The sequence below is a fragment of the Erpetoichthys calabaricus genome, chromosome 5 (genome assembly GCF_900747795.2).
Source record: "Erpetoichthys calabaricus chromosome 5, fErpCal1.3, whole genome shotgun sequence".
Lineage (NCBI taxonomy): Eukaryota > Metazoa > Chordata > Cladistia > Polypteriformes > Polypteridae > Erpetoichthys > Erpetoichthys calabaricus.
In genome coordinates this window covers 22293257-22437435 of record NC_041398.2, presented here as the reverse complement: position 1 = coordinate 22437435, position 144179 = coordinate 22293257, and the positions used below count along the sequence as shown (strand labels likewise).

The window sequence follows — 144179 nt, the reverse complement described above, 5'->3', positions numbered from 1 at the left end:
GACGTTGGATGTTATATATAGAGAGATATATAGATAGATATATATAAATGTTTTTTTTTAATAAAGGACTACCTATCTAATGTTTGCCATTGTGATTTTCAACATTCCAGTCACCAGGCTGTAAATGTGAAGAGAAACTCTGAGAAGAGACGTTGAGTAAAGCCTTTTCAAGTTACAGATGCCATGGAGTCAAGAAAATCTCTAATCAAGGAAGAGGACTGTGAATTGGAGTCTCGTCATGCTACCCAAACGGCAGGCCACATCAAGCAGGAGGATTGTGAACGGGGTCCAGTTACCGTGAAGGAGAACAGTTTTGAGTGGGGAAACGTCGCCATTAAAACGGAGCCGCCTGAACAAGTATGTATCAACTTTCAGATGGAAAGTAATGCCATTTTAGACACTTTCAGAGAAGACGCATCATCAGAAAGTGATGCCACATTTAGCGCCAGGCTGACAGTCAAGCAAGAAATGGCTGATGGCGGGTGCAGTGAGATAAGAGAAGGCTCTGCTCAGCTGTTTTCTGTCCAAGTGAAGTCTGAAATGCTGAAATCTGATGGCATCATAACTGAAGATACCTACAGCATCAGAGACAAACGAGAACAACCAGTGTTTGCTAGTAAGTGTGGAATACCGAATTAATACTTAACTTACACCTTTATCCAAGGTGACATACAACATTTGACATACAATTGATTACATTTCTTTCATTTTTCCAATTGGGGCACAGGCAGGTGTAGTTTCTCTGTGTGTGTGTGTATGTGTGTCAGTAGGGATTTGAACTCCCAATGTCGGGGTCTGAAGTCCACATTCCCACATTGCCTGCCTAATCCAAAAGCACAGCTATTGAGTTTATAGGGTGTTTGGTTGATACCATGGATAAGAATAATATCTCATAAACCCATCAATCTGGACTTAAACTCCATGGTCAGTTGGTGTGTTGCAGAGGTGTTGGATAATTACACTAAAACTTGTGACCTCACTGAAATAGGTCTGTAAGTATGGTTCTTGATTGAATTTACAATCACCACAACAGCAAAGATGTTAAAAAATAAATAAATCTTTATTAAATTGTAGATCCAAGCCAGTCATGGAATTGACAGGATGACCAACATAGTGATGTATTGGATTGTGTGTGGTGTGTGATGTCTGCAAACACAACAGAGTGAAGATTCACATTGAATGATCACTACTGTGTTAATTATAATAGAAAACATCCATCCATTGTCCAACCTGCTGAATCCGAACAAAGGGTCACGGGAGTCTGCTGGAGCCAATCCCAGCCAACACAGGGCACAAGGCAGGAACCAATCCTGGGCAGGGTGCCAACCCACCGCAGGACACACACAAACACACCCACACACCAAGCACACACTAGGGCCAATTTAGAATCGCCAATCCACCTAACCTGCATGTCTTTGGACTGTGGGAGGAAACCCGGCAGCGCCCGGAGGAAACCCACGCAGACACGGGGAGAATATGCAAACTCCACGCAGGGAGGACCCGGGAAGTGAACCCAGGTCCCCAGGTGTCCCAACTGCTAGGCAGCAGCGCTACCCACTGCGCCACCGTGCCGCCCTAATAGAAAACAGCAATAGCAATAATATACTTCTGTATTAACAGCAATAATGTGAGTTCCAACTATAACGTACTCTATCACACATAATAATAATGAATAAAATAATGCAGAGAAGTTAAGATGCTACATTACAACCAGTTTGTTGTCATTTTAAACCAAGGGCAAAAAAAACATTAATAGAACACACCACTCAAAAAGTCTATATTTTTTAATACTAGGGGGCTCTGCCCCCTGCTGGCTTCACTTGCCAACCTCTGGACGGGCACTATGCGCTAGCCACTTTGTGGATCTGCTGCTTGCGTAGACAGATTGTTATTTTCATGGGAATTGTTACATATGCATAATAGAACTATTTTACATTACAGCGAGTAATTAACCATAGTTAAAAATAGTAAAACATAATAAATTGAAAGAAAATCATGTTTCATGTTGCGTTAGAGGTATTCATTGCATTAGGACTCGTTTATACTTAACGCTCAGAACGCATAGGCATCTACATCATGGCTGCCATGCATTCCCATTGGTTAGTTTGATGCTTCCTCTGAGCAGGTCCACAGAAATTAATGCAAGTGTGCTCGAGTTGCAATACCTGCAAAAAGTCGGGGGGGGGGGGGAATGGGGGGGGCGCAGTGTGATAAAAGTTGGAATGTGACATTAGATTCTCTGGTTACTATCTACGTGTGACAGAAAGCCGCTTTACGGATCCTACGAGATCGATGTGCGCGCTTCAATGTTTGATGTGGTGAAGCAAAATGCTGACATACAGATGTATTCGTGGTGCTTTTATATTCAAGCATCGCTTATTCCCGATCATAATGACACGATACGTTTTAAAAGTCTCACATACAGTCTTCTATGCCCATTTTTTTTTTCTGGGGTTTCCTCCTGACCTGACAGCAGAGGCAAACAGCAATAGATCACCACCAGAACACATTAAATGTATGATATTCCAACTCTCTGCACATTTAAAATCCTTAGATTTATACTTGATATCACTTTCATGATGAAATGCATTAAAGTATGTATGTTACATTTTACAGATAAATTGTTAATTTCATTTAAATAATGAATACTGTTAATAATTACACACATGGGGGTGACACAGTGGTGGTGTGTTAGCGCTGCTGTCTTGTATGGAGTCACGTCGCTGATATTCCCTGCCTGGAGTTTACATGTTTTTCCTGCTGGGTTTCCACACTGTGCTCTGGTTTCCTTCCAAAGATATGCAGATTTGGTAACACTAAAATGACGCTGTTGTGTATGTGAGTGCTTGTATTCCACCTTGCGATGAGCTGATGCCCCGTCCAGGGATTGTTTCTGCCTTGTACTCGTTGCTTGCTGGAATGGACCTGGACTGATGGATTTAATCATTTAAACATGCATTTTGATGTAAGCAAAAAAAAAATCCAAATATTTTTTCTGGCAGATAATATAAAGTCCATACAGACAGTGACTGGTCAATGAATCTGTCCCAATCCCCTGAGCTGAAAAGCAATAACACTTTGTCACTTTGTTACTAGAGTCATTTGTTTTTGTATGGAAAGCATTTTATGACATAGTTTTACATTTCTATCAGTTTTACAAAATTTTCTTTCTAAATTTATTTACTAACCTCTAAACTGTCATTTTTTTCCTTAACAAAAAAAAAAAAAAAAGGTTTTTGGATATATTACCGTATATACTCGCATTTAAGTTCTCCCGCAGATAAGTTGGGGCTTGATTTTACAGTATAATTTCTGATAGTTTATAATGTCGGTTGTATAAATTGAATGCAAATAATTCTCGCTATTTATCCAAGAGATTTCGAAGTGCTAACGCCCTCCTGAGAGAGTAAGCACGGGGCACACTGCCCTTTTTTCTATGTATTGTGCCTACATGACCACACGGTAATACCCAAACTATTCCGAAGCGACATTTGCACTGTTTTGTGTTTTTTGTTGTAGTGGTCCAGTGCCACTAAGATTCACACCGTCAAGGTGACGGTGATTTATTTATTTTTATTGAGGAGACCCCAGGGACGCTCCCAGCTTTGGCCTGACCCACACACACTCACAAACAGAGACAAAATAATGCACACGGGAATCAAACAACAATTAAAGAATATAATGAAATAAATGGAAACAATACTACCCCTGTACCCCTACGGCGAAAGTACATAAACACAAACAACCTCCCACAGCAAAGTCCTTGGAAAACAGCACCGGATGTAATGAATGATGATGATAGTAAGTCCAGAGATCTGTACATTGGAAGGGAATGAAAAAAACAGTCCTACCGGTAGTCCCTGAAAATGGTGAAGAGAGGTGGATGGTTCAGGAGTGCTCCTTTTCTCGCTGGAAGGCCATGACCCCCTATCAGTCCTCAGCACACAGATAGACAGAAGACAATCCAGACCCCAACAACGAAACAATTCAGAACACGACAACTAAATATGGCAAAACAACAGTAGGCAGCCAGACAGGTACACAGAATACAACAAAAAACACTTTTTTTCCTCTTTGGACACCCACTCTCCTTTTAAGCTACTCTGACCACCTTTGACCCCAACAGCCCCTGCAGGGACTGCTGGGAGATTTGGTTTTAACTAATAGTAGCACTGCTACATTGTTATCTCATACACCTTTATCAGAAGAGCATCCGTTATCTTCAACCAGAAGATAAAATATGAAGCTGGTTTTAAGTTAAAAGTCTTTGAAGTGGCAAAAGAAATTGGTAACTGCGCTGCTGCAACAAAATTTGCTGTGTCTGAGAAACTGGTGTGAGATTATAGGAGGCAAGAAGATGTAAAAAAAAAATAAATAAATACATTAAGTGTCGTATTTTTGAACAGTTGTATAAGTTGGGGTCTGATTTTATGACCGATTTTTCAGGTTTCAAGACACGACTTATACGTGAGTATATAGGTTAGTCAAGATACCTGTGTTAATATTCATGGCAAATACACTGCCTGGCCAAAAAAAAAGTCGCCACCAAAAACAAGGTCACACACTCTAATATTTCGTTGGACATTGTTTCGATAAGCTTCTGCAATGTCACAAGATTTAGTTCCATCCAGTGTTGCATTAATTTTTCACCAAGATCTTGCATTGATCATGGTAGAGTCTGACCGCTGCGCAAAGCCTTCTCCAGCACATCCCAAAGATTCTCAATGGGGTTAAGGTCTGGACTCTGTGGTGGCCAATCCATGACTTTCTTCCATTGCTCCAGAGTCCAATCTTTATGCTCCCTAGCAAATTGAAGCCTTTTTTTCCGGTTTGCCTCACTGATTAGTGGTTTTCTTACGGCTACACAGCTGTTTAGTCCCAATCCCTTGAGTTCCCTTCGCATTGTGCGTGTGGAAATTCTCTTACTGTCACTATTAAACATAGACCTGAGTTCTACTGTTGTTTTTCTTCGATTTGATTTCACCAAATGTTTAAGTGATCGCCGATCACGATCATTCAGGATTTTTTTCCGGCCACATTTCTTCCTCGAAGACGATGGGTCCCCACTATCCTTCCAGTTTTTAATAATGCGTTGGACAGTTCTTAACCCAATTTTAGTAGTTTCTGCAATCTCCTTAGATGTTTTCTCTGCTTGATGCATACCAATGATTTGATCCTTCTCAAACAGACTTAACATCTTTTCCACGACCACGAGATGTGTCTTTCGACATGGTTGTTTAAGAAATGAGAAGCAACTCATTGCACCAGTTAGGGTTAAATAACTTGTTGCCAGCTGAAAGATAATCGCCCATGCAGTAATTATCCAATAGGAGGCTCGTACCTATTTGCTTAGTTTAATCCAGGTGGCGACTTTTTTTTTTGGCCAGGCAGTGTATTAACAGCTTACGTCAGTGTGAATTTTTTTATTTGATGACACCACTGCCTTTAAATTTTCCTTGTTGAAATTTTGTATCCATTTTTGAAAAGTTTTTCATATACTGTGCATCAAAACTGTATTGTATGTCTCTGTCTTAATGCAGGCTCGCATGAAAACAGCAGCGGCTCCCTGTCATCACAGACTCTGGCCAGTCATCGTCTTGGAAATATTAATAAAGAAAAGTGTGCATCAGAAATGAGAAATTTAGCCAGTTGGCAGCACAATAAAATATGTTCTAGTATTGATAGTATTGAAAAGCTGAAGAGCACATTGATGGGATTCCAAAACAGAAGCAGTCTTTGTGGCCTTATGAGAACTGAGACTGGAGAGAAGCCATACTGCTGTTCTGAGTGTGGCAAACGATTCTCACAAATGAGCAATCTTCATACACACAAGAGAATTCATACTGGAGAAAAGCCTCATTGCTGTTCGGAATGTGGTAAGCAATTCTCACGCTCAACTAGTCTTAAAACACATTTGAGAATTCACACTGGAGAGAAACCACACAGCTGCTCTGAATGTGGGAAGCAATTCTCACAAGTAAGCAGTCTTCAAACTCACCGGAGAATTCACACTGGAGAGAAGCCACATTGCTGTTTGGACTGTGGTAAACAGTTTTCATGTATAAGTAATCTTCAGAGTCATAGAAGAATCCATACTGGTGAGAAATCGCATTGCTGTTCCGAATGTGGTCGACTGTTTTCTGAAATAAGCAACCTTCAGGTACATATGAGAATCCACACTGGAGAGAAGCCACATAGCTGTTCAGAATGTGGTAAGCGATTCTCAAAAATAAATAATCTTAAAAGACATAAAATAATTCATACAGGTGAGAAACCCTACTCCTGTTCAGACTGCAACAAACATTTCTCGCGCCGGAATAATCTTCAGATCCACATGAAAATTCATACTTGAGAGAAGTGCAGATAAGACGGTATTGAGAAATGATTATATGTCTTGTTGTATAACCTGTTGTGTACTGTGTATTAATGACCAAGAAATTTTAACACAAAACAAATGTCTATTTTTATATCACATGGGACAGACCCATCCATGCAGCTACCTGTAAACCGGATATCAAGGAATTCCATTAAATGCAGTCTGAAATTAGCAGCATCTAGAAAAAGACAGCAGCTAAGATTGTTTCTTTTTGTCACTGGACATAGAATAACTTATTGGTATGGGTAAAAGGGATGGCTTTGAGGGAGACATGGTACTAGCACTGCTGCCTTGCAGTAAGGAGACCGTGGTTCATGTCCCAGTTTGCTTGTTCTCCTCATCTCTCCATGGGTTTCCTCCCACAGTCCAAAGACATGTAGATTAGGTGGATTGGCGATTCTAAATTGGTCCCTGATGGGTGGGTCTTAACCTTAAGATGGACTAGCGCCCTGTCCAGGGATTGGTCCTTCCTTTTACCCAATATTGGGATAGGCTGCAGTTTCCCCGTGCTCTTGCCCAGGATAAGCACATGTGGAAAATGGCTTGAGGGAGTGGGTTTGAATAATAGGTCAGGCCTGAAATGGCGAATTCTGCTGTGAATTTCAGGATACGAAAAATAATTAACTGGCTACCCAAAGTTTCCTTTTAAAACGTATTGCCTCCTTTACTTGAGATTTGCTTAGTCAACGGTACTATAAATGAAAGAAGGCAGAGCTGAGGTGTTCCTGAGGCTAACACATTCGGCTCATAAACTGAATTAGAAAAGTGTTTTATAAACAAAGAAATGTTAAGTACGTGCCAAAAACAAATACACTGTATGGCCAAAAGTGTGTGAACCCCCCACCAAATGACTGCTTCATTGTTAACAGGTGCACTACACTGGACACCTAGCCATGCGATTTCTCCATTGCCAAACTGAAGACCTCTGAATTTATAAGGTGCACTGTCATAGAATGCCACCATTGCCACCCATCAGGAAATGAAGTTTCCGCTCTGCTGATCTGCCCCAGTGAACTGTAAGTGCTATTATTGTGAAGGAGAAGGAGCAACAACAGTTCAGTCACGATGTGGTAGACCACGTAAACTCACAGAGTGAGGCTGTCAAGTGCTGAAACACATATGTAAACGCCACCTCCCTCCGTGGCCTCACCTACAACAAGAGTCCCAAACTGTCTCTAGAAGTAACATCAGCACAAGACCTGTGCAGCAGGAGCTTCATGGAATGGTTTCCATGGCCGAGTAGCTGCACACAAGCCTAAGATCACTACAGGTGCTGGCCATAAAATTAGAATATCATGACAAAAGTTGATTTATTTCAGTAATTCCATTCAAAAAGTGAAACTTGTATATTAGATCCATTCATTACACACAGACTGATGTATTTCAAATGTTTATTTCTTTTAATGTTGATGATTATAACTGACAACTAATGAAAGTCCCAAATTCAGTATCTCGGAAAATTAGAATATCAATTAAGACCAATGCAAAAAAAAAGGATTTTTAGAAATGTTGGCCAACTGAAAGGTATGAACATGAAAAGTATGAGCATGTACAGCACTCAATATTTAGTTGGGGCTCCTTTGGCCAGGATTACTGCAGCAATGCGGCGTGGCATGGAGTCGATCAGTCTGTGGCACTGCTCACGTGTTATGAGAGCCCATGTTGCTCTGATAGTGGCCTTCAGCTCTTCTGAATTGTTGGGTCTGGCGTATTGCATCTTCCTCTTCACAATACCCCATAGATTTTCTATGGGGTTAAGGTCAGGCGAGTGTGCTGGCCAATCAAGAACAGGGATACCATGGTCCTTAAACCAGGTACTGGTAGCTTTGGCACTGTGTGCAGGTGCCAGGTCCTGTTGGAAAATGAAATCTGCATCTCCATAAAGTTCGTCAGCAGCAGGAAGCATGAAGTGCTCTAAAACTTCCTGGTAGATGGCTGCGTTGACCTTGGACTTCAGAAAACACAATGGACCAACACCAGCAGATGACATGGCACCCCAAACCATCACTGACTGTGGAAACTTTACACCGGACCTCAAGCAACGTGGATTCTGTGCCTCTCTTCTCTTTCTCCAGACTCTGGGACCTTGATTTCCAAAGGAAATGCAAAATGTACTTTCATCAGAGAACATAACTTTGGACCACTCAGCAGCAGTCCAGTCCTTTTTGTCTTTAGCCCAGGCGAGACGCTTCTGACGCTGTCTCTTGTTCAAGAGTGGCTTGACACAAGGAATGTGACAGCTGAAACCCATGTCTTGCAAACGTCTGTGCCTGGTGGTTCTTGAAGCACTGACTCCAGCTGCAGTCCACTCTTTGTGAATCTCCCCCACATTTTTGAATGGGTTTTGTTTCACAATCCTCTCCAGGGTGCGGTTATCCCTATTGCTTGTCCACTGTTTTCTACCACATCTTGTCCTTCCCTTCGCCTCTCTATTAATGTGCTTGGACACAGAGCTCTGTGAACAGCCAGCCTCTTTAGCAATGACCTTTTGTGTCTTGCCCTCCTTGTGCAAGGTGTCAGTGGTCGTCTTTTGGACAACTGTCAAGTCAGCAGTCTTCCCCATGATTGTGTAGCCTACAGAACTCGACTGAGAGACCATTTAAAGGCTTTTGCAGGTGTTTTGAGTTAATTAGCTGATTAGAGTGTGGCACCAGGTGTCTTCAACATTGAACCTTTTAAACAATATTCTAATTTTCTGAGATACTGAATTTGGGACTTTCATTAGTTGTCAGTTATAATCATCAACATTAAAAGAAATTAACATTTGAAATACATCAGTCTGTGTGTAATGAATGAATCTAATATACAAGTTTCACTTTTTGAATGGAATTACTGAAATAAATCAACTTTGTCATGATATTCTAATTTTATGGCCAGCACCTGTATGTGCGATAACAAGCCTCAGCCGGAGTGGTGTAAAGCAGACCACCGTTGGACTCCGGAGCAGTGGAAACATCATGTCTGCTGTGACAAATCACATTTCATTATCTGGCAGTCTGATGAACCAATCTGGGTTTGGTGGATGCCAGGAAAACACTTACCTTCTAGACTGCATAGTGCCTACTGTAATGTTTGGTGGAGGAGGCAAAATGGCAGAGTTTGTGATTGGCCCCTTGGCTCCAGTAATGGGTCCTATTAATGTTACAGCAGACAAAGATATTTTAGGTAACTGTGTCCTTTAAACATTGCAAAGTCCTTACATTGATGGATTAAAGACCAGAAGTCTACATCACCGTCATCATCAAATTCTTCCATGAGGACCCTGAATACAATGAGGACTGATTGAGGTCATTGATGTTAGGTAGAATGCCTAGAGGGGCTGGGTGGTCTCGTGGCTTCAGAACCCCTGCAGATTTTATTTTTTCTCCAACTGTCTGGAGTTTTTTTTTTTTTTGGTTTTTCTGTCCTCCCTGGCCATCGGACCTTACTTTTATTCTATGTTAATTAGTGTTCCCTAATTTTACTTGCAGTGGAACCTCAGGTCATGACTGTAATTCGTTCCAAAACTCTGGTCGCAACCTGATTTGGTCGTGACCTGAAGTAATTTCCCCCATAGGATTGTATGTAAATACAATTAATCTATTCCGGACCGTAGAGCTGTATGTAAATATATATACTCTCGCTATAGGGAATGCACAGGGAGAGACTGAACACGTGCGGAAATCATTGGTGCGTATGAACCAGAAGGGAAACTAGCTTGTTCATCACCCAAGTGTGTGGTCGTGAACAGATGCAAAAGTTTGGTGAACTTTTTGGTCGTAACCTGATTTGTACGTGGTCCGACACGTTCGTGACCTGGATACTTTTATTCTATGTTAATTAGTGTTCCCTTATTTTAATTCTTATTTATTTTGTCTTTTTTCTGTTTTTTCATCATGTAAAGCACTTTGAGCTACATTATTTTTTATGCAAATTGTGCTATAGAAATAAATATTGTTGTTGTTGTTGTTATAACAACAGTTTGGGAAAGGCACTTTTGTGTTCCAGCATGACTGTGCCCCTGTGGTCCGTAAACACATGGAGGAACTCAAGTAGCCTGCACAAAGACCTGGCATTGGCTCTACTGAACACCTTTGGATGAATTTCAACACCGATTGATATCCAGGTCTTCTCGTCCAGCATCAGTACCTGACCTACCCAACGGGCACAAATCACCACAGACACACTTCAGAATCTTGTGGACAGAAGAGTGGAGGCTGTTAATGGGGGCCAACTTCACATTAATGCCCATGGTTTTTGGAATGGGATGTCCATCACGCTCACATAGGTGTGATGGTCAGGTCTCCACACACTTTTGGTCATATAGTGCAGACATTATGGTTATTTAATAAAGGTGTGAAATGTAACAAGTGAGCTGAGCTGCTTTGACTACCGCAGGTTGGAAATTCTTAACTTGAAAAGCTGAACGCTTAAACTTTGAATTGAACTCAAAGTTCTCGAAAGTGAATGTTATGTGCTTTTGACACATGCTCTTTTCAGAATGGTAGTTTGGTTCATGGTGGTATCAGTTTAAAACATTTGGAACTGTCAAATGTGAATATTTGGAATTCAACTGTAACCTAATCTACTCTTAAGACTAACAAGTGTTAAGTTTTCTTTGTGTGCTCCTTCTCAACTAACCTCCAATGGAGACTCACTTGACAACTTCAAGGCCATTGAAAACGTACAGTAGACAGTGGCAGCTACAGTGTCTGTGTCATTTTCAGCAAAGAACAAACTTGGCAAAAAACGAAGCATTTTGTGTCTTCAAAAGCACTTGGCAAGTTGACATTGTGTATAACATGTTGATGATTCTTTACTAATGTTTGGCTGGTGCTTAATTGTGTTATTAGATGAACCAAACATGAAGGGCCCCAGTATAGCTTTCTTAATGTTTGGATAGGAAGAAATGTCAAAACCAGCTATGCAGCTAGGTAACCTCTTACCTATCTCACTGTCTGTACTGTAGCCCTCATATTCAACCCTCAGGACCTCTAATGGTGGGTTTCTCGCTGACTGGGACTGTCCTTACTTTCAGTCCTTTACTTCAACCCAGTTTATCCCAAATGGGGAAGAGGGGGCTTCACTCGAGCACCCTCATGTACCCTTACGTGACTGCAGCTAGACAAGGACTGATAATCTAAAATTCTTAACTTTACAGCTGCCTTTGACACTATAGACCATGAGATCCTCATCTCCAGGGTAGAGCAGTGGGTGGGCATCACAGGTTTAGCTCTCCAAAGGTTTAGGTCCTATCTCTCAGATAGATGTTTTTGTGTCATCATTGATGATTTTACTTCCACCTCTGTTGCCCTCCCCCATGGGGGGTACCACAGGGCTCCATCCTGGGACTTCTTCCGTTCTCCTTGTACCTCGGTGTTGTATCAAGGTGGTGAGGCCTCATCTGGAGTCCTGGGTGCAGTTTGGGTGTCAAAGCAGCACTAGAAAAGGTCCAGAGAAGAGCGACTAGGCTGATTCCAGGGCTACAGGGGATGAATTATCAGGAAAGATTAAAAGAGCTGAGCCATTACAGTTTAAGGAAAAGAAGATTAAGAGGAGACCTGACTGAAGTGTCAGGTAGTCAGGAAGTGTTCCTTATGAAAGGAATTAGTCCAGTGGATCGAGACGGCGACTTTAAAATGAGTTCATCAAGAACATGGGGACACAGTTCAAAACATGTGGGTAAATTTCGCACAAACATTAGGAAATTTTTCTTCACACAGAGGACCACAGACACTCGGAATAAGTGACCAAGTAGAGGGGTAGACAGTAAGACTTCAGGGACTTTTAAAACTCGACTTGATGTTTTTATAGAAGTATTCAGTGGATAGGACTGGCGAGCGTTGTTGGGCTGAATATCCTGTTCTCGTCTAGAGTGTTCTTATATTCTAATCTCAGAGTAAAATTAAGTTTTATTGTAGCTCTCGTGCTTTTATTGTCAAACACCAGACACAGCAGGCAATGTATCATCCAGAGGCTTTGACTTTTCACTCCTTTGTCCATAGAACAAAAGGCTTGAGGATCACAATAGGGGGGTTCTTTACAAATGTGAATTGAGTGTTGAGGTTACTCTCGGATAACAGAGGTTTTCCACCGTGCTCTACCCCCACGAGTATCATGAACACTGACTTTACCTGAGGATTTAGAGGCCTACAGCTCTTGGGATGTTCTTTTCAGTAACTTCTTGAATTAGTCATCACAGTGTCCTAGGGGTTGTATGGCAGGTTGGCCTTCCCTCGGCAGATTCTCCTCTGCATGAGATGTTCTCCATTTACAGATAATTGCTTTTACTTTTGTGGCTTTGTATCCCTTTTCCTAACTGGCAGTTTTCAACAACCTTTCTTCTAGAGTTTTCTATAACCAAGGCATGGGGGTCTTGTAAAGACAACTTCACTCTCAGGGTGAGGGTCAGTTATTTTATTTAAATTACTGTTTCCTCCAAATCAACACTGTTTATCTATGAAGAAACTGAGAAATGTTGGGGGGTGGTGTGTATGGGCGAAATCTCTTTGAAAATAAAATCCCATCTAAGAATTAGCACAGGACAGGGCGCAAGAAAAATTGATTATATTTAGAAATGCAATGGAATCAAAAGGAGTCAGCTTTCTTTTAAACACAGGGAGAAAGTACACGATAGGTTACAAAAATAAAGAAAAAATAACAAATGACAGCAAAATGATGATTATGTTGCATTTGGGTGATGTCTTTATTGAAAATAACCTTTAAGAACAGTATACAATCTAATATTTGTTCTTCTTTTTAACGGTTTGAGTACAGATACGGGGTCTATAAAATGCATTCACCCCCATGGAAGTTTTCATCCTTTACTGTTACACAACATTGAATCACGGTGGATTAAATCTGTTTTTTTGGGCAACAGAAAAGAACTCTCTAATGTCAAAGTGAAGACATCAGATCTCTGCAAAGTGGTCTAAATTACTTACAAAAAAAAAAAACACACCAAATAATCCATGTTGTAAGTGTTCACCCCTTTTAATATGACACCACTAAACCTTCACTGGTGCTGCCCATTGGTTTTAGAAGACCCAGAATGAGTTCAAAGGAGATCACCTGTCTGGGCTTTCAAGTGATTGTTATTCAAATTCATCTGGAGGGTCCGGCTTATGGTGAGTCTGTATGGTGGCCTCACTGCACGAATGTGCTATTATGGTATTCCCTCTTGCTCTAAGCAGATCTCCCCAGTTTTTCATTTGCTTTTTAACTGGTCTCTGACCTGTGGTATTGTACCAAATCTGTGGAAACAATCAATCATTACCCCTGTATCTAAGGTTTCTAGGCCAAGCTGTTTAAATAATTACAGACCAGTGGCACTTACATCTATTCCAATGAAATGCTTTGAACACTTGGTGAAAAACATTTTAATGACAGAGACAAAGTCTTTTCAAGACAACAATCAATTTGCTTATTGTGCAAACAGAAGTGTGGAAGATGCTCTGCTTGTTATCTTACATCAAATCTATACCTTTCTTGATCAGCCTGGTTCATATGTCAGAGCACTATTTTTGGATTTTTCTTCAGCGTTCAATACTATACAGCCTCATATACTGATTGGGAAATTAAACAGTATGAATGTAAACCCATTTATCACACTATGGATTCAGAACTTTCTTTTAAATCGTTCACAGACAGTTAAAGTTCAGGACACTTTTTCAAAAGCTCTTCATTCAAACACAGGAAGTCCGCAGGGGTGTGTGTCTTATCACCATTACTGTTTACTCTGTACACAAGTGACCTGAGACAGAACAATGACCACTGCTCCATTATTAAGTTGCGGATGACACCATGATCATAGGATGCATATCTGGGGAGGATGAAAGCCACTATCTAAATCAAATGGACTGGATGGTAAACTGGTGCAATAAAAACTCTCTCACTCTGAATGTAAAAAAGACCAAAGAAATGATATTTGATTTTAAGAGACAGAAATCTGTATGTTCACCTATTGAAGTTCTGGGAGAGGACGTAGAAATAGTGAATGAATATAAATACTTAGGAACTTACCTAGATAACAATCTTAACTGGAATACAAATACAAAAAAATTATTTTCTAAATGCAACCAGCGCTTATTTCTCCTCCATAAACTCAAACTAAAGTAGACAAGGACCTCATGTTGTCCTTCTATCGTAGTATGATCCAGTCCGTGATCACTTTCAGTTTCATTGCCTGGTTTAATAGTCTGACAAACCAAAACTCAAAAAAGCTCCAGCAGATTACGAAGTATGCAGCTAAAGTTATTGGGGCTGAGGTAGATGATTTGACTAGTGTGTGTCAGAGGGCAATGCTAAAGAAACTGGAAATCATCTCAACTGATGACAGTCATCCATTACATGTAGAACTAAACTTCAGTAAATCAGGAAGGATAGTTGCTTTGAAAACCCACACAAATCGCTCCAGAAACTCCTTTCTTCCTAGTGCCATACGACTTTTCAATAAGAAATATCGGAGATAATGTTTAAGGTTTTGATATATATCCTGTTACCTTTTTTTTTTTTTTCTGGTATAAATATGTTTTATCTAACTGCCTTACCTTAACCTTTCTTATTTCTATTTGTCTGTTTTACTTCATTCTGTCTGTTACCTGTTATTAGATGCAACTGAGAAGGCAAATTTCATGTTTTCCTGTGTAAACATGACTAAATAAAGAAACCTAACCTAAACCTAACCTAACATAACCTCAAGGGTACTCCTCACGTTCGTTACCGGGTTGGTCTACGGTCGCACCTTAAGATTTAACACATACACAGAGACCCTAACCAACATTGCCCTATGAATGACATACACACAGCACGTTATTCCCCCACACAAGTGCCGCATGAATAACGCGTGCACAACTGGTCACTCTCTCAACACTTCAAGACACTTACTTATTATTGGCACAAACAACATACAATGTTTCAAATATATCTCAGACCTTAAAGGCTTAACCTTTAAACCACCACATACTAGAGGTGTTAATGCACCCTCCGGACACCACGGCACTTTTTAAGGAAACGTCACAATTCACCAACAAAAAGTGAAATTTTAATGGAGCACATATTTTTTTCATGCAAAGAGCATCACAATTACTGCAACACTGATCATTTTACACACTGCCAATGAACTGTAAAAACTATTAAAAAATAACTGCTGCAACAATCTATTGTTATATGTACAAGGTGCAACTGCTGCCATCAATGAAATTCAGTAAATCAACAAGCCAACTGCGCTTGAACTGACTGCACGCGAGCACACAGAGGCCAACGCTGATGCTGGCAGGCCAGTCTAGTGCAGCAGCTGAATCCTAGGGACAGTAATTCTGATACACTAGGAGGTGGCAGTGGTCAGGAGCTGGCTGTTCAAAGGATGTACGGCACTGACTGATCAGCTCCGACGTGCTGGCAAATTGCACTAGGAAGAGACTATAGCCAGCTGCAGCGTTCAACGAATGTATGTCACCGAAGATGCTCAGCTCCAGCATGCTGGCAAATTGCATTGGGAAGTAACTGTAGCTGTTTCCGGTGGTTAAAGGGTTAACATCCAGGCCATTTATTAACCAAGAACGCCTTACTTTATGTGCTGTTCCTTACTATTGGGTGGAGCTCTCATCCTCAGCCTTAATAAACCTTGCAGACTGGAGCATATGGTAAACTTCTGACTGCTCCAGGTGCTTTTAAAAAGTTGACCTTATTACTTCAATCACTCTAGATATGAAGACAAAGTATAAAAATTTAAAAGCAGCATGGCATTTATTAAATGAATAATAATACCAAATAGAAGCAGGAATAATAGAAAATAAGATTGATTGTGAAGTGTGGATATATGTAGTCTTTTAGAAAAAGCTTACGGAAAATAAAAGATGTCAGAGATGAATGTCCCAGGGTTGCCCTTTTAGCTTTCGATATTCATGGAATGCTTCAGCTGACAATCAGATGAAAACGGTTGCACATTGCTGGTGCCCTCTCCTGACGTCGCTCTCACCCTCTCCTGATGTGGCTGTCTTCTCGTTCTGTAGTCCGTCATATTTAAATGCCATGGGTGTTTCACAACACAATACAGTGATCCCTCGCTATATCACGCTTCGACTTTCGCGGCTTCACTCTATCGTGATATTTTCTCATACACGCTTACGTCACTACGCATGCGCTTTCTGAGAACTTTTATCTAAGCCCCACGATGGCTCCTAAACGTGCTGCTTTTTCTAAGCCTTCTGACAATAAAACTAAGCGCTGAAGAAAGATGCTTACTATCCAGGAGAAGGTGAAACTCTTGGATATGATCAAAGATGGCAATACCCTACAAAAGCCTCCTCACGCATATGAAAAGACAGCGCCAGCAAATGCCAATCAAGATGTTCTTCAGCTGCGCACCCAGACACCCACTGCCTACTCCTAGTACTCCTTCAGCGGAAGAAGACAATGACGCACCTGCTGAAGATACTGCACCACCTGAAGACTCTCCTACTGAGGTCATGCCCTTCATAGGTTAGTGGTTGTGTGTAAGAACTGTGTGTGTGTGTAATTAAATGTACAGTACAATAATCTACTATATAAAAGCGGTCGGGATTGTCCTTCCGTCCCGTGAGTGCAAAGCGTAGTGGTATTCCGCTTATCACAGACTTACTACTTGCGGCTTGCGGTACGAAGCGACGCGATGTGAGCAGAGTTCTGGTGCTCCCATCGTTCCCTTGCTTTTGTGCACGATGCACTGGAAAAATAGACAAAATTATGTCTCTGGAAATAATTAATGTTGATGGAGTACAAATGCCTCACCACGTAGTAAATATCAGGGAAGATGGTGCTTGCTTATTCTCATCTATAGCTTATTTAGTGCATGAAACTCCGTCTTTAGCGGTACAGATTCGGGCTGACATTGTACGACTTTGGACAGGCACTCGAGGGGATAAAAAAACGTAGGTTTTCGGGAGATGTTATGAATGGGCACTTTGATGTTCTCATTCCCTACACTTACATGCCTGATGTACACATGGAGCGCACACAAACTGAAGATAAAAGTCGGTCGCCTTAAAAGGCGGGTGAGCCTAGTAATAATATGATATTTGTAATGTCTAATATGTCTTATTTTCTCTTATTTTGTCTAATATATTGGGTAATACGAGTGTAATGGTGACTAAAGGGTGTTATTTCATGTCTAGAGGGCTCTAATAATGTTAAAAAACATATTTAGAAGGTCGTAAACAGGTTTTCTATACTCTAACTGCGAAAATATTCGATTTATAAATAAAGAATCCTACTTCGCGAAAATTCATTTATCACAATAGAGTCTGGAACGGATTAACCGTGATAAACGAGGGTTCACTGTATTGTTATACACACCTGATTGGCTGGCTATCAATATGATGGACGAATTTGCTCAGACTCTTTAATCTGTTGAAGTTCGTCCATTTCCCAAACAATAACATTTTTTGATGTTTTAAGAGCCTTCCTGTCCCAAGCTGTAAACTGGTTTGGCAATTTCTAGTTCACGAGACAAAGGGGTTGTTTCTGGTATTAATGCCTCTCTCCTTTTTTCATCAGAATTCAAGAAGAAAAATAATCAACCAACGCACTCACAGAGTATTCTGGATTCCCAAAATGGCTGCTCTTCCGATACATCATCTCCGCTTCCGACTCCCGCAGACAATGTCACTTCCTGGTTCCCTCTGATGACATCACTCCCAGACCCAGCTAATGATGTCACTTCTGGTCTCATCCTGATGAGATCACTTCCAGTCTCCTTTTGATGACATAATTTCCGGTCCCACAGTTATGATGTCATTTCCACCAATACTTCCTTCTAGTTGCCATTTTGTATAAATACCACCTTTCAATGTATTGTATCATTAACTGTTATGCTTTTGATTACCATTTTTTCAAATTTTTAGAAAGAAGATCACTGGATATTATACGGGGACAACTCCCCAACTCTTATTTTTGTCTCTGAGATTAATTATTCCTACAGCAGGTTATAAAGTAATTGTATACAGCCTAAAGCATCTGCATGTCTTCCTTTCCCATGCTATAAACCAATTTTAGTCCAAGGTACCCATCTCTTCACAGGTGATAAAATCATCAATACAGCTTGAGGCATCTCCTGGATTCCTGCTGAGTTCAACCAGATGCTACTGTGATTGATTACTGGTACAATTCAAGAAAACAGAATGCTTGAATGTTAAACTGCCCATGCAAGTGTCCTGTATTTAAGTTCATCTTGTTTTGTCTTGACTGAAATATACAATATTATGAGAACATAGACAAAAACTTGCAGATTTTGCACACCACAACAACAAAACAAGACAAAAAAAACACGGCAAACAACTCCATGGAAAGCACAAGTCATGGGATGAAGATAAGGAACCATCCAAGTCAATCATGAAGAAATGGAAAGAGCATGGAGCAGGAGCAAATCTGCTAGAGCAGGCCGTCCACAACAGCTGTAGGTGATAGGTGAAGGAGGCCACCAAGAAACCTCTAAAGGAGTTACAAACTACAGTGGATGAGACTGGAGAGAGTCTGCCTGGGTGCCTCACCAGTCAGAGTTATATGGAAGAGTGGTAAAGAGAAAAACCCAAGAGGACATCTTTGCAGAAGGCACATGAGAGACTTTAAAGTCAGCTGGATGAAGATTCATTGGTCCAATGAGACCGAAATTGAGCCTTGTGGCCATTGGGACAAAACACCATGTGACAACAACACATTATCAAAAATATACCAGCTCCACGATGAAGTGTGGTGGTGGCAGCTTCAGGCAGTGGGACTGCCTCGAGCCCCCGAAGGCTTATGATGGGTAAATGAATGCAAAAAAAAAATACACTACAAGGAAATCCTGGGTGACGTCTACAAGAAGCCTGAGCCTTAGGAGAAGACCAGCAAGACAACAAGCTAAAGCTACACAGGAATGGCTGCAAAACAACAACATTATTGACCTGGAGGGGTCGAGTCCAAGTCCAGATGGCAATCCAATGGGGAATCTGTGGCTGGACATCACAAGGGCTGTTCACTCCCAGTCAACATGGCACCTGACAAATCTTGAGCAGCGCGACAAAGATGAATGGAGGAAAACAGTACAGCTGATTGAGAGAGAGAGAGAGAGACCAGTGAGTGCAGACTCATGGCTGCCATGGTTGACATCTACTAAACACTGACTTGAAGCGGGTGAATTCTTATGATATCAGTTATTTCGTGTTTTATATTTGTAATTCATTTACATCACTTTGCCGAGATCTGCATTCACTTTGACATTAAAAAGTCTTTTTCTGTTGATCAATGCTAATAAAGCCAAATACACAAAATGGAAAGACTTCCAAGGATTGAGTATTTTCCTGGATCTTCTATATTCTAGCATTCTCAAAGCCGCCAAAGACAATTCAGGATACCCAGGGCTGAAGTCCAGTCAGACACCAGGCAAGAAGCAGCCATTTAATAGGGCAGAGCCCACCTACACAGACACACACACACACACAAAGGGCCAACTTGGAATCATCAAATAAGCAAATGTGCATCTTTAGGGATGTGCAAAGAAAGCAAGAATAAAAACCACAGGGTGAACATTCAATGTCCAGGCATGGCATTTGAACCCAGGACACTGAATCCATGTGGTGGCAATGCAACTGAGTACAGTGCCATTTTTTAATATCTTTGCTACATCTCTTAAGGATTTGAATGTGTAATTTGTAACTGCCAATGACCAAGACCGTCGATACTTCTTGACATTTGGGTTTCTGTGAGTACGGTCACAACAGTTGGAGCAAAGGCAGGTGAAGTGACCTGCTCATGATCATATAGTGTCAGTCACAGGATTTGAACCCATAACCTCTGATGGGTTTGAAGACTAAAGTCTTAATAACTAACTGCCACTTCTCATCTCAAGGCACACCCAGTCATACGGAGCCAATTTCGAGTTATCAATTACCCTAATGCCCACTTTTTGAGATGAAAGAAGAAAACCTGGAGTACCCAGAGAAAAGTCCAGCCAGGCAAAGGAAGAACATCCAGCTTCACACAAGATGTTGACTAGTCTGATGTCGTGGTGCTTTGAGGCAGCCATGTCAAACATTGACTTACTGTGTATATGTCACCTCCAGAGTAACAGTATAAGAAAAGAAAATTGAATTACCTGTTGACTGATGTCTTTGTCCCAGATGACTTACACCACTTGAGATACCATTGCTTACATTTCTTTTGTATTTCAATAACTTCTGGGTTTGAAAACTAAAGTCTTAACCACTAACTGCAACTCCAACTTCCTTAATGGACTTGGATTTATTTCTGATCAAAACCTTGGAGATCCAAATACTGCTCACCTGCATGGAATTTTTCCCTGCCTTGTGTACAGTACATTGCTAATGGCCGAGTCTGCGGCTCCTGCAACCTTGACTTGGATCAAACAGGTTTGCAAGTGTTGGTGAGACAATTTTATCTGCACTTATTTTTTGATTTTATTATCGCTCCATCAGCAGTCACTTTCCCATAGTTGCTGAATATCTCTTCTTTAACACCACATACACCATTTAGGAATAGTTTTATCCCCCCAGGTCAGTGCGTCTTTACTTTCAGTTATTCTTTCTTATATGTGATTCTAAGGTTTGTCTCTAGGGCTCATTTGATTTACCTGTAACAGAATTTTGAATTTCTACCCTTTCTTGGCCATCATTAAATTGTTTCCCACAATAAGGTACAACTTTCTACACTATCACTGTAAGAAATTCTTACTCTGCTTTTTTAGTTTGCCTCTTCTAGTTCTCCCATGTTGCCAGGCCTTGGCACAAGAGGTCGGCCCACTTTCTGTCACTTCTCTGGTTGTGCCAGTTACTGGTTTACCACCCTCCACCCCAACAGTTTACTGCACTTCCATAGACATCCAAGTTGATTTATAATTTGTATATACTGCCCTATGTGTCTGGCGTGCCTGTATTCACATAGAAAGCTACACCAAGTTTCATTATCTTAATGTTTTGTGGCTAATTTGATTTAAGAAATTTATCAGGTATACATGCAGCACTAATAAATACTGCCTTATGGGATCAGTCAGTTTGTGTTGCAACCAAGGCACCCTTCAGATCCCAAAACACAGAACATAAGGACACTCAGTTGTTTGTATGTTTGATGATAAACATGCAGGAATATTATTGTTGTGTAGAAGTCTTTATGGAGGTAATTTATCACGTGACAGGAGTAAGATAAGAGACTGGAAAGTCTCTGGATTTTGCCTGGCCTCTTTACCTTTGTTCACAGCTGGTGACCTTTCTTCAAATCTGAGTATTTTTGCAGGAGATTGTAATGTGGCCATTAATGACTGAGATGCAGCGTAATTCTCAAACATATTCAGTCTGCGTAGGCCAGAAAACAGATGGATAGTTTAATCATTGCCTTATTCAACAGCCTGTGAATGGGGTAGAATCTTCCCTTTCAGTTCATTCCTACTATGCTTACATTATGGCTTTTCTCATATCATTTTATGAGGACTTGACATCATAACAGCTGACTCTTCCTCTCTTTTTCGTTTTGCTACAGTCCTGGTGCTTGTAGACATAAAAGCATGTTACTTCACAATAATTCTTTGGCATATTTGATGGACTGGACTTGGAAAGTACTTACATATGCTCATCCTTTGCTCCACAATTGCCAGTTTCTACAGTATCTTGCTGTTTTGTCAGCTTCCACCCAGAACCAGACTTTCTTTCTTATGCTGGACTGGTGTGTCAGTTGTTTAGCATATTTTGTAGAATTGAACAACTGATATCGGCATTTCTGTCAAAAGTCACCTCAAGAAGCAGCTGGATTAGCAGTTCCACTGTTTTATTTCCTCTTTCTAGTGTGAACTCTTAAATGTACCTTAAGGTGGCTTATGCACGAGAAACGTTTGTCACATTCTGTACAGTGATGAGGCTTTTCTCCAGTGTGAATTCTGGTGTGTATGTGAAGACTACTTCTGTGTGAGAATTGCTTGCCACATTCAGAACAACCATGTGGCTTTTCCCCAGTGTGAATTCTGGTGTGTCTTTTAAGATCTCTTAAGCACAGGAAACGCTTACCACATTCAGAACAGGAATGGGGCTTTTCTCCAGTGTGAATTTTTGTGTGCAACTGTAGACTGCCGCTATGTGAGAACCGCTTGCCGCATTCTGGGCAGCTATGAGGTTTTTCTCCAGTGTGAACTCTTGTGTGTGCTTTAAGATGGCTGATACGTGAGAACCGCTTCCCACATTCACTACAGCCATGGGGTTTCACTCCACTGTGAATTCTCAAGTGAGTCTGAAGATGGCTTGTTTGTGAGAATCGTTTTCCACATTCAGGGCAGCAGTGAGGCTTCTCACCAGTGTGAATTCGTGTATGTGTCTTCAGGTTACTTACATGTGTGAATCGTTTGCCACATTCATTACAGCAATGTGGTTTTTCTCCTGTGTGGATTCTTGTGTGTATTTTAAGGACACTGAGCTGTGAGAATCGCTTACCACATTCTGTACAGCAATGTGGCTTGTCTCTTGTATGTATCCTCTGATGATCTTTACAATCAGTTTTACTTTTAAAGTTTTTCCCACAGTCCCGGCACACGTACAGTGACAATGAGTTAGTATTTTGCAGCTGTTGACTCTTGGTGGCATCTCTCCTTGTTAGTTTTACAGCCGCAGGAGCTGAAGATTTCTTCACATTTTCATTGCATTGCTTTTGCTGAGGTTTGCACTGAAGAGAGTTTGGCACAAAGGAAGATGGAGAGATGCTGCCACATTCTTGCAAATCTGCTTTAAAAACAGACAAAATTATTTACTGGGAAAATATCTAACTTAAAAATAAAATCACAGCTTAATTTAATTATTAGCTACTTCATTCTGGATGTCTGTGGATGTGTGTAGAGTACACTGTTCAATACATACAGTACCTTCAGAAAGTATTCAGACTTTGCAAGCCTTATGCTAAAATCATTTAAATTCATACTTTAGATATTTAAATTCTTAACAGATTTGCAAAAACTCCTAAAATCCTATTTTCATTTTGGAATTCTGGTATATTAAGTGTTGTTTAGTTTAATTAATAAAAACTCTTTACGGACAGTATAGACCAGTGGTGTCGAACTCCAGTCCTGGAGGGCCGCAGTGGCTGCAAGTTTTCATTCTAACCATCTTCTTCATTAGTGACCAGTTTTTGCTGCTAATTAACTTCTTTTGTCTTAGTTTTAATTAGCTTGGCTCAGACTCAGTTGTTTCATTTTCTTTGATTAGCATCCAAAATATAATGAGACACAAAACGAGCTGCCACATCTGTATCTGTATAATATAATAAACATACTTTGCTGCTTTTCATCTTAAAAATGATATCGTCATCATATGTAAATGCATGCTTTATAAAGTGGCTCAGGTTGTGCAATATTATAACTGTAGTGCAAGTTTACAGTGAGGTGATTGTACTTATAAGTACAAACAGTTCTACAAGGAGCACTTGATGGACTGATTTAGTGCATTTAGAGTTCTTGGGATGAAACTGTTTCTGAACTGCGAGGTCCGTACAGGAAAGGCTCTGAAGCGTTTGTCGTACGAGAGCAGTTCAAATAGCGAATGGCTGAGGCAGCGTGTGCTAGATGCTGTACACCGATAATTCTCTTTCTGATCAGCTGCTGTACAGCTGTGATTCCCCACTCAGATACAGTGATATAAATACTCCGAGTGGTGCAGTGAGAGTACTATGGAAAAAGATGATCCGCTGTGGTAACCCCTAACAGGAGCAGCTGAAAGAAGAAGAAGAAGGTGTAGTGAGAGTAACAACGCTAAAGCAACTATGGTATTTAGAATAGTTTGACCATACTGTTGGACCATTATATTGTTACAGGATAATTACAATCAGATGCGTTAAACTAATAAACAATATGCGGTTGATTTCTGTGTATTTATAAAGCCGTGTCAGGGATGTGGATCTAAAAAAGAAAGGGTAACCACACAGGAACAGCAGCACTGCTTTGATGCTGGGTGCCGCCAGTCTGGAAAACAGAGCAGAGAACTTGCGTACGCCAGGGTATGAGCTATCATGGAAATGTGCGTGGCTTAATGCCAAGTTTAGGTTTTATTCATCGTGATTTGAGTATGGAAGCGTTCTTACGCAACATTTTTGTGCATACGCACCATTTATACATGAGGCTCCAGGCGACTCAGACAGGAATTCCTCGATTCCTCCTACCTCAGACTTCCTCCAAGGCAGACATGGTATGTTGTTGTTGTTGTTGTTTAATTAATTAATTGTATGTTGGCTACTGTAGCCTTCATTAGTCCGTATTACACTGTAACACAGTGGCTCTCAAACTCAGCCTTGGGGCTGCAGGTTTTTGTTCCACCCAACTTTTGTTTTTAATTGGGCTGCTAGCCTAATTAAGTGAGCTGTTATTTCCCAGTGTTTTGGGTCAATGAAGAAATTACAAAAGAAAATGTGCTAATACAATTTAATAAAAAATAAGCAGCTACATGTGGATAATGTATTTTTTTTTTAAACTTTGTATTTATGTTCATCCCGATTTCACTTCTTCCTTTGCATTATTGACTAATGAGTGGGTCTGATGCTGAAGCAGTTGCAGCCTTTCATCATTTAGTGTTGTTCGCCCGGGTGGCTGCTTTGCTTCTTTTTAATTATCACCATTAGGATACAATGAAGGGAACAGACTACACAGGAAAAAAATAATAGGAAAACACCAAAAAAGAATTAAGCATTCAAAGCTATAGCAAAACATAGAAATATTTATCTTCGAATGTAAAAAATTTTCTGCTGTGCTTTTCTTAAAACAGAGTAAGAGAGACGGAGAGAGAACAAAAAAGCAGCTAACTAAATGAAAATAATTATTTTCAATTATTATCACTTATTGTGAATCTGGTTGGAACAAAAACCTGCAGCCACAGGGAGTCCACAGGACTGAGTTTGGGAACCACTGATGTAACCAGTAAAACTAGGCAATGAGCAGTGCAAATTGATGGTGATGATATTTTCATCAATTTGGACTGATGGTTAGGACAGTTGACACACACACACACACGACACAAAATGACACACACACACACACACACACATAACCCCTATCTAAGAATTGTGTCCAATATGGACTTTCCTTTCTTTTGGGATTCACTACAACTTCACAGTGCTAATGAGTTTTGCTATGCTGAACTGCCTCTACTGATTGAATCATACAGTATGTCATGATGTTGTTACTCAATGTCTGAATTATAGTACATATCAGATACGCATAAACTGTCCTCAACACTGGACATGCAGAGTAACGTGCAAATTTAGTCAAGTGACATTTTAAGTACTAACATTTTATACATCAAAGTCACTTCTAATGAAATTCCCAGACTCAGTTTGGTTTTTAGGAACACATTAGATACTGCAAAAGTGCATCTATTTCTCATTTACTCTTACGTATGTCACAAGACATTAACAAAGGCTTCTCTTTGTCTTCATAACTCTTATAAATCATCAGTAGGTCGGTTATACACGTCAGTGCAGTGTGGAGTATTGAAAAACTGGTAAAATGACTTGTTAATATGAAGGATTCACAGGTCTTCCACTAAATATGGAATATCAAGAGAAACATGTTTCAGTGAAGACCCCCCCCCCCCCCCCCCCACCACTCCAAAGTGACATTTTGTTGGCAGGTCACATTGCAGAGATTAACAATTTACTGATACTCTGTAAGTGTTTTGAAGACCTAAAGAAGTGCATGTTAAGGTTTTACTACGTAAGAGTAAATGAGAAAATGTATTTTTGCAGAACCTAAAGTGTTAACTTTATTTTCTTAATGGTGTCACTTACTTTTTCCAGGTTCCCTTGCAGACGATTGTAATGTTCTTTTCCTCCTCTGATACACCCCCTCTTCTTCTTCCTCCTCAAACTTTAATATCCCAGAATGCTGCTCAGTGTGGAGCGGTTTCCTCACAATAGTCCCTAAATGTGCGGTCTCGGTTTGTGAAGCTGGACAGGATTGAAAAGCATAGTCTCCGTCCAAAGACGTGTCTTCCTTAAAAATGTTCAAGGTTTCACGGTTTTGTACTTCCAGGCTAATGGAAAAGTGCTCCGTGTCCTCTGTTTTAATTGAAAAAGCCTCCTCCTCTTCCTCCTCTTTACAAACAGGAATTTCACAATCAGAATCCTCCAGCTTCACATGAAGACCCGCTTGCAGAAGAGATCCCCACTCACAGTCCTCTTCTTTAATGTGGGTCACCCTTTGCTCCATGACATCAACCTTTGGAGAAACCATACTCAGTGCTCTGCCATGTTGTCAGCGCCTTCAAAAGAGAAAAATGTGCAGATGGAAGACATTTTGGCACAAAGTCTCATCTCGTGGGATGTGAGTTCTTAATAATAATAATAATAATAATTCATTACATTTATATAGCGCTTTTCTCAGTACTCAAAGTGCTATCCACACAGGGAGGAACCGGGAAGCGAACCCACAATCTTCCACAGTCTCCTTACTGCAAAGCAGCAGCGCTACCACTGCGCCACCTTGATATTTTTTAGTTTATAATTTAAAAATGGAATAAAAATTTGAAAATCTAACAACATCACATTAAAGTTCGATAAATTCTGAAAAGAATGATACCAAATATATATATATATATATATATATATATATATATATATATATATATATTATATATATATATATACACACACACATACATACACACACACACACACATATATATATTATATATTAAAATGTAATATTATATGTGAATAATGCATTTTTGTTTTCTTTTTAACAATATTTTCATTCTACTTTTCTAGGTGTTCTAATTGTTTAATTAATCCGTTATTTGCTAATTAGTGGGTCTGATGCTAAAGTACTTGCTGCCTTTGATTATTCAGTGTTGTTTCCAGCGTGTCTGCTCTGCTCATTTTTAATTGTCATTAATAAGATACAACGAAGGTGGAAAACTGTAAAGAGAAAGAGCAAAATATAATGAAATCAACAAAAGAAAGTTAAGCATTTATATCTAGAGGAAAAGCAGAAATATTTCGAAATGTCTTATAAATGTAAAATCGCACTGCTGTGCTTTTCTGAATGTAGAATAAGACGGAAAAACAAATACCAGCTAATTAATTGAGATCAGTGTCATCACTGATTATGAATCTGGTTGGAACAAAAACCTGCAGCCACAGTGGCCCCCCAAGTACCGAGTTTGGTAAGCACTGCTCTAGAGCAGTGGAAGTCAAGCCTGTGACATTTGTTTCCATAGCTAAGCATGGATAACCAGAAGTATGCGCCATGTGATGTCATCGTCACAACGGTATAAAGGTCAGCCCTTTGCACTTCCAGGTTGTCCAAGATTGCAGATAAAAGAACTGTCTACTGCAATTTTCCTTAATGTGGTGTTCCTGGTTTTGTAATTAGACCGATATGCAGTTTTGTGTTTCGGGTTTTGGAGTACGGTGTATTCATTAATGTTTGGCTTGGTTTATGATTATATTTAATTTTCCTCATTTTTTGCCACATTAATCTGCCTCAATTTCTCTCTGTGTGAAATAGATACAAGATAAATATAAAAGCAATAACAGGTTAAAATTAGGTTTATGAAATGTGAAAACATTTAAGCTGAAAGAGAAAATAGACAAACAAAATAAGAATGACATTATCCAATTGATAAAGGCCAAGCAGAAGTGATGTGTAAAGTGATACAGCTTGTTCTATAGTATAAATCTGTTGTTATAACATTGTGGCTTATGCTCATATTATCATCCTGTAATAAAATGTTATTTTTATGAATCAAAATATATGGTTTTCAAAACAGCTGAAAAGTGCTAGGGAGGCTAGGGTTATAGAACCAAAACACTGGGGATGGCAGGTTCAAAGGATGAATATGTGAAAACAGATCTCTGTTAATTCTAAATCTAAATTAATTACAAATACACAATCAATTATTTTGTAATTTAGATTTGTAAGTATTCATCCCTTTTAATATGCCACTCCTAAATCATCACTAGTGCAGCCCATTAGTTTTAGAAGTCCCATCATTAGTTCAATGGAGATCATCTGGGGCTTCACTTGATTGTAGTCTAAACTGACCTAACGGTATGTGGAAGGGACAATGTCTGGGGAGTCAGTATGGTGGGCTAACCAACACAATGAAGACGAAAGAACACTTCCAGCAACTCTGCGAAAAGCAAATGTCAGGGAATGGAGACAAAAAAACATCCAAGTCACTGAACATCCAGTTAAATCAATCATGAAGACATGGAAAGAGTATGAGAGAGAGGTTAGGAGCACCCACCACATGACAAACCAACTTAGGACCCAAGGAACAGGTGACACCTCAGTACCACACTTGTTCAGATGGAATGGAACCAGTGTGAGTTTTTTTTTTGGTTTTTTTTTTACGGTGGCTAGAGTGCCAATTCTGCCACCAACCCCCCAGGTTTTTCCCTGCAGGTTGGAGGGCCTACATGCAGATTAACATCATACCCAGGATGGAGCAATTTCAGGTTAAGGGTCTTGCTCAGGGGCCCAACAATGGAGAGTCACTTTTGGCGTTTATGGGATTTGAACTGGCAACCTTCTGACTGCCAGTGCAGATCCCCAGCCTCAGAGCCACCACTCCGCCAAAGAATATGGTGCAGTTGTAAATCTGCTAGAGCAGACCATTGACAGAAACTGAAGGTGATGACTGAGAGGGATCATTAAGAGACCTCCGAGAACTCTGAAGGAGAATTAAGCTACAGTGGAGGAGATACGACGGAATGTTCCGAGGTCAAAAAAAAAAAACGACGAAAAAAATTAAAAGAAGAGTCAAATCACTGAAGGACTTTGGTGTAATGTGTACCTGTGCCTGCACTGCTTGGCACTATTTGTCCATGTTTTAATAAATTAATAAAAAAATAAATTTTAATAAACATCACAAGGAAAAAAAAAAAAGAGGTGAATTAAGAAAAACACTGCCAATAATAAGAACATAATGGTCCTAATCAGTCAGGCTTCAAGTAGGGCCACGCTGTTACTGTTTTCAACACATTATGCTCAGCTACAGCTACCAACATGGCAATCATACTCATCCTTCCAGATCTCTCTTCCCACATTGACACAATCAGCCACCATGATCCTTCCTTGCCACCCTCTCTGGCACTGGCATCACTGGGCCTGCCCACAGGTGGTCTGAGTTCAGCCACTTGGGCAGATCCTACGGTGTGTCCTGGGCATAGAGAAATGTCAAGGCTGCACCAAATAAGCACATGTTTGCCCCCAAGGATCGTTGCTGGGACCCTCTCCACTTCTCTCTAAACACCCCTTTGCTGGGCCCTATCATCAAGTCCCATGGGTTTCCTTACCAGTGCTATGCTGATGACTCACAGCTGTACCTGTTTTTCCCTCCAGAGGACCCCGTGGGATCAGCTAGAATCTCCACACGTCTCACTGATGTCACTACCTGGATGAAGGAGCAACATCTCCAGCTCAACCTTGCAAAGGCAGACCTTCTCGTTATTCCAGCTTGTCCATCTATTCAGCACAGCTCACTATTGCTAACTCCCAGCAAGTCAGTATCCAACCTTGGAGTGGTGATCATTGACCAGTTGCCTTTTAGGGACCATGTTGCTATGGTCTCTCAGTCTTGCAGATTCACTGTATGCAGCATTCACAATATCAGACCATATCCAACCTGAGTCCAGGCTTTGGATTTGTCATGTCTGAACACTGCAACTGCTGGCAAGAGCACCAGCATGTGTCACCAAGCCGATGATGATGATTCAAAATGCAAGGGCATGCCTGGTGTTCAAACAGCTGAGGTGGGCACACGTCACTCCTCTCTTCAGGTCACTACAATGGCTTCCGCTCGTGGCACACATTAGGTTCAAATCCCTGATGCTTGCCTACAGAGTAGTCAATTGGTCGGCACCTGAGTATATGGAGACACTTGTGAGGTCCTGTGCTCCTTCTCAACCAATCAGGTTTGCCGATGAATGGCATCTGGTGATGCCACCTCTGTGTGATATCAAATCTCAGTCTAGGCTCTTTTTATATGTGGGTCTTAGCGGGCGGAACACGCTGCCCACCTTCATTTGAAATTCTGACTCCCTCAAAGTCTTTAAGAATCGTTTGAAGACTCTCATATTTGGTGAATTTCTATGTAAAGGTTTTGTAACCTAGGATTTGAAACAAGCTTCACTTGTGATAATCAGGTTTGTAACCTGTCCTCTAACACTTGTCTGTAACAGACCCCTAAACTAAATTTAGTTGTCCTATTTTGCAAGTCGCGTTCATAAAAACATCTGGTAATTAAACGTAAAAATCCGGTAAAAGAGAATAAAGCTTTTAAAGCTGTGGTAAAAGTATTGTGACGTCTCTTGACACTGCATGGGCTGTAGGGAGTGGAAGCCATGTTGGGATGGAGTCTTGGGGGAACACTATGTGACAGGGATCAGGGTTAACTAACGGTGCGTGGAAAAAAGGGGAAGGACTAGTCGGAAGTTGTTGCTGGAGTGAGAGGAAGACAGCATCGGGGTGAGAAGGAAGCGAAGACGGGACGAAAGTTCTGTTATTTTGGAGGTGTCCCCGTGACCCAGACAACGGGCGGCGGTAGGGCACCGTTTATATCGCGGCAAATCCAATAAAAAGTCGGCATTTGGAAGACTTCCCCGGACAAGCGGCTCCTCAGTGCGTCTTTTTCGACGGGACGTCACAATATTAATTTTTGAATCTCCTCTAAATATAAATATTATAGGAGAGTGCTTTTAAGAAGGTAAAATGCGATAATTAAAAAAGTCCAGCTAATTAAGCAATGCGACAATCAGACCTAAGACCGGTGCACTGATCTGAGGAACTGTTTCGGATAAAAAATCCTGCAGTCACACGGATGGAAATGCAGGACCCCCGCTCTGTCTCAGTTAGAGAGAAATGTAATGTTTCTTCACGCTTCGAACTTGACGACCACCTGCGTTTTTAAACCTGCAATGCATCCTGTCATTTATGAATATCAGAGGGAGTTCAGTGGATCCTGACTCATTTAAATGTGAGATTTATAAACAGGCCGCAAGTGGGGAGGCCATGGACTTTTAGGAACTGACCGTATATTCAGATTTTAGGCTCGGCGAGCGCATGTTTTATAAACGACGCCTCTGGATATTAATATAACGGGCCGGTTTACCAAAATTATATTTCTAAAGTTCTGTGAAAAATTCTGACCAAAAGCAATGTATTCATTTTTACAAGTTCATTTAATCCGACGTAGCTTTTACAAACATGAATCTTATTTGTTGATTTAAGGTAAATTGTAAGCGCTCCGGAGGCGCTATATAAGAATAAAGCGAATGGCGTCACCGATTCAACGAAAGAGGTTGCAGTTAGACATGACTAGAAAATGAGGATCACTTCAAGTTCGCCCTGCAATTTTTCACACAGGTGTTCATTTCCCATTTTTACCACGTCATGCAAACAATCGAAACGTGCATGGAATGAGTACGCGGCGCGGCGCGGTGCACAGTATGGACAAGCCCCAATCCCACCGTTACGTTTACTCGGTGGCCTGCACGGATCCTCCCGACTGGGACGGCTTGGCACTGCACACTTCGGTCCGCAACCCTTCGTTCTCCAGCCCGCAATACCCCATGAACTCACCGGGTGTTGAGTCCCTCGCGATGCACTCTTCCTTAACGCTTACAGGATCTCCAGCTCGACCGCCCCGCTCCTCTCACAGGCACACAGACGCCTTCTAGTGTATTTTTTGGAAGATTTGCGCAAATAAGCGCATTACTGCCATCTACTGTATGGAGGGTATCGTTCTTGCCTTTTAAAAAAAATCTATCCGCAAAACTCATATTTGAACCGTTGTTTTAAATGTTGGTGCTGATTGAAATATTAACATACATAACAGAACAAAAATGCAAAGTGCTCCAGCTAAATACCAGATGGGAGACACTTAAAAGAAGAACAGCCCCTGAAAAGGATTTAGGGGGTTTATGTTGATACATCATTTTCATTATGCGCAGAGGATATTAAAAAAGCAAATAAATTGTCAGGAACTGTTCAATATAAATTAAGGGACGTTACGATCAAACTGTTTAATGGACTTGTTGAGTCTACATTAGGACACAACAGCACTTGAAGCTTTACAGAGGAGAGCAACCAAGTGCATCATGGGAATGAAGAATTTGTACTGTGACAGACTCCGAGAATTAAACCTGTTTAGTCTCAAGCTTAAGAAACTCCGTTGGGACCTAATCCTGGTTTTTAAAATCCTCAAAGGCTTTGATAAAGTCGATCCAGCAGAATTCTTTTAACTTAACGGTGAATCACGGACACCAGTAGAAGTTAAGGGAAAGTGAGCTTAGGGCTGAAGCCAGGAAGCCCTTTTTATTACTCAGAGCGTTGTAGGACTCTGGAATAAACTACAGAGACAGGGAGTTGAAACAGAAATCTTAACAACCTTTGAGAAGGATTTGGAGGAGATATTGGGACAGCTTGGCTTTTCGCTAAACAAATAGGCTTGATGGACTGAATGGTCTCCTCTCGTTTGCCAAATTTCGTATGATTTTTTTGTTTTTAATCCATCCTAATCTTGTTCACAGTCTTTGATACTGGAGTCTATTTCAACAGCATCAGATACAAGTCAGGAAATCATTCTGGTTAAGGGGCCAGTCCTTCGCAAGCCCACTCACACACACACACACACTCATTCTCATCAGCCTTACCAACAAAATCTTTGTGAATTCTGAAAGACATCCCAAGGCTCTGGAAAGGAGATTATGTGTAAGCTGTAAACACAGTTATAGAGCACAGAATTTCAGCTGTGTTACCATGATTGTTGGTTTTGATGCCTACGATTACCTTTTAAAAAGTCAAAAACTGAAACCACTGTATTAATCTCTCTCATTTTCTCATATATACTGTATAATATGTATATTGACCACACGGGGGTGCCACTGAGCCCCAAACACAATCTTGGGTTCAAATCACAGTCTATGACACAGCACAGCAAAATAATCCTCTTTTCTTCCCTGGTACCTTCGCTCCTCCACTCCTGACTCAGACTCGCCCTGTGAAGTCGAGGGCCTCCTTTTCAACCAAACCCAGAGGTACTTCCAGTGTCAAAGTCTCATCTCCAGGGAACACTTCTGGGTTGGGCAGAAACTCAAACCCTCAGCTTTTGCTAGCTCCCCCTGGTGGCCCCAAGGAACCCAACAGGGCAGCTGTAAATGATTATTGTTTGGACGTTGAGCAAACATGACTGCTGCTTTATGGAATCTCTGTGCTCATAGCCCTTTGAAATGGCATGGCCTCTGCTTTGACTACTATTTCCTATTTTTATGTTATATATACATTTTAATCAAATATTTAATTTTGAATTTTTATTTCATTAGAGGTTAGGGAGGAATCGATTTTCTTATGTTACACCTGTTTCTTTTTGTTTGTGTAACACTAGATGGTGGTATACCAGCACTTAACCTGACACACAGATACTGACAACACATTTTAAAAGCACCAAGAAGTTGTTTTTATTTCTTCTTTTTGTATAGTGCTCCTCAAGCTCCACCGTCACCAATAAACAGGCGAATAAATACACTAATAATTACAATTCTCTCCTCTACCTCCCAACTCTGGCTCACTTGCTGAGTCTCCAACAGTCCTTTAAATAGTCCTTGACCCGGACGTGCTTCTACTCTTCCGTCCATGTGACTTGCCAGCACTTCCGGGTCAGACAGAGAATTAAAGTTCTTTAATCAGCCCATAAGTACTTCAGGGCTCTCGTCCATGTGAGTTTGTAGTACTTCGAGGCTATGGATGAGGCATGGCTCCTCTGGTCCTCTTACAGCTACTCCTGGTGGCACCCACAGTACCCAACAGGGCTGAGCAACCAAACTCCAAGTCCCAAAATGCCCTGCGGGCACCACTACACTCCAGGAAAGCTGCCATCTAGCATTCTGGGGGAGGCAGCGTCCTTGAAAATCTGCCTTCCCCCATCCTTCCATTGCAGATGCGTCTGGGCCGGCGGTCTCTTACATTTGATAAAGTTATTTTGAAATGTCATTACTGTAAATCAATTTGTGTAGTGTTAAATGGACATCTATGTAAATAGTTGCATTATATTGTAATGGTTATTAAGTAGGAAGGACATGGCATCAACTGAAGAATCCATTTTCATATGCGATATTACTGTTTCTTTTTGTTTCAAGCAAGAAATAAAGCATGAGACCCACTCCAACCTTTATCTTTTAACATCACAAACAACACAGAGGGCAGACAGAAAGCAGCCTGTTTAATGTGAGTGCTCAGTGATGAACTAGCATCCTGTCCAGGACAAGCTCCTGCCTTATGCCCTGTGATCCTGAATTAAACTAAATATATTTGAGCCATTTACCAAGTGTTAGATGAGATGTTAAATGGGAGCAGCATTACCATCATGCAGTGCCTTGTGCTGCTTCCTCAGATCCAGGGTCCTGAGTGCAAATTCCAGCCTGGACACTGGCAGTGTGAGGTTTGTATATTCTACCTGTACTTGCACAGATCTCTCTCCTACATCCCAAAGCTGTGTGTTGGATTAACTGACATCTCTTTAAGTGGTTAATTATGAATGTGCCACATGTTGGACAGGTTTCCATCTTTTGCCCAATGCTGCTGGGAAAAGCTTAGGCCTCTGCAACCCTCAATTGGATTAAGTGTATTTTAAATGGTTACAGTACAGTTGTGGCCAAAAGCTCTGAGAATGACCCGAGTGTTGGTTTTCATAAAGTTTGCTGCTTCAGTGTTTTAGATCTTTTTGTTGGATGTTTCTGTTGTGTGCTGAAGTAGACATACAAGCACTTCATTAAGTTTCAAAGGCTTTTATTCACAATTCCATGAAGTTTATGCACAGACTCCATATTTACATTGTTGGCTCTTCTTTCTTTTTCAAGACATCTGCAATTCGCCCTGGCAGGCTGTCAATCAACTTATGGGCCAAATCCTGACTGATGGCAGCTGCCCATTCTTAATAATCAATGCTTGGAGTTTGTCAGAATTGGTGGGTTTTTGTTTGTTCATCTGCCTCTTGAGGATTGACCACACGTTCTCAATGGGGAGTTTCCTGGCCATGGACCCCAAATGTCGATGTTTTGTTCCCTGAGCCACTTAGTTGTCACTTTTGCCTTATGGCCTGGTGCTCCATCATGCTGGATTGTTCATTGTACTGTTCAGTGCACAGTAGTGTCTTGTGCTGAGGCCTCACAGCTGAGTCCCAGGTTCAAATTACCGTCTTGGCACTGCATGTATATAGTGTATATATTCTCACTGGGTCTGACTGGAAGTAGTATTAGCCAGGCACTTTCTGTAAAACTGTCAATCAAAGTTGATTGATGACCTTAAGCCTCGCCCCTCTTCTCTGATTGGTGCATTTGAATGCTGTCCCCGCCCCTTCACCTGATTGGTGGCTGGGAAGGAGGCGTCCTGCCAACCTCCCAATCCAATCCCCCTCCTTCATCCCCAGCCCCCCTTCACCTGCCTGTTTCTCCTTTCTGTCAAGAGCGGACTTGATGGATGTCTGTCCCCCCTCCTTCACCCCCAGCCTCCTCTCCCGAAGACAAGTCTAGGCATGTTACGGAAGGACCCCAGCCAGCCACACCTATTGGTGGCCCCTTCCACTTCCCTTACCCACTTCTACCAAGGACAGGCTCAGAACATGTTCCAGCCCGAGCAGTCTACCTTATAGCTGTTCTTGCCTCTACTGTTTTGGGTAAGAACCCCTGTATCTATTATTTAAAATATCTATTACTTTAAATATCTATCTAAACTTTGCGTTATCACTTGTAAACCATATTTATTATTTTATCTAAGTCAAGCAGAGAAAGACCCCAGATAGTCTCTGCGCTGACAAGATATCCTGCTGTTAGCAGCCCCACAGTTGACACATTTGAGCTGAGCAGACAGTCTGTGCGTGCTGCCGTGAGATGCCCAGGGCTGAAGTTCTAAGCGTGTAGTTCGAAGTACCAGCTGGCAGGCTCTCTGTCTACACAGAGACTCTCGGAGCTGTCAGCCTCTGTGCGCTCCCGCTAGATCCAGCCAGTGACCGCAACAGGCTGGGAAACTGACCAGTCCCCTGCTGCGTTCTGTGCTCGCACGCTTATCAACAGATGTCTGTAAGTTCCCCCCACCCTACCCCCGGAACGGGAGTGCACACTAAGTTCGCTCGCATGCAGCTCCTCAGGCTAGGAGAACAAGTTATGTGTGTAACTTTTAAAGTTGAGGGATTTAAAAAATCACACCCACACAGTTAAATAATAGGCAACAGGGACCTTTTAAATCACGTTTGAGATGTCTAAAAAAAAATCTAGCCTCGGATATATATTTTGTATATCTTAAAAAAAAAAGCCCTGTTCCATCCATTACCTCCCATTTTAAATAATCAGCTGCCCCTAAGGAAACACATTGTGAATAGTTTTCTAAACGTTAGAAGTGTACTCTGATAATCCCAAAGTGAACGGAGCGCGTCAGCTGGCCTGAATATTCTCAGAGGAGAGAACCTGTTTGAATTTTCAGATGCCGAGACAAAACTTAATTGATTGTAAAGCCCGTTTCGGTAAGAGAAAAAAAACTAATATTGTTTGCTTCAGTCCTATGAACACTGTACATTAATCGTTGTACACGTAGATAGATAGATAGATAGATAGATAGATAGATAGATAGATAGATAGATAGATAGATAGATAGATAGATAGATAGATAGATAGATAGATAGATAGATAGATAGATAGATAGATAGATAGATAGATAGATAGATAGATAGATTGAAATGGTTTTTCATACCTACAACGCAGGATTGTCTAAGCAACATACTTGGGTAAGTATCTGTTTTATATTTTATCTTATCCCTTATAATGTGCTTCACACCAATACCTGTATACGTATCACACCGACTGAAGAAATGCATTCCCCGTCAAAGAGGCATAAATCTAACCAACCTCTCTCAGCCTTTTATATCTCCACAGCTTCCTACAGTCGTCCATGGTGGTTTATGGAACTGCCGATCTTGCATCAAGAAGGCTGATTTCATCTCTGGACTGGCATCCCTCCAGTCATTCCACTTCCTGGCCCTCACAGAAACCTGGATCACACTTGAGGATACAACTACTCCAGCTGCTCTCACCTCTGCCTTTTCCTTCTCTCACTCTCCTCGCACTTCAGGCAGAGGTGGGGGTACAGGTTTGCTTTTATCTCATCAGTGGCGTTTTTCACCTAATCTTCACCATCGCAACTTTTCCTCCTTTGAATTCCATTCTGTTACTATCACACATCCAACAAAACTCCACATTGTTGTTCTTTATCGCCCTCCAGGCCCTCCAGGAAACTTCATCGATGAGCTTGATTTCCTTCTGAGCTCCTTCCTAGATGATGAGTCTCCTCTCTTGCTCCTCGGTGATTTCAACCTTCCAAGAGACGGAATACACAGCAGTGGACTTGTGATGCTTCTGTCGTCCTTTGGTCTATCTCTTGGTGACTCTCCTCCAACCCACAAAGCTGGCAACACTCTTGACCTGGTATCATTCAGATCACTTCCTATGTTCAATATATTGTCTACTCCTCTATATGTCTCTGACCACCATCTTCTGTCCTTCAGATTTCCTCTTCTGACTTGCTCTTCTCAACCACCTTCTACCCCCATGACTACCCGCAGAAATCTCAATTCTCTTTCTCTATCTTCTCTCTCCTCAGCTATCCTTTCATCCTTATCTCCCCCTAACTGTGCTGAACCATGCACAGCAACTGTGGAGTCTGCTACCAACAGTCTTCTCTCCTCTCTCCACAACTCCTTTAATCAACTCTGCCCTCTGTCTTCCAGGCCAAAACGTACTTCTCCAACCCCATGGCTGTCGGAGACACTACGAAACAACCGCAGACAACTAAGAGCAGCAGAAAGAAGATGGAGGAAGACGCATCATAACAATGACCTCCTTTCTTTTCAATCTCTCTTATCAAAGTTTGCTACTGACCTAACTTCTGCCAAATCTTCCTTCTACAGAACCAAGTTTGATAAATCCTTATCTAACCCTCGCAAACTTTTTGCCACTTTTTCTTCACTGCTTAAATCACCATCTCCTTCTGTCTCCCCAGCTCTCTCACCAGAGGACTTTGCTACATTCTTTGAGGATAAGGTTGCTACTATCTGTAGTTCCTTCCCTCAGACTGACATGTTGCCCACCCACTCTCAACCGACCTGTGCGACCCAGCTTCATCACTTCACTCCACTTTCTCACGAGGAAGTGTCTCAGATCCTGACGGCCAGCAACCCCACAACATGTTCACTCGACCCTATCCCCTCAGGTACATTTCAGCTCATCTCTCAGGATCTTCTCCCACACATCACACACATAGTTAATGGCTCCCTAACGATTGGCCATGTTCCCACTGCCTTTAAGTCTGCTGTTGTCACACCAATTCTTAAGAAACCTACTCTGGACTGCTCAGATATTAACCACTACAGACCAGTATCCCTGCTCTCTTTTCTTTCTAAAGTACTGGAACGAGCAGTGTATAACCAACTTAACTTGTTTTTATCTAATAACGCCCTTCTTGATCCTCACCAGTCTGGATTCAAAGCAGCTCATTCTACCGAGACTGCACTTCTTGTTGTCTCTGAAACCCTTCACACAGCCAGATCTACCAACCTGTCCTCAGTCCTCATACTTCTGGACCTATCTGCAGCCTTTGACACGGTCAACCATCAGATACTTCTGGAAACTCTCACTAGTCTTGGGATCTCAAGCATTGTCTGGCAATGGTTTGCTTCTTACCTTGCTGACCGGACATTCCAGGTTGCCTGGCAAGGCTCCCAGTCAGCTCCACGAAGACTGACCACTGGTGTTCCTCAGGGCTCTGTCCTAGGACCCCTTCTCTTCTCCTTATACACAGGTTCTCTTGGGAAGGTAATAGCTGGACATGGATTCTCTTACCACTGCTATGCGGATGACAGTCAACTCATTCTCTCCTTTCCACCCAATGACCAGCAGGTCTCAACCCGCATCTCAAACTGCCTTGCTGATATCTCCTCTTGGATGACTTCCCACCACCTCAAGTTGAATCCCAGCAAGACTGAACTCTTGTATATCAGAGGCAACTCATCTCCGAATCTTGACCTTGCAATCTCTCTTGACAACTCGGTTATCGTCCCCTCAAAAACGGCAAGAAGTCTTGGTGTCACTCTAGACGAAGAATTGTCTTTCTCTCCACACATCAGCAACCTCTCCAGGTCCTGCAGATATCTCCTTTACAACATTAGGAGAATCCGCCCCTTTCTCACTACAGAGGCTACTCAGCTTCTCGTCCAGACCTTGGTCATCTCTAAGCTGGACTACTGCAACTCTCTGCTGTCTGGACTTTCACTAAAGGCAACACGACCACTTCAACTGATCCAGAATGCAGCTGCAAGACTCGTTTTTGATATTCCCAAATTCTTGCACACTACACCTCTGCTGCGGAACCTGCACTGGCTCCCTGTGGCTGCCCGCATCAGGTTCAAAACCCTAACACTTGCCTTTAAGGCCAAAACTGGAGCTGCACCACCTTACATATCAGCACTGGTCAAGCAGCGTGTCACTTCTCGCTGTCCCAGAACATCAAGCACTGCACGTCTCGAACCACCCTTACTTAAAAGAAGAGGACGACATGCATCAAGACTCTTTGCAGTGTTGGCTCCTCAGTGGTGGAACGAACTTCCTCTTGCTGTACGAACAGCGGAGACCCTCACTGTCTTCAAACGTCGCCTGAAGACACACTTCTTTCAACAGCACTTGGACTAAAGTCCCCATACTTTTTTTTCTACCCTTTTTTTTTTTTTTTTTTTTTTTTTTTTCAAAAAAAAAAAAAATAAAATAAAAAATTTTTGTACTAACTTACTATTTTCTTCTAGCAGGGTTTTGTATACAACTTGGTCAGCGGTAACTTGTTTAATGACAGTAGATTTAATCCTAGCCTTAAAGACTGAAGAACAGTCGTAGACTACTAAGCACTGTTGTAAGTCGCTCTGGATAAGAGCGTCTGCTAAATGATGTAAATGTAAATGTAAATGTAAATATCAAATGCTACAATTTATACACACATGAGTGCGCTCACGCTCCTACACACACGCTGTTAATTCCTGCACGTTGTAAACAAATATAATTTTTAAAAGGGAATTACCGGAGAATCAACTTGGAAATATTAAAATTAAGGTTAAAATATAAGGATTCAGCCCTCAGTTTTAATACATGCTCGTTTAACGCTTATAATAATAATGAATAGGTCTTACCGTTATATTGACTGTCGGTGCTCTGGGTAGAATGGTCTGTATGAACAATAATTACATCTAAACCTTTGGATGGACCCCAAAAAGTCCGGTATTTTTTAAAAAGGAGCCTGAACTGGTGGCGATGTGCTTTGGAAAGCGTGGCTTGCCAAAGATTGTTTTAAAGTGCCTTTCTCTATCCCCAGAATGACTGCATGTTGAAGGCAATCCAACGTTTAGACAATTAAAGGCTTGCTTCCACAATATGTTTCTTTAGGGCCAGCTGATACGCGCTCTGTTCACTTTGGGATTATCAGAGTACACTTCTAACGTTTAGAAAACTATTCGCAATGTGTTTCCTTAGGGGCAGCTGATTATTTAAAATGGGAGGTAATGGATGGAACAGGGCTTTTTTTTTTTAAGATATACAAAATATATATCCGAGGCTAGATTTTTTTTAGATATCTCAAACGTGATTTAAAAGGTCCCTGTTGCCTATTATTTAACTGTGTGGGTGTGATTTTTTAAATCCCTCAACTTTAAAAGTTACACACATAACTTGTTCTCCCGGCCTGAGGAGCTGAATGCGAGCGAACTTAGTGTGCACTCCCGTTCTAGGGGTAGGGTGGGGGGAACTTACAGACATCTGTTGATAAGCGTGCGAGCGCAGAACGCAATAGGGGACTGGTCAGTTTCCCGGCCTGTGGTGGTCACTGGCTGGATCTAGCGGGAGCGCGCAGAGGCTGTCAGCTCCGAGAATCTCTGTGTAGACAGAGAGCCTACCAGCTTGTATTTTGAACTACACGCTTAGAACTTCAGCCCTGGGCATCTCACGTGAGCACGCACAGACTGTCTGCTCAGCTCTCATGCGTGAACTGTAGGGCTGCTAACAGCAGGATATCTTGTCAACGCAGAGACTGTCTGGGGTCTTTCTCTGCTTGACTTAGATAAAATAATAAATATGGTTTACAAGTGATAACGCAAAGTTTAGATAGATATTTAAAGTAATAGATATTTTAAATAATAGATACAGGGGTTCTTACCCAAAACAGTAGAGGCAAGAACGGCTATAAGGTAGATTGCTCCGGCTGGAACATGTTCTGAGCCTGTCCTTGGTAGAAGTGGGTAAGGGAAGTGGAAGGGGCCACCAATAGGTGTGGCCGGCCGGGGTCCTTCCGTAACATGCTTGGACTTGTCTTCGGGAGAGGGGGCTGGGGGTGAAGGAGGGGGGACAGACATCCATGAAGTCTGCTCTTGACAGAAAGGAGAAACAGGCAGGTGAAGGGGGGGGCCGGGGATGAAGGCGGGGGGTTGGATTGGGGGGTGGGGGCGGGATGCCTCCTTCCCAGCCACCAATCAGATGGAGGGGCGGGGACAGCATTCAAATCCACCAATCAGAGAAAGGGGTCTGGGCTTAAGGTCATCAATCAAATTTGATTGACAGTTTGACAGAAAGTACCTGGCTAATACTACTACTGGACTTTCCTTTCATATCCCAAAGGAACATGCTGTATTCATTAGAAACTCTTAATTGGCCTGGTATGATAGGTTCCTGCTTTGTGCCCAAAGCTGCTGGGCCAGCCCCCTGCAAACACGGATTCTTGAGAATGTTACAGTACTTATGCTATATAGTTTAGTAACAAATGTTACCCAAAAGGGGTAACCTGAGACACTTCTCCACCTAACATTAATGGAGTAAAAGGTCTAAAAGAAGGCCAACACATTCACCACACTTTGTCCACGGCACATTTCACCCTTCAACAAGTAATCCCTTTATAATGTACAAACAAAAATGACTGTAATAATGTTGTAATACAAATATGAATGAAAACAACATAGTATACTCCTTCGAAAAGCACACCCCACAAAACTATTATGAGCCCACTACTTTTGGAATTTTACATTAAATTAAAAAAAAGTCTTAAAAGGTTTTAAACGTTAATGGTGACAAGCAAAGCAGGTAACCAGCACCATCCCTGATACAGTCTCACAGGGTTTACCATTGCGGAGCTCCCATTTGACATGGTTCAAAAAGGGTCCTTCTCCAGCTGCCTTCTGAAAACCCCACCTGCGGTTGCAATCTCTTTCAGTTTGAACCTCTGCTCCATAGATTCATACTTCTACAGTATATAGTGGCTGAAATGGGGAAAACAAATTGTAAGGATTGCCAGTTGTTTCAGGTTCTTTATTCTATTACATATGTAATGCTCTAGACACAATGCTGATATGAAAATGTCTTCACAGACTGGGGATGGAGGTTGGAGCTGGGTGGGTAATCCCCCTTGGAAGTGCAAAAGCACATACAATTGTAGCAGCTGAGGTGACACTAAGGTTCAAACCATCAAAAAGACAGAGATGCAGTGTGGGATATAAGGTAACTGGGAGCGCTTCATGTAATGAAGATGTTTCCAACCCGTACAGACTCACATGAACAGGCAGACATGAGACAGACCATACATCCAGACAGGAATAGTAATCCAAGATAATCAACGGGTAATGAAATGGGTGAGAACAGTGTACGAAAAGACAAATGGATGATTGTGATCCTTCAGCAGCTTGCCAGTACCCTTTTTAAGGGGCCCATTGGATCAGTTTTCTTCCCAGCAGCCCCTGCTCCTTCTTCACTGTCCAATAGTGTAACACTGCCAGGTCCACTGGGATATGTAGTACCTACACATTAACTGTTGGTACTCTTAGCGGGGAGTGTTGAGCCAGTTCAGGCACTGTGTGTATGTATATGTGTGTGTATGTTTTATTTATAAACTATAAAATCTATAATCTAAAAATCTATAACAATTTATTTTCTGTAAAAAGATAAATTTTCCCCTTGAGACACATAAAGTACTATCTGTCAATGCATTGCCTTTAAAACATATTCACCCCCAAGGTAGTTTTCACCTTGTATTGTTATATATCATTGAATCCCAGTAGATTTAATTGGGCATCTTTGACACTGAGCAACTGAAAAAGAGACATTAATGTCGCGGGGAAAACAGATCTCTGCAAAGTGGTCTAAATCTATATATACTGTATAAAAGCCAAATACCACTGACTCACTCACCACAGAATTTCCCAAACCATGAGGACTTGGGATTTGAAATTTGGAATGTAGGATACCCTTGGCCCATAGGTGCTCGCTAAGAAGCGGTTTGAAAAATGTCATTGTCCAAGCGTGAAATTTCTTATAGTTTTTTTAGACCCGTTTGTATGTCTGTTGGCTTTTCACGAGAGAACTACTTCATGGATTTAGATTGGGTTGTTTTCTATCATTTGCATGAACATTCCATTGATTTTGCAACTTTCTCATCATGCTAAGTATCATAGTTCACTTGCGGTACTGATTTATTAGCGCAAATCCTAGAGAGAGGTAGTGGGCCAAGGGGAGGGGGCGGAGCCCTCCTTACTCACGCATCTGCCTCGGGGCGTAACCTTAACTCCGCTTAGTTAGCAAACTAGAGAACTACTTCACGGATTTAGATCTTTTATTTCTATAATTTGCATGAACATTCTGTTGATTTTTGTGACTTTCTCATCGCGCTAAGTATGATAGTTTGCTTACGGTACCAATTTATTAGTGCAAATCCGAGAGAGACTCATTAGCTGCGGGAAGGGGGGCAGGGCCCTCCTCACTCACACGTCTGCCTCGGGGTGTAATCTTAACTCTGCTTAGTTAGCGAACGAGAGATCTACTTAATGGATTTAGATCTTTTTTTTATATATAATTTGCTTGAACATTCCATTGATTTTGCAACTTCTCTCATTGTGCTAAGAATCACAATTTGCTTGCAGGAGCGTTATATTTGTGCTAATCCGAGACAGAGGCTGCAAGTCATTATTTAGAGATGTCAGCCATGACAGCCTTTAGGCTGTCCTCACAGGTTCCCCTCTCTTTCTATGAGCTCTGACAATCTTCCCCATTATTCTTTGCTAAATTGCTCCAGCTCTGTCAGGTGTCACGTTGATTGTGAGTGAGCTGCATTTGTCAAGTCCAGCCACAACTTCTTCTAGGACATTCACATTATTGTTTTTATACCATTCATCTGTAACTTTGGCTTTATGCTTGTTGTCTTTTTGGTATTTTGGTAATTTGGCTTCCTGTTCCCCTTTTTTCAGTTTCTAGGGGGTAATAGTCATTAGAAGGAGATGTAGTTGGACCTGTTGGTGTCTATTAACAACTCTCTGAACTCAAACATAATTAGTGCAATGTCAATAGTTTTATTCCACATCTTAGATTCCCATCCCCTTTAAATCTCCAGTATTAGGAAAGAGCAGTCAATCAGGACTTGTACCTCAAAAACGTATCCTTAGGATATGTCTTTGGTAATTACATTTGGTTGTCTGGAAACTGTTAACTCTCATTTTACATTTTTCTCTCATTTTGCTAGCAGGTTGTATTTCCAAATGACTATCCAGTAATGCTGTCTTAAACCTAATGTTTTGTCATCCGTATCTCTCATTCTAAAACCAGATATGTTACAATTTATACTTTTTTCTGACAGGATCTTCACTGATCTGTGTTTTCCCTGTTTCTCCCCACTCATGGTATGAGACACCTTGTAGACCATAATCATTCACCATTTATCAAACTTTTGTTAACCTCTGTTAAGTCATTTAGAAATTAGTCTGGCATTAAAACAGGTGATCAGCATACTTACCATTATACTTGAAGTTTTGCCAGTTGGTATTTACTTGTTACTGGTCTTATTTATTTAAACTCCTGTTTTTGTGATCTTGTTTCACCTGGGAATGATTTTCTCCATAGGGTCTATTGCTCCTTGGTCATAATAGAACTGAACCTTGCTTGTCAGTCATTATATTGTGTATCTGCATGTGCTTCTGAAGATTAATAATCCATGAGAATCCTTTTGCACATTCCATGCAATTATGTAACTTCTTTCCAGTATGAAGATGACCAAGTTGTGAGAAACACTTGCCATATTCAGAACAGCAATGGACATTCTCTTTCATATGAGTTCCTAGATGTAGTTGAAGATTGCTTAGACATGAGAATCCCTTGCCACATTCAATACAACAATGTGGCTTCTCTCTCATATGAACTCGTATGCCTCTGCAAACTGTTCTTTGTGAGAATTGTTTGCCACATTTTGAACAGGAATATGGCTTCTCAACAGTGTGAATTCTCATATGTTTTTGAAGATTGCTAATGCAGGAAAATCGTTTGCCATATTCATGGCAACAATGTGGCTTTTCCCCAGTATGAACCCTTAAATGTGTTTGAAGATTGCTGATCTGTGAGAAAGGTTTGCCACATTCCATGCAGCAATGTGGCTTCTCCTTAGTGTGAATTCTAATATGTAGCTGAAGATTGCTTATACGTGAAAATCTCTTCCCACACTCAGTACAGCAATAAGGCTTCTCTCCTGTGTGAACTCCTGTATGTCTGTGCAAACTGTTTTTTTGTGAGAATCGTTTACCACATTCAGAGCAACAATATGGCTTCTCACCTGTTTGAATTCTCAAATGTATCTGAAGACTGCTTACACAGGAGAATCGTTTGTTACACTCAGAACAGTAATACGGCTTCTCTCCAGTATGCATTCTCATGTGAGTCTGCACATTACTTATTCATTAAAAAAGCTTTCCACGTTCAGAATAGCAATACGGCTTTTCTCCAGTATGAATTCTCATGTGTCTCTGGAGACTGCTTATGCACGAAAACCATTTTCTACATTTGGAGCAGTAATGTGGCTTCTCTTGCATGTGAGTTCTAATTTGTCTTTGGAGACCTGCTGAACTTGAGAATTCTGTGCATGTTTTTTTGGTGCTTCTGAAAATCTCCCATCCTGGTGAATCCTTCAGTGTGTTGGGAAGATGTAGAATCTTTAGATGCTGAGGACCACTTCAGTTGTTTCATATTTTCATGTTGTATTGTGGCCACAGTAATTGAAGAGCAGAAGCAGCTGCTATTTTCTTGTAAATCTAATAAAAGACAAAGAAAATCCATCAGTTTTATATGAAAATTGAAGATTATAATTCAAATGGATTTGTAACTTTTAATTGTTCATGTTTACAGTTTAGGACACATGTTTTAGAGGTTGAAGAACTGGTGGCCAAATCACCAGTGAACATGCACAATTTTACATTATTTTCATTCTATTAGAACACAAGTAAACAATATACGGTATGGGTATGCATTACCCATCAGTTGGGCCCCACCTACCTTGCAGACTGCTAAAGAAGGAGAAATAGTCCTAGAAATCTAAGAAAGGAAACTTTATTTTGACTTTTTTTTAAATTTGACTTTATTATCCTTGGGCTTTTGAGGCTTGTGGCAAAAGAGAAATAAGCAATATGTTCCAACATCTATAATGCTGTGTTTTCCAAACTTTCTAAACACACACATTTTAAATAATTTATCAGTGTTTACACACAGGGCACAGTTGCCCAAACTGGTGACACAATACAACACCAATAGCTGTGCATGATTGACACTTTTATTTGTCACTAAAACATTTTATCTTGAATATAAAAAAACATATGCAGCTCCATGTGTGACAAAATATTTATTTTCCAACATTTCAATTTATTTATTTGACTGACATCTTTATCCAAAGGTGACTTACAACATTTGAGATGCAATTGGTTACATTTCTTGTGTTCCCCCCACGATGAGTTGTAGCACAGGCAGGTGCTCATGGTCACACAGTCTCAGAAGCACTATACCATACTTCTTGTTTGTTTTCTGGTCTAATAAGACCAGAATATATATATATAGCTTTGTAAAGATTATAAGATAGCCACTGGAAACACCTAAAATGGGTGATGGCTCAGTCATGTGATATGTTGGTTACTCTGCTTCTGACTGTTGTAATAATTTTTCCACAGTCTACAAGATAACTGTTTATCTAGCTGTCATGATGAATGTTTCGTATCTATGTTTTGAAAGCTCAAATTTGTTTGTCTACGTAGATCACCCAAGCTGAACTCCTAGATCATTTGCTGTCCTCCTGCAGATCTGCTGTAATAGAAGAAACTTAGAGGAAATTTAATGACACATACAAAAGTTGACACCCTTGACCAAATTTTATTTTTGTTGACACGTAGCTCTTTCGCATTATGTTTACAACAACAACAACATTTATTTCTATAGCATGTTTTCATGCAAATGATGTAGCTCAAAGTGCTTTACAGGATGAAGAAAGAAAAAAGATAATAATATAAAAATAAAATTAGGCAATATTAATTAAAAGAGAATAAAAGTAAGGTCTGATGGCCAGGGAGGACAGGAGGAAAAAAAAAAACTCCAGACGGCTGGAGAAAAAACAAAATCTGCAGGGGTTCCAAGGCCACAAGACCACCCAGCCCCCTCTAGGCATTCTACTTAACATAAATGATCTCAATCAGTCCTCATGGTTTTCAGGCTTCACATGGAAGAAGTTGATGATGATGGTCATGTGGACTTCTGGTCTTTAATCCATCAATGTAAGGACATCACGGTGCTTTGATCAGGTGGTGGTGCTGCAGATCAGCATCACAGAAAACTGGAAAAAGAAGAGCAGAGAAAGTAGGGGTTAATATGGATTTTGGAGCCACCATGAATTACAATGATAATTAAATTCATATACAGAATATTGGGATTAAACTAAAATGAAGCTCTGAGAAAGCCATGTTAAAATAATTAGTTTTTATCAGTTTTTTAAAGTGCTCCACTGTATTAGCCTGGCAAATTTCTATCATTCAGCTATTCCAGAGTTTAGGTGCATAACAGCAGAAGGCCACCTCACTATTTCTTTTAAGTTTAGCTCTTGGAATTCTAAGCAGACCCTTATTTCAAGATCTAAGGTTACGATTAGGAGTGTAAGGTGAGAGGCATTCCACAATCTGAGATTATTTAAAGCTTTGTAAACTATAAGCAGTATTTTAAAGTCAATTCTAAATGACATGGGCAACCAGTGTAGTGACATCAAAACTGGAGAGATGTGCTCAGATTTTCTTTTTCTTTCCTAGTTAAGATTCTTGCAGCTGCATTCTGCACTCGCTACAATCGATTGATGTCTTTTTTTTGGGTGGTCCTGAGAGGAGTGCGATTCAGTAATCTAGTCGACTGATTTCTAGCAGAACTAATTTCTCAGCATCTTGCAGTGTTATAAGAGGTCTAACTTTTGCTATATTTCTTAAGTGAAAAAATGCTGTCCTGGAAATTTGATGAATGTGTGATTTAAAATTCAGGTCTGAGTCAAAAGTTACCCTTAAATTCTTTAACTTTGTCTTAACCTTTAACCCTAATGGATCAAGTTTCTTTCTAATACCCTCATTATATTCATTTTTGCCAATCAATAAAATTTGTTTTCTCCTTATTTAGTTTGAGAAAATTACTACTCATCCACTCAGAAACACAAGTAAGACATTGGGGGTCAGTGAACCAAGAGTTTTGGGGTCATCAGGCGCTATTGATAAATACAGCTGAGTGTCATCAGCATAGCTGATGGTAGCTCATGTTATGCCCCAAGATAATCTGACGTAACAGAAGCATGTAAATCGAAAAGGGCAGCGGACCCAGGATAGAGCCTTGTGGAACACCATATAGAATATCATGTGATTTTCAAGTATAATTACCACAACTAACAAAGAATTTTCTACCTGCCAGGTAGAACTCAAATTAATTTAAGACCCTGACAGAGAGGCCCACCCACTGACTAAGGTGAATCTAAGAATATTGTGATCAAATGCGGCACTCTGATCTAAGAGGATGATAACAAACACAAACCATTAACAGCTGTAACCGCCTTCTTTTCTGAGAGCCATTCTGCTCAACAACAATAGCAACATTTATTTAAATAGCACATCCATCCATCCATCCATCCATTTTCCAACCCGCTGAATCCGAACACAGGGTCACGGGGGTCTGCTGGAGCCAATCCCAGCCAACACAGGGCACAAGGCAGGGAACCAATCCTGGGCAGGGTGCCAACCCACCGTAGGACACACACAAACACACCCACACACCAAGCACACACTAGGGCCAATTTAGAATCGCCAATCCACCTAACCTGCATGTCTTTGGACTGTGGGAGGAAACCGGAGCGCCCGGAGGAAACCCACGCAGACACGGGGAGAACATGCAAACTCCACGCAGGGAGGACCCGGGAGGCGAACCCAGGTCCCCAGGTCTCCCAACTGCGAGGCAGCAGCGCTACCCACTGCGCCACCGTGCCGCCCTTAAATAGCACATTTTCATACAAATCATGTAGGTCAAAGTGCTTTACATGATGAAGAATGATAAAAAAAGACAAAATATAAAATTAGGCAATACTAATTAACATAGCTTAAAATAAAAAATAAATACAGTCATATGAAAATGTTTGGGAACCCCTCTCAGCCTGCATAATAATTGACTCTCCTTTCAACAAAAAAGATAACAGTGGTATGTCTTTCATTTCCTAGGAACATCTGAGTACTGCTGTGTTTTCTGAACAAAGATTTTTAGTGACGCAGTATTTAGTTGTATGAAATTAAATCAAATGTGAAAAACTCGCTGTGCACAAATGTGGGTCCCCTTGTAATTTTGCTGATTTGAATGCCTGTCACTGCTCAATGCTGATTACTTGTAACACCACATTGGTGTGATGAGCTCGTTAACCCTTGAACTTCATAGACAGGTGTGTCCAATCATGAGATATAAAGGTATTTAAGGTGGTGAATTGCAAGTTGTGTTTCCTTCCCTTTCACTCCCCTCTGAAGAGTGACAGCATGGGATTCTCAAAGCAACTCTCAAAAGATATGAAAACAAAGATTGTTCAGTCTCATGGTTTAGGGGAAGACTACAAAAAGCCATCTCAGATGTTTCAACTGTAAGGAATGGAATCAGGAAATGGAAGGCCACAGGCACAGTTGCTATTAAACTCAGCAGGTCTGGCAGGCCAAGTAAAATACAGGAGCGGCATATGCACAGGATTGTGAGAATGGTTACAGACAACCCACAGATCACCTCCAAAGACCTGTAAGAACATCTTGCTGCAGATGGTGTATCTGTACATCATTCTACAATTCAGCGCAATTTGCACAAAGAACATCTGTATGGCAGGGTGATGAGAAAGAAGCCCTTTCTGCACTCACGCCACAAACAGAGCCGCTTGTTGTATGCCAATGCTCATTTAGACAAGCCAGATTCATTTTGGAACAAAGTGCTTTGGACTGATTAGACAAAAATTGAGTTATTTGGTCATAACAAAAAGCACTTTGCATGGCGGAAGAAGAACACCGCATTCCAAGAAAAACACCTGCTACCTACGGTCAAATTTGGTGGAGGTTCCATCATGCTGTGTGGCTAGTTCAAGGACTGGGGCCCTTTTAAGGGTCAGATGAATTCAACCCAATATCAACAAATTCTTCAGGATAATGTTCATGCATCGGTCACAAAGTTGAAGTTACGCGGGGGTTGGATATTCCAACAAGACAATGACCCAAAACACAGTTTGAAATCTAGAGGGAGAAGTAGATAGATAGATAGATATACTTTATTAGTCCCAAGGGGAAATGTTCTGGAATGGCCGTCACAGTCCTCTGACTTGAATATCATTGAAAATCTATGGGATGATTTGAAGCAGGCAGTCCATGCTTGGCAGACATCAAATTTAACTGAAATGGAGAGATTATGTATGGAAGAATGGTCAACAAACACCTCCATCCAGAATCCAGAGACTCATCAGAGGCTATAGGAGGACAGCGTCTAGAGGCTGTTATATTTGCAAAAGGAGGCTCAACTTAGTATTGATGTAATATTTCTGTTGGGGTGCCCAAATTTATGCACCTGTCTAGTTTTGTTATGATGCATATTGCATATTTTCTGTTAATCCAATAAACTTAATGTCACTGCTGAAATACTACTGTTTCCATAAGGCATGTCATATATTAAAAGGAAGTTGCTACTTTGAAAGCTCAGCTAATGATAAACAAAAGTCCAAAGAATGAAGACGGGTTCCCAAACTTTTTCATATAACTGTACATGTTAAATAACACAGAAATTACTTCCAGTCTGAAACAAAACTTGTCATACCAAAACAAGAGTCCTGTACGTTCCGCTCTCCTTCTGATGGCCAGGCACAGTTGAATGTATCAAAATAAAAGAACCTCTTTAAACATAATGCTTTATTTTGTAGATCAGTGACCTTAAGGACCGAATACAACACAAACACAATGGCCAGTACGTCTGCCAGACTGTGTTTCATAATTATTGAATATCAGCCTTATTATTGTTCTTAGTACAAGAATAAGGTTGGCCTTGATATAGCAGTATGACATTACTCACCCAATGGTAGGTAGAAACAAACGAGGAAAAGGTGGGGTAATGTTCTGTTGCAGCACTGATCCACGGGTGCCATGGAGACATTGTTCCTGCCATAGCTTTTGATAATGTACTTTGAAGAAAACATTAAACATTATAGGTTGAGGGAGATATTGTGAGAAGCAGCATTGCCGTCCCTCTAGTGTGTCTGAATTGCAGAACCACGTTTATATAGAAATGATTTGCACTAACGTTTTTGTATTGCTATTTACAAAAAAAAGGGACATGGCTCAAAAGGGGAGAAGGGACCTGAAGTCCTGGACTCAAAGTTGGGCCCACTTGAATTTCTGTGTTTTTACTTTCACAAAAAATTTTCACATACCTTCAGAGGCATTATACAAAAAGCAGAAAAACAGATTTAAAATGATAGAATTTCATTTGTCCTTGGGGGAAATTGTTCTTTTTACAGAATCTCATTCAATTACCTATTATTTGGGTTACAACTTGCAAAATTTGAGTGATGTAACCAGTTTTATTGATTTTTTTTTCTTCAAATGAATAAGAGGCATATGACGTGACTTGCTCATGGTCACACAGTATTAGCACCAAGATTTGAAACTACAACTGCAGGGTTTGAATTCCAAAGTCTTAAACACTACACCACGCTGGCACAGTCCTAGTGAGACATTTTGCAGGCATATTGCTTTTGATATAAAGGACCAACACACTTCTGTTGAATAATTTGTTGGCTCTAAGTCCGCAGTGTTAGTGTGTCACAGACAGGATGTGCAGCATTGTTCATAATGGTACTCAGTTTGTCTTCATTCTCTTTTTCACTACTAGGTCCCATAATTGCTCTTTTAATCAGCTTGTTGATTTGGTGGACCTCTCTGGAAGTGATATTACCAGCCCAGCTCACCACAATGTAGAATATCACACTGGCCATCAAAGAGCTGTATAAGAAGTCCAGCAGGTCACTTCTCACATTAAAGGAACACAGTCTCTTGCCATTTTTTATATAGTTCCTCTGTGTTCTGAGACCAGTCCAACCTGTCATTAATGTGGTCCCCCAAGTACTTTTAGCAATACACCACCTCTACATCCACTCCCTGAATAGTAATTGGACATGTAGGCTAATCGATGAGGCAAAATTCGATAAACAGTTCCTTGGTTTTATTGACTGTTAAGTTGCAGACAACTGTTTCTGCAACAAGAAACAAAGTTCTCCTCTTCCTTGACCCACCTCCTCTGTCTCATCCCCCTTATCAGTATACCTCATAAGTGCAGAATCATCTGAGAATTTCTGTAAGTGAAATCACATGGTTATAGTCTGAGGTGTACAGAGTGAAGAGCAAAGGAGACAGGCATGTTATTTGTGGTGCTCACATTCATTGTGAATTCATATCAGAAACACAGTTCTTGAGCCTCACAAACTGTGGTCTGCCTGACAGAGAGTCCATTATCCAGGACACCACAGGCTCATCCACCTGCATATCTCTGATTTTATCCCTTAACAGGGATGGTTGGGTGGTGTTGAAGGTGCTTTAGAAATCACAAAAACATTATCCTCACAGTACTCACAGCTTTGTCCAGGTGAGAACAAGCTTTGTGGAGTAGATTGGCAATTGCATCCTCCACTCCAATCTTTCTCCGATAGGCAAACTGCAGTGGGTACAGATGGTCTACCAGCTGGTCTACCACAAGACAACTCATATTAGTCTTCATGACGTGAGATGTAAGTACCACTGGTCTGTAGTCATTAGGTGAAAAAGTGTCTATCTTCTCAAGTAGCATGTTCTTCACAACAGTGTCATTTTCTGGAGCCGTAGGGACACAATAATAATACACAAATATGAGAAGAAATGGCAACACATCTGAAAACAGGTAAATTAAGTAAGTTAGTCAAATACAAGAGTACAACATGGATAATAAGAAAAATATATTTAACAGACAAATGTGAAGATAAAAACTTGGAACCTAAAGACTGCCCATATAAAATAACAAATTGTAGAAGAATCCTTCAATTTTCCAAATTAATTTTCAATTTCACAGAAATTTATTTATGATTGAGAAGGGAATAAATCTAAACAATATTTTTTTTTTCTTTTTGAATAAAAGCCACTTTTTTAACATCTGATAACTTTGTACTGGCTCTCCCTTTGCTCCAGACTACTAGCAGGGCTGTCCCTATCCTATCTGCGCTAAATAGTCTGCATTAGCAGGTGTCTTGTGAAATAAAGGTCCGCATAATTTCTATACTTTAGGGACAAAGGATATACTTTCACGCTGCGCTTTTAAAAGCAACAAATGGCTTTGAAAGCACGAGAATATTTTACGTTTTTACCAGACTCGTCTGTAGCTGCTCGTTTCCTATGAAAACACAGCGCTGCTGAAGTCTTATTTTAAAAATATCCCTGGGAAATGAAGTCCTTCACCCGTTTAAATTAACGCATGCGCATAAGTACGTAGACGCGCGCGCAGATGCGTGCCAGTGATGTCATCAAAAGCGACGGAACTCGACTGAGAAGTTTTGTATTTTTCACTTCAGCTCCGGTTCCAACTGTCGCGTAGTCCAAATTAGGTAGCGACAACGACTATGTTATAAGAAGATATGGGCTAACCAGATACTCACTGGAAGGACTCTGAAAGATGACGGCTTGCCAGTGTATTCGCTCACCTCAAAAGGTGCGTGTGCAAGCGTGTCGGGCAGAAGTAGAGCAGGATAGCGGCAATTTAGTGGTAACAGTAGCAGGAAAACTAGCGAACTTTGCATTGTGTGTGTAGATTCAGTTTTTTTTTTTGTACAAAAACAAGTCGGAGCATATGCAATGTACTGATCCATTAAAAAGAATACGTGTTTAATGTGAGTTTGAATTATAAGTGTACAAATATATATGGGGAGGTTTGGAGGAATTCTCTATAGCAGTGGTGAGCGTTGTCGTTTATTGCGGAGTAATTCCTTCTATTAACTCTATTTGGAAGTGGTTCAATGTAGTGATAGTGTGAATGCCGTGTTTGATGGACCATTAAGAACTGTAAGAACACCCTAAAGTGTTAATAGGGTGTTAGACGTTAACGCACCAGTAATGTTGGCAGCATTAGAAATTGCACAACGAATTGTCAGCCGAATTCTTCTTTAAGATTTAACCGTATAAAATAGTGCATACATTTTATAGGAATGATTTGGCAATGTGACTCAATATTCCGTGTATTGAATTATTAAGTGAAAACTGGGATATGCTGAACAATTTTTGAAGTTATTTAGACCAGTGGTTCTCCACCTTTATTCTTCCAAGGTCCCCTAGTATACCATGAAGACACCATTACACAGGCCATGATGTTCACCTTCTTGTCATTTTTTTGCAGTGCTTGCTTTTGAGCGTTTATTAACAAAAAACATACTTTCAACTAATACTATCACACTGCCTGTGTTTGCTTAAGCACAATACAAAAATGACAGTCTAATTTCAAAAATAGCCTATATATGTTGTTGGTAATAATAATAACTTCTTACGCCATAAGAGGTTTTTAGCATTTTTGCACTATTGAGAATGAACAGCTATAAATCTGCTTATCTGATAAAGGTAGTTCAGATGACTGAAGAGTATGGATTATAGCACTTCAAATATTTTAGTAAATGTCTGTATTTGAATAAAAACTTTTGTTTCATATTCATGTCAATTAAATAAAACACAGCAAATACACGTTTTAGGAATTTCTGTCCAAATAAACTGGACTTTACAGTACATAATCAAGATATTTTATGATGCACAACCCTGAAGTTTCTGTTGTGCTCTAGTCATTCAGCTGTTAGTGGGCGAAGTTTAAATGTCACAGCATTGCAAAGGTTAGACTGTTTGGCACAAGGTCTCCCCCTGTTTGGAAACATTTAGTCTGTTACTCCTAAACAATCTCCCAGAACACACATTGCAGTTGCAATTATATTTTTATTTTTTAGAGGAAAAAATATTTATATATACACACTGTATATTATATATTACTCTGAAGCAACAATTAAGCAATTTGTAACAATATACATAGTACATAGTATGACTATATACTTATGTAAATCTTTAAAATTGTTTTTCATGCAGTATCCTTAATACAGTTTTGTTTACCACTCGACACAATGAAAGCTGACATTTTGTTTTTTTTTTTTCTGCTACAATTCACCAATCTTGTCCTGCCTTCTGTTGCAGTTGCCCCACAAAGGTTTAGTTCTGTCTTTCTGTCTGTCTATAATTGTATAGTGCATTTCAGAAAGCATTTGATAAGCTTGGCATCAAATTAAAAGAAGTGGGAGTTCAGGGTTATGTTTAGATGGGTGCAGAATTGGCTCAGACACAGGAAGCAGAGTGAGATGGTGTGAGGTACCTCATCAGAATTGGCTGATGTTAAGAGTGGTGACCAGCAGGGGTCAGTGCTAGGGCCGCTGCTATTTTTAATATTTATACATGATTTAGATAGGAATATAAGTAACAAGCTGGTTAAGTTTGCAGACGATACCAAGATAGATACCAAATTATTTTGCAAATTATGGTGGAAAAAAAGTATTTGGTCAATAACAAAAGTTCATCTCAATACTTTGTTATATACCCTTTGTTGGCAATGACAGAGGTCAAACGTTTTCTGTAAGTCTTCACAAGGTTTTCACACACTGTTGCTGGTATTTTGGCCCATTCCTCCGTGCAGATCTCCTCTAGAGCAGTGATGTTTTGGGGCTGTCACTGGGCAACATGGACTTTCAACTCCCTCCAAAGATTTTCTATGGGGTTGAGATCTGGAGACTGGCTAGGCCACTCCAGGACCTTGAAATGCTTCTTACGAAGCCACTCCTTCATTACCCGGGCGGTGTGTTTGGGATCATTGTCATGCTGAAAGACCCAGCCACGTTTCGTCTTCAATGCCCTTGCTGATGGAAGGAGGTTTTCAGTCAAAATCTGACGATACATGGCCCCAATTCATTCTTTCCTTTACACGGATCAGTCGTCCTGGTCCCTTTGCAGAAAAACAGCCCCAAAGCATGATGTTTCCACTCCCATGGTGTTCTTTGGATGCAACTCAGCATTCTTTCTCCTCCAAACACGACGGGTAGAGTTTTTTTCATCTGACCATATGACATTCTCCCAATCCTCTTCTGGATCATCCAAATGCTCTCTAGCAAACTTCAGACGGGCCTGCACATGTACTGGCTTAAGCAGGGGGACACGTCTGGCACTGCAGGATTTGAGTCCCTGGCAGTGTAGTGTGTTACTGATGATAGCCTTTGTTACTTTGGTCCCAGCTCTCTGCAGGTCATTCATTAAGGCCCCCCTGGGATTTTTGCTCACCGTTCTTGTGATCATTTTGACCCCACGGGGTGAGATCTTGCGTGGAGCCCCAGATCGAGGGAGATTATCAGTGGTCTTGTATGTCTTCCATTTTCTAATAATTGCTCCCACAGTTGATTTCTTCACACCAAGCTGCTTACCTATTGCAGATTCAGTCTTCCCAGCCTGGTGCAGGTCTACAATTTTGTTTCTGGTGTCCTTTGACAGCTCTTTGGTCTTGGCCATAGTGGAGTTTGGAGTGTGACTGTTTGAGGTTGTGGACAGGTGTCTTTTATATTGAGAACGAGTTCAAACAGGTGCCATTAATACAGGTGACGAGTGGAGGACAGAGGAGCCTCTTACAGAAGAACTTACAGGTCTGGGAGAGCCAGAAATCTTGCTTGTTTGTAGGTGACCAAATACTTATTTTCCACCATAATTTGCAAATAAATTCTTTAAAAATCAGACAATGTGATTTTCTGGATTTTTTTTCTCATTTTGTCTCTCATAGTTGAGGTATACCTATGATGAAAATTACAGGCCTCTCATCTTTTTAAGTGGGAGAACTTGCACAATTGGTGGCTGACTAAATACTTTTTTGCCCCACTGTATACATAGGAAGTAAAAATGTTAGGTTTCAATACACAATGGACAGTCGAAAAATCAAGAGTCCACCTTATGAGAAGGATTAAGCAGTCATGGTGGACTCTAAGCTATCAAGTCCAGTGTTCAGAAGCAATTAAGAAGGCTAACAGAATGTTGGATTATATAGCGCCTTGAAGTGTGGAGTACAAGTCACAGGAGGTTCTGCTCAAGCTTTATAACACACTGGTGAGGCCTCATCTTGAGTACTGTGTGCACTTTTGGTCTCCAGGCTACACAAAGGACATAGCAGCACTAGAAAAGGTCCAGAGAAGAGTGACTAGGCTGATTCAGAGCTACCGGGATGAGTTATGAGGAAAGGTTAAAAAAGCTGAGCCTTTATAGTTTAAGCAAAAGAAGATTAAGAGGTGACATGATTGAAGTGTTTAAAACTAGGAAGGGAATTAGTACAGTGGATTGAGACTGTTAATTTTAAAATAATTTTAAAATGAGTTCATTAAGAACACGGGGACACAGTTGGAAACTTGTTAAGGGGAAATTTCACACAAACATTGGGAAGTTGTTCTTTACACAAAGAACGACAGACACTTGGAATAAGTGACCATGTAGTGTGGTGGACAGTAAGACGTCTGGGACTTTCAAAACTCAACTTGTTTTTTTGGAAGAAATATGTGGATAGGACTGGCAAGCTTTGTTGGCCTGAATGGCCTGTTCTCGTCTGTCTGTCTTTCTTATATTTCACATCTGGAATATGCTAGGTTCATATATTCATTTTCATACCAGCTTCTTCCAGTGCTGCCGCGGTGGCTGTTTTGCTAGACCTGGGCGCAGGTCAGGAATCAGCTGTGGACAGGTCACATACATACTGTTCACCTAAACCATTCACAGAGAGTGATCAACTGAAATAGCACATGTTTCACATGCAGGTCATAGACAGGAGTACTCCAGGCATTTTCACACCTACTTCATTTAGTGTGTTTTTTATTTTTTATTTTTTTTTTTAAGCTCTGGTGTAATTTCTCCAAAAGTCCCATTCGTTTAAGTAGATGTGAAAACACCAGTCTCTCTTTGCTGGAGACCAAACAAAAAACAGACTGAGACCCTTCGGAAAGGGCAGTCTTGATGCTGTGATCCCTGGAGCGGTTTGCTTGAGGTATGAATGTGTTCTGACACAGGACTGCTCAAACTACAAGAAATACTCAGCCATATGGATGAGACTGTGAATGCGATGGTAGTCATGCTTAACGTGTGCTGTTGGTTATTAATAAATTTCATTCACAGCAGAGTTGAGGGTTAACACGGAGCATTAAAAACAATTAGACTGTAAAAATAAATACACATGGAGTCGATCAAAACACATACAGAGGTGTCGAGAAGTGAACAGCTTTACATTGTGAAAGTGATAAGCAAAGGTGGGCCGTCCTCTGAGAGCAAAGTGGATGCAGATGCACAGTGACTTTTGGGTCACTCCATGTCAAATCGTTACACTTTTGGACCTCATCATCACATATTTTAATGAAACTTGGCCTGTTGATTTGGTCTTGTGAGTGACCCATGGAACTGAAATTGCACCTGCCTTGCATCAACATTAAGAGCGATTTAAGCTAACAAAGTTTGAACTTCTTGGGGGTGTTTATGACTTTGACTGGCTATATCTCGCTAAAGTTAAGCTGCACAGAAATGGCTCCCATATTGTTTTAAATCTCTTTTCCAACTCTGTATTTTGCTTCAATACCAAGTGTTTTTGTTATTTCTGCAGCTGACTTCTAATATATTTTACTTAAGATACAAGTAAGGAAGTAAATTCCACAGGAAAAAAAAGTAGCATTATTAGGAAAATAACATAAGAGTTCAAAACTTTAAGAGCATGGCAAAACATACAAACATTTCTAACATTCTGATAAATGTAGGGTTTTGCATGACTGCTCTTATTTGAAGGCAGAATATTCTCTTTACTTTTAATTACATCCCCAAGTCCTCACTCTTAAATCAAATGGCAACTGCTTTGACATCCTGCAACAGGAAAGCAAGTGTGACATTAGTGCAAATGGTGTCCTAAAGCATAATGTAAAGTATGAACAAAGGTGGCTTTAGAAAAGGGATGGATTAACAAAAACTAATTGTCAGGAATCCAAATATGAAAAAAAGGAAACTTGCCAAAATGGTTTCAAACACATGTAGGTCCTGACAGTGTTCTTCCTTCTGTTTCTGTTAACTCCATTCTAATCTTCTGAGCAGTGGCCAGGGCTTTGGAGTCGGCAGACTAGTCGACTAGTTTCCAGTACTTCTCACCCCAACTCTGACTCCTCTGTATTTAATATGCTAATGTGTTTTCCATGTTGATTGAAGGAAGGCAACATACACATTATTTAACCACAGAACTACTGGCTAGGAAGCTGACTCTCTACCGTATTGGCCAGTTAAACAAAAAAATGTAAACAATAAGGTTTTATTTATTGTTTTTATCAAGTGGCTATAAAGTAATAGCATGCATAAAAATCAGGAACTGGAACTTTAACAGTTCAAAAAATATAAACCACATTCTTCAGTAGTTTTAAAACAAAAACAAAGCTTCACAACATGAACAAAAATCAGTTTATATATTAAACTTGGAATACAGTTGTAGAATAGAATAACTGTTAAATGCAATCCAAAATTAACTCAATACAGTGTTCTAAGAAACAGAATTACATCTGCCAGATCCTCTTTTATAGAAGCTCTTAAATCTGACTTGGTTATTTTTAGAGCTGAGAATTGTCTTTCAGCACTGACTTGGGTGGGTGGCATAACTCTTACAGTTCTAGCCACATCACTAATAATCTCTGGATCAACAAGGATGGATTCTTCTACAGTCAGTTTCGGTGAGCGATCATACTTTTCAACTTCTTTTAATATTTTAAAAAACTCCTGCTGGAATCTCTTTATTTGGACATTTACTGGTCGTTTATTTTTCACGCATAGGTGATGTCTGTTTGGTTTTGAAACTTCCATTTTGTCCAAGTAGGAATCAAAGTCTAATTCTTCATTTGAAGAGGATGATCCTGAGTTCCCAGTGCTTATAGCTTCATTCAGTGGTGGTGTTTCAGGTAGTAGTAATCCCTTCATGTGAACTGCTACATCATAGAGTGCCTTTTTTCTATTAGCAAACTGGTCACCGCGCAACAAAATTCATCTCATTGGATCAACGTAAATAGCATCTAATAAGATTTGATTATCCAGTAAGAGACTCTCTCTTATACTTCATTGAAGATACAATGCCACCAGCTATTAACCCTCCACTTTTGTTTAGGCAATAAATCAAGCTCTTCCATTCCAAGAAAAATTTACCGGGTGTTAAATCTTCATATTTCAACCTCTTGGTTACAGTAAAGGGGTAAGAAAGTAAACTTTCCAGTTCTTTTACTTGTGCCCACTGGCTTTCAGTTAATAAAACATTTTCATTGTCCAGTTCTTCAAGAAAGTGTTTTAATTCAAGCAAACACTTTACCATCAAATAAGTACTTCCCCAGCATGTTGTTTGATCCAAAATGGCTGATTTTCCTGCATGTCTTTTCAAGATGGCATCTGTTTTAGGGGCCCTGCCTACAACAGTTACTTGCCTCAATTTGCCAACTAGAGTAGCTGTATGACGATTTTTCAATCCATCTCTTATTGCAAGTTGCAGAGTATGAACAGCGCACTGCATATGTTAAATAGTAGTAAGCTTAGATGCTTCTTCAGATAGATAGATAGATACTTTATTATTTCCAAGGGGAAATTCACAAATTCTTCAGCGATGTTATCCAAAATGTCACTATTCTCTTTGGTTTCACGTTCTCTAATACTTGCAGAATTGTCTTCCTTTAATATCTGTTTGTCACTTTTTTCATCTACTTTATTCATTTTCTCAATTGTGCTTAACATATTAGAAGCGCTATCTGTCACAATACATAGAATCTGTTCCTTTTTAATTTCAAAATCTTCTAGAACAGCTGGTGTGCAACGTTATGCTAAAGTTCAGCCCTGGGAGGGCGCATATGTGGAGAGTAGAGACAGAACCCCTGAACACACATCAGGCCATAGCACACACCTCCACCTCCATCATTACACTTGTTTACACTCAAATGAACTTGCTAAACACATTGTATGTGAAATAAAATTAAAACACTTTTTGTAATGTACCATAATCCAGATTACAATATGAGAATGTCTGGTTGTATAATAGCTCAGCTGAACTTCACACTAGTAGTAACACAACTATGCACTGGGCTTTATTCTTACATCAGAGAAGTACTTCATTATGACTATTGTTTGTGAAATGGGACATTTGAACTTGCTGTATTTTTTTTTTCATTACAATTTGAATTTATTAGGAGTCGGAGTTGGTACATTTTTGCTGACTCCAACCCCAACTCCAAGTACCCAAAATTGTCTCTGACTCCGACTCCACAGTCCTAACTGTGACTGTTAACCCCGGGAGAATTTCAGCGGGTGTGTCAAAGTATTAAAATAATCAAATGAAAATTGCTCAGTGAGCCGACGTGTCTGCTGTAAATCCTAAGGGTTAATTAAGGTGGCTCCTTCATTGAGTGTGGTTCTGAAAATGCCCCCAGTGTCTCTGAAGATTGGAATGGTGTAGCCTCAACAGGCTGTCTGAAACAAAGCAGGCCATCAACGTGTCTTGGCCAAATTCGAAGCTGGTATTGTTTTTCTCTTTTTTTTGTCACATGTACCCTTTTTTCTTATTTTATTGTCCCATTTTGACCAAGCCATTTTACACATACAGTGTGAATATCTTATACATTTAATACTCCATTTTATTTATTTTGATTTGCTGTTCTTTTGGCTTGTGCTCAGCATAAATGCTTATTTTTCTGTCAACTTAATCTTAGCATTTGTAATTTGGCTTGATAAGGCGCAATGTTTACGTTATGTATGTACATCTTCAACTGTTTGTCATAAAGAATACTACATAAAACATACAAACTATAAAAACCTGGAAATGGACACAAATAGATGAACATACACAGGCTTGGTCCGCAATAGAAATAAAATCCTGCAGCACTTCTTGATATTCCTTGCTTTGTAGCCCAATAAGTACAAGTCATTGCCAATATACTAACAACCCAAATGTGCTTCATTCACTCAGAATATGGAATCGATGCATGAAGTATTTTAAGATGGAGAATCTTTTATTGGTGGCACCTCTGCACGAGAGCCACCTTTTCCTACCCTCTCAAATTTACAGTTTTTAACGTCTGGAAAATATTTGGGATTAAATCACTTAGAGATTTGTACATAGACAACGTCTTTGCATCCTACGAACAATTACACTCCCAAGTTTAACTTTCCAGCCACACATTTCTTACACTATCTTCAAATTAGGAACCTGCCCAATTTTCCTCACCTTCCACCTACCTCTATGCCGAAAAAAATATTGATCAGTCTTGAGGACTCGGACAGCATTTCTGTAACATTCATCCATCCATTTTCCAACCCGCTGAATCCGAACACAGGGTCACGGGGGTCTGCTGGAGCCAATCCCAGCCAACACAGGGCACAAGGCAGGAACCAATCCTGGGCACGGTGCCAACCCACCGCAGAACACACACAAACTCACCCACACACCAAGGCCAATTTAGAATCGCCAATCCACCTAACCTGCATGTCTTTGGACTGTGGGAGGAAACCCACGCAGACACGGGGAGAACATGCAAACTCCACGCAGGGAGGACCCGGGAAGCGAACCCGGGTCTCCTAACTGCGAGGCAGCAGCGCTACCACTGCGCCACCGTGCCGCCCTATTTTCTGTAACATATAAAACCATTTTACAGTCCCTCCCTTTCAAAGATCCAAGAGGACAGTGGGAAAAGGATCTCTCACTCAACATCTCAGAAATGGAGTGGAAGGTAGCAATGCAGGGAATTAACTCGAGCTCCATATGTGCAAAGCATACAATTATTCAACTTAAAATCATATATCGAGCACATCTGTCTCGTTTAATGTTTTCAGAGCAAGATCCAACCTCCGGACGTTGCAATCAAGTTCCAGCCTCACTGGGTCACATGTTTTGGGCCTGCACCAAATTAACATCATTCTGGACCAAAATTTTTAAATACCTTTCAGACAGCCTTGGTGTCACAATCCCTCTTAACCCATTAACAGCTGTGTTTTGTGGGCTTCCAGATGGGCTTAAAGTGGAGAAGCACAAACAAACTGTAATCGCTTTTACTACACAATTGGCATGTAGACTTATCTTGTTCAACTGGAAGAATCCTAACTCTCCTCTGTTAAGACTGTGGGTAACTGATGTTATACGTATACTATTTATACTATACTATACTACATCAAAGGTGACTGTGTGCAGATGGTGCAGACCTATAAATATCTTGGAATGCAGCTGGATGATAAATTAGACTGGACTGCCAATACTGATGCTCTGTGTAAGAAAGGACAAAGCCGGTTATACTTCCTTAGAAGGCTGGCGTCCTTCAACATCTGCAATAAGATGCTGCAGATGTTCTATCAGACAGTTGTGGCAAGCGCCCTCTTCTACGCAGTGGTGTGCTGGGGAGGCAGCATTAAGAGGAAAGACGCCTCACGCCTAGACAAACTGGTGAGGAAGGCAGGCTCTATTGTTGGCATGGAGCTGGACAGTTTAACATCTGTGGCAGAGCGAAGGGCGCTCAGCAGGCTCCTATCAGTTGTGGAGAATCCACTGCATCCACTAAATAGTATCATCTCCAGACAGAAGAGCAGCTTCAGCGACAGACTGCTGTCACTGTCCTGCTCCACTGACAGACTGAGGAGATCGTTCCTCCCCCAAACTATGCGACTCTTCAATTCCACCCGGGGGGGTAAACGTTAACATTTAACATTATACAAAGTTATTGTCTGTTTTTCACCTGCATTATTATCTTTCTTTAATTTAATATTATTTATTGTATCAGTATGCTGCTGCTTTAATTTAATATTATTTATTGTATCAGTATGCTGCTGCTGGAGAATGTGAATTTCCCATTGGGATTAATAAAGTATCTATCTATCTATCTATCTATCTATCTATCTATCTATCTATCTATCTATCTATCTATCTATCTATCTATCTATCTATCTATCTATCTATCTATCTATCTATCTATCTATCTATCTATCTATTTGAAACTGGAAAAAATCAAATTCTCATTTCGAAGATCTGTACAGAACTTTTTTAAGACCTGTCAGGATCTAATCGATAACATTTTAGAATAAGCTTTTAAATTGCAGAAGCGGATTCTCTCTCCTCTTTTACTCCATTTTTCTTTATTCATTTATTAATTTATCTATTCATTTGTCTTTACTAGTATAAAGTTTTACGCTGCTGGCCTAGCTCTCTTTCTCAGGGTTGGGGGTTGATTTGTTTCAAACCTTTTTTTTTTTGGTAAAACTTGAGTTTTGTGTATGGAATGTTATTTGATTTTAATAAATTCAATAAGATTAAAAAAAATACCATATAGATTAGTAAAACATGTTTAAGATGCTTTTGTTTTTTGGGGGGGGATTTTTTTTTTGTTTTTTTTATTTTACAATATGAAGAACACTAAAAATAAATGTAGAGGTGGTATTCTGAAAATTCTTCCTCCAGAGTACTGTGACACGGATTGCAGATATTTTATTCCATTATGAATATACAATATCTATCTATCTATCTATCTATCTATCTATCTATCTATCTATCTATCTATCTATCTATCTATCTATCTATCTATCTATCTATCTATCTAATACAATACAATTTATTTTTGTATAGCCCAAAATCACACGATAAGTGCTGCAATGGGCTTTAACAGGCCCTGCCTCTTGACAGCCCCCCAGCCTTGACTCTCTAAGACTACAAGGAAAAACTCCCAAAAAACCATTGTAGGGAAAAAATGGAGGAAACCTTAGGAAAGGCAGTTCAAAAAGAGACCCCTTTCCAAGTGCGTTGGGCATGCAGTGGGTGTCAAAAAAGGGAGTCAATACAATACAATAGACATAACAGAACAAATTCTTAATACAGTATAAAAAATAAAAAAATGTACAAGTATGGAGCAGAATTTAACAATCGATGATATCACATAATATTATTCAGATTTGTTTAGAGTCCAAGAGACCTCGGCCATCAAGCTGCTATTGGCCATTCCACAGCTGGGCCAGCCAATCAGATGAAAAGACCCCGATACTCTGCTCTAAATGCAGCAGAAAAGCCATTCAAGTCTATGGTGGGTCAAAACTGACCTGAAAGAGATGGCAAGGTAAATATTTTCAGAATGGGATTTTTCTTTTACTGTTCACTTTGGAGGAGAAATTTAAAAAATGTTGAGAAGTTTTATCCTGGACAGATGAAAATTAGGTTGCTTTGTTGCAAAAATGTTGTAAGGTTAAAGCTGCTTACATTTTCTTACGTATTATAATGTATGTCTGTCTTTCTTATGCCATTTTTTTCTGTTCTTTTTGCAGAGGTCAGAATAAGGGGCTGCCTTTCCCAGTACTCAATCCCCCCAGTTTCTGAGGTTTGTGGCAACTCTACTTGAAAAATATGGCAGTTTGAAGTGAAAGAAAATGGTTTTAAATGAAGTTGATACCATGGAGCAAAAAACAGTTCAGGTTAAGAAAGATGAATTAGACTGGGAATGTGCTCATATTACCCAAAAGGGCCTCCGCATTAAGCAAGAGAATTATGAATGGTGGACTTCAGATACACAAATCAACGGTTTTGAGCAAGTAGCGGTGTGCATTAAAGGACAAGATTCTGAACATGCATTGGTCGGTGTTAACGTGAAAAATCTTGAAACTGTAAATAGATTGAAAGAAGGTGAAGCTTCAGAAAACCGCTCTGGTTTTGAGAAGAGTCCAGCCGTGAAACACGAGGCAGAAGCAGATTGGGAGTCCCTTCAGCTGAGAACGTATTCTCCACGCTGGCATTCTGTCCATGTGAAACCTGAAGAACTCGAGTATGACGACAGCATCGGCAAGGCAAGATACAGCGGGGAAGAAGAGAAACAAGTCTCATTAAATGGTCCGGCGCAAAAGTGTAAGTTATGAATTATTAAAATGAATGGTGCTGGGGACCTTCACCTTTAGAGTTGTGTTTTGGGTTTTGAGACTTGAAAAGCCTGTGTTTTTCTCATTGGTTTTAAATCTGAGAAATAAGAGGAGAGATTTTGAACATACTGTGGTGTTATGTTTGGTTCAAGTTGTTTCAGTATATTTTGTGTAATTCAAACTCTACATACAGTAAAAAATATTAGTTTATATACATTGTAACAATTAAACACACCAGACATCACGAAGGTTTTGGGCAGCCACCTGTATAATGTGTCCTGGCTGCAAAAATAGAAATTTGTAAAGAGCATTGTTTACAAGACTGAGTCCAAAACAGAACTGATCAAAGACAGTAAAGATGGCGGCTTTAAAGGCCTGTTCAGGAAGTGACGTCATCTTTAGGGCCGGGATCAGACGTGATGCCACCTCTGGGGCCGGAGCCAGAAGTGATGTCATTGGGACCAGAAGTGACGTCATCGAGGGTGCCGGAACCTGGTGGGACTTTCTGGGAATAGTCTGCAAGTAACTGAGAAAGACAGTCAGCACACTCTGCCACCCCCTGGTCAGAGGTGGTATTACAATTACTCAGGCCCTTTAGCTGCCTCCTTCTTGCACGTGTGTGACAAGAGATTTCATTTTATTGCTTAATAGCCCTAAGTATAAACCTAGACCACTTATTTAACTTACAACATTCCTGTGATAAACATTTTGTATATACCAAGGCTTAAACATGGCAAAAACCAGTCAATACAAACTTGTGTTGACTGAAAACTTTTTAAACACTCATACTGTACGCATTATAGCTTACTTTTGTAGTACACCTTGAATGAGGCGTCTGTTTATTAAAAATAATACAAAGTGAAAGTGCTGTTTTGTCATGGTAGGTTCCTACATTTGTCCTGTATACTCTTTATTACGTAGACCATGTCACAAATCACGTACTCTCATCGCACTGTCAGGATTAATGATTGCTTTAGTTAAATATTCCGTCTTTCTTTTACATCATTAATCCTTGATAACTAGAGCACCTGATCAGGATGTTGAGAAAGGAACACATTTATTCATACATTATAGTGAATATGCACAAAGTATATGCAGATTACAAATGTGATCGTTGATAAAATAATAGAACCTCATCCATATTACTAAACGAGAATGGTAAACCGGATGGACGCAGGGACATGGGCCGTGGACGCAAAAGACGTAGTGCGCAGACGCCACACAAAGCCCCCCTCCAAGCACCGGAAAATAAGAAATGATGCACCGCGCCCATAAAGCACACAAAAAAAAAGGATTCAGACGCAGGCGCCACACAAACCCATGGCACAAAGCGCCACATGAAGCCCATAGCACACGAAACGGAACACACACAAAAAAGAGGATTCAGACCCACAACACACAAAGCACCCCTCCACTAACAGAAATAGGAAATGAGGCAACGCGCCCCTAGCACACCAAAAACAAAGGAGTCAGACGCAAGCGACACATAGCACACGAAACGGTACGCACACAAAAAAGAGGATTCAGACCCACGACACAAAAAGCCCCCCTCCACTAACAGAAATAAAAAATGAGGCAACGCGCCCCTAGCACACAAAAAAAAAGGAGTCAGATGCGAGCGCCACACAAAGCCCATTGCACACGAAACGGGACAGACTACGGACATAGCAGACGAAACGGAACGTACACAAAAAGGAGGATTCAGACCCACGACACACAAAGCCCCCCTCCACTAACAGAAATAAATAATGAGGCAACGCGCCCCTAGCACACAAAAACAAGGAGTCACACGCAAGCGCCACATAAAGCCCATGGCACACGAAACGGGACAGACTACGGATTTCACACACTAACATAAATAAAACATGAGACACAAAGCACCCCTCCACTAACAGAAATATGAAATCAGGCAACGCGCCCATATCACACAAAAACGAGGAGTCAGACACACACCCCAAAGTGAAACGGGACAGACTACGGACTCCACACACGGTCACCCATCGAGCCCGAGATTGAGGCTCAAAAACGGAAGAGCGACCAAAAGCGAACACTCGAGATCATACAAAAACCCCACACATACGGACAACACAACATATTTGAATCAGATTATCCCCGCCTAACAGTGAAACGGGACAGTCTATGGAGTCCACAAAACTTCACAAATCAAGCCCGAGATGGTACTGAAAAAGAGGACTCACACCCCCACATCACAGTTAAATGGAACAGACTACGGAGTCCTCAAAGGGTCACACATCAAACCCAACATATTACAGAAAGCGATTTGTGTTTCGGAAAACGGCAGATACTACAATAGAAGCATTCGCCTACAACTCGCATCTGAAATCAACGTACAGACTATACAGCACATTCCACGCACTTCTAAAAAAACGCACGCCAACAAACGACGTCATACATAAACAACAAGAGACCGGACTACAATACATATACAGGCGCGACACCTGATGGGTAATAATACGAAGAAATGAAATGTCCGTATTAAACATACGTCATCTCAACATGTTCAAACTATACAGCATAGGTGAATCTCATTACAATGATGCACTATTAACCGTACAACCACAGAAAAGGCTCCATATTAACAGTGAGTGCGATCCTCCTTATTACTTATCCATATTACTAACGATAAAGAACAAACAAGTCATGAATTCACGATCACAGGTACAAAACAATAAGGCTCGAGTAATGGGACCACAAACACGAAACCGCATGAAAAAAAAAACAATAAACGTCGGCACATACAACGCACTTCTAAAACCGTGGAAGAAAAAATGTCTCGGCTCCAAAAACACCTGTCACTCCTTATTCAAAATACCAGTCCCAATCACAGAAACATCGGTATCCACTATGAAAATGAACAGTAAAAATGCACGTAACATCCGTCTTGCAAAACTGTTAATTATAGATGAATGTACAATGGCATCCAGTCACTTACTCAACACCATTGATAAACTTCTACAAACGTTGATGAATAATAATATTCCCTTTGGGGGAAAGGTACTTTTATTAGGAGGAGATTTTAGACAGTGCTTAGCTATTGTTCCACATGCCATGCGCTCAGCTATTGTTCAGTCCACCTTAAAATATGCGGACATTTGGCATTGCTTTCAAAACATACAATTGGTACAAAACATTCGATGTCCAGATCCAGAATATAACAATTGGTTATTACAACTGGGAGATGAGACACTCACCAATACGGATGGACTTCACCCAAATATTATTACAATTCCTCAAGCCTTTATCTGCGACGACTTGGTTACGGAGATATTTGGAACAACAATCTCATTACACCAAATACCCCTATTAACACAACGGACTATATTATGTCCAAAAAATATTAATGTTGATCACATAAATAACCAAGTCATTGTATTACTTCCTGGAGAGACACGGCTCTTTCTAAGCTCTGACAAAGTTGACTCTGATGACGACAATGACCATCTTAATTTCCCCTTACAATATTTGAACACTATTAACCCACCCGGATTACCACAACACAATCTTAACCTTAATATCGAACAATAATCATGCTATTAAAAAACCTTAACACTAAACAAGGTTTATACAATGGTACACGTTTAGTCGTCAACACCATGACATACAATGTTATTAAAGCAAAAGTTCTTACAGGATCACATGCTAACAATACTGTTCTGATTCCTAGAATTGACCTTACAAGTTCTGACCTAGAATTACCTTTTACACTTAAACGTCGACAGTTCACCATTAAACCTGCATTTGCCATGACCATCGACATGCCAAGGAAAACTCATTCAACTCATTCACCATCTTTACTACTAATGTTGTGTACAAGGAAATTTTCCAATAAATCGTTACACTGTGCCATGCAGTTTATTCTTTGCTTCCTATATGCATCATCTACACCTTCACACTATGCTATATCTCATACATACATCACGCTATTTGTAATTACCCGACACCAGGGGTTGGCGAGCGAAGCCCCCTAGTAATATACTATGAGGTGGCCCTCCACCTTATTACGTTGATTGTGTCTCTAGTTGAGCCTGGTCTATGCTGTGATGTCGCCTTTGAGTGAGTTGTCAGAAACAAACTTCCTGACATGTCTGACTGTGGTGGCCGAGAAACATGGTCTCCTCAGGTTGGAGGCAGAGAGACCAAACCAATGCCAGTCGTTGGGTTTCCCACCACACCTCATTGACCAGTGGGGTGCTGTGGTTCAGGGTGACTCTCCTGATTGGGAGTTTTGTGGCAGTTCTATTACACAACATTAAACGTTATCACAAAGATGAGTCATAGACATCATGAAGGTTTGGGGCAGCCACCCGTATATTGTTTGCAGGCTGCAAAATTGAATTACATTTGAACAGAGATGTTCACAGGTTTGAGTCCAAAATAGCACTGACTATATGGAGGTAAGATGGTGGCTTTAAAGGCCGGTAATGGAAATGATGTCACTGGGGCCAGAACCGGAATTAACATTGTTGGGACCGGGAGTGACTTCATCATTGGCGGTCGAAGTGACATCTTCAGGACCGGAAGTGGCGTCTTCATTGGAACCGGAGGTGACATCTTCATTGACACCGGAGCTGCAAGTGATGTCATCAGTGGTGCCGGAACCCTGCAGGATTTCCTGTGAATGGTCTTCAAGAGATTGAGAGAGACAGTCAGTGCACCCTGCTGCCCCCGGTCTGGTGTGGAATTACTATCATTTAGGCCCTTCAGCTGTCTCCCAATCGCACGTGTGTGACAACGTCCATACAACCTGACACTCTTCTTATCAATTAAACTGTAGAAGGAGGAACTAATTTTGGCTTATTTTCAGAAAGTGTCGCCTTTCTTTAAGTCACCAATTAATTCTTTAAATGACATTATAATGTACAGTCGTCATAGTGATCGATATTTATGCAGCAAAGTGAAACAGCAAAAGAACTTTAACAAAGCAACGTTTTGGACAACAAATGCACTGTTGTCAGTTTATATCTCCTCTGCATATTTTTTTATTTCTGAGCAGATTTTAATCCCCAATACACAGGCCAAGCCACCATTGTGATGACCTTGACCAACTGACTGCTCTCCACCTCCTGGGTTTTCAGGGACAGTGGCTTTCAAACACACTTAATCAGCTGATCCTGTGTTTTCACTACCATTGAAAAGTATTGGGCGGGCAACTCCATAATCTCAATCACCCACCCATTAATCCATAGGCCCAGGTCTTGGGGAGGACTGGGTAAAGACATTGGAGCATTCAATCTTCAGGCAAAATGAATTCAATTCTCAAGTTTCTGTGACTTTTCGAAAGGGGTGTACAGTCACGGCCAAAAGTTTTTAGAATGACCTGAGTGTTGGTTTTCACCAAGTTTGCTGCTTCAGTGTTTTTTAGATCTTTTTGTCAGATGTTTCTCTGGTACACTGAAGTATAAGTACAAGCATTGCAGACCATGAAGTTTATGCACAGAGTCCATATTTGCAGTGTTGGCCCTTCTTTCATTTTCAAAACCTTTGTAATTCACCCTGGCAGGCTGTCAGTCAACTTCTGGGCCAAATCCTGACTTGATAATCAGTGCTTGGAGTTTGTCAGAATTGGTAGGTTTTTGTTTGTCCACCTGCCTCTTGAGGTTTGACCGCAAGTTCTCAATAGGGGGTTTCCTGACCATGGACCCCAAATTTCAATGTTTTGTTCCCCGAACCTCTTAGTTGTCACCTTATGGCTCGGTGCTCCATCATGCTGGATTGTTCATTGTTGGTCTCCAAACTGTTTTTGGATGGTTGGGAGAAGTTGCTCTCGGAGGAGGTTTTACTACCATTCTGTGCTGTGACCGAGTTGTCTTTCGTGTTTGTTTACTTGCATGTGGTCCGTTCTATACACCTAGTGATGTCGCGATACAAATAATTTTGTGTTTGATATGAGTACCTGTGACATTTTACATAATTCAATACCTTTGGATACCACAGCAATAGCAGAAATTCACTGTAATGGTGTTTTATTAAAAGTACCTCCACTACTGAAGTTAACATTATGTTGCCTTTTTCTGTAATGCAATATCTACTCTATATATACGTTTTTATGTGATGTTTTTATGTCACGCTTTAAATGGGGCTTATTTTAAAACCTACATATATATGTTTAGTATCATTCTTTTGAGAATTTATTGAACATTAATGTGATGATGTTAAATTTTCAGGTTCTTATTCCATTTTTAAATCATAAACTAAAATATCAAGAAAGTCATGGATTTTATTTTTGATCGAGTACACTTTCACAGGAACAAATTATTAAAAAAAAAAAAAATTATCTATTCATAACACCAATGTTTGTATTTTAGGTGAGTTAGCTAACTGAAGGTCGGGGAGTGGGGATGGGGGTTTGGACGCCGAAGGCACTGGGGGACTTACCCCCCTAGTGAAATATACAAAGACCAACAGTAACGACATCTTTAAAATACAAACATATCCATCAAGTACTTACTCAACAGTTGTTTAAGTAAACTAGTATTGGCATCAAGGACTATTAAAATACTAGCTGTGTAGGCCCGTGCTGTAAAAAGCCAGGGGTCCTAGAAACTATTGAAATTGTTAGAAAATAAACTGAAATGTAGAGATTCAGGTAATTGAAAGGATCTCCTCCGGGCATCTCTCTCTCCTAGGAGGATTCATTTTGCCGACATGATCGCATTGCTTGTATATTAGCAGCGGGAGGAAAAGTAAAAGGGATACCGTTTTGGCAATAATGTCGGCTAAGCGAGTTTGTCTTTCTTCTGAGGTTTAGTTTTGCCGATGTGCTCACTTCACTTGTGTTATTAGCGGCTAAGTGAGTTTTCTGTTTACTCGGAGGCAGAGCCCTTACCCCGACACCACCTCTCACTTCCGGGCTGGACAGACACACACACACACACACACGCGCGTAGACGTTTACATATAAGACAATGCAGGGCTTGAATTTTAATATGTGACAGAAATGGGGATTCTCCAAGTGTAACAACAAATGTGGGGTTTATAATCTTGGGATGGATTTTAGCATAGAGTTTGTGAAGAATATTAGCACATGCACAATCTAATTTTATTCTGACATTTTCTGTCCAGTAACTGAAAACTACTGCTTAAAACCCACAGTAAATATACAAATTCAAGCATGATTATATCTGAACTGTTGAATTAGTGAATTCCAAGATAACTTGGGATATTTCCATTTAAATCAACTCTTTAAAGCTGTTTTTGCAACAACATGCTTTTAAAGTCTGGTTTGTCAGTGACCCACTCTTAGGTTTGTAACATTTGCTGTTGTAAGATTTTATATTTGTATCATTAGCTGGTTAAAAATATACAGTCGGCCCTTGATATACGACCAGCTTGACATGCGAATAACTTGGTTTACGACCAAAATTTTTGTTTTGAATTACAACCAATGTCTTGTGTTATGACCCGAATGCGGTCACATGTATCCGCTTGTGTGATTGTAAACAAACAGCTGAGAGCGTTTGTAAGCGTCAGTCGGAGCCCAGATACATGTGTTTGTGGATGTAATTTTGGTCAGTGCAGTGATTTATATAATTTATTTCGATAATTGCGAAGGAAGGAAGAGAAGGTAAAGAAAGTGATCACAATCGAAACAAAGAAGGAAATTGTGCGGAAATATGAGAGTTGCGTTCGTGTGACCAATCTCGCTAATATTTACAGCATGTCAAAATCCACCATCTGGACAATTTTACAAAGAAAAGATTTGTATAAGGGGGCTCCTTCCAAACAATAACCATCTTCCATTTCATTCTCCTCCTCCTCTCTTCCTGCAACCCAAAGATGTCAAATTAAATGGTGAGTACAGTATGAAATTGTTGTTTCTGGTAGGCTAGACACTTTTTATAACTTTTTGATTAGTACATTAGAAAAATTATTGGTGTGTTGGTAAATTATGCACATTATACAACCCTTTTTTATTATGAAAAGGTTAAGTAAGTGTTGCTGTGGGAGGTTCGGAACGCATTATGGGTATTTCCATTATTTCTTATGGGAAAAATAGTCTTGACTTACAACCAACTTGAGTTTCAACCAGCCTTCGCGAACGAATTGAGTTCGTAAGTCAAGGGTCCAATGTACTACAAACTCCTGGTGCTTTCATTTTCCAAATCTGTCCCTCCTTATTTTACATTTGTTCCAACTTTAAAGCTTCCCAGGTGAGATCAAACATGTCAGTTTAACACTTCTTTTTTATTTCACACCTTCTGTTAAACAGCCTTTGTTTTGCCATTTTTCAAGGTTTTGCCAAATGTTTCAAGGTTTCTCACGTGAGTGATTACACTTTGTTGTTGCTGACACCCATGCACAAATCCAGAATTTGAAAATTACTTGGGCTGTCTAACTGGGTAATTTTCTAACTGAGACAGCATTACATCCTTCAGCATACTGCTTAAATATATGTGACGTATGCTTTTACTTTCAGGTTATATCATTGAATCATAATTTGTCTTCAAAAGCCTAACACATGATTTAAATTCAATGTTTACAGATTTGTATTTAATTAAGTTTGCTGTTTTGCTTGTCCCACTCACTGTGTGTTTTGGCGATTATATGCCTCTGTTAAACATACACGTCGTATTAATAGAGAGATGTGCCTTGTCTTTGGAAGTGCTGAAACACTAAATAAATTTTATTTTGGTATTAATAAATGGTGAAACTCATGTAATGTAGCCATTTTGTTTGAACCTTGCCGTGATGTTTACTTGCTACATCTATTGTTTTCCCACAGTCCTACATGTGTAATTGTGGATACTTGTAAGTCGCACGCACCCCAGAGCAAACCTGAACTGGTGGTGCTTGGACTGATGGACGTCTGTAGAAGTCATCACAATGAGAGAATGAATGCGAAGCCTCTGTTCATTTATTGGGGCTGTGGGGGGACTGTTTAAAAGTGATTATTCTTACTATCTTTTCATCTGCTCTTACCAATGTGTAACAATACAAGTTAAATTATTACATTTCATTTGATTGGTTCAGTTATTTCACTCTTAAAGCATGCATAAATCTATTTCTTATTTAATTGCAATGGGATGAAACGTGGCCATCATGTGAACTGGCGTGTGTGTTTTTGTTTGTGGTTTTTTTTTTCATTTTAATATATAAATTAATTTTTTATTTTTAATTATGTCTGTTTTTCATTAAACAGGTTTACAAGAAAATAACAGCTTCTGTCAGTCATCTGTTACTCGGGACTCTGAAAATGACAATGCAGCATCTTTGCCAAGCAGCGATAGACATTCAGTTGACGCAATTCCACAGAAGTCCAAGAGAACCTACAAAGGGGAGAAGCCATATTGCTGCTCGGAGTGTGGGAAACAGTTCTCACTCAGAAGGAGTCTTCAGATACATACGAGGTTTCACACTGGAGGGAAGCTGCCTTGTTGCTCTGAATGTGGGAAACTCTTCTCACGCCCAAGTAATCTCTTGATGCATATGAGAATACACACTGGTGAAAAACCACACTGCTGTCCTGAATGTGGAAAACGATTTTCACACCCAAGCAATCTTCAGGCGCACATGAGAATTCACACAGGCGAGAAGCCTCACTGCTGTCCTGAATGTGGCAAACAATTCTTACATGTAGGTCATCTTCAGACCCACATGAGAGTTCACACAGGAGAGAAGCCTCATTGTTGCCTTGAATGTGGCAAGCAGTTTTCACAAATAAGTAGTCTTCAGAAACACATACGAATTCACACGGGGGAAAAACCACATGGATGTACCGAATGTGGTAGGCAGTTCTCACGCATCAGCATTCTTGAGACTCACATGAGGATTCACACAGGGGAAAAGCCACATTGCTGTACCGAATGTGGGAAGCAATTCTCACAAAAAAGTTACGTCCGGGCACACATGCGATCTCACACTGGGGAAAAACCACACCGCTGTGCCGAGTGTGGCAAACAGTTTTCCTTCATAAGCAGTCTCCAGGCGCACATGAGAATTCACACGGGGGAGAAGCCACATGGCTGTCCAGAATGTTCCAGGCAATTCACACAATTGGGCAGCCTGCAGAGACACAAGAAAGTTCACGCTAAAAAGGGGCATCATTGCTGCTCTGAATGTGGCAAACAGTTTCACCAACTCCGCCATCTTGAAGCTCACATGAAAATTCACATTGGCAAGAAGGAGAACCGATAGGAGTGTTACTGCCACAATAGAACAAAAATCACAAAACTCTTAAATAATAGTTTTAGTACACCACATATTGTCAAATGAGGGGTGGTAAAACATTTGTACATACAGTATGACAAAGTTGCTGGGCTGCTCCAGTGGAAATTTGGAAAACTGCTTTTTGTAACCTGATAGACAATGGCATCATATTCCAGAAATAAGTAGACAAAAACAAAGTCTCCTAAAGGACGACTTTCTTATTCATTCAGCATCACTCTGCCTGTCTACTGTCAAATTGCTGCCATGTATAAGAGAACGGCGACACTGTCTCAGGATACCGGAAGCAGGTATTTGAGGTGTGCGAGAATATAAAGTAAGAGATTTCAATTCAAATTATTAGGGGATTCCATGTTCTGGGATGGTAGTGGTGTTGCAACGTTCATTTAAGGTTCATTTTGTTGTAGTGAAGTCTCCTTATGTTTGAGCAGCTGCCTGTGTGTTGATGCTAAGAAGGCGGCACACTGGCTAAAAGTGAACGCTGTTTACAGTGGATTCAGAAGGCACTAGACCCCCTTGCTTTCTGCACCCTTAATTGTGTTTTAGATTTGATTTTGATGGGACAAATGTGACATTTCTCCCCATCAGTCTACACTCTGTGGCCCATAATAACAAAGTGAAAGCATGTTTTTGGAAAGGTTTGCAAATTTAATAAAAATCAAAGATTGAACTCTCCTCTTCATGGAAGTACTCAGACCCTTCCATGAATTCCAGCTTTGACTGTTCTTGGCAAGTCTCGATACGCTTTGCACACCTTTATTGAAACATTTACCCATATATACTCGCGTTAAAGTTGGGTCTTGAAACCCGAAAAATCGTTCATAAAATCAGACCCCGACTTATACGCCCCTTCAAAAGTACAACACTTAATTTTTTTTTTTTTTTAACATCTTCTTGCTTCCTTCAATCTTGCAGCAGTTTCTCAGACACACTGAATTTTGTTGCAATAGCGCAGTTACCAATTACTATCGTCACATCAACAAACCAGCTTCATATTTTCTTATGATTGAACGCTCCATCGTAGACAAGGGATGCTCTTATGATAAAGGTATATGAGGGTGTGAGATACACAAAACAGTGCAAACGTCGCTTCGGAACAGTGCAAGTATTACCATGTAGGCCATGTGCTCCATGGTTACTCTCTCAGGTGGGTATTAGCATATCATAATCTCTTGGACCAATAGCGTTAGTTTCCCGCATTCGACTTATACGACCGACATTATAAAATACTGGAAACTATACGGTAAAATCAAGCCCCGACTTATCTGTGGGAGAACTTAACCACAAGTATATACGTTAATCACATTCTTCTTGGCAGATCCTCTCGAGCTCTTTTAGACTGGATGGGATGTGTCTGTATCTTCGGCTCTCTGCACAGATGTTCTATGGGCTTTAAGTCAAGGACACTCATGCCATTGTCTGGGCTGTATGGTTTGTGCCATTGAACTGTTTCCCCAGTCTGAAGTGGTGTACACCCTGGAGGAGGTGCTCTTTAAGGATCTTTCTGTATTTGGCTGCATTCACGCTTCTGTCAATTTCCTCAATTCTGAAAAGTCTCCCTGTTCCTGCTGCCCCATATTCTAGTACTACCACCTATGTGTGTGTTTCACCATAGGGATGGTATTAGCCAGGTCAAGATCAGTTCCTGGTCTTTGCCAGACATAGTTCTTGGCATTTTGAACTCATCAGACCAGATAACATCTGTCCTCCTGCTCTCAAAATTCTGTAGCCAAATTTGTTTGTACCAAACCATTTACCATTTTCTAAGCCCACTTTATATTGTACAGTAATCCCTCCTCCATCGCGGGGGTTGCGTTCCAGAGCCACCCGCGAAATAAGAAAATCCGCGAAGTAGAAACCATATATTTATATGGTTATTTTTATATTGTCATGCTTGGGTCACAGATTTGCGCAGAAACACAGGAGGTTGTAGAGAGATAGGAACGTTATTCAAACATTGCAAACAAACATTTGTCTCTTTTTCAAAAGTTTAAACTGTGCTCCATGACAAGACAGAGATGACAGTTCAGTCTCACAATTAAAAGAATGCAAACATATCTTCCTCTTCAAAGGAGCAAATAAATCAATAGGGCTGTTTGCTTTTAAGTATGCGAAGCACCACGGCACAAAGCTGTTGAAGGCGGCAGCTCACACCCCCTCCGTCAGGAGCAGAGAGAGAGAGAGAGAGAGAGAGACAGATAAAAAAATCAATACGTGCCCTTTGAGCTTTTAAGTATGCGAAGCACCGTGCAGCATACTTAAAAGCTGCACACAGAAGGTAGCAACGTGAAGATAATCTTTCAACATTTTTAGACGAGCGTCCGTATCGTCTAGGTGTGCGAACAGCCCCCCTGCTCACACCCCCTACGTCAGGATCACAGATAGTCAGCGCAAGAGAGAGAGAAAGAAAAGTAAGCTGGGTAGCTACTCAGCCATCTGCCAATAGCGTCCCTTGTATGAAATCAACTGGGCAAACCAACTGAGGAAGCATGTACCAGAAATTAAAAGACCCATTGTCCTCAGAAACCCGCGAAGCAGCGAAAAATCCGCGATATATAATTAAATATGCTTACATATAAAATCCGCGATGGAGTGAAGCCGCGAAGGGCGAAGCGCGATATAGCGAGGGATTACTGTATTGAGGATTACTTGTGTTTTGTTCTGTGTATTGTATTGTATTGACCCCCTTCTTTTAGACACCCACTACACGCCCAACCTACCTGGAAAGGGGTCTCTCTTTGAACTGCCTTTCCCAAGGTTTCTTCCATTTTTTCCCTACAAGGTTTTTTTGGGAGTTTTTTCTTGTCTTCTTAGAGAGAGTCAAGGCTGGGGGGCTGACAAGAGGCAGGGCCTGTTAAAGCCCATTGTGACCCTTCTTGTGTGATTTTGGGCTATACAAAAATAAATTGTATTGCATTGTACTTAATCATGAGCAGGCCCAAGAGTGGCTGAAGTCCATCCCAGCAAGCGTAGGTTGCCATTGTAGATTTTTCTGCGTACATTGCAATAAACCCACAAGTCAATCAAAAGAAATAATTCTATTTTTACATGCCTGAGGGTGTCTTCTTTCAAATAAATTGTAAGTTTTCATGTTGCCTGCTCTCCTTCATTATTAAAATACTAGTCATTTAGGCCGTTACAATAACGGGCGCTAGAACAGTAGTGCATAAACATTAGTAGGAACAGTCTATATTAAGTGGCAAGGGACTTTGACCTCATTCTGTTTGTTGGTCGTATTTTTCTTTCTTTCAGCCTTTCTTTTGTTGATGTTTACTTGCTGAGCTGACCGTTCTTCGTGGGCTGCCGCCATGTATTGTGTGTCTTTAATTTTCTCTGACAGTAAGACTGTCTTGTACGGCTCTATTCAATAAGGGCGCACACAAAAAGGCGAGCTTCAAAAGGGCGATCTCAGTTGAGCGCGGCGAATAAAGGCGTTCGTAGATAATTTAGTTCAAATGGCTCTGGAATATGTGAAGAGCAACAAAGGTGCAGATCTTTATTTACGCACGCCTTTATTTGCTGCGCCCAATTGAGGTCGCCTTTTTGTGCGTGCCCTTATTGAAGGATACCTGTGCGCGCCCTTATTGAAGGATACCGCCTTGTATGTCCACTGGCTTGTACGTCCGCTGGCTTGTACGTTCGTAATATACCTTTAATTTTCTCTGGCGGTAATACAGGCGTGCTCGTCGGTAATATGCCTTTAATCTCCTCTGACAGTAATACTGGCTTGTATGTGGCTGTAATATGCGTCACTGTATTGTGTACCTTTAATTTCCTCTCGCAGTAATACTGGTTTGTATTTCCATAAAACGCCTCTAACTTTCTCTGACAGTAATATCGCATGTCGCACCGTGCCCCGCGCATGCGCACTTCACCAGAAGACACCCACACACGGACACCTGGACGCACACAGGGATTTTATATATGTAGATGCAATTTGCACCCATCTGTTTTATTAGTGATCCGACTTCGGTTCAGCCACATAGAATAAAAGGCTCATTATTATTGGATAGCTGAGGTTGTCATTTGTTGGTTGGTCATTTATGTGCGTAAAAAGCAGGAAATAAACTAACCGCGTGTGCGACAACTCAACTTTACATGCCGTTATACACAAAGCTTCTGTCAAAGTGCATGGGGATTGTTTGGTTGATGCACTTGGAAGTTTGTAAAAGGAAAATGTCGTTGTCTTCTTCTTCAGAAAAATATGGTTGAAGAAGACCTAGGAAAGTTACCGAATGCTAGTGAGAACAACGCATTTGCTGAAGGATTCGATGCTATGTTTGCTTTGTGAGAACTGCTTACAGTATAACTTTGAAGCTTCAGTTTTACAGTGCAAACAACATGGAGGCCGTCTGCCGCTCGTTCTTCCAACGTAAGTTTTCTGAGCAATGTTTTTCCAGTTTCAGCTTCGAGTTCCTGCTCACGGTTTCACGTGGGGACCGCAAACCAAATACTATCCCCCACTACAATTGAATATCATTGAATCAAGTCACGTGAACTTTCATGGGAGAACGCTATTCGGTTGAAAGTACCGATATCACGCAGTGCCGCCGCTGCTCGCAGTTTCATGTGGGGGCTCGCTAACGTTCCGCAATTGATCGAATGTCACTTCCACACCGGTGTTTTGAGTAGGCCCATTTTTTGCATGCCAAGCGTGCTATTTATGTTGATTGGACACTTTATATTGTCCCCTGTGTGAATGGTTTAGGTGTATGCGTTTGACTAGCTCAGGGGTCCTGTCCACAGCTCTTACCTACGCTATGCCAAGGGCTGCCAGCAAAGGTATTGTCCTCACCCCGATGACCCAAAACTGGAAGAAGATGCAATGAAAATCTGTATGTGCTTAGTGAAATGCAAGAAAAAAAGCAACAACAAAAGACGAAATAAATAAAAACACACTAAACCTTTGTGGGGCAACAGAAGACGGGACAAAATGTATGAACTACAGGAAAAACCTGAATTGAATTTAGGTAAGGAATGCTTTTAATAATTTTAATAAAAAAAAAAATTCAACAGAATGTTAGGATTTGCTGTGTCTAATGGAGTGAGAAGTCAAGCAAAATGACACCTTTTATTGGCTAACTAAAAAAATTACAAGAATAGGCTTACGTTAAAGCAAACTGTTCAAATGGACAGGATAATTTAAATGCATGATTAGCATTATTATTTTTTAGTAATTAAAGAATATGGTTAATAAACAAGGGGCGGCACGGTGTCGCAGTGGGTAGCGCTGCTGCCTCGCAGTTAGGAGACTTGGGTTCACTTCCCAGGTCCTCCCCGCGTGGAGTTTGCATGTTCTCCCCGTGTCTGCGTGGGTTTCCTCCCACAGTCCAAAGACATGCAGATTAGGTGGATTGGCGATTCTAAATTGGCCCTAGTGTGTGCTTGGTGTGTGGGTGTGTTTGTGTGTGTGTCCAGCAGTGGGTTGGCACCCTGCCCGGGATTGATTCCTGCCCTGTGCCCTGTGTTGGCTGGGATTTGCTCTAGCAGACCCCTGTGACCCTGTAGTTAGGATATAGCGGGTTGGATAATGGATGGATTTGGATAGGAATATAAATAACAAGCTGGTTAGGTTTGAAAATTATACCAAGATAAGTGGATTAGCAGATGATCTGGAATCCACTATATCATCACAGAAGGACTTGGACAGCAGACAGGCTTGGGCAGATTTGTGGCAGATGCAATTTAATGTCAGTAAATGTAAAGGGTGACACATAGGAAGTAAAAATGTGAGGTTTGAATACACAATGGGAGGTCTGAAAATTGAGAGTACACCTTATGAAAAGAATTTAGGAGTCGTGGTGGACTCTACACTATCGACTGTCAGACAGTGTCCAGAAGCCAATAAGATGGCTAACAGAATGTCAGGTCATATAGCGCCTTGATATGTGGAGTACAAGTCACAGGAGGTTCTGCTCAAGCTTTATAACACACTGGTGAGGCCTCATCTGGAGTCCTGGGTTGAGTTTTGGGCTACAAAAAGGACATAGCAGCACAAGAAAAGGTCCAGAGAAGAGCGACTAGGCTGATTCAGGGATACAGAGAATGAATTATGAGGAAAGATTAAAAGAGCTGGGCGGCACGGTGGCGCAGTGGTAGCGCTGCTGCCTCACAGTTAGGAAACCCGGGTTCACTTCCCGGGTCCTCCCTGCGTGGAGTTTGCATGTTGTCTGCGTGGGTTTCCTCCTACAGTCCAAAGACATGCAGGTTAGGTGCATTGGCGATTCTAAATTGGCCCTAGTGTGTGCTTGGTGTGTGGGTGTGTTTGTGTGTGTGTCCAGCAGTGGGTTGGCACCCTGCCCGGGATTGATTCCTGCCTTGTGCCCTGTGTTGGCTGGGATTGGCTCCAGCAGACCCCCGTGACCCTGTGTTCGGATTCAGCAGGTTGGAAAATGGATGGAGATGGATGGATTAAAAGAGCTGAGCCTTTACAGTTTAAGGAAAAGAACATTAAGAGGAGACCTGATTGAAGTATTTAAAATTATGAAGGGAATCAGTCCAGTGGATCGAGATGGTGACTTTAAAATGAGATCATCAAGAACACAGTTGGAAACTTGTTAAGGGTAAATTTTGTACAAACATTATGAAAGTTTTTTTTTTACACAGACAACCAAAGACATTTGGAATAAGTGACCAAGTAATGTTGTAGGTAGAGAATGAAATTGACTGATTTATTCGAAGATATACACCCGTATTTGAATAGGTATATACAGTATGTGTATGTGTGGTCTACAATAAAAAGAATACATAAAACTTACTGGTAAATTACACAAAGTCCACTAAATGGCAGTATTACTCAAATTAGGCATTAGCTTATCGGCAGTATGAAATCCAAATCAATAAAGTATCAGTACGTAGTATTAACAAACTTATAGTAAAGTACATTGATGTAATACCATAAACTATTATTAAATAATATTGCTGCATGAAAATAACACTAAGGCACATTCTCAATATATAAACGCTAAACAGTACACTTTAAACAGCTTTGCATCTTAACGTATAAACATACAATACAAGTAAAACGCAAACGAACCCACCTCTGGTCATTAACGCCCACTTCTTATTAATTTCAGACACTACTGACTCTTAGTTATTACAAGCAAATGTTTGTCTACGCAGAATTGACTACTGTAATACACGGGCATCTCTTTCGCTTTTTGAACATCCCATAATATGTGAGCCGTGTCTCTTAATTATTGCTGTCTTTCTAACAGGTGGCGTTAAACACGTCCAGTGTCAGTCAGTAGGTGTGGGCTGATGAGACTCATCCCGTCCAGAGCCGATGCCTTCTTTGTATCCCCTGTTTCTGGTCCATGCTAAGCGTGTTTCTTAAATAGAGGGAAGGCATTCTGGAGAGAAAAATTAATATAATTTGTGTCAAGTTCGTGTTGCTTTAATTATATCAATGTTAGATTGTGGAAACCAAGCTTAGGATTCAGTAGCACTGACGTTAATTTCTATCAGGCTGGATATAACGCAACAATTTTCATTATGCTGAAAGAAAAACTAAAAGAAATGAAGAACATGAAACATGCCTAAATATTACAATGTGCTAGCAAAATAAAGAAAAACACAAACATAAATATTAGACTAGCAAAATAGCCATGTAATTAAATAAATACAAGACTACATGAAACAACAGGGATGCACAACCCTGCTTTCAGGCATGTGTGACTTGACTTGTTAAATGTCCGCTGAATTTGAAAACTGAGCTGAACACATAAATTGTGCCGAGACGCATGCAGGTCAGAATCTTTTCTTTAGGACTGATTCATAGTCTACATGTCTCCATGGCTTTGGGGCTAAAGTTTTTTCTTTAGTCTTTATGGTGCTTCATATAAACGAATAAAACATCCAAACCAAGAAGATCACCATAACATTCTGAAACATGATGTGGTGGATTTGGGGCAGCCTACCTGAAAGTATTGGGCAAAATGCAGGAACAAGTCCCGGACAGGATACCAGTCTACCACAGGGCACAGAGTCAATTTGGAATTACCAATTAGCCGAACATAAGCATAGTGATGTTGGCGAAAAAGCTCACGTAGACACGGGGACAACGACCACTTTCCACCGACTATGATCCTACATCCAATTGGACCCCAGGACGCTGGATCCGTGAGGCAGCACTCTGTTTAAATCACTACTAGTTAAATCAGTATCGCTGTCTGTGCATTTTTAATAAACGCTGATATTCGATATTTAACTAGCAAGCTGATGATCTGCAAATACTGCCGGACATTTACTATTTTCTATTCCCCGTATCCCACTGCAGAGCCATGAACCTAAATGGTTTATATGAATGTCTTCAGATCCATTCATTTTCTGTACCCGTTTATCCTTACCAGAGTCACAGAGTCCTAAGCCTATTCCGGCAAAATTGGAAGCAAGAAAGAAATAAGATGGACGTTCATTGCAGGGCAAACACAAACTCTTAAACCCAGACAGGTAGTCATGGGTGAATGCAGATTGTCACGATTTAGTTTAGAGTGAAGGGTCTGGAGACGTAAAACCGGAGGACCCGAAGAATCCATTCAGACGGAGTGTGAACTGCCTGAGCCTTCTGCAGCTCCCCAAAATTACTGTATATCAGAAACAAATTATATACTTTGTGTGGCACGCTTTAACAACGACAAATAGTCGCGGCGCATTTCTTATGAAAGCACAACCTCGAGGAAGGCTTTCTTAAAGGATGTGCTCGGGAAATGAAGTCTTTCACCGTTTCCATTTGTGCGCGTGCGCATGAGTATTAACCCCGCGCCTGCGTACAGTGGTAGGTTTTGATGTCACCGAAAGTGAAGGAAAATAACGAAATCTGGCTGAAAAATGTGTTCTCAACGCTGCTTTCGACTCGAGCTCTGACATTGTCATAAGAAAATCTGTGCCACCCAGACGCTCATTGGAAGAAGTTTGAAAGGAGCCGACTTTGCAGAGGAAGCGCTCACCACAAAGGTGCGTGTGCAAGCGTGTCGTGACTAACTGGAGTAGGATAGCGGCTTATTTAGTCCATCCAGCCATTATCCAACCCGCTAGATCCTAACTACAGGGTCACGGGTGTCTGCTGGAGCCAATCCCAGCCAACACAGGGCGCAAGGCAGGAAACAAACCACAGGCAGGGCACCAGCCCACCACAGGCTTTATTAATCTCAAGGAAAAATAGCAAAATATGCAGTGTGTAGATTCACTGTAATGCGTTTTTATACAAAACAAATTAGAGCATAAATAATGTATCGATCCAATAAAAAGAAATCCTGTTTAATGTAAGTTTGGATGAAATAAGTATACCTTTTAATATGTGAAGGCTTAGTCGATTTCTTTATAGCAATGGTTCTTAAACCGTAGGTTGGGTTGCGGAGATGTGAGGGGTCGCCACTTAATTGTGTGGTAAAATCAACTAAGTTTTTCCAAGCGCAAATTCTGTGTCGAGTGATAACCGGTAAGCCGTTTAGAGTTCTATTTGCGGCCGCGCAACACTCGACGCACCACGGAGAGCTTTCTTTTCTGTGGCACTAAAATGTAACCAGTATTGCCCCCTGCCATCTCACAACCAGTGGAACAATCGAACTGAGAAGACTGGAAACAAAGACACGTGTAAGAAAAGGGGGCGAGGGGATGGAGTGACGGACGAGCTGCATGCGGAAGGGGAAATGTCGGAATGAAAACCGCAGGTTCCGGGGTTTTGTGAGGGGCGAGTCAATCGAGAGAGGGTGTGTGTGTGTATATATATATATATATATATATATACACACACACACACATATATATATATATATATATATATATATATATATATAGTATAGTGCTAATGTGTCACTCGATTATTATTATTATTATTAATTACATTTATATAGCGCTTTTCTCAGTACTCAAAGCGCTATCCACACAGGGAGGAACTGGGAAGCGAACCCACAATCTTCCACAGTCTCCTTACTGCAAAGCAGCAGCACTACCACTGCACCACCTGTGAAAAGGTACGATTCGTCTTATTAAAGGTACGATTCGTCTTATTAATCACTGACTTTGCCAACCGTCATCATTTTTCCCACCATGTCCTCATTTACAGACAACTCCAGGTAAAATGTGCAGAATTTTGACAATTGCAATTTTGAAATCCTTCTGATCTTTACCGTTGTTAATTCTAGAAGTGCTGACAAATGCATTTTAACGTCCAACTTTTGTTCCCAAGAACCTCTACATGTGGTTAGAAAGAGCACGGTTATGGCAGCGGTCTTGAACCTGCACGGTTACTCGCTGTTTGGCTTTTTCACTCCACTTTTGAAGTTCTCTTTTACTTTATTGGTGAGAGGACCATTAGATTTACCAGGAGTATTCATTTACAATTTTCGCTGCAACAAGTTTTGGAATCTGATGTCAGACTTACGATAATGAAACTTGGTATTTATTATATACAGTTAGTTCCCTAAATATTTGGACAGAGACAACTTTTTTCTCATTTTGGTTCTGTACATTACCACAATGAATTTTAAATGAAACCACTCCGATGCAGTTGAAGTGCAGACTTTCAGCTTTAACTCAGTGGGGTGAACAAAACGATTGCATAAAAATGTGAGGCAACTAAAGCATTTTTTTAACACAATCCCTTCATTTCAGGGGCTCAAAAGTAATTGGACAAATTAAATAACTGGAAATAAAATATTCATTTCTAATACTTGGTTGAAAACCCTTTGCTGGCAATGACAGCCTGAAGTCTTGAACTCCTGGACATCACCAGATGTTGGGTTTCCTCCTTTTTAATGCTCTGCCAGGCCTTTACTGCAGCAGCTTTCAGTTGCTGTTTGTTTGTGGGCCTTTCTGTCTGAAGTTTAGTCTTCAACAAGTGAAATGCCTGCTCAGTTGGGTTAAGATCAGGTGACTGACTTGGCCATTCAAGAATTTTCCACTTCTTTGCTTTAATAAACTCCTGGGTTGCTTTGGCTTTATGTTTTGGGTCATTGTCCATCTGTATCATGAATCAATTTGACTGCATTTAGCTGGATTTGAGCAGACAGTATGTCTCTGAACACCTCAGAATTCATTTGGCTGCTTCTGTCCTGTGTCACATCATCAATAAACACTAGTGTCCCAGTGCCACTGGCAGCCATGCACGCCCAAGCCATCACACTGCCTCCACCGTGTTTTACAGATGATGTGGTATGCTTTAGATAATGAGCTGTTCCACGCCTTCTCCATACTTTTTTCTTGCCATCATTCTGGTAGAGGTTGATCTTGGTTTCATCTGTCCAAAGAATGTTTTTCTAGAACTCTGCTGGCTTTTTTAGATGTTCTTTAGTAAAGTCCAATCTAGCCTTTCTATTCTTGAGGCTTATGAGTGGCTTGCACCTTGAAGTGCACCCTCTGTATTTACTTTCATGCAGTCTTCTCTTTATGGTAGACTTGGATATCAATACGCCGACCCCCTGGAGAGTGTTGGTCACTTGGTTGGCTGTTATGAAGGGGTTTCTCTTCACCATGGAAATGATTCTGCGATCATCCACCACTGTTGTCTTCTGTGGACGTCCAGGTCTTTTTGCGTTGCTGAGTTCACCAGTGCATGCTTTCTTTCTCAGGATGTACCAAACTGTAGATTTTGCCACTTGTAATATTGTAGCAATTTCTCAGATGGGTTTTTTCTGTTTTCGCAGCTTAAGGATGGCTTCTTTCACCTCCATGAAGAGCTCCTTTGACCGCATGTTGTCTGTTCACAGCAAAATCTTCCACATGCAAGCACCACACCTCAAATCAACTCCAGGCCTTTTATCTGCTTAATTGATAATGACATAACGACGGACTTGCCCACACCTGCCCATGAAATAGCCAAAGAGTCAATTGTCGAATTACTTTTGAGCCCCTGAAATGAAGGGATTGTGTTCAAAAAATGCTTTAGTTGCCTCACATTTTTATGCAATCGTTTTGTTCACCCCACTGAATTAAAGCTGAAAGTCTGCACTTCAACTGCATCTGAGTTGTTTCATTTAAAATTCATTGTGGTAATGTACAGAACCAAAATTAGAATAAAGTTGTCTCTGTCCAAATATTTATGGACCTAACTCTATATATAAGAGTCAATGTATGTGTGTGTGTATGTATGTATGTTCCAGCATCTCTTCCGAACGGGTGGAGCGATGTTCATGACACTTGGTGCACATGCTTCTCATTGGTCGTCTAAAAAGGTGAAATCAACCCTAATCTTAAAGTTATACACTCCTCTTTTAAATTTTAACTTAGATTTAGGTGCCTAACTTAAATTTTAAGGGTGCCTAATCTTAAGTTTAGTTTCTATGGCAACCCTAATTTTAACAGTATCCCATTACCTTAATTTATTTGCCTATAGAACCCTAGTGCACTAAAACGTAATTTATTTTAACCCTAGTTTAATTTATTTATTTTTTGAATATGTACGAGTGTGACATGCCCTGTTTTTAGCTTTATTGGCATTTTGCACTTTTAGGTCACTGTAATAATTTTTAGATAGATTATTAGTGAAACTGTGTAATATGTATTTTAGAATTTTTAAGTATATTAAGGCAATTTTGACGGTTCAATTAAGAATATAATAAAAAAAAAAAATTTGATGACCGGATGGCAATTTTGATTATAGGGCTTAATTTAAGAGATGAGAGATAATAGATCACCTAGGAATAGTGTTTTCGATAGGGTGTAAAAGTATAGAGTATACATACGCAGGAAGTGTACCCGTACACACATTCTCTGTAACCCTAACCCAGGGGTGGGCAGATTCAGTACTGGAGGGCCGCAGTGGGTGCAGGTTTTTGTTCCAACCCAGTTGCTTAATAAGAAGTACTCATTGCTCAAGTAACACTTCTGCTTCACTTTAGTTGTCTCGCTCTTTAAGATTTTGAACCCTTATTGCTTATTTTAGTCTTAAACAGCTGCATTCTTGGTTTTTAATTGTTCCTTATTAGCAATAACATGCAAATGACAAAAGAAACCAGCAGTTCTCCATATAGCTCGTTACCATTTACACCTGTGTGTATTCATCATGCCCTACTGGGTTTAATTAAATACTTGGAAGGAAAGTGAAGAGAAAAAAATGAAGCACTGAGAATAACTCGTCTGTTTTAGACTTGAAATCATTTGGATGATATCCTTAGAAAGGAAAACAAATCTAGGATATGAGAATGGCCTTACATAGCAGAGATAAAGCGCTAGCAAGCCATGAAATTAAATAATTGACAAGGATTGTTTTTTAATTAAGCAACTGGGTTGGAGAAAAAACCTGCAACCACTGCGGCCCTCCAGGACTGAATCTGCCCACCCCTGCCCTAACCCACTCCCTAATGGGTAGGGTGGGGGGTGATCTTGCGGTCTTGTATGCACGTTATCATCCAGTTGACACTCGGAACGACCACCAGAGGGCGAACTGGAGGTGACTGCCATCATTCTTTATGTTTGAGCTCCACCACACGCCCCTGTTGCTTTTGAAATTAAATCGAGTTAGCTGGCTCTGAGCGTCAACGGGATGATAACATACATACAAGTCCGCAAGACAAGCACATTAGTGAGTCTTCATTGTTTGTTAATTTATTTTTATTTTTAAAGTTGAGATTTTTTTTTTAAATTTTTTTCTCGAACAATTAAATAAAAAACACACTTTATTTTCCGCCGGGTATTTCAGCTATGTTAGCTAGTTTAATTATACAGTTTGGTAGTGTCTTCATTCTTCCAAGGCAAACATTGTATACTCTTTTGCTTTATAAGAACTTTAAGGTCCTTCCTTTCTCTCTTATTTATGTCCATGGCCCCCTCTCATGTATTCCTCCTGATCTATTAACCCTGGTTCTCGAGTGTCTTGTGTTCCATTTCTCCTCTCACATCGTTGTTACGTTCAAAGAGCTGCGCTTGAGCAGTGGACAATGGACTGCAATAGACTGGTGCCCCCTCCCCCTCAACCCAAGACTCTTTGGGCCAATTCCTACCTTGTGCTCGGTGCTGCTATAACAGGCTGGGCCTCCCTGTGACAATTTCTTACTTAAAACTGTTGACTTTAATATCCACGGCCCACCATTCACAATCCTTTTGTTCTACACGCAGAGGCCCTTTAGGGGTAACCCATTCTGAATCATCTTTCTTCACCTGAACTGAATTTTGGGCCATATCATTAATTCATATGCACCTGCAATTTATTCCGATTACATGATTTCCTTCTGAATGAACTGTACTTGTTTTCAACAGGTGAGCTTCGACTTTATTTTCATCCTTAAAATATTGGATTAAATAAGAGTTTTATATGTTCCTGTACAGTTGGTCATATTTATGAGAAAGGACTGATTTTCTGCCATTTAATTAAAACAAATGGCTAAAACCAGTGTTTTTCTTTTTTAACAAGATGTTTTCTGCTTTAAAATATTTCAATATCTGTGGAAATGTTTCAGGAGATTTTTAAACATTCAGTTTATTTATTTGATACATCCAGTAGCTTATAACTTCTTCTTCATCTTTTGGCTGCTCCCTTTAGGGGTCACCACAGCGGATCATCTTGTTCCATATCTTTCTGTCCTCTACATCTTGTTCTGTTAACTTATAACTATTCAATAAATTAAATAACTTGCCAGTCTTTCAAATAAGTTGTGATTTCTGCTATTACCTCCTAATAATTTTTTAAGGATACAATTAAGGTAGCAAATTTCACAGGGAAAAAAAAAAGCTTGTTGAGGGCTTCTAAAATAATTCAAAATGCAGCAACTGGAAAGGCTCAAGCAATTAGTACAAAATAAAACTGTTTTTGTTTTAAACATTATGATAAGTCTACTGCCCAAATAAGAGGCTTCCCCAAGTGCAAAGGTTTGGGGGCCGTCCACGTATAATGTCCGCAGGACAAAGAAAAAGGCGTACACTTTCTTTGTGATCGAAAACATAAATTGTGTTTGACAATCGTTACATGAAAACATGGCATTTATATACGGACAAAGAAAATGGAGACGGGAAAAAGAGTTGGCAGGAGATGACGTCGAAGCTGTGGGACGGATGTGACGTCTTCAAAAGGCGGACCGGAAGTGATGTGGAACTGGTAACGATGTCATCAGGAGGAGCTGGAAGTGATGAAATGTGATAGTGACGTCATCTGGGTTTGACGTACGTGACGTTTTCGGTGGCCGTCTTTGGAATCCGTCATCGCATGTTTGTTTTTTTTCCTTTTGTCTGACAGAGAGAGAGAGAGGGGCACTGTTACTGTATATCAACCCCTCGTCTTGAGATATTTCACTCACCTTTGAGCTTATCGAATGCCTCCTAAGCACACGTGTCGGACATTTTAGTGAAATTCAAAGCAAACAGTTTACACGAAAAAAAAGAAGAAAGCGTATAATACACAAACACATACATGCAAAAACTTCTTGTCTTTAATGTTTTGTTTAAGGTTTAAGTGCCCTGGTTACATTTCTTAAAGTTTCTTTATGTTATCACATACACTAAGACATAGGTTTGACATTTGTACACACTTAACATACACACAGACAGAAAGCCATATGCCTCTTTATCTTTCTCTCTAGCAGAGTGTTTCTGCCTGTCACACCAGAAATACAGCAGAACGTTAAGAGCATTCCATTAACATGTCAGCTTATTTATATATATATAATTCACTAAGCCGCCGACAAGTAGCCACCCATGGAAAGCACGCAAGACAGCCACGCCCACCAACTCTAAGACCATTGGATACGATGACAACTCGCAGAGCCACGCCCACCAACTCGGACACAGCAACTCACAACACCGGGCGTCACTCACGTTTGTCTCTGCTAGACTCCACATGCACCTCTGAGCCACGTTGACTTTTCATTAGTCAACCACAGTGGAACCTCAGTTCACACAGAGGCAGCGCCAGAGAGAGACAGACGCACACACACAGGCAGTGTGAGCAAGAGACTGGGCTGGACTCATAAGGTAGGAAGGCAGTTAAAAAATGCACTGGGTTTGATTTTGTTTTCAGTTCTGTTTACAGCGATCAGTTCATAGCCTGTTGTAATGTTACTTTTCTTGGTGGTTTATTAAATTACGGATTTTTTCAAATGTTCATTTTTTTCCCTGTGCTTAAAACTCATTAAAAAAAAAGTGTTTTTAGCCAGTGGTTGGTAGCGCTATTGCACAAACTATTGCAGTGTTAGTTTTCTCTGTTTTTCAAGGTTTTCTCAGTGTTGTTCAATGTTTTTACATTTACTTTACTATTACGCTGTGCATTCTATGGTTTAATTAACTATATTTGTGCTTAAAAACTTAAAATATATATTTACATACAGTTTGTACAGTCTGGAACTGATTAATTGTATTTACATACAATCCTATGGGAGAAATTGCTTTGGTTCATTCCAAAACTCTGGTTGTAAACCGATTTGGTCGTGAACCTGTTCAGCCTATATACATCGGACTTCCAATATAACTCAGAGTCCTGCCACGTGCAAAAGTTTGCTGACGACACTGCTATCGTGGGCTGCATCAGGACTTTGTTAAATGGTGCGACTTAAACCACCTACAACTGAACACCAGCAAAACCAAGGAACTGGTGGTGGATTTTAGGAAACCCAGGCCCCTCATGGACCCCGTGATCATCAGAGGTGACTGTGTGCAGAGGGTACAGACCTATAAATACCTGGGAGTGCAGCTGGACGATAAATTGGACTGGACTGCCAATACTGATGCTCTGTGCAAGAAAGGACAGAGCCGCCTGTACTTCCTTAGAAGACTGGCATCCTTCAACATCTGCAGTAAGATGCTGCAGATGTTCTATCAGATGGTTGTGGCGAGTGCCCTCTTCTACGCAGTGGTGTGCTGGGGAGGCAGCATTAAGAAGAAGGATGCCTCACGCCTGGACAAACTGGTGAGGAAGGCAGGCTCTATTGTTGGCATAGAGCTGGACGGTTTGACATCCGTAGCAGAGCAACGGGCACTCAGCAGGCTCCTATCAATTATGGAGAATCCACTACATCCATTAAACAGTGTCATCTCCAGACAGAGGAGCAGTTTCAGCGACAGACTGCTGTCACTGTCCTGCTCCACTGACAGACTGAGAAGATCATTCCTCCCCCAAACTATGCGACTCTTCAATTCCACCAGAGGAGGTAAACGTTGAACATTATTCAAGTTATTGTCTGTTTTTTTTTTTTTACCTGCATTTTTTATTACTCTTTAATTTAATATTTTTTGCTGCTGGAGTATGTGAATTTCCCCCTGGGATTAATAAAGTATCTATCTATCTATCTATCTATCTATCTATCTATCTATCTATCTATCTATCTATCTATCTATCTATCTATCTATCTATCTATCTATCTATCTATCTATCTATCTATCTATCTATCTATCTATCTATCTATCTATCTATCTATCTATCTATCTATCTATCTATCTAACCAAGGTTCCACTGTATTCTTTTCGGTTATAATGCACGACCGCGTCCACCATCGCAAACTGTTTTACATGCCAAGGTCTTAGAGTTGGTGGGCGAGTCTCCGTGAGTTTCTCTTGTGAGTGGGCACATGACCAGGCGGTGTGTATGCTTCGAGAACGAGGGTGGACGTGGCAGGACTATCTAAGAAGAGGCATGTTTGTCACGGATGTGAATCGCTGTATGCGGCGTGTAAAACAGTTTGTTTGTCGCAGATATGAATCGCTGTATGCAGCATGTAGAACAGTTTGCGAGGGGTATCCCATGGTCTTACAGTTGGTGAGCGGGTCTCTGTTAGTTGCTCTTGTGAGCGGGCACATGACCAGGCAGTGTGTATGCTTCGAGAGCGAGGGTGGACGCAACAGCACCATCTAAGAAGAATCATATTTGTCGCGGATGTGAATCGCTGTATGCAGCGTGTAAAACAATTTGTTTGTCGTGGATGTGAATCGCTGTATGCAGCGTGTAAAACGCTGTATTGTATGTTGCCCTCTCCAGAGTTGCATCTTTTCATTCACCTACAGTCGTATCCTCAAAACCAACCCCATTTGGACAACTGTGTCTTTCAGGAAGTGTTCACCCGTCAATACATAATTATGCGGTGTATGCTACTCTGCGGGTTGTCTAGTAGGAGATAAAACACAATCTTAAATTGAAGATGTGAAAAAAAGAAAACAAGAATCGAAAATATGAAAAATACATCTATTGAAACCAAAACAAATGAACTTAAACTACATTCTGATACTAGAAAAATAAATATAGAGTTAGATAAATGTCGATAAAAGTTAAGTAGGTATATGCATCTATGATATATCATTAATTTAAAAAGAACAAATTGGTATTAGTGGGCTCTTTTCAAAAAAACCTTAGGGGGGCGCGATTAAAACTGTTATGAAAACTCGGGTCGCAAATACTTAAAGGTTGAGAAACGCTGAATTAGAGGATCTGTAGAAAACTTTTTCAAAACCTGGCAGGATCCGATCAATAACATTTTAGAATAAGCTTTTAAATTGAGGAAGCAGATTCTCTCCTCTCTTTTTTTCTTCTATTTATTTTTATTCATTTGATTTTTTTAAATTTTTTTACTATTATTAATGTTTTACTCTGCTGACCTGGCTCTCTTTCTCATGGGTGGGGTTCGAATTGTTTCAAACCTAATTTTGTTAAACTTGACTTGCTTGTATGGAATATTATTTGATTTTAATAAAATTAATAAAATGTAAAAAAAAAAGAAGAAAAAAGGATCCCGAATGCAGACTAAGGAAAATTTACCATTCACATTAACCTAAAGGATTTGGCTCTTACAGTGTCAGTTGTGTAGACCCTGATAGTGTTCTGGCTGTCTGTTTCCGTCAAGTCCATCCTCACCTTCTGAGCTGTGACTGTCAACCCTGGCAGTTAATTTCAGCGGGTGTGTCAAAGTATTAAAACCATCAAAAGAAAGGTGTTCAGTGAGACGATGTGTCTGCTATAAGTTACTTAAGATCACACCTTCATTGAGTTTGGTTCTGAAAATATCCCCAGTGGCTCTGGAGATTGGAGCCGTGCAGCCCCAGCAGGCTGTCTGAGACAAAGCAGGCCATTGACGTGACGTTAGTAAAATGTGCATAGAGATGGTTTTGCTTTTTTGGGTAATTTTTACAATATGAAGAACGCTAAATAAAACACAGAGGTGGCATTCTAAATCTAGAGTGTTTTGATCGACTGGAAACATTTCATTCCTCTCTGAATATTGAAATGTAATACATATTTAGATATATTATATATACTAGGAAGGCATCGGGCCTAATATGTAGTGTGCTTGCTTTGTACATTTCTGAGAGCCTCTTTGAATATCCTACTTATTGTAATGAGAACATTTGGGGCATTGCTAGTTTATCTTTTTCTAGTAAAATATTTTGGATACCTTAAAATGAAATGCCTAGTATGGATTTATTTGAAATATATAGTGTTTCTTAATAGACTAGGGGGCTTCGCCCCCTGCTCACTTCACTCGCCAACCCCCGTGTTTGGTTTTCCAGATACACACTTTTAAGATTTTTTTTTCTTTGAATTGTTGTTATTTCACTAGTTTAACTTTTATTTCAGAACTTATGTAAAAACAGTATTTGGAATCTTTCGAGTTCCAATATGCTGAATCTTTTAAATGAGGTCAGTGATATGTGTTTAATGACTTTGTACCATGATTCAGGATAGGTTTCTCTGTTTGGAATGTCAGCACAGACAAAGCGATCGACAACATCAGCAGTTAATAATTTTTTTTGCAAAGTAACCAATAAATGTATGTGAGGTAAAACACGTTTTTGAAATTCTCTGACTTAAACTTCAAAGCCTTACAATATTTACATACTTCCGACATATCACCTGTGTCCATATATTCAATCTGTATTCGCCTTTTAGTTATTTCTCCGAGTAATAATTTCTCTTTTTTTTGCGCTAATGCAATGTTTACTTTCTTTTTTTTGAGACTTGTTTTTTTCTGCTTTCATATTCTGTATCTTGCTCTGCGTGCGTTTCACGCCTACGTTTTTTTTTAAATCTTTTGAATTCCAGTTTTCATTATCTGTAACCTGCTCTGCATGTGTTTGGCCCCCTTGTTTTGTAACCTCTGTATGACGTTTTACTTTGTTTTCTACTCTGTCTTTTATTTTTGACCTCACTTTGTCCTGCTTTTTTTTCAATGACACCTGGTCCGTGGTGATTATTTACCCTTTTTCGAGTACAATAATCCCTCGCTATATCGTGCTTCGACTTTCACAGCTTCACTCTATTGCGGATTTTATATGTAAGCATATTTAAATATATATCGCAGATTTTTTGCTGGTTCGCGTATTTCTGCGGACAATGGGTCTTTTCATTTCTGGTACATGCTTCCTCAGTTGGTTTGCCCAGTTGATTTCTTACAAGGGACGCTATTGGCAGATGGCTGAGAAGCTACCCAATCAGAGCGCGTATTACGTATTAAATAAAACTCCTCAAATATATTGTGAGCAGGGGGGCTGTTTGCACCCCTAGAGGATATGGACGCTCCTCAAAAAACACTGAAAGACTACCTTCATTGCTCCCTTCCTTGCTGGGCTTACTTGTGGCTGCTTTGTTGCATGATATGCTTCCCGCATGGTGCTTCGCATACTTAAAAGCTCAAACAGCTCCTATCGGTCTTTGATTGTTTGCTTTTCTCTCTCTCTATGACATTCTCTGCTCCTGACACGCACTCCTTTGAAGAGGAAGATATGTTTGCATTCTTTTAATTGTGAGACGGAACTGTCACCTCTGTCTTGTCATGGAGCATATTTAAATATTTGAAAAAGAGACAAATGTTTGTTTGCAGTGTTTGAATAAAATTCCTGTCTCTCTACAACCTCCTGTGTTTACAATGATACAATACAATACAGTTTATTTTTGTATAGCCCAAAATCACACAGGAAGTGCCGCAATGGGCTTTAACAGGCCCTGTCTCTTTACAGCCCCCAACCTTGACTCTCTAAGAAGACAAAGAAAAACTCCCAAAAAAAAACCTAGTAGGGAAAAATGGAAGAAACCTTGGGAAAGGCAGTTCAGAGAGAGACCCCTTTCCACATAAGTTGGGCATGCAGTGGGTGTCAAAAGAAGGGGGTCAATACAATACAATACAATACACAGAACAGAACAAATCCTCAATAAAAAATTTAAATTTTTTTAGAAGTACGGAGCAGAATTTAACAGTAGATGATATCACATAATAATATTTGGATAATTTTAGACTCCTTAAGACCTCATCCATCAAGCTGCCTCCCCTATTTGGCCATTCCACAGCTGAAACAGCGCTGGGCCAGCCAATCCGATGAAAGGACCCCTCTTTCTCACGATTCCTGCGATCCTACATCAGGGATGACTTTACCTTAGGAAGGCAAAACAACTTGGCAGGTGGGCCGTGGAACCAAGTGCCACATTTGAGTACCGAGAAGAGAAACAGAATAGGTGAGGGTTAGTATCCAATTATAACTATCATGTTACTTATGTTTAAGTGCTAATGACTAACAACAGAGATGCAGTCTGTACAGTTAATCAGCAGCTCTAGTCAGGATATGCTAAACTGAAGTAGTGAGTCTTCAGCCGGGATTTAAAAGCTGAGACCGAAGGGGCATCTCTTATAGTAGCAGGCAGACCATGCCACAGTTTAGGGACCCTGTAACTAAAAGCTCGACCTCCCACTGTTATTTTATTAATCCTTGGAATCATAAGCAGACCAGCATCTCTGGTTTGTAAGTCATGATAAGTTCAGACAAGTAAGCCGGACCTGTGGTGTTATGGGTCCACAGCTCTTCCAGCAAAAGCCAGTTTGGTTTTAAATAAATAATCACCGCGCGAGGGGGCGTGGTGACTGTAGCGAGCCGCAGGGCGATCTATGGTGTGGGCGTTTCTCACTTAAGTGCACAGGTGAGAGACTGCCCGCATCCGTGATCGTTCCTGTGGCTAATGGGCTGCAGCTGCCATGTCCTCTCCGCATATATAGAGAAGCGCGAGCCGGTTAGGGGGAAAAAAGAAAAGAAGGAAAGAGAAAACGGGAGGTAGTAGGAGAAGACAGGAAGCAGGTGGAGAGTGCCGGTGTGAGGAAGAAGGAGAACGAGTGAGGGAGAAAGCAGGCAGCTGGGAGGAAAGCCCACGAGGGGAGTGTCTGGCCGACACTCAGTGGGGCTGAGAAAGTAGTCACTCCAGCTGAGCGATTTAGGAGCTGGAGTGACCAGTGGAGAAGTCGACTGACCGTAGAAGGCAGCGGGAGTCGATGAGGCTTTGGACTGGTGTAGCCTCAGTGTGAGTGCCTTGGCCGCTGGGGAATGGTCCAAAGTCTTGGTCCAGTTGGGAGCCCGATGAAGCCAAGGATCGGAGGGCTACCGGACCTGATTGAAGGGCAGCTGTTCCTGCAGGTAGGCGACTCTCCTGTAGAGCAGCCCAGATGGGTGTAGCAGGGGAGCCGCCATGGTAATAGAAGACACCGGGCTTTTTGATTTTAAAATATTGCTTCCTGTGACATTTTTACCTCGTGGTTTTTAGAAGAGTTTTTCTATTGGTTTTAACCTCCACGTTTCACGTTTCATTTTATGGATTATTTATTTATTTAATGAAGACTTTGAATGAACTGCACAGCACTTTATTATGAACCCTGTTTTGTTCTATTTTAATAAAAGCACTTTTGCACTTAAACATTATCCCCTTGCTCAATTGTTTATTGCCTCACTGTCTAGCTCATCGGTGACATTACCGACGGTGTTGGGTTCAAGGGCTCCCTAACAGCCGATGGGAGCATGGAGCAGAACCCGCATCGTCACAGGACCTCGGCCATTTAATGCTTTATATGTTAAAAGAAGGATTTTGAAATCTGCCCTAAACTTAACCGGGAGCCAGTGTAAGGATTTAAGAACTGGAGTTATGTGTTCGTATTTTCTTGTTCTTGTAATAATTCTTGCAGCCGCATTTTGGATTAACTGGAGGCTGTATAAAGAACAGTTTGAACATCCAGTGAACACCGCATTGCAGTAGTCAATCCTACTAGAGATAAATGCATGAATTAGTTTCTCAGAATCCTGTTTATTTAGAAAGCGCCTTAATTTCCTAACATTTTTAAGATGGAAGAAACATGTTTTGGACAACTTTGTAATATGCGCTTTAAATGACATGCTAGAGTCAAAGATAACTCCTAGATTGCGGGCTGATTCAGTAAAATTAATTGGGATTCCAACTGAGTTAAATGATGACAAAATAATTTTAAATAAGAAAAACGTTTCTGTGCAAATCTGTGACCCAAGCATGACAATATAAAAATAACCATATAAACATATGGTTTCTACTTCGCAGATTTTCACCTTTCACAGGGAGTTCTGGGACACAACCCCCGCCATCGAGGAGGGATCACTGTAATAATTTCCATTTGTTTGTGCTACTGCGATCTTTACTTTCTTTTTTTTATACTTTCTAATTTTCCTAATTTCATATTCTTTAACTTTCTCCACATTTGTATCACACATACTTTTTTTTTTGGAGCCTTTCGAATTCCACTGCTTTCATAATCTGCTCTGCATGTGTATAGCGCCAACGTCCGTGAACATGTTTATGAAGTTCTACTTTGTCTTTTACTCTGTCTTTTAATTCTGAGCCCGATTGGACGTGCTTTGTTTCAATTCCACTTGTTCCGGGCTGATAATTACTTGCCTTATTTTCTGAATTTGCACCTAGATTATTTTTTCTTTTTTGCTCTTTTCTCTCCAACACTTTTGAGTCTCTTTTCTCCATGCTGCTTTCTTCTTCACTTAGTCATCAACGTTTCATTTATAACGTATTGTCCTTATACGCTTTATATGAGCTGAGACCTTGGATCTGTGTGTGCTCAGATCCTTCACAAGACTGAATGTTTTGCTGCCCGTTGTCTTATTTGATATTGGTTGCAAGTAGGGCGTGTCTTGCAAGAATCTCATGTTCTACGTCATCACGAGATGGTCCTGGGTCAATCTCTTGGCACAATGTCTCATGTTTAAGGTCCTCGTGGGTCTTTTAACTGTCTTCCATGATCTTAACATGAAGATCACATCTCAACGCCCTACTGTTTCTCTCCAGGATTTTTATTTATAATAGAGAGATTACTTGATTAATCATCTAAACCAGGGGTGGGCAGAGTCAGTCCTAGAGGGCCGCAGTGCAGGCTGCGGGTTTTTGCTCCAACCCAATTGCTTAATTAGAAAACAATCCTTGCCAATAGTTGAATTTCTTGTTAGTGCTTTAACTCTGCCATGACAGGTCTTTCATTTCCTTTCTAAGGATATCAGCCAAATGATTTGAAGGTTGAAATGGATGAGTAATTCTCAGTCCTTCACCTTTTCTCTTCACTTTTCTTCCAAGTATTTAATTAAACCCAATAGTGCATGATAAATACACACACAGGTGTCAATGGTAAGAAGCTAAATTGAGAAATGCTGGTCTCTTTTGTGATTTTCATCTTATTGTTAATTAGGAGCAATTAAAAAACGAGATTACAGCTGTTTAAAGACTAAAATTAGCAATAAGTGTTCAAAATCTTAACGAGCGAGACAACTAAAATGTCGCAGAAGTGTTACTTGAGCAATAAGTGCTTCTTATTAAGCAACTGGGTTGGAACAAAAACCTGCAGCCACTGCGGCCCCTCCAGGGATGACTTTGCCCACCCCAACCTTTCTTTCAACTATGAGTTGCTGGTTTTTGTATCACGCAGAGTCGTGAATCTCCATTGTACGTATTCAATGGGAATAGCTTGAGTATGGTTTGCAAAGTGTCTTGCTCCTCTACGACTGTCAGTGGTAATTCTCCAAAGGGGATCAAGCCCCGGCCCCTGTAATGGAATGACTTTCTGCAGTGATCCTCCAAGAGGGCCACCCCAAATCTGATGGTCATCATGGACAAGGTCTGAAACACACTGAGAAGGGCAAGATGGGTCATAAGAATAAAACAATCCACACTTGAAATGAGTATCAGTGCAGTTGATAGTAACAGCTCTAATCTTTTATTGACTGCAATTGGAAAAAAAATATTTCTATATTTCTAAGTTGCGTGTTTAAAGTTGCACTCATCTCTTTACATGTTACTATGTCATTTTATTTTCTGTTCTTTCACAGTGGTCAGAATGAGGAGCTCCCTTTCCCAGTAAAGAGTTTTTCCATTCTGTAGTTTGTGGCAGCTCTGTTACCCAGCAGTAAATGTGAAAATATGGTATTTGTATGGAATACAAATGGCCTTAAATGAAGTGGATGGTCTGGAGCAAAAAACGGTTCAGGTCAAGGAAGACGATGCTGAATGGGAGTCTTCCTGTGTTACCCAAAAGGGCCTCTGCATAAAGCAAGAAGACTGTGAATGGTGGACTGCGGATACTAAAGTCAACCGTCTTGATCAAGAAGTCGTCTACGTTAAAGGAGAGGATTCTGAACATGTGCCGGTCAGCTTTAACCTTGAAACTGTAAACAGTCTCAAAGAAGATGAAGATTCTGGAAACCCCTCTGCCTCAGAGACAAGTCCACCTGTGAAACACGAGGCAGGAGCAGATTGTGAGTCACCTCAGATGAGAGCGTGTCCTCCACAGTGGCGCTCTGTCCACGTGAAACCTGAAGAACCCGAGTGTGACGACAGCAGAAGGAAGGCAGGATACAGCAGGGAAGAAGAGAGAGAATTCTCATCCAACAATCAAGCAGAAAAGTGTAAGTTATGAATTATGAAAATGAAGGGCCCTCACCTGAAGAATTGTGTTGAGGTCTGGATTGAGACTTGAAAAGCTCACAGAGATTTTGAAACACAGTGTTATGTTTGATTCAAGGTGTCCCAGACTCTAATTGAAGGTAAAGTGTCAGTTTATATACAGAATTTATTTTACTTCCTAATAGCACCAAGTGTTAATATAGTGTGTGTCCACTTATTTAAGGCCAACAATTGTAAAGTACTACACTTTACAGCATTTCTACACATAAACATATTGTAGTAGCTGTCCCCTGCTGGATGATAATGTCTGTTGAACAAACAGGTATTGCTAGCTAAGCAGAGGCAAAGTGCACTCCAACATGTGGCAAGAGGTAGAGCGACTTGAACTGAGGCAGGCGCGTGAGTGAGGATGGTCCCGCCTGCCTCCTCTCGGCCCACTGCCTCTCCCTGGTGATCGCACAAATGAAACGCTGCCGAAAGCGAACTATCATGCTTAGCAAGATGAGAGAAGCTGAAAAATCAACCGGAATGCGCAAGCAATTTACAGAAAAGAACCCAATCTAAATCCGTTAAGAAGTTCTCTCATGAAAAGCAGACAGATGTTGGATATTATATCCATCCATTTTCCAACCCGCTGAATCCGAACACAGGGTCACGGGGTTCTGCTGGAGCCAATCCCAGCCAACACAGGGCACAAGGTAGGAACCAATCCTGGGCAGGGTGCCAACCCACCGCAGTGGATATTATATATCTAGATATATTATATATACAGTATATTGACAGATAGATAGAGATTTATATATCTACATAAATATATACAGTGATATGAAAAAGTTTGGGAACCCCTCTCAGCCTGCATAATAATTGACTCTCCTTTCAACAAAAAAGATAACAGTGGTATGTCTTTCATTTCCTAGGAACATCTGAGTACTGCGGTGTTTTCCAAACAAAGATTTTTAGTGACGCAGTATTTAGTCGTATAAAAATTAAATCAAAAGTGAAAAACTGGCTGTGCACAAATGTGGGTCCCCTTGTCATTGTGCTGATTTGAATTCCTGTCACTGCTCAATGCTCATTACTTGTAACACCGAATTGGTGTGATGAGCTCATTAAGCCTTGAACTTCATAGACAGGTGTGTCCAATCATGAGATATAAAGGTATTTAAGGTGGTCAATCACAAGTTGTGTTTCCCTTTGACTCTCCTCCGAAGAGTGACAGCATGGGCAACTCTCAAAAGATCTGAAAACAAAGATTGTTGAGTCTCTTAGTTTAGGGGAAGGCTACAAAAAGCCATCTCAGAGGTTTAAACTGTCAGTTTCAACTGTAAGGAATGGAATCAGGAAATGGAAGGCCACTGGCACAGTTACTGTTAAACCCAGCAGGTCTGGCAGGCCAAGAAAAATATAGGAGCGGCATATGCACAGGATTGTGGGAATGGTTACAGACAACCCACAGATCACCTCCAAAGATCTGCAAGAACATCTTGCTGCAGATGGTGTATCTGTACATCGTTCTACAATTCAGCACAATTTGCACAAAGAACGTCTGTATGGCAGGGTGATGAGAAAGAAGCCCTTTCTGCACTCACGCCACAAACAGAGTCACTTGTTGTATGCCAATGCTCATTTAGACAAGCCAGATTCATTGTGGAACAAAGTGCTTTGGACTGATGAGACAAAAATTGAGTTATTTGGTCATAACAAAAAGCACTTTGCATGGCAGAAGAAGAACAGCGCATTCCAAGAAAAACACCTGCTACCTCCTGTCAAATTTGGTGGAGGTTCCATCATGCTGTGACACTGTGTGGCTAGTTCAGGGACTGGGGCCCTTGTTAAAGTCGAGGGTCGGATGAATTCAACCCAATATCAATAAATTCTTCATGATAATGTTCAAGCATCAGTCACAAAGTTGTAGTTACGCGGGGGTTGGATATTCCAACAAGACAATGACCCAAAACACAGTTTGAAATCTACAAAGGCGGAGGGAGAAGTAGAATGTTCTGGAATGGCCGTCACAGTCCCCTGACCTGAATATCATCGAAAATCTATGGGATGATTTGAAGCAGGCTGTCCATGCTCGGCAGCCATCAGATTGAACTGAACTGGAGAGATTTTGTATGAAGAATGGTCAACAATACCTCCATCCAGAATCCAGACACTCATCAAAGGCTATAAGAGGCGTCTAGAGGCTGTTAGATTTACAAAAGGAGGCTCAACTAAGTATTGATGTCATATCTCTCTTGGGGTGCCCAAATGTATGCACCTGTATAATTTTGTTATGATGCATATTGCATATTTTCTGTTAATCCAATAAACTTAATGTCACTGCTGAAATACTACTGTTTCCATAAGGCATGTCATATATTAAAAGGAAGGTGCTACTTTGAAAGCTCCGCAAATGATAAACAAAAATCCAAAGAATGAAGAGGGGTTCCCAAACTTTTTCATATAACTGTGTACATGTATGTATATATATATATATATATATATATATATATATATATATATATACAGTGGGCAAAAAAGTATTTAGTCAGCCACCAATTGTGCAAGTTCTCCCACTTAAAAAGATGAGAGAGGCCTGTAATTTTCATCATAGGTATACCTCAACTATGAGAGACAAAATGAGAAAACAAAATCCAGAAAATCACATTGTCTGATTTTTAAAGAATTTATTTGCAAATTATGGTGTAAAATAAGTATTTGTTCACCTACAAACAAGCAAGATTTCTGGTTCTCACAGCCCTGTAACTTCTTCTGTAAGAGGCTCCTATGTCCTCCACTTGTCACCTATATTAATGGCACCTGTTTGAACTCTATATCAATATAAAAGACACCTGTCCACAACCTCAAACAGTCACACTCCAAACTCCACTATGGCCAAGACCAAAGAGATGTCAAAGGACACCAGAAACAAAATTGTAGACCTGCACCAGGCTGGGAAGACTGAATCTGCAATAGATAAGCAGCTTGGTGTGAAGAAATCAACGGTGGGAGCAATTATTAGAAAATGGAAGACATACAAGACCACTGATAATCTCCCTCGATCTGGGGCTCCATGCAAGATCTCACCCCATGGAGTCAAAATAATCACAAGAATGATGAGCAAAAATCCCAGAACCACACGGGGGGACCTAGTGAATGACCTGCAGAGAGCTGGGACAAAAGTAACAAAGGCTACCATCAGTAACACACTATGCCGCCAGGGACTCAAATCCTGCAGTGCCAGACGTGTCCCCCTGCTTAAGCCAGTACATGTGCAGGCTCGTCTGAAGTTTGCTAGAGAGCATTTGGATGATCCAGAAGAGGATTGGGAGAATGTCATATGGTCAGATGAAAAAAACTCTACTCGTCGTGTGTGGAGGAGAAAGAATGCCGAGTTCCATCCAAAGAACACCATACCTACTGTAAAGCATGGGGGTGGAAACATCATGCTTTGGGGCTGTTTTTCTGCAAAGGGACCAGGACGACTGATCTGTGTAAAGGAAAGAATGAATGGGGCCATGTATCATCAGATTTTGAGTGAAAACCTCCTTCCATCAGCAAGGGCATTGAAGATGAAACATGGCTGGGTCTTTCAGCATGATAATGATCCCAAACACACCGCCTGGGTAATGAAGGAGTGGCTTCGTAAGAAGCATTTCAAGGTCCTGGAGTGGCCTAGCCAGTCTCCACATCTCAACCCCATAGAAAATCTTTGGAGGGAGTTGAAAGTCCGTGTTGCCCAGCGACAGCCCCAAAACATCACTGCTCTAGAGGAGATCTGCATGGAGGAATGGGCCAAAATACCAGCAACAGTGTGTGAAAACCTTGTGAAGACTTACAGAAAACGTTTGACCTCTGTCATTGCCAACAAAGGGTATATCACAAAGTATTGAGATGAACTTTTGTTATTGACCAAATACTTTTTTCCACCATAATTTGCAAATAAATTCTTTAAAAATCAGACGATGTGATTTTCTGGATTTTTTTTTTCTCATTTTGTCTCTTATAGTTGAGGTATACCTACATCTTTTTAAGTGGGAGAACTTGCACAATTGGTGGCTGACTAAATACTTTTTTGCCCCACTGTATATATATATATATATATATATATATATATATATATATATATATATATATATATATGTGATATATGCAGTATATATATTTTGATATGATAGATATCATGGCATTGGATAAGCATCAAATTGGCAGACTTGATTAAGTCGACGGAAGTCGTTGCAAAACCGCCAACTCCCGTCGGGCTTAGCAACCAAGACAATGGGACTGGGAAAGGGACTATGACTTTCCTTGATCACACCTAGTTCCAGCATGTGCTTGATCTCAAGCTCCACTTCGGCTCTTTTTGTCTTGGGAAGACGATACGGACGTTCTCGGACTATAACCCCGGGCTCTGTCACAATGTCGTGGTCAATCTGAGAGGTCCTTCCTGGGTTTTCACTCACTACCTCCAGGATGGACAGGATAACTGTTTTCCAGCTCCCATCGCTGTCTGGGACTTAAATCCGCACATAGGTTAAGGCTAGCCGTGTGAGCAAAGAGTGAGTGGGGCTGACCGGAGGAGGGATCAGGATCCCTGTCTTTCCACGGTTTCAGCAGATTTACATGATAAACCCGCTCCCTCGGCCAACGATGGGGTTGACTCACCAAATAGTCGACGAGTCCTTTCCTCTCCTTAACTTTGTATGGACCTTGCCAATGGGCTGGTAAATTAGAGTGGGAGGTAGGTACTAGGACCATGACCCGATCTCCTGGGCGGAACTTCCGGAGAGCTGTGCCACGGTCGTAATATCGGACCTGTGCTGCTTGTGCCTCTTCCATGTGACTTTTAAGGAGGGGCTGAATTTTACCAAATCTATTGTGTATTTGCACGATATATTCCAATATATTTGTAGAGGGAAAAGCCTCTTCTTCCCATCCTTCTTTTAAAATATCTAATTTGCCCTGGGGTTATCGCCCATACAATAATTCAAAAGGGGAGGACCCCATGGAGGCTTGTGGGACTTCTCGATAAGCACAAAGGACAAGGGGGAGGAGCTGATCCCAATTCCTTTGAAAAGCATTTGTTTGAGAGTCTGATCAAATCTCTCTACCAGACCATCCGTTTGAGGATGATACACCACAGTCTTTAGATGCTTTATTTTAAATAACTTGGTAGTCTCCTTGAACGTCTCCGAGTTAAAAGGTGTCCCTTGGTCCGTCAGGACTTCCTTAGGAATGCTGCCTCGTGCAAAGACCCCTACCAATTCCTGTGCGATGGCTTTAGAAGTAGCTGAGCGCAATGGAACAGCTTCAGGGTATTTAGTAACATAATCCACAAGGACTAAAATATAGGGGTCCGACTAAATCGGCCCCAATTCTGTGAAATGGGACATCAATTAGGGGGATAGGAACAAGAGGAGCACGATCCTTCCTAGGAATTTGTCGCAATTGACACTCCGGACAGGAATTGCGAAAGCGACAAAACTCCTCATTGATTCCTGGCCAATAAAAGTGGAGCTTGATCTGCTCCAGAGTTTTCTCAGTGCCTAAATGGCCACCTAGGAGGTGAGCATTTGCTAACTCACAGACCTGCCGCCGGAAGGTCTGCTGGATTAGCAGTAGCCTTCTCTCCTGCCCATCATGCTCAGCTATGCGATACAGAAGGTCGTTTTCCAAAACAAACGAGGACCGTGTGGCATTGACTGATGAGTGCGCTGGCCGTTGACCAGGACCACTGCATTTTTTGCAAACTTAAGGGAATCGTCATTCCACTGCTCCCTTTTAAAAGAAGGCAGCGTCTCTCTAAACTAAAACTGCAAAAGGGAGAGAGGGTCCCGAGCGACCTCAAGGGGTGTGGTTTCCTCCCGTTCTGTCTCGACACCGGTGGATGACATATTGGCCTCGTGACGGTCTGGAAGTTGCCATGTCACTCAGGGAGGCTGCTTCATATCTCTCCACCGGCTGATTACACAGCATGGAGGCAGCTTGAGACGGCTCATCCCTTAGGCCTAAGTTATAACCAGGAGTGGTATGTGTCTCACCTGCCCCAGTATCACCGGATGTGGTGGATTTGGGAGGACTGCCATGGTTAATTTCTGTACCAATCCTCTGCAACTGATGACATAGATGGTGGGCTTGTACCAGCGGATTTCTCCGTGGACACAGGTTATACTGGTCTTAAATTTTAACCACTGTTGCGGTAGCACAAACCGGCGGGCAACAATGTTAATGTTGCTGCCGGAATCGAATTAGACTCTGGTCTTATACCCATTTATGATCATCACGCCTGTGTTTGTGACCGCCAAGGGGTTAGTCAGAGCACACCAGCCCCTCCTCTCCCTCCACCTGCATTCCACCTTGTTCCCAAGTGGTTTGTGCACCCGCAACTCCGGGAACGTCGGCACAAGCTCTGTGTTGTGAAGTGGGGGGGAGGGGGCTAGATTTTGGGACATACTCCGGCTGAGTTTGATTCAGGGACGGTTCTTCTCCCTCAGAGTGTGAGGCCGTCCTACTGTATGTGTCTCCAGAAGCTCCATGAGCTCTCTCATGTTCTTAAACTCTATACCCCAGACCGGCTGGGTGAAACCGTGGGGCAGAAGTTTTAGGAGCAGGTAGCAGGCCACCTGCTTTATTATTTTGTAGGACTTGTTCTCATGTGGCTATAACCACTGCCCTACCATTGCCCATAAGGACCAGACTTATTTGTGGGTCGGCCGCTCTGGGTCCAACCTCCAGTTTCTGACTTTACTCACCTGCCAGTCTGGGGCACCCCTAGGTGGAAATCGGGGTTCTGTTTTCACAGGGAGGTGGGCACTCTCCTCTGAGAGAGCATAATATGGCCCTTTTGCCTTCCCCATCCGGAGCAGCCCAATTCTGTGAGCCACTCCCGCACACTCCCTAGCCCGGCTAGGCTGCCCAGCTAAGTGTGCCGGGAGTGGAGCCCATACCGGATCTCTCCGAACCACGAGAAGCCCTCCCCGCCTGAAAACTTGGCCACGGTATGCTCCCACCTGGGTACATTGCAAGTCCTGTCCCCTTCTCTTCTGGGACCTTTCCATTCTGCCGACTGCTCCACTGCCACAAACTTGACCACAAGTCATAGCAAGGTTTGAGACAGCCACCTGTATAATTGGTTTCCTGGCTTCAAAATTGCAAATAAAAGATAGCACTGGTGTGCACAAATCAGAGTCCAAAACAGAACTGAGGGAATAAGGAAAAGGTTGAGGCTTTTAAAGGGGAAGAAAGGAAGTGAAGTCAGAGGGTTCGGGCACATAAGGGTCTTCAGTCATAGGCTCGGACTCGGAAGTGATGTCAACAGGGCCAGGTGGAATCTCCCATGGATGGTCTGTAGGAAAGCGAGAAAAAAATCAGTGCACTCTGCCACTTCCTGGTCTGACTCGGAATTGCCCTTACTCAAGCCCTTTAGCTGCCTCCCATGTGCACATATGTGACGGTACATATTTTATTTTTAAAATGTATCTCTTTCTTTGAACAGGTTTACAGGAAAATAAGAGCTTCTTCCAGTCATCTGTTACTCAGGATTCTCATTGTTCTGAAAACAAGGCCACAGGATCTCCGCTGAGCAGCAATAGACATTCAGGGATCACCATTGTTCAGACACCCAAGAGACCCTACAAAGGGGAAAAGCCATATCGTTGCCTGGAGTGTGGGAAACAGTTCTCACACAGCAGGAGTCTCCAGATACATAGAAGACTTCACACGGGAGAGAAGCTCCCTTGTTGCGCCGAATGTGGGAAACTCTTCTCCCATCCAAGCAGTCTTTTGACACACATGAGAATACACACAGGAGAGAAACAACATTGCTGTTCTGATTGTGGTAAGCAGTTCTTCCACACGGGCAATCTTCTAACTCACAGGAGAATTCACACAGGGGAGAAACCTCATTGCTGTTCTGAATGTGGAAAGCGATTCACACATCCCAGCAGTCTTCAGACACACATGAGAATTCATACAGGAGAGAAGCCACATAGCTGTCCTGAATGTGGCAAGCAGTTCTCACAAATCAGCAGTCTTCAGACGCACAAGAGAATTCACACAGGAGAGAAGCCCCATTCGTGCAGTGACTGTGGTAAACAGTTTTCACAAATAAGCAATCTTCAGACACACATAAGAATTCACACCGGGGAAAAACCACATGGATGTACTGAATGTGGCAAGCAGTTTTCACGTATTAGCAGTCTGGAGACGCATATAAGGATTCACACAGGGGAGAAGCCCCATTGCTGCACTGAATGTGGGAAACAATTCTCACAAATAAGTAATCTTCAGACACACATGCGAACTCACACTGGGGAGAAGCCACACTGCTGTACTGAATGTGGCAAACAGTTCTCTCGCATAAGCAGCCTCCAGACGCACATGAGGATTCACACAGGTGAGAAGCCACATGGTTGTCCAGAATGTTCCAAACAATTCACACAAATAAGCAGTCTGCAGAGACATATGACAATTCACACCGGGGAAAAACCACACTATTGTTCAGATTGTGGCAAACAGTTTTCATGTGTGAGCAGCCTTCAGAGACACAAGAAAGTTCACACTAAAAAGAAACAGCATTGCTGCTGTGAATGTGGCAAACAGTTCTATCAACTCCGCCATCTTGAAGCACACACCAAAATTCACTTTGGACAGAAGGAGAACTGATAGAAGCCTTACTGAATTAGATTTGTTTAAATATACATTGAGGTTGGATAATGGATGGATGAGTTGAATTATTAATGCAATAGCTCTGAATGTTCCAGAATAATTAGATAAAAATGTCAAAACTCTTAAATGGTACTTCTGGTACACAGTATACTGCAAAATGAAGAATAGTGAAGGATTAGGGCTGAGGCATACCACACAGGTACCATTGGAAATTTTACAACACCTTTCTTAAGCCTGAAAGACAATGGTATTATTATTCAAGGAACAAGTAACCAAAAGCAATCTGTTTTGAATGATGTGAAATATACCGTTTCCCACAGGCAGAAAAGAAAAAAAAGTTGTCAAGGAAAATGTTTAAAGGTTCCATTATGGATCTGTAACTCTGCAGAGCAGATTCAAAATTGGAAAGAAGACAAACAGTGACAGAGCAGGAGCATGGAAATGGTTTGTCCATCAGTTAGAAGATTTAGAGACATGTCAAGAAAGTGTACAATCAGGCAAATCATGTAACGTTGACCTTTGCTATCACTCTAATTTCAAATGAAATGATTTGTAGTTGAGTCACCAAAATGAGGAAAGCCACGTTGTTGTTCTGAACATCAGAAATGATTTTCACGCATAAGCAATCTCCATAAAGGTGTGACAACTCTACTCCTACACCTGCTTACATCTGTGGTTCTGGATTCATCATATAGGTGTAAATGTTAAAAAGACCCTCAAAGAAAACTTCAACATCCCCTACGCTTTTCATATAAGGCAGTCAAATTTGCCAGAAAAGGATAGTCTCCTGAGTTTGTGGTTTTGGTACCTTTTAACTGTTTAAAGGCAACTGCAATTCTCCATGAAGTAAGTTGAAACTGACAAAACAAGCCAGCATCCATCATTCTTTATTCCATATTCCATTGAGTAGACATTTTGTTTTTGATTTAAGACTTAACATATTACTTAAAAAAATAATAATGAAACAAAATAAAATTACATGGACAAAATGATTGGGACCTCATAGATTTGAAAAGATTCTTGTGATATCTCAAGGAAACGCATTACTCCGATTAATATCACAGGAGTCTTCAATCTCCTGATCCATCACTCAGCCTATTGGAATGGAGACAAATCCTCCAATGGCAGTGTTGTGTCATTGTGTGCACCACACTGAACATGAAGAAGAGAAGAAGACAAAGGGAAGAAGGTAGTAACCAGAATATGGTCAAGGTAAAGACCATCTCCAAAGAATTTCATGTTCCTGTGACCACCAAGAAGTTTAATTTCCATGGTACCATAACCAGCTACACTGGAAGTGGCTGCAAGTGCAATATTGACCCCAGATTAACCAGATGGATAGTGTAAGTGGTAGAGATAGAATACAGGAAAACAGCAAGACAGATTCAGGCCGATCTCCAATATCAAGCTGTAACAGTTTCAGGTCCCACTATCTGTCATTGTCTGAATGAAACTGGGCCCCATGGTAGAAGACCCCACTTCTGAAGGATGGACACTAAAACTCATATGAACAAGCTAGGAGAATGACAAAATGATAGGAGGGTTTTTTTGGTAAGTCATGTCAACTCTGTATCATAGAAGTCAATGTACACAAGTAAAAAACATGAAACATGAAGGAGGCTCATTAATGTTTGGTGGTTGTTATGCTGCCTCCAGCATCAGGTGCCTTGAATGTGTGCAGGACACAATGGAATTAGAAGGAATTCTGGAGCAAAATGTACAGCCCAGTGTGTCAGAAAGCTCTGGTCATGGGTCCTCCAGCAGATGAAAGACATGAAGCATACTGCACATCTAAGAGCACCCTAGAAAACACTGGAACGTTTTGTAGTCCTGATCTACATGCAGCTGACTTGGACTTGGGAGAAGGCAGCCATCAAACCTGAGGGAACTGGCCAGTTGAAAGGTTTTTCGATATACCTTATAAATTCCCAAATGGAAATTCACATTCATATCGTATCACAGTCAATGAATACACAGATTCAACTGGCGCAGTGGTAGTGCTGCTGCTTTGCTGTACGGACACTGTGGAAGATTGAGGGTTCGCTTCCCGGTTCCTCCCTGTGTGGATAGTGCTTTGAGTATTGAGAAAAGTGCTATATAAATGTAATGAATTATTATTAAACAATAGAATTCTTCTTCTTTCAGCTGCTCCTGTTAGGGGGTTGTCAAAATGGATCATCGTGTTCCATCTCTTCCTGTCCTCTTCATTTTGCTCTGCCACACACTCCACCTGCATGTCCTTACCACATCCATAAACCTTCTCTTAGGCCTTCCTCTGTTCCTCTCACCTGGCAGCTCTATCCTTAGCATCCTTCTCCCAATACACTCAGTATCTCTCCTCTGCACATGTCCAAACCAACACAATCTCGCCTCTCTGACTTTGTGTCCAAACTGAGCTGACCCTCCGAGTCCTGTCCATCCTCGTCACATGCAATGCAAATCTTAGCATCTTTAACTTTGACAATATTAAACAATAGAATAAAAACATATAATACAATAAATATTACTTACCTGTAGGAAATTGAAGTCTCAATTATCATTTCATATATCATGTTATATTTCAGCCAGGAACTCTTAAGAAAACGCCCTCTGGAGCACACGTCCACATATTGTATGTCAGAAAGGAATAAAACGTGTGCTTTCTTTTTCATATGAGTGTATATTACGATGACGTCCAGCGTGTTGCCTTACATTGAAATGAAACAAGAAGAAGCTGCAGTGCCTTTGAAGGCGTAAAGAATTATGGGGTTCCAGGAGCTGATAAATGAGGGGTGACCAGCAGCAAGCATGTCGATATAATGGACTAATGTGCTAGACTGGAGCGCTTTAAACATCAGCACACCCACATACAATAACTGCTACCTTGAGGGCCTCAGATGCTCCATGGATAAGTATTTCATGAAAATGAACTAAGCAAAGCAAAGCAAGTTTATTTATGTAGCACATTTTGTACCATTAGGCAATTCAAAGTGCTTCACCTTCATTATTTCTGTCTGCTTAGACTTATAATTACCAATTTCAACAAAGTAACCCCTGCTTTTAGATACGACCTAAACCATCTGAGAGCTGCTCCAGAATATCCTACCCAATTTTCAAGCCTTTCTAAAAGTACCAGCAAGCCTGCGATTCTCGAAAGAATCGCAAATCCAAGAATGGCAATCACTTTCTGTTCCCTCCGATACTTGGAGGGATGAAATATCATGGAGGGTGGGTGCGTCCTGGGAAAGTTCATTTAATTAAATAAACATATTTGTACTAAAGCAGTTTCTTTTTGGAGCTGTGACTCATCTGGTTCTGGTGTTTCAGAAGCGCGTTGTAGGCGCCTTCGTTTATTGTTTTTATCCATGCAGTCTCTTTTTTGTTTTTCTTTTTTGCTGTGTCGTCAGCGAGAAGTCGTTTGCTGATGGCGACGGATTCACGTGCTGAAGTGACCATGGTGGCAGATCCGGGCATGGAGGGCTACATTACTAAACGAACGTGGTATATGCGGTGGTGTGGGCGGTCACGTTCGGGTGGCTGTACAACCTGGCATGCACGCTTTACCTCAGGTTTAGTTCACAGGTCGTAGCCATGGTAAAGTTTTCATTTAATTAAATAAACATATTTGTACTAAAGCGGTTTCTTTGTGTGGGCGCCTTCGTTCATTGTTTTTATCCACACGGGCTCGTTTACAGGTCGTAGCCATACGGGCTCGGTTATGTACAGTAATCCCTCCTCCATCGCGGGGGTTGCATTCCAGAGCCACCCGCGAAATAAGAAAATCCGCGAAGTAGAAACCGCATGTTTATATGGTTATTTTTATATTGTCATGCTTGGGTCACAGATTTGCGCAGAAACACAGAAGGTTGTAGAGAGACAGGAACGTTATTCAAACACTGCAAACAAACAATTGTCTCTTTTTCAAAAGTTTAAACTGTGCTCCATGACAAGACAGAGATGACAGTTCCATCTCACAATTAAAAGAATGCAAACATATCTTCCTCTTCAAAGGAGTGCGTGTCAGGAGCAGAGACTGTCATAAAGACAGAGAAAGCAAACAAATCAATAGGGCTGTTTGGCTTTTAAGTATGCGAAGCACCGCCGGTACAAAGCTGTTGAAGGCGGCAGCTCACACCCCCTCCGTCAGGAGCAGACAAAGAGAGAGACAGACAGAGAAAAACAAACAATCGAAAATCAATACGTGCCCTTCGTGCTTTTAAGTATGCGAAGCACCGTGCAGCATGTCGCTTCAGGAAGCAGCTGCACAGAAGATAGCAACGTGAAGATAATCTTTTAGCATTTTTAGACGAGCGTCCCTATCGTCTAGGTGTGCGAACAGCCCCCCTGCTCAATCCTCCTACATCAGGATCAGAGAAAGTCAGCGCAAGAGAGAGAGAGAGAAAAGTAAGTTGGGTAGCTTCTCAGCCATCTGCCAATAGCGTCCCTTGTATGAAATCAACTGGGCAAACCAACTGAGGAAGCATGTACCAGAAATTAAAAGACCCATTGTCCTCAGAAATCTGCGAACCAGCAAAAAATCCGCGATATATATTTAAATATGCTTACATATAAAATCTGCGATATATATTTAAATATGCTTACATATAAAATCCGCGACAGATTGAAGCCGCGAAAGGCGAAGCGCGATACAGCGAGAGATTACTGTATTACTAATCATTGAGCTCCTTCCATTTGGAGCCGTGACTCCTTTGCCTCTGCTGTGTCAGAAGCACATTGTGGGCGCATTCGTTCATTGTGTTTATCCATACGGGCTCGTTTTGTATTTCTGTTAGTTGAGCTCTTTCTTTGTGGAGCCGTGACGTCTTTGCTTCTGGTGTGTCTGAAGCGCGTCGTAGGAGCCTCCGTGTATTGTTTTTATCCATGCGGTCTCGTCTTTGTTGTTCTGTGGCTGTGTCGTTAGGTAGAAGTCGTTTACTATTAGGAAGCATACTCCAACTTACACACACTGACTGCTGGCACAGTGGATTAGAGCAGGTGTAGTTTACAGGTTGTGGTGTTTGGGCACCACGCACTGACTCTGGGAACTACGGGCTCGGTTTTGTATGACAAATCGTTGAGCTCTTTTCATTTGGAGCCATGACTCCTTTGCCTCTGCTGACACCGACTGCTGGCACAGTGGATTAGAGCAAGTTTAGTTTACAGGTTGTGTTGTTTTGGCGCCACCTACTGACTCTGGGAAGCCGCTGCGTTTGACTCTGGGGCGCCGCGGCGCAGTGCACATGCGCTTCGGTGTGTCTGCTGTGCATAAATTAAACTGTCGTTTAGTAATATAGATTCCATGGTCGACAGTATCAAAGGCAACACTGAACTCTAGCAGTACCACAGCTGTTATTTTTTCCCAAGTCTGTACATAAACAAATACAATTCAAAACTTTAATAAGTGCTGTCTCAGTGCTATGATGTTGGAGGAAGGCAGACTCTAAATCATCAAGGCAGCTGTTGGAGTTTAAAAATTTGTTGAGTTGTAAGAAGACCGCTTTTTCAATTATCTTACCTATGAAAGGAAGATTTGAAATGGGTGTACAGTTATTAAGTGTTGTAACATCATGCTGCTCTACTTTAAAAGAGGCTTAATAATAGCAGTCATCAACTACCATACCTCTTCGGGTGGAATTCCATATTCAAAGATTGACAACAGCAAAATGTGTTAAAACCACAGTCTGTTGTAGGTCCTCTCCGTGTCTTCTTGAGGTTTTCATCTCCCATATTCTAGAGACCTCCATGTTAAGTTGACTGGTGGCATTAAACATGTCCAGTGTCAGTCAGTAGGTGTGCGCTGATGAGACTCATCCCATCCAGAGCCGATTCCTTCTGCTTCTGGTCCATGCTAAGCATGTTTCTTAAATAGAGGGACGGCATTCTGGAAAAAAAAATTAATATAATTTGTGTCAAGTACTGGTTGCTTTAATTATTATTATTATTATTTAAGCATTTTATTGAATTTATTAAAAGCAAATAATAGAGTAGAGAGTACTTTGACAGGCCAGTGAATGAAGAGAACGAGAGAGAGAAGAGGTTGGATGATGTGGAGATAGTGAATCAGGAAGTGCAACGGATTAGCAAGGAGGAAGTAAGGACAGCTATGAGGAGGATGAAAAATGGAAAGGCCTTTGGTCCAGATGACATACCTATGGAAGCATGGAGGTGTGTAGGAGAGATGCAGTGGAGTTTGTTTGGAGATTGTTTAATGGAATCTTGGAAAGTGAGAGGATGCCTGAGGAGTGGAGAAGAAGTGTACTGGTACCGATATTTAAGAATAAGGGGGATGTGCAGGACTGTAGTAACTACAGGGGAATAAAATTGATGAGCCACAGCATGAAGTTATGGGAAAGAGTAGTGGAAGCTAAGTTAAGAAGTGAGGTGATAATTAGTGAGCAGCAGGATGGTTTCATTCCAAGAAAAAGCACCACAGATGTGATGTTTGCTCTGAGGGTGTTGATGGAGAAATACAGAGAAGGCCAGAAGGAATTGCATTGTGTTTTTGTGGACCTGGAGAAAGCATATGACAGGGTGACTTGAGAGGTTGGGAGTGGCAGAGAAGTACGTAATAGTTGTGCAAGATATGTACGAGGGGAGTGTGACTGTGGTGAGATCTGTGGTAGGAGTGACGGATGCATTCAATATGTAGGTGGGATTACATCAGGGGTCAGCTCTGAGCCCTTTCTTATTTGCAATGGTGATGGACAGGTTGACAGTCGAGATTAGACAGGAGTCCCTGTGGACTATGATGTTTGCTGATGACATTGTGATCTGTAGTAATAGTAGGGAGCAGGTAGAGGAGACCCTGGAGAGTTGGAGATATGCTCTATAGAGGAGAGGAATGAAGGTCAGTAGGACCACTAAGACAGAATACATGTGTGTGAATGAGAGGGAGGTCAGTGGAATGGTGAGGAAGCAGGGAGTAGAGTTGGTGAAGGTGGATGAGTTTAAATACTTGGGATCAACAGTACAAAGTAACAGGGATTGTGGAAGAGAGGTGAAGAAGAGAGTACAGGCAGGCTGGAGTGGGTGGAAAAGAGTGTCGGGAGTGATTTGTCACAGACAGGTATCAGCAAGAGTGAAAGGGAAGGTCTACAGGACGGAGACAGAGCTGGAGGTGTCAGAGTTAAAGACATGAAGATTTGCATTGGGTGTGATGAAGATGGATAGGATTAGAAATGATGACATTAGAGGGTCAGCTCAAGTTGTCCGGTTGGGAGACAAAGTCAGAGAGGCGAGATTGCGTTGGTTTGGACATGTGCAGAGGAGAGATGCTGGGTATATTGGGAGAAGGGTGCTAATCATAGAGCTGCCAGGGAAGAGGAAGAGGAAGGCCTATGAGGAGGTTAATGGATGTGGTGAGAGAAGACATGCAGGTGATGGGTGTAACAGAACAAGATGCAGAGGACAGAAAGATATGGAAAAAGATGATCTGCTGTGGCAACCCCTAATGGGAACAGCTGAAAGAAGAAGAAGATTATAAGCAAATAACATTCCATAAGAGGAGGTCAAACTTTTCAAAACTAAGTACACATCAAATCAACTCCCACCCATGAGAAAAAGAGCTAGGCCAACAGAGTAAAACTTTAATAGTAGGAAATAAAAGTAAGTAAGTAAGTAAGTAAGTAAGTAAGTAAGTAAGTAAGTAAGTAAGTAAGTAAGTAAGTAAGTAAATAAATAAGGGAAGAGAATCCTCTTCCTCAATTTAAATACTTGTTCTAAAATGTTATTGATTAGACCCTGACAGTTTTTAAAAATGTTTTGTAGAGTCCTCTAAGTGAGAATTTGATTTTTTCCAATTTCAAATCTTATATATAAACATCTACAGGTGGATTTAGGGTAAGGGCTCCACCTCCGAGGAAACAGAAAACTCGCTTAGCCACTAATACACAAGTGAGGCGATCACGTCAGCAAAATGAAACCTCAGAAGAGAAAGACAAAGTCACTTAGCCGCTAACATCAGCAGCACGGTATCCTTTTTACTTTTTTTCCTGCCGCTAATACACCTGTGAGGTGAGCACATCAATAAAATGAATCCTCCTAGGAGAGAGACGCCCAGAGGAGTTCCTTTCAATTACCTGACATCTCTACATTTCAGTTTTTTTACTGACGATTTCAATAGTTTCTAGGACCCTGGGCGTTTTACAGCACGGACTTACACAGCTAGTCTTATATAACATTGGTTACCCACTGACTTAAAAGAGGTGAGTTAGGATTCTTCCAGTTAAGCAACATAACTCTAATAGTGTAGTAAAGGCAATTCCAGTTTGGTTGACCTTCTCCACTTTAAGCCCCTCTGTGAGCCCACCAAACACGGCTGTTAATGGGTTAGGAGGGATTGTGACACCAAAGTTGTCTGATAGGCATTTAAAGATTTTGGTCCAAAATGATGTTAATTTGGTGTACGCCCATGCTGCTTTAATTAGATCAATGTTAGATTATGGACACCAAGCTTAGGATTCAGTAGCACTGACGTTACTTTCTTTTAGGCTTGATATAATGCAACATGTTCCATTATGCTGTATACAAGAAAAACTAACAAATATTACAATGTGCTAACAAATTCATTTTGCAGTCAATTAAAAACAAAAACATACATATTAGACTAGCAATTAGCCATGTTATTAAATAAATAAATAAAGGACTACAGTACATAAAATAACAGGAATGGACGATCCTGCTATCATCCATGTGTGACTTGACTGGTTAAATGTCAGGTGAAGTACAAAAAATGAGCTTAACATGTAAATTGTGCTGAGAAGCGTGCAAGTCAGAACCTTTTCTTTAGGACTGATTCATAGTCCCCTGCCTTGTGCCCTGTGTTGGCTGGGATTGGCTCCAGCAGACCCCCGTGACCCTGTGTTCGGATTCAGCGGGTTGGATAATGGATGGATGGATGATTCATAGTCTACATGTCTCCATTAATTGGATCTAAAGTATCAAGGATTCATTTTTTGCATGTGTGGTGTTTCTTATAAAAGAATAGACCATCCATCCTGGAGGTTCACCATTACCTTCTGAAATACACGTGGTTAGCACTGAGGTGGGGAGGATTTGGGGTAGCAAAAATGCAGGAACAAGTCCTGGATAGGATGCCAGTCTACCACAGGGCACAAAGTCAATTTGGAATCACCAATTAGCCAAACATAACCATCTGAGGAGATGTTGGTGAAAAACTTCATGTAGACATGGGGACAACAACCACTTTCCACTGACTGTGATCCTGCATCAGACTGGACCCCACGATGCTTGATCTGTGAGGTAGCACTCTACTGTAAATCACTACTAGTTAAATCAGTATTGGGGACCTACATTTTAGGGCCTTGAAGCTTGAACTGTTGTAGGGGCCCATTCACAACCAGCAGCAATGTCTGGGTAACCACTGTTATCTTATTTAATGGGGTTGTTCCATGATAGATCACCAAAATTTAAATTTTTTTTTTATTTTTATTTTTTTAATTTAAGCATTATATGTGAAAGTTTACAAAAAAAATAAGCAATGTGGACTAAAGTCGCTTCTGGAGCCCCTTCGGGATTAGAGGCACTGAAGCTTAAGGTTCGTTAATTTCATAGCAGATCCACCCCTGGCTGTCAGTAACTTTTTTAATACAAATTTATGTTCGATATTTGACTGGCAAGCTGATGATCTGCAAATACAGCCAAACATTTAATTTTCATCCCTCTTACCCCACTGCAGGGCCATGAACATAAACGGTTTACATGAATGAATTCAGATTCATTCATTAATATTCTGTATCCATTTTTCCATTTCAGGTTCACAGACCCGTAAGCCTATCCCGGCAGCATTGGGCGCAAGCAAGGAATCAACCTGAGATAAGATGATCGTCCATTGCAGGGAAAACTCCTCCACACATCCTCACATAGTGACCACGAATCAATGCAGACTGTCGCGATTTAGCTTACTGGAAGACCCCAATAATCCACTCACACAGACCGTGACCGGCCCGATATTCGATCAGAGTCTCTTACCGGTACACACAATTGCTTTATATTAAAGGCAAATTATATACTTTCCACGACACGCTTAGTAGAATAGTTTACATTTTACAAGCCTCGTCAGTCGCTGCACATTTCCTATGAAAACAGAGCGCAAGGCTATCTTACAAAGTGCACCTGGGAAATGAAGTTTTTCACTGTTTCCTTTTGTGCGCATGCGTACGAGTATTAACGCGTGCGCACAGAGAAGCATTTTGATGTCACTAAATGCGACGGAATCCGACATCTGTTTGACCAATGTATACTCAATGCGGCTTTCGGCTCAAGTTCTGACATAGTTTTAAGGAAATGTGTGCCACCCAGACGCTCATTGGAAGAAGTTCGAAAGGAGCTGACTTTGCAGAGGAAGCGCTCACCACAAAGGTGCGTGTGCATGCGTGTTGTGACTCCGTCAGAGGAGTGGAGTAGGATAGCGGCTTATATAGTCTCATGGGAAAATAACAAATTATACAGTGTGTAGATTCAATGTGTTTTTTCTTAAAAACAATGTATCGATCTAATAAAAAGAAAACATGTTTAATGTAAGTTTGAATTAAACAAGTACACTTTTTAGTATGGGAAGGTTAGGTGAATTTCTTGATGGCAGTGTTTCTTTAACTATGGGTTTGATCGCGTAGAAGTATGTGATGGGTTGCCACATAATTGGTAAAAGTTACCAAGTTTTTCCAAGCGCAAGTTCTGTATCGAGTGATAAACTTTAAGCCATTTAGAGTACTATTTGCAGCCGAGCAGCACTTGACGCATCACACAGAGCTTCTGTGGCACTAAAACTTAACAAGTATTGCCATCTGCCATCTCACAACCAGTGAAACAATCGAATTGAGAATACTGGCAACAAAGACACGTGTAAGAAAAGGGGGAGAGGACGACAGACAAGCTTGGAAAGGGAAATGTCACAAGTGTGGCTCGGGGATGTGACAACTTTCGGGGTTTTGTGAGAGTATATATAGTACTAATAATTCACTAAATCATTATGAAAAGGTGTGAGCCATCTTATTAATCTATGACTTTGCCAATCGTCATCATTTTTCCCACCATGTCCTCATTTGCAGACAACTACGAGTGAAATGTGTAGAATTTTGACAATTGCAATTTTGAAATCCTTCTGATCTTTACCGTTGTTAATTCTAGAAGTGCTGACAAATGCATTTTAACGTCCAACTTTTGTTCCCAAGAACCTCTACATGTGGTTAGAAAGAGCACGGTTATGGCAGCGGTCTTGAACCTGCACGGTTACTCGCTGTTTGGCTTTTTCACTCCACTTTTGAAGTTCTCTTTTACTTTCTTGGTGAGAGGACCATTAGATATGCCAGGAGTATTCATTTACAGTTTTTGCTGCAAGAAGTTTTGGAATCTGAAGCCAGACCTAAAAGATAATGAAACTTGGTATTTAATTATATGGCTTGTTAGAGTCTTCATTCTTCCAAGGCAATATATATAATCCAACGTCTGTCTGTCTGTCCGCTTTTCAGGAGTGAACCACTTAGCGCATTTAGATCGGGTTTTTTTCTATAATTTGCTTGAACATTGCGGTTGTTTTTGCGACTTCCCTCATTGCGCTAAGAATCATAGTCTGCTTGCAGGAACGATATATTCACACTAATCTGAGTCAGAGGCTGCGGGCCGAGGAGAGGGGGAAGAGTGAAGTCAGGAGTAGAGAGCTGGGCTGGGCCCTCCTTACTGGCCTGTGTCACTACTACATGGGTGGAGCCACAGGGCACGGCTAGTGTATATATACTAGTCATTTAGCCCGTTACAATAACGGGTGCTAGAACAGTAGTGCATAAACATTAGTAGGAACAGTCTATATTAAGTGGCAAGGGACTTTGACCTCATTCTGTTTGTTGGTCGTATTTTTCTTTCTTTCAGCCTTTCTTTTTTTGATGTTTACTTGCTGAGCTGACCGTTCTTCGTGGGCTGCCGCCGTGTATTGTGTGTCTTTAATTTTCTGTGACAGTAATAGTGTCTTGTATGTCCGCTGGCTTGTACGTCCGTAATATAGGCCTACCTTTAATTTTCTCTGGCGGTAATACAGGCGTGCGCGTCGGTAATATGCCTTTAATCCCCTCTGACAGTAATACTGATTTGTATGTGGCTGTAATATGAGTCACTGTACTGTGTACCTTTAATTTCCTCTCGCAGTAATACTGGTTTGTATTTCCGTAAACCGCCTCTAACTCTCTAACAGTAATATCGCGCATCGCACCGTACCCCGTGCATGCGCACTTCACCAGAAGACACACGGACACCTGGACGCACAAAGGGATTTTATTAAAGAGGATATACAGTAATCCCTCGCTACTTCGCGGTTCAATTTTCGCGGATTCACGACTTCGCGGATTTTATATGTAAGCATATCTAAATATATAATGCTGATTTTTCGCTGCTTCGTGGGTTTCTGCGGACAATGGGTCTTTTTACTTCTATTACTTGCTTCCTCAGTTGGTTTGCCCAGTTGATTTCATACAAGAGATGCTATTGGCGGATGGCTGAGAAGCTACCCAACCAGAGCACGCAGTTAAGTTCCTGTGTGCTGCTGATTGGCTCAGTGACGGAGTGGTGCATTAACCAGGAAGTCTCATCTCACTCATTCAGCATTAACGTGCTCTTGCTACTGCATTCAGGGGATCATCACCTTCATCGTCATCATTTTTACTGCGCAGCATATTCATCACCATCATCACGTCATATATAGCTACGTGTACTTCACTATACAGTAAGTGTAAACTTATCTACCGATTTCATATTGCTTAGCAGTTGTCCCTGTTATTAATAGAGTAAAGGGTGGGTTGTAAACAATACAGGGAGGGTTTAAAAACATCCAAGTACACGTTAAATAATTAAATAAATATGGTGTCCCTACTTCGCGGAAATTCAGTTATCGCGGTCAGCCTTGGAACCTATCTCCCGCGATAAGTGAGGGATTACTGTATATGAATATAATCTTGCGACGATACGTTATGTTTTGAAGAGAGACACTTTCACTTCCCGCAACACGGGCAAGTCCCATCATACTTACAACCTTTGGAAGCAAGTCCCGTGATACACATGCAGAGCAGGTTAGAGATAATGGAAGTAGGTAAATTCGAAAGTCTCACAAAAATGACAGTAAAGATCGCATTAGCGCAAACAAACGTAAAATATTACTGGGGAAAATAACAGAACAGTGAAAAGAGATTGAATAGTGTTTGAGGGTCTCTGGGGGACAAGAGAGACAAGGCAGTGAGACAAAAGGACAGGTGCTGTACAGGCTTTTAAACGTTTGAAGCGCCGCACGAAATGCAGATGCAGCAGCTGATCGAGCAAAGAGGAGGTAACTAAAACAACTATTTGTTTCCCACTGTATCACAGTTTAAGAAGGGCTTTCGGAGGAGTGACCGCATCTTGCTGGGGTGCGTTTGGCCCCCCTCTTCACAACGACGTGTAGCATTGGCGTTTTGCCCAGTGAAGCCCCCTAGTATATATTTTTTGCTTTCTGAGAAGTTTGTCCATATGTTTTGTGGTCCATCATTAACAATCCTCTTGCTTTATGCAGAGATTGTTTTGGGTAATGTGGGAAGACCCCCATTCTGAATCGTCTTCCTTGACCTGAATCATATTTTGGTTCATGGCATCACCTTCATTTAAGGCCATTTGAGTCTCTTTTATTTGTGTTTACCTACAATTTATTCCATTTAGCAGATTTTCTTCTAAATCAATTCTTCTTGGTATCAATTGATTCCCTTCCTTACGTTACTGAATTAAATTAGATTTTTTATATGTTCTAGTACAATTGATCATATTATTGATGAAAGTATGGCTTTTCAACTGTTTTAATAAAAATACAGTTTTTGCATAAAGTTGTGGTTTTGTTTTTATTTATATGAAAATAATGTTTCAGGAGGTTTCTTAAAAATTTCAGTGTAGTCACTTGATCCATCCAGGTCTGAGGTTTGGGATCGGTGCCGGCAATCGGAAGGTTCCTGTAAACACCGGAAGTGACTCTGCCCCATTGGGCCCTTGAGCAAGGCCCTTAACCTGCAATTGCTCCATCCTGGGTATGACGTTAATCTCCAATCTGCAGGGTAAACTTGGCGGCTGGTGGCAGGACTGGCACTCCAGCCACCATAAAAAACAAACCACTCCCGCTGTTCCAGTGTGTTGCTGAGGAGTCCCAGTTCATGTGGTTCATCATGTGGTGGGTGTGACAATGCACTATCACCCCGTCCTCCCAATCTCTATCCAGGAGCTTTTTTTTTCAATAAATTAAACAATTTGCTATTCTGTCAAATAATTTGTTATTTCTGCTGTTGGCTTCTAATAATGTTTACTAAGGATTCAATTATGGTAGCCAATTTTACAGGGGGAAAAAAAAAAGTTGGTTGAGGGATTCCCAAAAATAGTTCAAAATGCAGCTAATAGAAATTAGTCTGACTGTGTACAAAAAAACACCACTGGCCTTACTGTGTGTTACAAGTCGACAGCGACATCAGGGCAGTGCAGCAGAGATGAGTGAGCACCATTTTAATTGAAAAAGCTTCAAAGTCTGCACCAGCGTGTCTACATTTTTGAGAGTGTGTTGAATATCCTGCTTATGTGCTTATATTGTAATGAGGACTTTTCGAGCATTGCTAGTTTATCATTTATCATTTTCATGGATACCTTAAAATGAGATGCCTAGTATAGGTTCATTTTTAATTTATAGTGTTTTTAAAAGAGTAATCATCTAAACCACAGGTGACGAACTCCAGTCCTCGAGGGCCGCAGTGGCTGCATGTTTTCATTGTAACCATCTTCTTCATTAGTGAGCCACTTTTACTGCTAATTAACTTATTTTGCTTTAGTTTTAATTAACTTGACTCAGGCGCCTTAATTGTCTCTTTTTCCTTAATTAGTAGCCAAGCAATAATGAGACATCAAACAAGCCATCGTATGACAGAAAAAACAGAAAACTCAACAGATTTGGAAATGTCTGCTGTGTCAGAATGAGAGCAGCAACAAGCCATTGAATTAAATAACGGGCTTAATTAACAGCAAGAATCAGCTTCTCATTAAGAGACTGGTTGGAGTGCAATTGGTTGGAGTTTGAAATCCCAGTTTAGCTGGTCATCTGTTGGCTCGTTTCACGTCTCATTTCTGTTTGGCTGCCATTTAATGAAGAAACAGATCAATTCAAAGGACTGAATCCTTAAAAACAGGGCTATTAAAGTGAATGTAAAAGGAGTTAATTAGCAGTGAAAACTACTCACTGATTAGGAAAAGGGTGAGAATGAAAACCTGCAGCCACTGCCGCCCTCCAGGCCTGGAGTTTGACACAACTGATCTAAACCATCCATCCATCCATTATCCAACCCGCTATATCCTAACTACAGGGTCATGGGAACCAATCCCAGCCAACACAGGAAACAAACCCCGGGTAGGGTGCCACACACCACACACACTAGGGACAATTTAGAATCGCCAATGCACCTAACCGGCATGTCTTTGGACTGTGGGCGGAAACCGGAAACCCACAGAGACACGGGGAGAACATGAAAATGTGAATTTCCCATTGGGATTAATAAAGTATCTATCTATCTCCATGTAGGGAGGACCCGGGAAGCGAACCTGGGTCTCCTAACTGCGAGGCAGCAGCGCTACCCACTGCACCACTCATCTAAATCATACTTTCTTAAATTATGGGTTGCCAATTACAGGCTCTTACATCACGCAGAGTCGTCACTCACCATTGTATTCAATGGGAAAGGGTCGAGTACGGTTTACAATGTGTTTTGCTCCACTATGAGTTTTTGGACCCTTTTTCACTATAACGGTGTGGTGGATGGCTGGCTAAATATTCCGGCCCTCACCCCCAAGCCGCCAGGTGGAGCTCTCCCGACAGCATGGAAGTTCCCCGAATTCCAGCAGGGCCTCATGGACTTTGTAGTTTGTGTGCACAGCCCTGCTGGATACCATGGGGGCCACCAGGAGTCGCTGTAAGGGGGCTGTCAGACTGTTATGTGCCCTATAACCTGGAAGTATGTCCTGGTCACATGAACAGGAGAAATGACATACTTCCAGGTTGAAGTAAAGGACTTTTACCCTGACCTGGAAGTAGTTGTGGACTGTTGGGCAGGAACACCTCCGGGTCAGGGGGTATAAAAGGACTCTGGGAAAGCCCAGACATTGAGCTGATCTGGGAGGAAGGGTGGCAAAGTGTCTGGGAGAGGAGGATTGGTATTTGTAGAGTATTTATTGATTATATGAGTAGTGTGGAGTGGAGGGTGCTTGGTGCACTGTATTATTATAAAAATAAAGAGTCTTGGACTTTTACCTGGTGTTTGGCATCGTACCTGAGGGTTCAAGAGGTCGATAAAAGCCTCTACTGCTACAACAGTCATTGGTGATTCTTCAAGGGGGCCACCCCCAATCTGACGGTTGTCTCGAAGACACTAAGAAGGGCAAGACTGAGTCTCAAGATAAAACAAAGTGTAAAAAACACTGATCTAAACAATCCATCCATGAGTTGAATATCAATATAGTTGATTGTGACAGCTCGAATCTTATTTTTGAATATGTCTCTTTTCACAAGTTGCACTCATCTCTTTACATGTTACTATGTCATTTTATTTTCTGTTCTTTCACAGTGGTCAGAATGAGGAGCTCTCTTTCCCAGTAAAGAGTTTTTCCATTCTGTGGTTTGTGGCAGCTCTGTTACTCAGCAGTAAATGTGAAAATATGGTATTTGTATGGAACACAAATGGCCTTAAATGAAGTGGATGGTCTGGAGCAAAAAACGGTTCAGGTCAAGGAAGACGATGCTGAATGGGAGTCCTCCTGTGTTACCCAAAAGGGCCTCTGCAGAAAGCAAGAGGACTGTGAATGGTGGACTGCGGATACTAAACTGAACCGTCTTGATCAAGAAGTTGTCTGCGTTAAAGGAGAGGATTCTGAACATGTGCCGGTCAGCTTTAACCTTGAAACTGTAAACAGTCTCAAAGAAGATGAAAATTCCGGAAACCCCTCTGCCTCAGAGACGAATCCGCCTGTGAAACACGAGGCAGGAGCAGATTGTGAGTCACCTCAGATGAGAGCGTGTCCTCCACAGTGGCGCTCTGTCCACGTGAAACCTGAAGAACTCGAGTGTGACGACAGCAGGAGGAAGGCAGGATACAGCAGGGAAGAAGAGAAAGAATTCTCATCCAACAATCAGGCAGAAAAGTGTAAGTTATGAGTTATGAAAATGAAGGGCCCTCACCTGAAGAGTGGTGTTGTGTTTTGGATTGAGGCCTGAAAAGCTCACATTTTTCTCATTGGTGTTAAATTTGAGAAAAAGGAGGAGAGATTTTGAACACAGTGTTATGTTTCATTCAAGGTGTCCCAGCGTATTTAGTCTAATTCAGGTTCTAAATGAAGGAAAAGTATCAGTTTATATACAGAATTTATTGTATTTCTTAATAGCATTGAGTACGACAATAGTGTGAGTCCACTTATTGAAGGCCAGGAACTGTAATGTACTAAACCTTACAGCGATTCTACACATAAACATATTGTATGAACCAAAGCTTAAATATTAAAAAAACAAGCCAATATAATGTTGTGTTGATTACGAACAGTCTAATCACTCAAACTGTGTACATTATAGCTTACTTGTATAACATCAGATGTCTGCTTAATAGAAATAATAAGAGATGGCCAGTTGACATCAGAGGGGAGGAAATCTATTTTAAAAAAACTGTTTAACAATACGGGTGCGCTTCCCGGGACCTTACAGTGTGGAGTTTGCATGTTCTCCTCGTGTCAGCGTGGGGTCCTCCCACAGTCCAAAGACATGCAGGTTAGGTGCATTGGCGATCCTAAATTGTCCCTAGTGTGTGCTTGGTGTGTGGGTGTATGTGCCCTGCAGTGGGCTGGCGCCCTGCCCGGGGTTTGTTTCTTGCCTTGTGCCCTGTATTGGCTCCAGCAGACCCCCATGACCCTGTAGTTAGGATATAGCGGGTTGGAAAATGGATAGATGGATGTATGGATGTTTAACCTGGAAAAAGTCAATTTCTTGGAGTCAGCAGTTAGTTACGACAGGTCAAGTTCTGCTGCCTTTGGTCAGCTGGCTGCTGCCCTCCACCTCTTGGGTCTTCGAGGGGGGTGCCTCTCAAACTTTTTTTTCTCCAAAAGCCCCCCGAATCATGAAGGGCATAACAGCTGCACTAACAGCTGGCTGATCTGACTGCAGCACTTCCCCTTTCAAGTAACTGACCCAATGAAACGACAGGGCATGCCACCCAGAATTCCCTGTTCCTGACTTTTGGTAGTGGGTGAAGGTAAAGTCGTGGCAGCATCCAATCCTAAAGCTATTTGAATTGATTGACCAAACTTCTGTGAATTTTCAAACAGAAAAGAAGAGACGAGTTGTCTTTGGTATTTGATTATTTTCCTGTGCTGCTCCTGTTCTTATTCCAGTATTCTTTACATCCCTTCGTTCCCAAAATGACCCTCATCTTGTGCTACATACAGTGGTGTGAAAAACTATTTGCCCCCTTCCTGATTTCTTATTCTTTTGCATGTTTGTCACACAAAATGTTTCTGATCATCAAACACATTTAACCATTAGTCAAATATAACACAAGTAAACACAAAATGCAGTTTGTAAATGATGGTGTTTATTATTTAAGGAGAAAAAAAAATCCAAACCTACATGGCCCTGTGTGAAAAAGTAATTGCCCCCTGAACCTAATAACTGGTTGGGCCACCCTTAGCAGCAATAACTGAAATCAAGCGTTTGCGATAACTTGCAATGAGTCTTTTACAGCGCTCTGGAGGAATTTTGGCCCACTCATCTTTGCAAAATTGTTGTAATTCAGCTTTATCTGAGGGTTTTCTAGCATGAACCTCCTTTTTAAGGTCATGCCATAGCATCTCAATTGGATTCAGGTCAGGACTTTGACTAGGCCACTCCAAAGTCTTCATTTTGTTTTTCTTCAGCCATTCAGAGGTGGATTTGCTGGTGTGTTTTGGGTCATTGTCCTGTTGCAGCACCCAAGATCGCTTCAGCTTGAGTTGACGAACAGATGGCCGGACATTTTCCTTCAGGATTTTTTGGTAGACAGTAGAATTCATGGTTCCATCTATCACAGGAAGCCTTCCAGGTCCTGAAGCAGCAAAACAACCCCAGACCATCACACTACCACCACCATATTTTACTGTTTGTATGATGTTCTTTTTCTGAAATGCTGTGTTCCTTTTACGCCAGATGTAACGGGACATTTGCCTTCCAAAAAGTTCAACTTTTGACTCATCAGTCCACAAGGTATTTTCCCAAAAGTCTTGGCAATCATTGAGATGTTTCTTAGCAAAATTGAGACGAGCCCTAATGTTCTTTTTGCTTAACAGTGGTTTGCGTCTTGGAAATCTGCCATGCAGGCCGTTTTTGCCCAGTCTCTTTCTTATGGTGGAGTCGTGAACACTGACCTTAATTGAGGCAAGTGAGGCCTGCAGTTCTTTAGATGTTGTCCTGGGGTCTTTTGTGACCTCTCGGATGAGTCGTCTCTGCGCTCTTGGGGTAATTTTGGTCGGCCGGCCACTCCTGGGAAGGTTCACCACTGTTCCATGTTTTTGCCATTTGTGGATAATGGCTCTCACTGTGGTTCGCTGGAGTCCCAAAGCTTTAGAAATGGCTTTATAACCTTTACCAGACTGATAGATCTCAGTTACTTCTGTTCTCATTTGTTCCTGAATTTCTTTGGATCTTGGCATGATGTCTAGCTTTTGAGGTGCTTTTGGTCTACTTCTCTGTGTCAGGCAGCTCCTATTTAAGTGATTTCTTGATTGAAACAGGTGTGGCAGTAATCAGGCCTGGGGGTGGCTACGGAAATTGAACTCAGGTGTGATACACCACAGTTAGGTTATTTTTTAACAAGGGGGCAATTACTTTTTCACACAGGGCCATGTAGGTTTGGATTTTTTTTCTCCCTAAATCATAAACACCATCATTTAAAAACTGCATTTTGTGTTTACTTGTGTTATATTTGACTAATGGTTAAATGTGTTTGATGATCAGAAACATTTTGTGTGACAAACATGCAAAAGAATAAGAAATCAGGAAGGGGGCAAATAGTTTTTCACACAACTGTATGTGACTCTTGATGGGTTGTGGAATCAGGTCAAAGACTAAGAAACATGTCTTTGTTCTGCAGTTCACGTCAGGTGATTGTGGAGTGTTGAGATTTTTAGAACCACTGTTAATTTCCTGTTGGGATTAATAAAGTATCTATCTGTCTATCTTAAATGTGACCTCTCTTCCTTTTTAAAGTTGTTGTGAGTCATTTCTCTGGCACTGCCTTTAGAAAACAGCATGAGCCCCCCTTTTCCACAAAGTAAATGCATTTCCATAATTCTCACATTTTTTCCAATAATTTTTTTTTGGTTCTTTATTTCACCTTATACCATTTCTTGTATTAGGAACTTGGTAGTTTTTCGCATACCCCTTGGGGTCAGAGCACAGGGTCAGCCATTGTACAGTGCCCCTGGAGCAATTACAGGTTAAGGGCCCAGCAGAGCAGTGGCCTTTTGGCAGTGACGGGGATTTGAACCGGCAACCTTTGGGATACCAGCGCAGCTCCTTAGCCTCAGAGCCACCACTCCACCCATTTAACTTGTATTGTAGAGTTTCTCAAGTTTAGTCCCAATGTCCCCATGTGACTGAAGGTCTTCACTCTGATGGTCGCTTTGCCTCTCACTGTGATGATGCCGGTTCTACACCATGGTCTTCCACTTCCCTTTAGGGAGCCTCTTGAACTCCACACCATTGGTAATGTAACCAGATGAGCTGGACAATGAGGACACTAAACAGAAGCAAGGGGAAAGGTGCAACGTGCAAAAGTGCTTTGGTTTTGTTGTTTTTAAATAAAAGCAAAGTGTTCAAGTAAAGTGCAGTGCTCCAAAACGTCTTTAAACAAATAATCCATTAACACCAGAGTGAAACAGTGGAAGTAACATCCAATAAATAGTTCCATTAAAAGCAAGGTTAAAACAATAACTGGAAGCAGTCCTTTAAAAGCAAGACCCAGTGCCACCTTCTGCTGGCGGCTCCCCTGCTTCTCCCATCCCTGGGGAGTCGCCCTACCTGCAGCTGACCTTCTTCCTCTGTGGGTCTGGTAGCTTTCTGATCCCTGGCTTTGTTCAGCTCTCACCAAACCTTGACTTGGGTTCCCCAGTGACCAGGGTGCTCCCACTGGGGCTTCCACCTCCAAGCCTTTGACTCCCGCTGCCTTATGCGGCGAGTCGACCACGTTCTGGTCACTCCTGCACCTCACAAGCGCTCAGCAGGAGCAACTCCTACTTGCTGCCCCCGAGTGTCGGCCTAACTCTCCTGAGGGGCTCTCCTCACAGCTGCCTGCTCTTACCAGTGAGACTGAACTCCCTCCATCGCGCTGTCTCTGAGTGCGTGTGCACTGGCTTTCAGCTTTCTCTTTTTCTTCCACTACCCTCCATTCACTTTCTTGATCTTTTTCTCCCCTCCACACTCCTATTTATAATGGGGACATGGCCGAGGTGTGGCGATTAGCAGCTCTCGGCATCATTTACGGATACGGATGACTCCTCACCTGTGCATATAAAGGCAAAGTCAAAGCGAACTTTATTGTCATCTCAACCATATACAAGTATACAGATAGACGAAATTTGCAAAGTTCGGGGTCCACAGTGTAACAATATGAAGTGCAAATAATAAATTAAAAATAGAATTAAAAGTTAAATTTAAAATTAAAACACAAACAAGACAAGACATTGTGCAAAGACAAGACAAAGAAGTAGCAGCAATATTGACGTGTAGTTAGCAATATGAACATTGATACAATGTATGGTATTTGCAATCTAGATACATAAATATAGTCAATAGATATGTCCCCATCCACATCCCCATCCCACTATATCCTAACTACAGGGTCACGGGGGTCTGCTGGAGCCAATCCCATCCAACACAGGGTGCAAGGCAGTAAACAAACCCCAGGCAGGGCACCAGCAACCCGCAGGGCACACACACATACCCACCAAGCACAATTTAGAATCACCAATGCACCTAACCTGGATGTCTTTGGATTGTGGGAGGAAACCCACGCAGACACAGGGAGAACATGCAAACTCCACGCAGGGAGGACCCGGGAAGTGAACCGGGGTCTCCTTACTACGAGGCAGAAGTGCTACCACTGTGCCACCCGTCAATAGATATGTAATATAGTAAATAAATAAATAAATAATAGATATAGATAATACAGAAATTATCAGCGTATGATAATACTTGTTTAAGACATGTGTAAACAATGACAGGTCAGAATGATTCACAGCAGAAGGATATCAAGAGTGTCAAAATCCTTAAAGGTTAGTATGAGATGTTCAGTTCTTTTCTACACGCACACTCATCTTTGCAGGACAGTGGCTCACATGTGTAAAAGTTCTGTTTTTAGAGATGGTTGAGGCCGTGTGGAAGATCCCAGGGGGCAACATGGTGTTAAGGAGTCTAACAGCTTGGGGGTAAAAACCCTCCTGCAGCCTGGCAGATCTGGCTCTGATGCTGCATGATCTTCTATTGGATGGCAGAAGTGTGAAAAGTCCATGTGAGGGGTGTAAGGGGTCCTGCACAATGCTCCAGGCCTTGCGGACACTGCGTTTGTAAAATATGGCCTGTAGTGAAGGAAGAGGCACCTCAATAATGTTCTCTGCTGTCTTCACTATCTTTTGCAGGTGCTTACGGTCAGATATGTTGCAGTTTCCATATCAGACAGTGATGCAGCTGGTCAGAACACTCTCAATGGTGTCTCTGTAGAACATGGTGAGGATGGAAGGGGGAAGACTTGCTCATTTCAGCCACCTCAGGAAGTGTAGTCTCTGCTGGACTTTCTTGATTAGTGATGAGGTGTTATGCGTCCATGTAAGTTCCTCAGTTATGTGCACACTGAGGAACTTGGTACTCCTAACAATCTCCACATCTAGACCGTTGATGCTCAGTGGGATGTGGGCAGGATGTGATATTCTGAAGTCCACGATTAACTCTTTTGTCTTGTCGACATTGAGAGATAGATTGTCTTCACACCATGCAGACAGCCGTTCCACCTCATCACTGTATGCTGCTTCATCATCCCTGTTTATCAGTCCCAGCACCGTCGTATCATCCGCAAACTTGATGATGTGGTTGGTGTTGTGCGTGGCTGTGCAGTTGTGAGTCAGCAGGGTGAACAGCAGTGGACTAAACACGCAGCCCTGTGGCGCTCCAGTGCTCAGTGTGATGATGCTGGAAGTGTTGCAGCCCATCCAAACTGACTGGGGCCTCTCTTGTCAAGAAGTCCAGGATCCAATTGCAGAGGGTGGTGTTCAGGCCCAACCAGCTTTGGAGGGATGATTGTGTTGAAGGTGCAGCTAAAGTCTGTGAATAGCATCCTGACATATGTGTCTATTTTATCCAGATGTGTCAGGGAGAAGTGAAGGGCAGAGCATATGGCCTCCTCAGTTGACCTGTTTGAGTGGTATGCAAACTGAAGAGGGTCAAGGGAGTCTTAATGTGTGACACGACTAACCTTTCGAAGCACTTCATGATGATTGGCATGAGTGCAATGGGTCAGTAGTCATTCAGGCATGTCACTGATGACTTCTTCGGCACTGGTATGATGGTGGTCAACTTGAAGCATGCTGGGACTGATGACTGGCTGAGAGATGTGTTGAAGATGTCTGTGAGGACACCAGCCAGTTGACTGGCACATTCTTTGAGCACACAAGCAAGGAACTGTCTGCAACCACACTACCACGCCTCCTCTATAAGCCAAGAGTGCGGCGATTATTTATTTAAAAACTGGCCTTTTCTCCTAAGCTGCGGACCCACTATACCACACTCACTGATCTCGTGTCATTGGCTGCTCTTTCTTTTTATTTTTTCCTCTTTATTTTGGATCCAGAAAAGTACAGCAGTGGGATTTTGTACACCTGTGAGATATTTAGAAAGGTTTGTTTTAACTGATTAGCATTCTCTTTTGTTGATTTCCTATCAATTTCTCTTTCTTATATGTAGGTTGATTGCTTGTTAAGAATTAGAATTAGAAACTAGCAGAGCACAGCACACATCCGGGCAACAGACACTGAAAGCAGAAAGGCTGCAATCACTTCAGCATTAGTCACCCATTGATAAATCATGGATTAAAAAACTTGGAAAAGCAGATGGTGATGATGATGATAAAAATAATAAAAACCAAGGTTAAACACTTTTCTAATTTCTCCTTGTGTCATGTATGTATTTATAATACTAGTCGTCCCCTGTGGCTCCGCCTGTGAAATAATAAAAAAGGACAAACTTTAACTATCAATGAGCACACAGGTATTGCTAGCTAGTGTACAGCAACTCGAACGGAGGCTGCCGCGTGAGTGAGGAGGGTCCTGCCAGGCTCCCCACTCCTGACGTCACACTTTCTCCTCCCCTCGGCCTGCAGCCTCTGTCTCTCGGATTAGCGCAAATATATCGCTGCCGCAAGCAAACTATGATACTTAACACGATGGATGGATTTGCATGTTCTGCTCCTGCATATCTGGAGTGATTGGCATTGGTGTGTTTAACTGAGTTTGGCTACCTGTTTTAACACTGACCACTGGAAATGTGTCAGTAACAGAATTCAATAAAGAAAATGTGTTTAGTGCTTTATGAAGTTAATAATATCCGCCCCATTTTTCCATTCCCAGTCTGAGCCCCTGGGTGAACACTGCATCACCAGGTCACACTGTTTCAGAATATCATCAGCAAATATCTGGATTAAAACTAGGCAGATGCTTTATTTGCTGGAGTATGTGAATTTCCCCATGGGATTAATAAAGTATCTATCTATCTATCTATCTATCTATCTATCTATCTATCTATCTATCTATCTATCTATCTATCTATCTATCTATCTATCTAAAAATGCAGTCTTGCTCTTCATGCGATCTCAGCCCATCTCCTTTTCTGTCTCCCCGGCTCACCCATCCCTTGAGGAGCCGGTGAAGACTAGGCAGAGGGTGGTGTTCAGGCCCAACCAGCTTTGGAGGGATGATTGTGTTGAAGGTGGAGCTAAAGTCTATGAATAGCATCCTGACATATGTGTCTTTTTTATCCAGATGTGTCAGGGAGAGGTGAAGGGCAGAGCATATGGCCTCCTCAGTTGACCTGTTTGAGTGGTATGCAAACTGAAGAGGGTCAAAGGAGTCTTAATGTGTGACACGACTAACCTTTCGAAGCACTTCATGATGATTGGCATGAGTGCAATGGGTCAGTAGTCATTCAGGCATGTCACTGATGACTTCTTCGGCACTGGTATGATGGTGGTCAACTTGAAGCATGCTAGGACTGACGACTGGCTCAGAGATGTGTTGAAGATGTCTGTGAGGACACCAGCCAGTTGACTGGCACATTCTTTGAGCACACATAAGCAAGGAACTGTCCGCAGCCACACTACCACGCCTCCTCTATAAGCCAAGAGTGCGGCGATTATTTATTTAAAAACTGGCCTTTCCTTCTAAGCTGCGGACTGCCTTTCATGTTTTTTTTTAACCTCCGTCTTCTGTCCCGTTCTTTCGTATTTTTTTTTTTCCCATCCCCTTGTACATATACTTGCAGCGCCTTAATCACATGTTGCAGGAAGCTGATGAAGCAATTGAGAATGATCTCACCCCCGCACCCACCGTTGTGCAATTCCGCCCACAGAGACGGACACGACTAACTGGATTTCAAAAAAAAATGCCCATATTTTTTTGAAGCCGTGGATCTGCTCTACCACACCAACATCGTTAGTTCAGTGAAACTGGAGTCTATTCCTTTTGGAACTCCATTGAATGCAACTCCTTAAGGGGTGAGTCTGTTAAATTTCAGAATTTGTGTCATAAATCACGCAATTATTGTTAATTTTTTCCAATACCTAATGCATGCTTCTAATTGTGTAGTGTTTCTCAAGACTACCTCATCTCATCTCATCTTCTCAACCTCTTTTCCTGTTGAAGGTCATGGAGGTTGCAGGTTAAGCAGGACAGTGGAGTTTTCCCTCTTCCCATGTACAGATTCCAGCTTTTCCTGGAGAATTCTCAGACGTTCCCAAGCCAGTCGAGAGATATACAGTGGTCCCTCGCTATATCGCACTTCGCCTTTCGCGGCTTCACTCCATCGCGGATTTTATATGTAAGCATATTTAAATATATATCGCGGATTTTTTGCTGGTTCGCGGATTTCTGCGGACAATGGGTCTTTTAATTTCTGGTACATGCTTCCTCAGTTGGTTTGCCCAGTTGATTTCATACAAGGGACGCTATTGGCAGATGGCTGAGAAGCTACCCAGCTTACTTTTCTCTCTCTCTTGCGCTGACTTTCTCTGATCCTGACGTAGGGGGATTGAGCAGGGGGGCTGTTCGCACACCTAGACGATAAGGACGCTCGTCTAAAAATGCTGAAAGATTATCTTCACGTTGCTATCTTTTGTGCAGCTGCTTCCTGAAACGACATGCTGCACGGTGCTTCGCATACTTAAAAGCTCGAAGGGCACGTATTGATTTTTGATTGAAAAACAAACTCTGTCTCTCTCTCTCTCTCTCTGCTCCTGACAGAGGGGGTGTGAGCTGCCGCCTTCAACAGCTTTGTGCCGAGGTGCTTCGCATACTTAAAAGCCAAACAGCCCTATTGATTTGTTTGCTTTTCTCTATCTCTGTGACATGATCTGCTCCTGACGCACACTCCTTTGAAGAGGAAGATATGTTTGCATTCTTTTAATTGTGAGACAGAACTGTCATCTCTGTCTTGTCATGGAGCACAGTTTAAACTTTTGAAAAAGAGACAAATGTTTGTTTGCAGTGTTTGAATAACGTTCCTGTCTCTCTACAACCTCCTGTGTTTCTGCGCAAATCTGTGACCCAAGCATGACAATATAAAAATAACCATATAAACATATGGTTTCTACTTCGCGGATTTTCTTATTTCGCGGGTGGCTCTGGAACGCAACCCCCGCGATGGAGGAGGGATTACTGTAATCCCTCTGGCGTGTCCTGAGTCAACCGTTCTTCGATACATGTCCTGAGCAGGTCTGTGTGGTGGCCATTTAGGGGCATCCTTACGACATCTCCAAACCAACTCAACAGTCTCCTCTCAATTCGCAGGAGCAGCATCTCTGTGGCTGTCCAGAGTCTCTTCTCTTTTCTCGCCATCACAGCCACCCTTCAAGGAAGCCTCATTTCTGCTGCTTGTTCCTGCATTCTCATTCTCTTGGTCGATACCCACAGCTCACGACTATAGGTGACGACAGGTACATAGATGACCTGTAACCCAAGAATTTGGTTTTTAGACTCGGCTCCCCTTTCACCACCACAAACGGGTACAACACCCAGAGAACAGCTGCCACTGCTCCAAGCCACTTGTTAATTCTGTGCTCCCTTTTTTTGTTAATCATGAACAAGATCCTGAGGTAATTCAACTTCTCCATTATGAGCAGTTGATCCCACTTCACCAGGAGAGAGCAATTCAATCTTTTCTGAGAAAGAACCATGACCTCAAACTTGGATATGCTGATCCTCATCCCTATCACATCACAACTGGCAGCAAATCGCTTGAGTATATGTGCCAAAGGTCCCAGATGAGGGAAAGATGGCAACATCATCTGCATATGGGAATGAAGTCAATCCCAGCCTCCCCACCTGGACACCCTCACATCAGTGACTATGCCTTGATAACCTGTCAGTGAAAACCACAAACAGGAATGGTGACAAGACTCAGCCTTGATAGAGCCTGACAACCTCAGTGAACGAATTTGACTTAACACCAAGGACTCCCATACAGCTCTTACTGCATTCATATTGAAGAGCTGATCTACTGTTCCACAGCCAGGATGGATTTCACATTGTTCTTCCTCTATTTTTGGTTCTACCATTGGATGGATTCTCTCCACTCCAGCATCCTTGGATATGCCTTACCTGGGAGGTCAAGGAGTGGGAGCCAGCTGTACTTTCTGGACAACTTCCTTTAATATGGGGACCACCACACCAGTCTTCTATTCCAAGGGTACTTTACTCATTTGAATAGACATATTAACCACACTATATGAGCAATGTCCAGCACTTTCAACATCTCTGAGTGAATTTTATCCCCCACCCCAACAACCTTACCACCACAGAGTCCTCGGACTGCCATAGCAACTCGACAACAGTAATGTGTTCCCCACCACCAGATATTGACAACACTGCCTCCAGGTGGGAGCACAAGTTCCTCAAAGTGTTCCTTCTACTGCTCGACAATTTCCCCATAAGAGGTGAGAATCTCCCCATGCCTGCTTAACACAATCTGGGCAAGGTCACATCTTTCCCTCCTGAGACATTGAAGAGTTTGCCAGAGTAGAGGCCATGGAGCAAAACTATTAGATGGACTCTCAAGACTACCTTTATGGGAAAACAATCTTCCTCATTCAGTCTTTCATTAATTTATGTTGTGTTTCTCAAGAGTATGAGGGGGCACCCAAAAATAACAGGAATTGAAAAAAAAATTGTTTTTATAATTTTTAATTACTCAAACTTTAGTCTCCTTCAAAGAACTCTCCAGGTGTCACCAACGGTTTTCCCACTGGTGGAACCATTTTTGGAATCGCTGAAGAGGAATGTTGTTCAAGGCCTGCAGCGATTTTTCTTTCAGTTCCTCCACGGTTCAAAAATGCTTTCCTTTGAGCTCTTTTTGTTATAGGTGGGAAGAAGAAAAAGTCACATGGAGCAAAGATCAGGCGAGTAGGGAAGGTGGCAAGAACTCCGAAACACACAAGTCAATTCAGAAATCTCTTCAATAGCCCAATGACGATCTCCGTAAATTGCATTGCAAACTTTTTCAAGATTTTCAATCATTCCTAATCGTGGAAGGTCGGCCAGATCTTGGTTGGTCTTCAAGTGACATTTCCACTATGTCTAACCCTAACCCTAACCCTAACCCTCGTCTGAAATGTGAAACTCACTCGTAGACCTGTGTGTTTTACTTAAAGCTTCCACTGTATTTTCTTTACCACCTTGTTCAAACTCAATTACAAGTGTCAAAAAGAATAATTTTCTCCTTTATATGCATACAAAGATACAATTGGTGTATGCGTGTGGGCTTTTTGAAAGACCAGAAATGAATGATCCCAAACCAATACATATCAGCTCGAACAGTCCTAAATCAATAGCAGTGCATATCCAGTGGATGGCAGTGACAGATCAATAGTGTACCTTTCTGAAATTGCTTGGGAGAAATGGCACTGGGTGTTTTTAGAAAGTGAACACGTGGACCTGAAACTTCTCAACTGACTTTCCACATTAATATGGCTAAATGTAACAGGAATCAAGATCAAATAAAGACGTACCATTAACAGAGGTCACACTCTAAATAAAAACCGTGGATTCAGACAGCATTCCGACCCCTTCACTTTCACTTTATTGTGTTGTAATTTAGTTTTAAAATTGATGGATTTGCCATGTTTCCCTATCAATCTGCACTTGCTAACCCATAAGGACAGTGAAAACACATTTTCAGAAAGCTTCGTACAGTGGAACCTCCATTTACGAGCATAATTCGTTCCGGAAACGTGCTTGCAGTCCAAAGCACTCGTGTATCAAAGCGAATTTCCCCATAAGAAATAATGGAAACTCAGATGATTTGTTCCACAACCCAAAACTATTCATATAAAAATGATTAATACAAAATATAAAGTAAAAATACATAAAACAAATTAACCTGCATTTACCTTTGAAAAGAATCACGGCTGGTGTGAGTGAGTTTCGAAACTCTTGTGGGATTGCACCCAACGGGACGACACGCGGAAGAGCGTCCCAAAGCAATCGCAGTCTCCCAGCGCTGTAGCAGTTCGCCATAAAAGCGAACCCGAAAAGATCGCGGACATGCTATAAGCGCCTGCCGTCGATGGGTGATACAAGGAACAAGGAACATTATAAATGTGCAGGGCACAGTACTACTTGGCCACGGCCCTGCCTGACTGCTGTGTCTGTGTATAGGAGAGCGGCAGATCCCGCTATAATAAATAACCGCGCTGTTATTGTTTCAAGCTGAATAAAGCTGGTGTTGCTAAAGTACTGAGACTCAGCTTCGTGTTTTAGGGTGCAAGACGCGGACTTGCACGTCACAACACACACACAGTCACAATGCTGTAGTAAACAGTATACGCTCGTACATATGTTGACTATATGTGAGGCATGCCGACTCAGACGGAGAATAGGAGAGGATTGCCCACAATCCTGCAGCGAGAGAGAGAGAGAGAGAGAAGAACCATCAGCTCAGTTGTGATCACATGATGCTCAGCAGACAAAGCGTATACATACTACTCGTATTGCAAGACCTCGCTCGTTTATCAAGTCAAATTTTATTAAAAATTTTAGCTCGTCTTGCAAAACACTCGTAAACCAAGTTACTCGCAAACCGAGGTTCCACTGTACATTTATTAAAAATCACAAATTTGATATCTGTCCTCCATAGAAGAATTCAGAACCATTATTGTGGCACTGCCAATTGTGCTTCCTGATTGCTTTAATTCTCCTCGACACGTGTCTAGAACTTGATTGGAGTCCACCTGTGGCCAACTGAATTGATTGGACATTGGGGATAGGTGGAAGGGCAAATTGAGTAACCAGGGAAGAAGGGTCTTGGTCAGGAAGGTGCCCAAGAACCTAAGGGTCACTCGACCTGAGCTTCAGAAGTCCCCTGCTGAGATGGGAGAGCACTCCATCAACCAGAGTGGCTGGATGGAAAAGACATAAGTTTAACCCCTTATGCCCCAACCGGAACTGAAAAGAAAAAATTGTTTTAACAGTTTTTACTTTCTGCAACTTTAGTCTCCTACAAAGTATGCTCCATGTGAATCAATGCGCTTGTCCTGATGGTTTTCCCAACATTTTTGAAATCGCTGAACAGGTACGTTATCCAAGGCCTGTAGCGATTTTTTTTTTTGTGACTTCCTTCTACGGTACAAAAACACTTTCCTATGAGTTCTTGTTTTCATAGGCGGGAACAAAAAAAGTCGCACGGAGCAAAGATCAGGCGAGTAGGGAAGGGGGCAAGAACACACAAATCAATTCAGAAATCTCTTCAATAGTCCGACGACGATCTTTTTAAATTACATTGCAAACTTTTTCAAGATTTTCGTCATTCCGAATTGTGGAAGGTCGGTGTGGTGTAGCGGGTCCACAGCTCATGTCAAAAGGCCACTTTTTAAAATAACTGCTGCACTCGCAGCTTAGGGAGGGGGCGTGGTGTGTGTGTGTGTGGCCGAGCGGTTCCCGGGGAACTTCATGATGCGGGCGGTTCTCACTTAAGTGCACAGGTGAGGAGTTGTCCGCATTCGTAATTGTTTCTGGGAGCTGCTGATTGCCACAGCTTATCTACGTCACCGTGATATATAGAAGCGCGAGGCGGCTAGCAGGAAGGAATAAAGAGGGAGAGGAAAAAGAAAAAGAGACAGAGGTTGCAGGGAAAGGAAAGCCAGTGAGAGAGAGAGAGAGAGCGCGTGCGAGAGCAGGCTTGAAGGAGCAGAGGCAGCTGGGAGATGAGCCCCTGCAGATGAGTGTTTGGCCGACACTCGGTGTCGCTCCAGCTGAGCGATCATGGAGCTGGAGCGACCAGTATTGAAGACAACTGGCCGTTGAAAGGCAGCAGCAGTCATGGAGGCTTTGGTCTGGTTTAACCCCAGCGTGAGCGCCCTGGCCGATGGGGAAAGAACCCAAGTCTCGGTCCGGATGGAGCCCAACGTAGCCAGGAATCAGAGGGCTACCAGACCAGGGTGGAAGGCAGCTGCACCTGCAGGTAGGGCGACTCCCCTGTTGCGAAGCCCGATGGGAGAAGGAGGGGAGCCGCCAGGTAGAAAGAAGGCACCGAGTCTGCTTCATGCCATTGTTTTAACCTCATTGTTTTTTTTTTTCTATTGTGTTTTTTACCTCCACTCATCACTCGTTTTTATGGATTATTTATTTATTGAAGATTTTTTGAGACACACTGCACTTTATTTATTTGGATACTTTGTTTTTGTTTGTTGATTTTAATAAAAGCATTTGGCACTTTTGCACCATCCCCTTGCTTCACTGTTGTATCTCACTGCCTAGCTCATCAGTGACATTACCGACGGTCTCGGGTTCAAGGGCTCCCAGAAGCTGAATGGGAACACAGAGAGAACACGCATCGTCACAGTCGGCCAGATCTTGGTTGGTCTTCAAGTGACATTTCCTCTCGTTTGTTTTGCTTAAAGCTTCCTCTTTAAAAAGCAGTTTCAAGTGTCACTACAGTTTCTGCAGCTGTTTTCCCTAAGAGAAAACTAAATTTAACGCAGACTTGCTGTTCTTCATGATCACCCATCACAACCATCCCAGAACACGTTTAATAAGCACCAAGAAAAACTGACATGGACTGTCGTATGAACAATACAGAGACTGCCTCAGAGAACTGTAAGTGTGCCACACTTCACTTTGCAGAATTCGCAACTAAGTCGAGATTGCGGTCCAGGCACAGATTCTGGTTATCTTTGGGTACCCCCTTGTACTTTATTGTTGTTGTCAGGTAGTGTGGAAGACATCAGGACTTCAAGGACCTTCAAAGCTACACTTGATGTTATTTTGGATGAATTAGACGGATAGGACAGGCAAGCTTTATTGGGCTGAATGGCCTGTTTTTGTCTAGACTGTTCTAATGTGAAAATGACTTGCCACATTTATTCTTTAATTATGACTTCCGTTTTCTTCTTCAAGGCTATCTCAATGTGAAAAACGCTTACTGTATTCGGTCTCTCAGGTTTCTTTAACTTCTACAGTGCAAACACAGCAATGCAATGAAGTTCACCACTGCTTTTACTTCATTCTGAATTTTCAAATGTTCACTATCTTCTATAAACTTTGTTTTGATGCCTGAAAGGAGTGGCAGGGATCAGTGACTTTTCACGCACACAGTGGTGTGAAAAACTATTTGCCCCCTTCCTGATTTCTTATTCTTTTGCATGTTTGTCACACAAAATGTTTCTGATCATCAAACACATTTAACCAT

The 144179-nt window shown here is 41.4% G+C and overlaps 4 protein-coding genes across 5 annotated transcripts in view; 2 read left to right on the top strand and 2 right to left on the bottom strand.

Annotated features, from left to right (window-relative positions):
* The window catches only part of LOC114643714 (zinc finger and SCAN domain-containing protein 2-like), an 11402-nt gene extending 4839 nt beyond the window's left edge, over positions 1–6563 (top strand). The window contains exons 2-3 of the mRNA XM_028792233.2: positions 111–616; positions 5541–6563. Of these exons, the coding sequence (XP_028648066.1) occupies positions 184–616; positions 5541–6352 (1245 nt within the window). The 5' untranslated portion in view covers positions 111–183 and the 3' untranslated portion in view covers positions 6353–6563. The remainder of the gene's footprint in view (positions 1–110; positions 617–5540) is intronic.
* Positions 6564–20753: 14190 nt separating this feature from the next.
* LOC114643713 (zinc finger protein 664-like) lies at positions 20754–26644 on the bottom strand. 2 transcript variants are annotated; one of them, XM_028792229.2, is made up of 2 exons: positions 26141–26644; positions 20754–23094 (listed from the first exon to the last, which is right to left on the bottom strand). In XM_028792229.2, exons 1-2 carry the CDS (start codon positions 26583–26585, stop codon positions 22151–22153), a joined length of 1389 nt encoding a protein of 462 aa, XP_028648062.2. In that variant the 5' UTR covers positions 26586–26644; the 3' UTR covers positions 20754–22150. The 2 variants fall into 2 exon arrangements, with proteins under 2 accessions (XP_028648062.2, XP_028648065.2); XM_028792232.2 differs by having other exon boundaries at positions 20754–23091.
* Positions 26645–45330: 18686 nt separating this feature from the next.
* On the bottom strand, positions 45331–46110 carry LOC114643700 (zinc finger protein 239-like). The gene has a single exon (XM_028792213.1). It carries the CDS (start codon positions 46108–46110, stop codon positions 45331–45333), a length of 780 nt encoding a protein of 259 aa, XP_028648046.1.
* Positions 46111–54306: 8196 nt separating this feature from the next.
* On the top strand, positions 54307–111200 carry LOC114643721 (zinc finger protein 420-like). The gene is made up of 5 exons (XM_051927796.1): positions 54307–54481; positions 66166–66739; positions 75911–76904; positions 102011–102534; positions 110013–111200. Exons 2-5 carry the CDS (start codon positions 66268–66270, stop codon positions 111179–111181), a joined length of 3159 nt encoding a protein of 1052 aa, XP_051783756.1. The 5' UTR covers positions 54307–54481; positions 66166–66267; the 3' UTR covers positions 111182–111200.
* The last annotated feature ends 32979 nt before the right edge of the window (positions 111201–144179 follow it).

What these genes read in the sequence shown, in the direction of transcription:
- LOC114643700 (XM_028792213.1), bottom strand. Translation starts at nt 46,110, where the DNA reads ATGCATACTGGAGAGAAGCCGTATTACTGTTCTGAGTGTAACAAACGA.
- LOC114643721 (XM_051927796.1), top strand. Translation starts at nt 66,268, where the DNA reads ATGGTTTTAAATGAAGTTGATACCATGGAGCAAAAAACAGTTCAGGTT. An exon ending in GGCAAGAAGGAGAACCGATA is followed by an intron (nt 76,905 to 102,010) that starts GGAGTGTTACTG and finishes TCCATTCTGTAG; the next exon opens with TTTGTGGCAGCTCTGTTACC. An exon ending in CAACAATCAAGCAGAAAAGT is followed by an intron (nt 102,535 to 110,012) that starts GTAAGTTATGAA and finishes TTCTTTGAACAG; the next exon opens with GTTTACAGGAAAATAAGAGC.
- LOC114643713 (XM_028792229.2), bottom strand. Translation starts at nt 26,585, where the DNA reads ATGGTTTCTCCAAAGGTTGATGTCATGGAGCAAAGGGTGACCCACATT. An exon ending in TGCAAGGGAACCTGGAAAAA is followed by an intron (nt 23,095 to 26,140) that starts GTAAGTGACACC and finishes CTGTTTTTAAAG; the next exon opens with CAGATTTGCAAGAATGTGGC.